Below are 144,179 nucleotides of genomic sequence, written 5' to 3' on the forward strand. Positions count from 1 at the left end.
TTGTATTTATGTTGTTTTATCCTATGCTTTATTAAATTGTATTTATGTTGTTTTGTCCGATGCTTTATTAAATTGTATTTATGTTGTTTTATCCTATGCTTTATTAAATTGTATTTATGTTGTTTTATCCTATGCTTTATTAAATTGTATTTATGTTGTTTTATCCTATGCTTTATTAAATTGTATTTATGTTGTTTTATCCTATGCTTTATTAAATTGTATTTATGTTGTTTTAACCTATGCTTTATTAAATTGTATTTATGTTGTTTTATCCTATGCTTTATTAAATTGAATTTATGTTGTTTTATCCTATGCTTTATTAAATTGTATTTATGTTGTTTTAACGTATGCTTTATTAAATTGTATTTATGTTGTTTTATCCTATGCTTTATTAAATTGTATTTATGTTGTTTTGTCCTATGCTTTATTAAATTGTATTTATGTTGTTTTATCCTATGCTTTATAAATTGTATTTATGTTGTTTTATCCTATGCTTTATTAAATTGTATTTATGTTGTTTTGTCCGATGCTTTATTAAATTGTATTTATGTTGTTTTATCCTATGCTTTATTAAATTGTATTTATGTTGTTTTATCCTATGCTTTATTAAATTGTATTTATGTTGTTTTAACCTATGCTTTATTAAATTGTATTTATGTTGTTTTATCCTATGCTTTATTAAATTGTATTTATGTTGTTTTATCCTATGCTTTATTAAATTGTATTTATGTTGTTTTATCCTATGCTTTATTTAATTTTATTTATGTTGTTTTATCCTATGCTTTATTAAATTGTATTTACGTTGTTTTATCCTATGCTTTATTAAATTGAATTTATGTTGTTTTATCCTATGCTTTATTAAATTGTATTTATGTTGTTTTAACATATGCTTTATTAAATTGTATTTATGTTGTTTTATCCTATGCTTTATTAAATTGTATTTATGTTGTTTTAACCTATGCTTTATTAAATTGTTTTTATGTTGTTTTATCCTATGCTTTATTTAATTGTATTTACGTTGTTTTAACGTATGCTTTATTAAATTGTATTTATGTTGTTTTATCCTATGCTTTATTAAATTTTATTTATGTTGTTTTATCCTATGCTTTATTAAATTGTATTTATGTTGTTTTATCCTATGCTTTATTAAATTGAATTTATGTTGTTTTATCCTATGCTTTATTAAATTGTATTTATGTTGTTTTAACATATGCTTTATTAAATTGTATTTATGTTGTTTTATCCTATGCTTTATTAAATTGTATTTATGTTGTTTTAACCTATGCTTTATTAAATTGTTTTTATGTTGTTTTATCCTATGCTTTATTTAATTGTATTTACGTTGTTTTAACATATGCTTTATTAAATTGTATTTATGTTGTTTTATCCTATGCTTTATTAAATTGTATTTATGTTGTTTTGTCCGATGCTTTACTAAATTGTATTTATGTTGTTTTAACCTATGCTTTATTAAATTTTATTTATGTTGTTTTATCCTATGCTTTATTAAATTGTATTTATGTTGTTTTATCCTATGCTTTATTAAATTGTATTTATGTTGTTTTATCCTATGCTTTATTAAATTGCATTTATGTTGTTTTATCCTATGCTTTATTAAATTGTATTTACGTTGTTTTATCCTATGCTTTATTAAATTTTATTTATGTTGTTTTATCCTATGCTTTATTAAATTGTATTTATGTTGTTTTAACCTATGCTTTATTAAATTGTATTTATGTTGTTTTATCCTATGCTTTATTAAATTTTATTTATGTTGTTTTATCCTATGCTTTATTAAATTGTATTTATGTTGTTTTATCCTATGCTTTATTAAATTGTATTTATGTTGTTTTATCCTATGCTTTATAAATTGTATTTATGTTGTTTTATCCTATGCTTAATTAAATTTTATTTATGTTGTTTTGTCCGATGCTTTATTAAATTGTATTTATGTTGTTTTAACCTATGCTTTATTAAATTTTATTTATGTTGTTTTATCCTATGCTTTATTAAATTGTATTTATGTTGTTTTATCCTATGCTTTATTAAATTGAATTTATGTTGTTTTATCCTATGCTTTATTAAATTGTATTTATGTTGTTTTAACGTATGCTTTATTAAATTGTATTTATGTTGTTTTATCCTATGCTTTATTAAATTGTATTTATGTTGTTTTGTCCTATGCTTTATTAAATTGTATTTATGTTGTTTTATCCTATGCTTTATAAATTGTATTTATGTTGTTTTATCCTATGCTTTATTAAATTGTATTTATGTTGTTTTGTCCGATGCTTTATTAAATTGTATTTATGTTGTTTTATCCTATGCTTTATTAAATTGTATTTATGTTGTTTTAACCTATGCTTTATTAAATTGTTTTTATGTTGTTTTATCCTATGCTTTATTTAATTGTATTTACGTTGTTTTAACGTATGCTTTATTAAATTGTATTTATGTTGTTTTATCCTATGCTTTATTAAATTTTATTTATGTTGTTTTATCCTATGCTTTATTAAATTGTATTTATGTTGTTTTATCCTATGCTTTATTAAATTGAATTTATGTTGTTTTATCCTATGCTTTATTAAATTGTATTTATGTTGTTTTAACATATGCTTTATTAAATTGTATTTATGTTGTTTTATCCTATGCTTTATTAAATTGTATTTATGTTGTTTTAACCTATGCTTTATTAAATTGTTTTTATGTTGTTTTATCCTATGATTTATTTAATTGTATTTACGTTGTTTTAACATATGCTTTATTAAATTGTATTTATGTTGTTTTATCCTATGCTTTATTAAATTGTATTTATGTTGTTTTGTCCGATGCTTTACTAAATTGTATTTATGTTGTTTTAACCTATGCTTTATTAAATTTTATTTATGTTGTTTTATCCTATGCTTTATTAAATTGTATTTATGTTGTTTTATCCTATGCTTTATTAAATTGTATTTATGTTGTTTTATCCTATGCTTTATTAAATTGCATTTATGTTGTTTTATCCTATGCTTTATTAAATTGTATTTACGTTGTTTTATCCTATGCTTTATTAAATTTTATTTATGTTGTTTTATCCTATGCTTTATTAAATTGTATTTATGTTGTTTTAACCTATGCTTTATTAAATTGTATTTATGTTGTTTTATCCTATGCTTTATTAAATTTTATTTATGTTGTTTTATCCTATGCTTTATTAAATTGTATTTATGTTGTTTTATCCTATGCTTTATTAAATTGTATTTATGTTGTTTTATCCTATACTTTATTAAATTGTATTTATGTTGTTTTATCCTATGCTTTATAAATTGTATTTATGTTGTTTTATCCTATGCTTAATTAAATTTTATTTATGTTGTTTTGTCCGATGCTTTATTAAATTGTATTTATGTTGTTTTAACCTATGCTTTATTAAATTTTATTTATGTTGTTTTATCCTATGCTTTATTAAATTGTATTTATGTTGTTTTATCCTATGCTTTATTAAATTGTATTTATGTTGTTTTAACCTATGCTTTATTAAATTGTATTTATGTTGTTTTATCCTATGCTTTATTAAATTGTATTTATGTTGTTTTATCCTATGCTTTATAAGATTGTATTTATGTTGTTTTAACCTATGCTTTATTATATTGTTTTTATGTTGTTTTATCCTATGCTTTATTAAATTGTATTTATGTTGTTTTATCCTATGCTTTATTAAATTGTATTTACGTTGTTTTATCCTATGCTTTATTAAATTTTATTTATGTTGTTTTATCCTATGCTTTATTAAATTTTATTTATGTTGTTTTATCCTATGCTTTATTAAATTGTATTTATGTTGTTTTATCCTATGCTTTATTAAATTGAATTTATGTTGTTTTATCCTATGCTTTATTAAATTGTATTTATGTTGTTTTAACGTATGCTTTATTAAATTGTATTTATGTTGTTTTATCCTATGCGTTATTAAATTGTATTTATGTTGTTTTGTCCTATGCTTTATTAAATTGTATTTATGTTGTTTTATCCTATGCTTTATTAAATTGTATTTATGTTGTTTTAACCTATGCTTTATTAAATTGTTTTTATGTTGTTTTATCCTATGCTTTATTTAATTGTATTTACGTTGTTTTAACGTATGCTTTATTAAATTGTATTTATGTTGTTTTATCCTATGCTTTATTAAATTGTATTTATGTTGTTTTGTCCTATGCTTTATTAAATTGTATTTATGTTGTTTTATCCTATGCTTTATAAATTGTATTTATGTTGTTTTATCCTATGCTTTATTAAATTGTATTTATGTTGTTTTGTCCGATGCTTTATTAAATTGTATTTATGTTGTTTTATCCTATGCTTTATTAAATTGTATTTATGTTGTTTTATCCTATGCTTTATTAAATTGTATTTATGTTGTTTTAACCTATGCTTTATTAAATTGTATTTATGTTGTTTTATCCTATGCTTTATTAAATTGTATTTATGTTGTTTTATCCTATGCTTTATTAAATTGTATTTATGTTGTTTTATCCTATGCTTTATTAAATTTTATTTATGTTGTTTTATCCTATGCTTTATTAAATTGTATTTACGTTGTTTTATCCTATGCTTTATTAAATTGAATTTATGTTGTTTTATCCTATGCTTTATTAAATTGTATTTATGTTGTTTTAACATATGCTTTATTAAATTGTATTTATGTTGTTTTATCCTATGCTTTATTAAATTGTATTTATGTTGTTTTAACCTATGCTTTATTAAATTGTTTTTATGTTGTTTTATCCTATGCTTTATTTAATTGTATTTACGTTGTTTTAACGTATGCTTTATTAAATTGTATTTATGTTGTTTTATCCTATGCTTTATTAAATTGTATTTATGTTGTTTTAACCTATGCTTTATTAAATTGTATTTATGTTGTTTTATCCTATGCTTTATTAAATTTTATTTATGTTGTTTTATCCTATGCTTTATTAAATTGTATTTATGTTGTTTTATCCTATGCTTTATTAAATTGTATTTATGTTGTTTTATCCTATGCTTTATTAAATTGTATTTACGTTGTTTTATCCTATGCTTTATTAAATTGAATTTATGTTGTTTTATCCTATGCTTTATTAAATTGTATTTATGTTGTTTTAACATATGCTTTATTAAATTGTATTTATGTTGTTTTATCCTATGCTTTATTAAATTGTATTTATGTTTTTTTAACCTATGCTTTATTAAATTGTTTTTATGTTGTTTTATCCTATGCTTTATTAAATTGTATTTATGTTGTTTTATCCTATGCTTTATTAAATTGTATTTATGTTGTTTTGTCCTATGCTTTATTAAATTGTATTTATGTTGTTTTATCCTATGCTTTATAAATTGTATTTATGTTGTTTTATCCTATGCTTTATTAAATTGTATTTATGTTGTTTTGTCCGATGCTTTATTAAATTGTATTTATGTTGTTTTATCCTATGCTTTATTAAATTGTATTTATGTTGTTTTATCCTATGCTTTATTAAATTGTATTTATGTTGTTTTATCCTATGCTTTATTAAATTGTATTTATGTTGTTTTATCCTATGCTTTATTAAATTGTATTTATGTTGTTTTAACCTATGCTTTATTAAATTGTATTTATGTTGTTTTATCCTATGCTTTATTAAATTGAATTTATGTTGTTTTATCCTATGCTTTATTAAATTGTATTTATGTTGTTTTAACGTATGCTTTATTAAATTGTATTTATGTTGTTTTATCCTATGCTTTATTAAATTGTATTTATGTTGTTTTGTCCTATGCTTTATTAAATTGTATTTATGTTGTTTTATCCTATGCTTTATAAATTGTATTTATGTTGTTTTATCCTATGCTTTATTAAATTGTATTTATGTTGTTTTGTCCGATGCTTTATTAAATTGTATTTATGTTGTTTTATCCTATGCTTTATTAAATTGTATTTATGTTGTTTTATCCTATGCTTTATTAAATTGTATTTATGTTGTTTTAACCTATGCTTTATTAAATTGTATTTATGTTGTTTTATCCTATGCTTTATTAAATTGTATTTATGTTGTTTTATCCTATGCTTTATTAAATTGTATTTATGTTGTTTTATCCTATGCTTTATTTAATTTTATTTATGTTGTTTTATCCTATGCTTTATTAAATTGTATTTACGTTGTTTTATCCTATGCTTTATTAAATTGAATTTATGTTGTTTTATCCTATGCTTTATTAAATTGTATTTATGTTGTTTTAACATATGCTTTATTAAATTGTATTTATGTTGTTTTATCCTATGCTTTATTAAATTGTATTTATGTTGTTTTAACCTATGCTTTATTAAATTGTTTTTATGTTGTTTTATCCTATGCTTTATTTAATTGTATTTACGTTGTTTTAACGTATGCTTTATTAAATTGTATTTATGTTGTTTTATCCTATGCTTTATTAAATTTTATTTATGTTGTTTTATCCTATGCTTTATTAAATTGTATTTATGTTGTTTTATCCTATGCTTTATTAAATTGAATTTATGTTGTTTTATCCTATGCTTTATTAAATTGTATTTATGTTGTTTTAACATATGCTTTATTAAATTGTATTTATGTTGTTTTATCCTATGCTTTATTAAATTGTATTTATGTTGTTTTAACCTATGCTTTATTAAATTGTTTTTATGTTGTTTTATCCTATGCTTTATTTAATTGTATTTACGTTGTTTTAACATATGCTTTATTAAATTGTATTTATGTTGTTTTATCCTATGCTTTATTAAATTGTATTTATGTTGTTTTGTCCGATGCTTTACTAAATTGTATTTATGTTGTTTTAACCTATGCTTTATTAAATTTTATTTATGTTGTTTTATCCTATGCTTTATTAAATTGTATTTATGTTGTTTTATCCTATGCTTTATTAAATTGTATTTATGTTGTTTTATCCTATGCTTTATTAAATTGCATTTATGTTGTTTTATCCTATGCTTTATTAAATTGTATTTACGTTGTTTTATCCTATGCTTTATTAAATTTTATTTATGTTGTTTTATCCTATGCTTTATTAAATTGTATTTATGTTGTTTTAACCTATGCTTTATTAAATTGTATTTATGTTGTTTTATCCTATGCTTTATTAAATTTTATTTATGTTGTTTTATCCTATGCTTTATTAAATTGTATTTATGTTGTTTTATCCTATGCTTTATTAAATTGTATTTATGTTGTTTTATCCTATGCTTTATAAATTGTATTTATGTTGTTTTATCCTATGCTTAATTAAATTTTATTTATGTTGTTTTGTCCGATGCTTTATTAAATTGTATTTATGTTGTTTTAACCTATGCTTTATTAAATTTTATTTATGTTGTTTTATCCTATGCTTTATTAAATTGTATTTATGTTGTTTTATCCTATGCTTTATTAAATTGAATTTATGTTGTTTTATCCTATGCTTTATTAAATTGTATTTATGTTGTTTTAACGTATGCTTTATTAAATTGTATTTATGTTGTTTTATCCTATGCTTTATTAAATTGTATTTATGTTGTTTTGTCCTATGCTTTATTAAATTGTATTTATGTTGTTTTATCCTATGCTTTATAAATTGTATTTATGTTGTTTTATCCTATGCTTTATTAAATTGTATTTATGTTGTTTTGTCCGATGCTTTATTAAATTGTATTTATGTTGTTTTATCCTATGCTTTATTAAATTGTATTTATGTTGTTTTATCCTATGCTTTATTAAATTGTATTTATGTTGTTTTATCCTATGCTTTATTAAATTGTATTTATGTTGTTTTATCCTATGCTTTATTAAATTGTATTTATGTTGTTTTAACCTATGCTTTATTAAATTGTATTTATGTTGTTTTATCCTATGCTTTATTAAATTGAATTTATGTTGTTTTATCCTATGCTTTATTAAATTGTATTTATGTTGTTTTAACGTATGCTTTATTAAATTGTATTTATGTTGTTTTATCCTATGCTTTATTAAATTGTATTTATGTTGTTTTGTCCTATGCTTTATTAAATTGTATTTATGTTGTTTTATCCTATGCTTTATAAATTGTATTTATGTTGTTTTATCCTATGCTTTATTAAATTGTATTTATGTTGTTTTGTCCGATGCTTTATTAAATTGTATTTATGTTGTTTTATCCTATGCTTTATTAAATTGTATTTATGTTGTTTTATCCTATGCTTTATTAAATTGTATTTATGTTGTTTTAACCTATGCTTTATTAAATTGTATTTATGTTGTTTTATCCTATGCTTTATTAAATTGTATTTATGTTGTTTTATCCTATGCTTTATTAAATTGTATTTATGTTGTTTTATCCTATGCTTTATTTAATTTTATTTATGTTGTTTTATCCTATGCTTTATTAAATTGTATTTACGTTGTTTTATCCTATGCTTTATTAAATTGAATTTATGTTGTTTTATCCTATGCTTTATTAAATTGTATTTATGTTGTTTTAACATATGCTTTATTAAATTGTATTTATGTTGTTTTATCCTATGCTTTATTAAATTGTATTTATGTTGTTTTAACCTATGCTTTATTAAATTGTTTTTATGTTGTTTTATCCTATGCTTTATTTAATTGTATTTACGTTGTTTTAACGTATGCTTTATTAAATTGTATTTATGTTGTTTTATCCTATGCTTTATTAAATTTTATTTATGTTGTTTTATCCTATGCTTTATTAAATTGTATTTATGTTGTTTTATCCTATGCTTTATTAAATTGAATTTATGTTGTTTTATCCTATGCTTTATTAAATTGTATTTATGTTGTTTTAACATATGCTTTATTAAATTGTATTTATGTTGTTTTATCCTATGCTTTATTAAATTGTATTTATGTTGTTTTAACCTATGCTTTATTAAATTGTTTTTATGTTGTTTTATCCTATGATTTATTTAATTGTATTTACGTTGTTTTAACATATGCTTTATTAAATTGTATTTATGTTGTTTTATCCTATGCTTTATTAAATTGTATTTATGTTGTTTTGTCCGATGCTTTACTAAATTGTATTTATGTTGTTTTAACCTATGCTTTATTAAATTTTATTTATGTTGTTTTATCCTATGCTTTATTAAATTGTATTTATGTTGTTTTATCCTATGCTTTATTAAATTGTATTTATGTTGTTTTATCCTATGCTTTATTAAATTGCATTTATGTTGTTTTATCCTATGCTTTATTAAATTGTATTTACGTTGTTTTATCCTATGCTTTATTAAATTTTATTTATGTTGTTTTATCCTATGCTTTATTAAATTGTATTTATGTTGTTTTAACCTATGCTTTATTAAATTGTATTTATGTTGTTTTATCCTATGCTTTATTAAATTTTATTTATGTTGTTTTATCCTATGCTTTATTAAATTGTATTTATGTTGTTTTATCCTATGCTTTATTAAATTGTATTTATGTTGTTTTATCCTATACTTTATTAAATTGTATTTATGTTGTTTTATCCTATGCTTTATAAATTGTATTTATGTTGTTTTATCCTATGCTTAATTAAATTTTATTTATGTTGTTTTGTCCGATGCTTTATTAAATTGTATTTATGTTGTTTTAACCTATGCTTTATTAAATTTTATTTATGTTGTTTTATCCTATGCTTTATTAAATTGTATTTATGTTGTTTTATCCTATGCTTTATTAAATTGTATTTATGTTGTTTTAACCTATGCTTTATTAAATTGTATTTATGTTGTTTTATCCTATGCTTTATTAAATTGTATTTATGTTGTTTTATCCTATGCTTTATAAGATTGTATTTATGTTGTTTTAACCTATGCTTTATTATATTGTTTTTATGTTGTTTTATCCTATGCTTTATTAAATTGTATTTATGTTGTTTTATCCTATGCTTTATTAAATTGTATTTACGTTGTTTTATCCTATGCTTTATTAAATTTTATTTATGTTGTTTTATCCTATGCTTTATTAAATTTTATTTATGTTGTTTTATCCTATGCTTTATTAAATTGTATTTATGTTGTTTTATCCTATGCTTTATTAAATTGAATTTATGTTGTTTTATCCTATGCTTTATTAAATTGTATTTATGTTGTTTTAACGTATGCTTTATTAAATTGTATTTATGTTGTTTTATCCTATGCGTTATTAAATTGTATTTATGTTGTTTTGTCCTATGCTTTATTAAATTGTATTTATGTTGTTTTATCCTATGCTTTATTAAATTGTATTTATGTTGTTTTAACCTATGCTTTATTAAATTGTTTTTATGTTGTTTTATCCTATGCTTTATTTAATTGTATTTACGTTGTTTTAACGTATGCTTTATTAAATTGTATTTATGTTGTTTTATCCTATGCTTTATTAAATTGTATTTATGTTGTTTTGTCCTATGCTTTATTAAATTGTATTTATGTTGTTTTATCCTATGCTTTATAAATTGTATTTATGTTGTTTTATCCTATGCTTTATTAAATTGTATTTATGTTGTTTTGTCCGATGCTTTATTAAATTGTATTTATGTTGTTTTATCCTATGCTTTATTAAATTGTATTTATGTTGTTTTATCCTATGCTTTATTAAATTGTATTTATGTTGTTTTAACCTATGCTTTATTAAATTGTATTTATGTTGTTTTATCCTATGCTTTATTAAATTGTATTTATGTTGTTTTATCCTATGCTTTATTAAATTGTATTTATGTTGTTTTATCCTATGCTTTATTAAATTTTATTTATGTTGTTTTATCCTATGCTTTATTAAATTGTATTTACGTTGTTTTATCCTATGCTTTATTAAATTGAATTTATGTTGTTTTATCCTATGCTTTATTAAATTGTATTTATGTTGTTTTAACATATGCTTTATTAAATTGTATTTATGTTGTTTTATCCTATGCTTTATTAAATTGTATTTATGTTGTTTTAACCTATGCTTTATTAAATTGTTTTTATGTTGTTTTATCCTATGCTTTATTTAATTGTATTTACGTTGTTTTAACGTATGCTTTATTAAATTGTATTTATGTTGTTTTATCCTATGCTTTATTAAATTGTATTTATGTTGTTTTAACCTATGCTTTATTAAATTGTATTTATGTTGTTTTATCCTATGCTTTATTAAATTTTATTTATGTTGTTTTATCCTATGCTTTATTAAATTGTATTTATGTTGTTTTATCCTATGCTTTATTAAATTGTATTTATGTTGTTTTATCCTATGCTTTATTAAATTGTATTTACGTTGTTTTATCCTATGCTTTATTAAATTGAATTTATGTTGTTTTATCCTATGCTTTATTAAATTGTATTTATGTTGTTTTAACATATGCTTTATTAAATTGTATTTATGTTGTTTTATCCTATGCTTTATTAAATTGTATTTATGTTTTTTTAACCTATGCTTTATTAAATTGTTTTTATGTTGTTTTATCCTATGCTTTATTTAATTGTATTTACGTTGTTTTAACGTATGCTTTATTAAATTGTATTTATGTTGTTTTATCCTATGCTTTATTAAATTGTATTTATGTTGTTTTAACCTATGCTTTATTAAATTGTATTTATGTTGTTTTATCCTATGCTTTATTAAATTTTATTTATGTTGTTTTATCCTATGCTTTATTAAATTGTATTTATGTTGTTTTATCCTATGCTTTATTAAATTGTATTTATGTTGTTTTATCCTATGCTTTATTAAATTGTATTTATGTTGTTTTAACCTATGCTTTATTAAATTGTATTTATGTTGTTTTATCCTATGCTTTATAAGATTGTATTTATGTTGTTTTAACCTATGCTTTATTATATTGTTTTTATGATGTTTTATCCTATGCTTTATTAAATTGTATTTATGTTGTTTTATCCTATGCTTTATTAAATTGTATTTACGTTGTTTTATCCTATGCTTTATTAAATTTTATTTATGTTGTTTTATCCTATGCTTTATTAAATTTTATTTATGTTGTTTTATCCTATGCTTTATTAAATTGTATTTATGTTGTTTTATCCTATGCTTTATTAAATTGAATTTATGTTGTTTTAACGTATGCTTTATTAAATTGTATTTATGTTGTTTTATCCTATGCTTTATTAAATTGTATTTATGTTGTTTTGTCCTATGCTTTATTAAATTGTATTTATGTTGTTTTATCCTATGCTTTATTAAATTGTATTTATGTTGTTTTAACCTATGCTTTATTAAATTGTTTTTATGTTGTTTTATCCTATGCTTTATTTAATTGTATTTACGTTGTTTTAACGTATGCTTTATTAAATTGTATTTATGTTGTTTTATCCTATGCTTTATTAAATTGTATTTATGTTGTTTTGTCCTATGCTTTATTAAATTGTATTTATGTTGTTTTATCCTATGCTTTATAAATTGTATTTATGTTGTTTTATCCTATGCTTTATTAAATTGTATTTATGTTGTTTTGTCCGATGCTTTATTAAATTGTATTTATGTTGTTTTATCCTATGCTTTATTAAATTGTATTTATGTTGTTTTATCCTATGCTTTATTAAATTGTATTTATGTTGTTTTAACCTATGCTTTATTAAATTGTATTTATGTTGTTTTATCCTATGCTTTATTAAATTGTATTTATGTTGTTTTATCCTATGCTTTATTAAATTGTATTTATGTTGTTTTAACCTATGCTTTATTAAATTGTTTTTATGTTGTTTTATCCTATGCTTTATTTAATTGTATTTACGTTGTTTTAACGTATGCTTTATTAAATTGTATTTATGTTGTTTTATCCTATGCTTTATTAAATTGTATTTATGTTGTTTTATCCTATGCTTTATTAAATTGAATTTATGTTGTTTTATCCTATGCTTTATTAAATTGTATTTATGTTGTTTTAACATATGCTTTATTAAATTGTATTTATGTTGTTTTATCCTATGCTTTATTAAATTGTATTTATGTTGTTTTAACCTATGCTTTATTAAATTGTTTTTATGTTGTTTTATCCTATGCTTTATTTAATTGTATTTACGTTGTTTTAACGTATGCTTTATTAAATTGTATTTATGTTGTTTTATCCTATGCTTTATTAAATTGTATTTATGTTGTTTTGTCCGATGCTTTACTAAATTGTATTTATGTTGTTTTAACCTATGCTTTATTAAATTTTATTTATGTTGTTTTATCCTATGCTTTATTAAATTGTATTTATGTTGTTTTATCCTATGCTTTATTAAATTGTATTTATGTTGTTTTATCCTATGCTTTATTAAATTGCATTTATGTTGTTTTATCCTATGCTTTATTAAATTGTATTTACGTTGTTTTATCCTATGCTTTATTAAATTTTATTTATGTTGTTTTATCCTATGCTTTATTAAATTGTATTTATGTTGTTTTAACCTATGCTTTATTAAATTGTATTTATGTTGTTTTATCCTATGCTTTATTAAATTTTATTTATGTTGTTTTATCCTATGCTTTATTAAATTGTATTTATGTTGTTTTATCCTATGCTTTATTTAATTGTATTTATGTTGTTTTATCCTATGCTTTATTAAATTGTATTTATGTTGTTTTATCCTATGCTTTATAAATTGTATTTATGTTGTTTTATCCTATGCTTTATTAAATTGTATTTATGTTGTTTTGTCCGATGCTTTATTAAATTGTATTTATGTTGTTTTAACCTATGCTTTATTAAATTTTATTTATGTTGTTTTATCCTATGCTTTATTAAATTGTATTTATGTTGTTTTATCCTATGCTTTATTAAATTGTATTTATGTTGTTTTATCCTATGCTTTATTAAATTGCATTTATGTTGTTTTAACCTATGCTTTATTAAATTGTTTTTATGTTGTTTTATCCTATGCTATATTAAATTGTATTTATGTTGTTTTATCCTATGCTTTATTAAATTTTATTTATGTTGTTTTAGCCTATGCTTTATTAAATTGTATTTACGTTGTTTTATCCTATGCTTTATTAAATTTTATTTATGTTGTTTTATCCTATGCTTTATTAAATTTTATTTATGTTGTTTTATCCTATGCTTTATTAAATTGTATTTATGTTGTTTTATCCTATGCTTTATTAAATTGGATTTATGTTGTTTTATCCTATGCTTTATTAAATTGTATTTACGTTGTTTTATCCTATGCTTTATTAAATTTTATTTATGTTGTTTTATCCTATGCTTTATTAAATTGTATTTATGTTGTTTTAACCTATGCTTTATTAAATTGTATTTATGTTGTTTTATCCTATGCTTTATTAAATTTTATTTATGTTGTTTTATCCTATGCTTTATTAAATTGTATTTATGTTGTTTTATCCTATGCTTTATTAAATTGTATTTATGTTGTTTTATCCTATACTTTATTAAATTGTATTTATGTTGTTTTATCCTATGCTTTATTAAATTGTATTTATGTTGTTTTGTCCTATGCTTTATTAAATTGTATTTATGTTGTTTTATCCTATGCTTTATAAATTGTATTTATGTTGTTTTATCCTATGCTTTATTAAATTGTATTTATGTTGTTTTGTCCGATGCTTTATTAAATTGTATTTATGTTGTTTTATCCTATGCTTTATTAAATTGTATTTATGTTGTTTTATCCTATGCTTTATTAAATTGTATTTATGTTGTTTTAACCTATGCTTTATTAAATTGTATTTATGTTGTTTTATCCTATGCTTTATTAAATTGTATTTATGTTGTTTTATCCTATGCTTTATTAAATTGTATTTATGTTGTTTTATCCTATGCTTTATTAAATTTTATTTATGTTGTTTTATCCTATGCTTTATTAAATTGTATTTACGTTGTTTTATCCTATGCTTTATTAAATTGAATTTATGTTGTTTTATCCTATGCTTTATTAAATTGTATTTATGTTGTTTTATCCTATGCTTTATTAAATTGTATTTATGTTGTTTTAACCTATGCTTTATTAAATTGTTTTTATGTTGTTTTATCCTATGCTTTATTTAATTGTATTTACGTTGTTTTAACGTATGCTTTATTAAATTGTATTTATGTTGTTTTATCCTATGCTTTATTAAATTTTATTTATGTTGTTTTATCCTATGCTTTATTAAATTGTATTTATGTTGTTTTATCCTATGCTTTATTAAATTGAATTTATGTTGTTTTATCCTATGCTTTATTAAATTGTATTTATGTTGTTTTAACATATGCTTTATTAAATTGTATTTATGTTGTTTTATCCTATGCTTTATTAAATTGTATTTATGTTGTTTTAACCTATGCTTTATTAAATTGTTTTTATGTTGTTTTATCCTATGCTTTATTTAATTGTATTTACGTTGTTTTAACATATGCTTTATTAAATTGTATTTATGTTGTTTTATCCTATGCTTTATTAAATTGTATTTATGTTGTTTTGTCCGATGCTTTACTAAATTGTATTTATGTTGTTTTAACCTATGCTTTATTAAATTTTATTTATGTTGTTTTATCCTATGCTTTATTAAATTGTATTTATGTTGTTTTATCCTATGCTTTATTAAATTGTATTTATGTTGTTTTATCCTATGCTTTATTAAATTGCATTTATGTTGTTTTATCCTATGCTTTATTAAATTGTATTTACGTTGTTTTATCCTATGCTTTATTAAATTTTATTTATGTTGTTTTATCCTATGCTTTATTAAATTGTATTTATGTTGTTTTAACCTATGCTTTATTAAATTGTATTTATGTTGTTTTATCCTATGCTTTATTAAATTTTATTTATGTTGTTTTATCCTATGCTTTATTAAATTGTATTTATGTTGTTTTATCCTATGCTTTATTAAATTGTATTTATGTTGTTTTATCCTATACTTTATTAAATTGTATTTATGTTGTTTTATCCTATGCTTTATAAATTGTATTTATGTTGTTTTATCCTATGCTTAATTAAATTTTATTTATGTTGTTTTGTCCGATGCTTTATTAAATTGTATTTATGTTGTTTTAACCTATGCTTTATTAAATTTTATTTATGTTGTTTTATCCTATGCTTTATTAAATTGTATTTATGTTGTTTTATCCTATGCTTTATTAAATTGTATTTATGTTGTTTTAACCTATGCTTTATTAAATTGTATTTATGTTGTTTTATCCTATGCTTTATTAAATTGTATTTATGTTGTTTTATCCTATGCTTTATAAGATTGTATTTATGTTGTTTTAACCTATGCTTTATTATATTGTTTTTATGTTGTTTTATCCTATGCTTTATTAAATTGTATTTATGTTGTTTTATCCTATGCTTTATTAAATTGTATTTACGTTGTTTTATCCTATGCTTTATTAAATTTTATTTATGTTGTTTTATCCTATGCTTTATTAAATTTTATTTATGTTGTTTTATCCTATGCTTTATTAAATTGTATTTATGTTGTTTTATCCTATGCTTTATTAAATTGAATTTATGTTGTTTTATCCTATGCTTTATTAAATTGTATTTATGTTGTTTTAACGTATGCTTTATTAAATTGTATTTATGTTGTTTTATCCTATGCGTTATTAAATTGTATTTATGTTGTTTTGTCCTATGCTTTATTAAATTGTATTTATGTTGTTTTATCCTATGCTTTATAAATTGTATTTATGTTGTTTTATCCTATGCTTTATTAAATTGTATTTATGTTGTTTTGTCCGATGCTTTATTAAATTGTATTTATGTTGTTTTATCCTATGCTTTATTAAATTGTATTTATGTTGTTTTATCCTATGCTTTATTAAATTGTATTTATGTTGTTTTATCCTATGCTTTATTAAATTGTATTTATGTTGTTTTATCCTATGCTTTATTAAATTGTATTTATGTTGTTTTAACCTATGCTTTATTAAATTGTATTTATGTTGTTTTATCCTATGCTTTATTAAATTGAATTTATGTTGTTTTATCCTATGCTTTATTAAATTGTATTTATGTTGTTTTAACGTATGCTTTATTAAATTGTATTTATGTTGTTTTATCCTATGCTTTATTAAATTGTATTTATGTTGTTTTGTCCTATGCTTTATTAAATTGTATTTATGTTGTTTTATCCTATGCTTTATAAATTGTATTTATGTTGTTTTATCCTATGCTTTATTAAATTGTATTTATGTTGTTTTGTCCGATGCTTTATTAAATTGTATTTATGTTGTTTTATCCTATGCTTTATTAAATTGTATTTATGTTGTTTTATCCTATGCTTTATTAAATTGTATTTATGTTGTTTTAACCTATGCTTTATTAAATTGTATTTATGTTGTTTTATCCTATGCTTTATTAAATTGTATTTATGTTGTTTTATCCTATGCTTTATTAAATTGTATTTATGTTGTTTTATCCTATGCTTTATTTAATTTTATTTATGTTGTTTTATCCTATGCTTTATTAAATTGTATTTACGTTGTTTTATCCTATGCTTTATTAAATTGAATTTATGTTGTTTTATCCTATGCTTTATTAAATTGTATTTATGTTGTTTTAACATATGCTTTATTAAATTGTATTTATGTTGTTTTATCCTATGCTTTATTAAATTGTATTTATGTTGTTTTAACCTATGCTTTATTAAATTGTTTTTATGTTGTTTTATCCTATGCTTTATTTAATTGTATTTACGTTGTTTTAACGTATGCTTTATTAAATTGTATTTATGTTGTTTTATCCTATGCTTTATTAAATTTTATTTATGTTGTTTTATCCTATGCTTTATTAAATTGTATTTATGTTGTTTTATCCTATGCTTTATTAAATTGAATTTATGTTGTTTTATCCTATGCTTTATTAAATTGTATTTATGTTGTTTTAACATATGCTTTATTAAATTGTATTTATGTTGTTTTATCCTATGCTTTATTAAATTGTATTTATGTTGTTTTAACCTATGCTTTATTAAATTGTTTTTATGTTGTTTTATCCTATGCTTTATTTAATTGTATTTACGTTGTTTTAACATATGCTTTATTAAATTGTATTTATGTTGTTTTATCCTATGCTTTATTAAATTGTATTTATGTTGTTTTGTCCGATGCTTTACTAAATTGTATTTATGTTGTTTTAACCTATGCTTTATTAAATTTTATTTATGTTGTTTTATCCTATGCTTTATTAAATTGTATTTATGTTGTTTTATCCTATGCTTTATTAAATTGTATTTATGTTGTTTTATCCTATGCTTTATTAAATTGCATTTATGTTGTTTTATCCTATGCTTTATTAAATTGTATTTACGTTGTTTTATCCTATGCTTTATTAAATTTTATTTATGTTGTTTTATCCTATGCTTTATTAAATTGTATTTATGTTGTTTTAACCTATGCTTTATTAAATTGTATTTATGTTGTTTTATCCTATGCTTTATTAAATTTTATTTATGTTGTTTTATCCTATGCTTTATTAAATTGTATTTATGTTGTTTTATCCTATGCTTTATTAAATTGTATTTATGTTGTTTTATCCTATACTTTATTAAATTGTATTTATGTTGTTTTATCCTATGCTTTATAAATTGTATTTATGTTGTTTTATCCTATGCTTAATTAAATTTTATTTATGTTGTTTTGTCCGATGCTTTATTAAATTGTATTTATGTTGTTTTAACCTATGCTTTATTAAATTTTATTTATGTTGTTTTATCCTATGCTTTATTAAATTGTATTTATGTTGTTTTATCCTATGCTTTATTAAATTGTATTTATGTTGTTTTAACCTATGCTTTATTAAATTGTATTTATGTTGTTTTATCCTATGCTTTATTAAATTGTATTTATGTTGTTTTATCCTATGCTTTATAAGATTGTATTTATGTTGTTTTAACCTATGCTTTATTATATTGTTTTTATGTTGTTTTATCCTATGCTTTATTAAATTGTATTTATGTTGTTTTATCCTATGCTTTATTAAATTGTATTTACGTTGTTTTATCCTATGCTTTATTAAATTTTATTTATGTTGTTTTATCCTATGCTTTATTAAATTTTATTTATGTTGTTTTATCCTATGCTTTATTAAATTGTATTTATGTTGTTTTATCCTATGCTTTATTAAATTGAATTTATGTTGTTTTATCCTATGCTTTATTAAATTGTATTTATGTTGTTTTATCCTATGCTTTATTAAATTGTATTTATGTTGTTTTATCCTATGCTTTATTAAATTGTATTTATGTTGTTTTATCCTATGCTTTATTAAATTGTATTTATGTTGTTTTAACCTATGCTTTATTAAATTGTATTTATGTTGTTTTATCCTATGCTTTATTAAATTGAATTTATGTTGTTTTATCCTATGCTTTATTAAATTGTATTTATGTTGTTTTAACGTATGCTTTATTAAATTGTATTTATGTTGTTTTATCCTATGCTTTATTAAATTGTATTTATGTTGTTTTGTCCTATGCTTTATTAAATTGTATTTATGTTGTTTTATTCTATGCTTTATAAATTGTATTTATGTTGTTTTATCCTATGCTTTATTAAATTGTATTTATGTTGTTTTGTCCGATGCTTTATTAAATTGTATTTATGTTGTTTTATCCTATGCTTTATTAAATTGTATTTATGTTGTTTTATCCTATGCTTTATTAAATTGTATTTATGTTGTTTTATCCTATGCTTTATTAAATTGTATTTATGTTGTTTTATCCTATGCTTTATTAAATTGTATTTATGTTGTTTTAACCTATGCTTTATTAAATTGTATTTATGTTGTTTTATCCTATGCTTTATTAAATTGAATTTATGTTGTTTTATCCTATGCTTTATTAAATTGTATTTATGTTGTTTTAACGTATGCTTTATTAAATTGTATTTATGTTGTTTTATCCTATGCTTTATTAAATTGTATTTATGTTGTTTTGTCCTATGCTTTATTAAATTGTATTTATGTTGTTTTATCCTATGCTTTATAAATTGTATTTATGTTGTTTTATCCTATGCTTTATTAAATTGTATTTATGTTGTTTTGTCCGATGCTTTATTAAATTGTATTTATGTTGTTTTATCCTATGCTTTATTAAATTGTATTTATGTTGTTTTATCCTATGCTTTATTAAATTGTATTTATGTTGTTTTAACCTATGCTTTATTAAATTGTATTTATGTTGTTTTATCCTATGCTTTATTAAATTGTATTTATGTTGTTTTATCCTATGCTTTATTAAATTGTATTTATGTTGTTTTATCCTATGCTTTATTTAATTTTATTTATGTTGTTTTATCCTATGCTTTATTAAATTGTATTTACGTTGTTTTATCCTATGCTTTATTAAATTGAATTTATGTTGTTTTATCCTATGCTTTATTAAATTGTATTTATGTTGTTTTAACATATGCTTTATTAAATTGTATTTATGTTGTTTTATCCTATGCTTTATTAAATTGTATTTATGTTGTTTTAACCTATGCTTTATTAAATTGTTTTTATGTTGTTTTATCCTATGCTTTATTTAATTGTATTTACGTTGTTTTAACGTATGCTTTATTAAATTGTATTTATGTTGTTTTATCCTATGCTTTATTAAATTTTATTTATGTTGTTTTATCCTATGCTTTATTAAATTGAATTTATGTTGTTTTATCCTATGCTTTATTAAATTGTATTTATGTTGTTTTAACATATGCTTTATTAAATTGTATTTATGTTGTTTTATCCTATGCTTTATTAAATTGTATTTATGTTGTTTTAACCTATGCTTTATTAAATTGTTTTTATGTTGTTTTATCCTATGCTTTATTTAATTGTATTTACGTTGTTTTAACATATGCTTTATTAAATTGTATTTATGTTGTTTTATCCTATGCTTTATTAAATTGTATTTATATTGTTTTGTCCGATGCTTTACTAAATTGTATTTATGTTGTTTTAACCTATGCTTTATTAAATTTTATTTATGTTGTTTTATCCTATGCTTTATTAAATTGTATTTATGTTGTTTTATCCTATGCTTTATTAAATTGTATTTATGTTGTTTTATCCTATGCTTTATTAAATTGCATTTATGTTGTTTTATCCTATGCTTTATTAAATTGTATTTACGTTGTTTTATCCTATGCTTTATTAAATTTTATTTATGTTGTTTTATCCTATGCTTTATTAAATTGTATTTATGTTGTTTTAACCTATGCTTTATTAAATTGTATTTATGTTGTTTTATCCTATGCTTTATTAAATTTTATTTATGTTGTTTTATCCTATGCTTTATTAAATTGTATTTATGTTGTTTTATCCTATGCTTTATTAAATTGTATTTATGTTGTTTTATCCTATACTTTATTAAATTGTATTTATGTTGTTTTATCCTATGCTTTATAAATTGTATTTATGTTGTTTTATCCTATGCTTAATTAAATTTTATTTATGTTGTTTTGTCCGATGCTTTATTAAATTGTATTTATGTTGTTTTAACCTATGCTTTATTAAATTTTATTTATGTTGTTTTATCCTATGCTTTATTAAATTGTATTTATGTTGTTTTATCCTATGCTTTATTAAATTGTATTCATGTTGTTTTAACCTATGCTTTATTAAATTGTATTTATGTTGTTTTATCCTATGCTTTATTAAATTGTATTTATGTTGTTTTATCCTATGCTTTATAAGATTGTATTTATGTTGTTTTAACCTATGCTTTATTATATTGTTTTTATGTTGTTTTATCCTATGCTTTATTAAATTGTATTTATGTTGTTTTATCCTATGCTTTATTAAATTGTATTTACGTTGTTTTATCCTATGCTTTATTAAATTTTATTTATGTTGTTTTATCCTATGCTTTATTAAATTTTATTTATGTTGTTTTATCCTATGCTTTATTAAATTGTATTTATGTTGTTTTATCCTATGCTTTATTAAATTGAATTTATGTTGTTTTATCCTATGCTTTATTAAATTGTATTTATGTTGTTTTAACGTATGCTTTATTAAATTGTATTTATGTTGTTTTATCCTATGCGTTATTAAATTGTATTTATGTTGTTTTGTCCTATGCTTTATTAAATTGTATTTATGTTGTTTTATCCTATGCTTTATTAAATTGTATTTATGTTGTTTTAACCTATGCTTTATTAAATTGTTTTTATGTTGTTTTATCCTATGCTTTATTTAATTGTATTTACGTTGTTTTAACGTATGCTTTATTAAATTGTATTTATGTTGTTTTATCCTATGCTTTATTAAATTGTATTTATGTTGTTTTGTCCTATGCTTTATTAAATTGTATTTATGTTGTTTTATCCTATGCTTTATAAATTGTATTTATGTTGTTTTATCCTATGCTTTATTAAATTGTATTTATGTTGTTTTGTCCGATGCTTTATTAAATTGTATTTATGTTGTTTTATCCTATGCTTTATTAAATTGTATTTATGTTGTTTTATCCTATGCTTTATTAAATTGTATTTATGTTGTTTTAACCTATGCTTTATTAAATTGTATTTATGTTGTTTTATCCTATGCTTTATTAAATTGTATTTATGTTGTTTTATCCTATGCTTTATTAAATTGTATTTATGTTGTTTTATCCTATGCTTTATTAAATTTTATTTATGTTGTTTTATCCTATGCTTTATTAAATTGTATTTACGTTGTTTTATCCTATGCTTTATTAAATTGAATTTATGTTGTTTTATCCTATGCTTTATTAAATTGTATTTATGTTGTTTTAACATATGCTTTATTAAATTGTATTTATGTTGTTTTATCCTATGCTTTATTAAATTGTATTTATGTTGTTTTAACCTATGCTTTATTAAATTGTTTTTATGTTGTTTTATCCTATGCTTTATTTAATTGTATTTACGTTGTTTTAACCTATGCTTTATTAAATTGTATTTATGTTGTTTTATCCTATGCTTTATTAAATTGTATTTATGTTGTTTTAACCTATGCTTTATTAAATTGTATTTATGTTGTTTTATCCTATGCTTTATTAAATTTTATTTATGTTGTTTTATCCTATGCTTTATTAAATTGTATTTATGTTGTTTTATCCTATGCTTTATTAAATTGTATTTATGTTGTTTTATCCTATGCTTTATTAAATTGTATTTACGTTGTTTTATCCTATGCTTTATTAAATTGAATTTATGTTGTTTTATCCTATGCTTTATTAAATTGTATTTATGTTGTTTTAACATATGCTTTATTAAATTGTATTTATGTTGTTTTATCCTATGCTTTATTAAATTGTATTTATGTTGTTTTAACCTATGCTTTATTAAATTGTTTTTATGTTGTTTTATCCTATGCTTTATTTAATTGTATTTACGTTGTTTTAACGTATGCTTTATTAAATTGTATTTATGTTGTTTTATCCTATGCTTTATTAAATTGTATTTATGTTGTTTTAACCTATGCTTTATTAAATTGTATTTATGTTGTTTTATCCTATGCTTTATTAAATTTTATTTATGTTGTTTTATCCTATGCTTTATTAAATTGTATTTATGTTGTTTTATCCTATGCTTTATTAAATTGTATTTATGTTGTTTTATCCTATGCTTTATTAAATTGTATTTATGTTGTTTTAACCTATGCTTTATTAAATTGTATTTATGTTGTTTTATCCTATGCTTTATAAGATTGTATTTATGTTGTTTTAACCTATGCTTTATTATATTGTTTTTATGTTGTTTTATCCTATGCTTTATTAAATTGTATTTATGTTGTTTTATCCTATGCTTTATTAAATTGTATTTACGTTGTTTTATCCTATGCTTTATTAAATTTTATTTATGTTGTTTTATCCTATGCTTTATTAAATTTTATTTATGTTGTTTTATCCTATGCTTTATTAAATTGTATTTATGTTGTTTTATCCTATGCTTTATTAAATTGAATTTATGTTGTTTTAACGTATGCTTTATTAAATTGTATTTATGTTGTTTTATCCTATGCTTTATTAAATTGTATTTATGTTGTTTTGTCCTATGCTTTATTAAATTGTATTTATGTTGTTTTATCCTATGCTTTATTAAATTGTATTTATGTTGTTTTAACCTATGCTTTATTAAATTGTTTTTATGTTGTTTTATCCTATGCTTTATTTAATTGTATTTACGTTGTTTTAACGTATGCTTTATTAAATTGTATTTATGTTGTTTTATCCTATGCTTTATTAAATTGTATTTATGTTGTTTTGTCCTATGCTTTATTAAATTGTATTTATGTTGTTTTATCCTATGCTTTATAAATTGTATTTATGTTGTTTTATCCTATGCTTTATTAAATTGTATTTATGTTGTTTTGTCCGATGCTTTATTAAATTGTATTTATGTTGTTTTATCCTATGCTTTATTAAATTGTATTTATGTTGTTTTATCCTATGCTTTATTAAATTGTATTTATGTTGTTTTAACCTATGCTTTATTAAATTGTATTTATGTTGTTTTATCCTATGCTTTATTAAATTGTATTTATGTTGTTTTATCCTATGCTTTATTAAATTGTATTTATGTTGTTTTATCCTATGCTTTATTAAATTTTATTTATGTTGTTTTATCCTATGCTTTATTAAATTGTATTTACGTTGTTTTATCCTATGCTTTATTAAATTGAATTTATGTTGTTTTATCCTATGCTTTATTAAATTGTATTTATGTTGTTTTAACCTATGCTTTATTAAATTGTTTTTATGTTGTTTTATCCTATGCTTTATTTAATTGTATTTACGTTGTTTTAACGTATGCTTTATTAAATTGTATTTATGTTGTTTTATCCTATGCTTTATTAAATTGTATTTATGTTGTTTTATCCTATGCTTTATTAAATTGAATTTATGTTGTTTTATCCTATGCTTTATTAAATTGTATTTATGTTGTTTTAACATATGCTTTATTAAATTGTATTTATGTTGTTTTATCCTATGCTTTATTAAATTGTATTTATGTTGTTTTAACCTATGCTTTATTAAATTGTTTTTATGTTGTTTTATCCTATGCTTTATTTAATTGTATTTACGTTGTTTTAACGTATGCTTTATTAAATTGTATTTATGTTGTTTTATCCTATGCTTTATTAAATTGTATTTATGTTGTTTTGTCCGATGCTTTACTAAATTGTATTTATGTTGTTTTAACCTATGCTTTATTAAATTTTATTTATGTTGTTTTATCCTATGCTTTATTAAATTGTATTTATGTTGTTTTATCCTATGCTTTATTAAATTGTATTTATGTTGTTTTATCCTATGCTTTATTAAATTGCATTTATGTTGTTTTATCCTATGCTTTATTAAATTGTATTTACGTTGTTTTATCCTATGCTTTATTAAATTTTATTTATGTTGTTTTATCCTATGCTTTATTAAATTGTATTTATGTTGTTTTAACCTATGCTTTATTAAATTGTATTTATGTTGTTTTATCCTATGCTTTATTAAATTTTATTTATGTTGTTTTATCCTATGCTTTATTAAATTGTATTTATGTTGTTTTATCCTATGCTTTATTTAATTGTATTTATGTTGTTTTATCCTATGCTTTATTAAATTGTATTTATGTTGTTTTATCCTATGCTTTATAAATTGTATTTATGTTGTTTTATCCTATGCTTTATTAAATTGTATTTATGTTGTTTTGTCCGATGCTTTATTAAATTGTATTTATGTTGTTTTAACCTATGCTTTATTAAATTTTATTTATGTTGTTTTATCCTATGCTTTATTAAATTGTATTTATGTTGTTTTATCCTATGCTTTATTAAATTGTATTTATGTTGTTTTATCCTATGCTTTATTAAATTGCATTTATGTTGTTTTAACCTATGCTTTATTAAATTGTTTTTATGTTGTTTTATCCTATGCTATATTAAATTGTATTTATGTTGTTTTATCCTATGCTTTATTAAATTTTATTTATGTTGTTTTAGCCTATGCTTTATTAAATTGTATTTACGTTGTTTTATCCTATGCTTTATTAAATTTTATTTATGTTGTTTTATCCTATGCTTTATTAAATTGTATTTATGTTGTTTTATCCTATGCTTTATTAAATTGGATTTATGTTGTTTTATCCTATGCTTTATTAAATTGTATTTACGTTGTTTTATCCTATGCTTTATTAAATTTTATTTATGTTGTTTTATCCTATGCTTTATTAAATTGTATTTATGTTGTTTTAACCTATGCTTTATTAAATTGTATTTATGTTGTTTTATCCTATGCTTTATTAAATTTTATTTATGTTGTTTTATCCTATGCTTTATTAAATTGTATTTATGTTGTTTTATCCTATGCTTTATTAAATTGTATTTATGTTGTTTTATCCTATACTTTATTAAATTGTATTTATGTTGTTTTATCCTATGCTTTATTAAATTGTATTTATGTTGTTTTGTCCTATGCTTTATTAAATTGTATTTATGTTGTTTTATCCTATGCTTTATAAATTGTATTTATGTTGTTTTATCCTATGCTTTATTAAATTGTATTTATGTTGTTTTGTCCGATGCTTTATTAAATTGTATTTATGTTGTTTTATCCTATGCTTTATTAAATTGTATTTATGTTGTTTTATCCTATGCTTTATTAAATTGTATTTATGTTGTTTTAACCTATGCTTTATTAAATTGTATTTATGTTGTTTTATCCTATGCTTTATTAAATTGTATTTATGTTGTTTTATCCTATGCTTTATTAAATTGTATTTATGTTGTTTTATCCTATGCTTTATTAAATTTTATTTATGTTGTTTTATCCTATGCTTTATTAAATTGTATTTACGTTGTTTTATCCTATGCTTTATTAAATTGAATTTATGTTGTTTTATCCTATGCTTTATTAAATTGTATTTATGTTGTTTTAACATATGCTTTATTAAATTGTTTTTATGTTGTTTTATCCTATGCTTTATTTAATTGTATTTACGTTGTTTTAACGTATGCTTTATTAAATTGTATTTATGTTGTTTTATCCTATGCTTTATTAAATTTTATTTATGTTGTTTTATCCTATGCTTTATTAAATTGTATTTATGTTGTTTTATCCTATGCTTTATTAAATTGAATTTATGTTGTTTTATCCTATGCTTTATTAAATTGTATTTATGTTGTTTTAACATATGCTTTATTAAATTGTATTTATGTTGTTTTATCCTATGCTTTACTAAATTGTATTTATGTTGTTTTAACCTATGCTTTATTAAATTGTTTTTATGTTGTTTTATCCTATGCTTTATTTAATTGTATTTACGTTGTTTTAACATATGCTTTATTAAATTGTATTTATGTTGTTTTATCCTATGCTTTATTAAATTGTATTTATGTTGTTTTGTCCGATGCTTTACTAAATTGTATTTATGTTGTTTTAACCTATGCTTTATTAAATTTTATTTATGTTGTTTTATCCTATGCTTTATTAAATTGTATTTATGTTGTTTTATCCTATGCTTTATTAAATTGTATTTATGTTGTTTTATCCTATGCTTTATTAAATTGCATTTATGTTGTTTTATCCTATGCTTTATTAAATTGTATTTACGTTGTTTTATCCTATGCTTTATTAAATTTTATTTATGTTGTTTTATCCTATGCTTTATTAAATTGTATTTATGTTGTTTTAACCTATGCTTTATTAAATTGTATTTATGTTGTTTTATCCTATGCTTTATTAAATTTTATTTATGTTGTTTTATCCTATGCTTTATTAAATTGTATTTATGTTGTTTTATCCTATGCTTTATTAAATTGTATTTATGTTGTTTTATCCTATACTTTATTAAATTGTATTTATGTTGTTTTAACATATGCTTTATTAAATTGTATTTATGTTGTTTTATCCTATGCTTTATTAAATTGTATTTATGTTGTTTTAACCTATGCTTTATTAAATTGTTTTTATGTTGTTTTATCCTATGCTTTATTTAATTGTATTTACGTTGTTTTAACATATGCTTTATTAAATTGTATTTATGTTGTTTTATCCTATGCTTTATTAAATTGTATTTATGTTGTTTTGTCCGATGCTTTACTAAATTGTATTTATGTTGTTTTAACCTATGCTTTATTAAATTTTATTTATGTTGTTTTATCCTATGCTTTATTAAATTGTATTTATGTTGTTTTATCCTATGCTTTATTAAATTGCATTTATGTTGTTTTATCCTATGCTTTATTAAATTGTATTTACGTTGTTTTATCCTATGCTTTATTAAATTTTATTTATGTTGTTTTATCCTATGCTTTATTAAATTGTATTTATGTTGTTTTAACCTATGCTTTATTAAATTGTATTTATGTTGTTTTATCCTATGCTTTATTAAATTTTATTTATGTTGTTTTATCCTATGCTTTATTAAATTGTATTTATGTTGTTTTATCCTATGCTTTATTTAATTGTATTTATGTTGTTTTATCCTATGCTTTATTAAATTGTATTTATGTTGTTTTATCCTATGCTTTATAAATTGTATTTATGTTGTTTTATCCTATGCTTTATTAAATTGTATTTATGTTGTTTTGTCCGATGCTTTATTAAATTGTATTTATGTTGTTTTAACCTATGCTTTATTAAATTTTATTTATGTTGTTTTATCCTATGCTTTATTAAATTGTATTTATGTTGTTTTATCCTATGCTTTATTAAATTGTATTTATGTTGTTTTATCCTATGCTTTATTAAATTGCATTTATGTTGTTTTAACCTATGCTTTATTAAATTGTTTTTATGTTGTTTTATCCTATGCTATATTAAATTGTATTTATGTTGTTTTATCCTATGCTTTATTAAATTTTATTTATGTTGTTTTAGCCTATGCTTTATTAAATTGTATTTACGTTGTTTTATCCTATGCTTTATTAAATTTTATTTATGTTGTTTTATCCTATGCTTTATTAAATTGTATTTATGTTGTTTTATCCTATGCTTTATTAAATTGGATTTATGTTGTTTTATCCTATGCTTTATTAAATTGTATTTACGTTGTTTTATCCTATGCTTTATTAAATTTTATTTATGTTGTTTTATCCTATGCTTTATTAAATTGTATTTATGTTGTTTTAACCTATGCTTTATTAAATTGTATTTATGTTGTTTTATCCTATGCTTTATTAAATTTTATTTATGTTGTTTTATCCTATGCTTTATTAAATTGTATTTATGTTGTTTTATCCTATGCTTTATTAAATTGTATTTATGTTGTTTTATCCTATACTTTATTAAATTGTATTTATGTTGTTTTATCCTATGCTTTATTAAATTGTATTTATGTTGTTTTGTCCTATGCTTTATTAAATTGTATTTATGTTGTTTTATCCTATGCTTTATAAATTGTATTTATGTTGTTTTATCCTATGCTTTATTAAATTGTATTTATGTTGTTTTGTCCGATGCTTTATTAAATTGTATTTATGTTGTTTTATCCTATGCTTTATTAAATTGTATTTATGTTGTTTTATCCTATGCTTTATTAAATTGTATTTATGTTGTTTTAACCTATGCTTTATTAAATTGTATTTATGTTGTTTTATCCTATGCTTTATTAAATTGTATTTATGTTGTTTTATCCTATGCTTTATTAAATTGTATTTATGTTGTTTTATCCTATGCTTTATTAAATTTTATTTATGTTGTTTTATCCTATGCTTTATTAAATTGTATTTACGTTGTTTTATCCTATGCTTTATTAAATTGAATTTATGTTGTTTTATCCTATGCTTTATTAAATTGTATTTATGTTGTTTTAACATATGCTTTATTAAATTGTTTTTATGTTGTTTTATCCTATGCTTTATTTAATTGTATTTACGTTGTTTTAACGTATGCTTTATTAAATTGTATTTATGTTGTTTTATCCTATGCTTTATTAAATTTTATTTATGTTGTTTTATCCTATGCTTTATTAAATTGTATTTATGTTGTTTTATCCTATGCTTTATTAAATTGAATTTATGTTGTTTTATCCTATGCTTTATTAAATTGTATTTATGTTGTTTTAACATATGCTTTATTAAATTGTATTTATGTTGTTTTATCCTATGCTTTACTAAATTGTATTTATGTTGTTTTAACCTATGCTTTATTAAATTGTTTTTATGTTGTTTTATCCTATGCTTTATTTAATTGTATTTATGTTGTTTTGTCCGATGCTTTACTAAATTGTATTTATGTTGTTTTAACCTATGCTTTATTAAATTTTATTTATGTTGTTTTATCCTATGCTTTATTAAATTGTATTTATGTTGTTTTATCCTATGCTTTATTAAATTGTATTTATGTTGTTTTATCCTATGCTTTATTAAATTGCATTTATGTTGTTTTATCCTATGCTTTATTAAATTGTATTTACGTTGTTTTATCCTATGCTTTATTAAATTTTATTTATGTTGTTTTATCCTATGCTTTATTAAATTGTATTTATGTTGTTTTAACCTATGCTTTATTAAATTGTATTTATGTTGTTTTAACATATGCTTTATTAAATTGTATTTATGTTGTTTTATCCTATGCTTTATTAAATTGTATTTATGTTGTTTTAACCTATGCTTTATTAAATTGTTTTTATGTTGTTTTATCCTATGCTTTATTTAATTGTATTTACGTTGTTTTAACATATGCTTTATTAAATTGTATTTATGTTGTTTTATCCTATGCTTTATTAAATTGTATTTATGTTGTTTTGTCCGATGCTTTACTAAATTGTATTTATGTTGTTTTAACCTATGCTTTATTAAATTTTATTTATGTTGTTTTATCCTATGCTTTATTAAATTGTATTTATGTTGTTTTATCCTATGCTTTATTAAATTGTATTTATGTTGTTTTATCCTATGCTTTATTAAATTGCATTTATGTTGTTTTATCCTATGCTTTATTAAATTGTATTTACGTTGTTTTATCCTATGCTTTATTAAATTTTATTTATGTTGTTTTATCCTATGCTTTATTAAATTGTATTTATGTTGTTTTAACCTATGCTTTATTAAATTGTATTTATGTTGTTTTATCCTATGCTTTATTAAATTTTATTTATGTTGTTTTATCCTATGCTTTATTAAATTGTATTTATGTTGTTTTATCCTATGCTTTATTAAATTGTATTTATGTTGTTTTATCCTATACTTTATTAAATTGTATTTATGTTGTTTTATCCTATGCTTTATAAATTGTATTTATGTTGTTTTATCCTATGCTTAATTAAATTTTATTTATGTTGTTTTGTCCGATGCTTTATTAAATTGTATTTATGTTGTTTTAACCTATGCTTTATTAAATTTTATTTATGTTGTTTTATCCTATGCTTTATTAAATTGTATTTATGTTGTTTTATCCTATGCTTTATTAAATTGTATTTATGTTGTTTTAACCTATGCTTTATTAAATTGTATTTATGTTGTTTTATCCTATGCTTTATTAAATTGTATTTATGTTGTTTTATCCTATGCTTTATAAGATTGTATTTATGTTGTTTTAACCTATGCTTTATTATATTGTTTTTATGTTGTTTTATCCTATGCTTTATTAAATTGTATTTATGTTGTTTTATCCTATGCTTTATTAAATTGTATTTACGTTGTTTTATCCTATGCTTTATTAAATTTTATTTATGTTGTTTTATCCTATGCTTTATTAAATTTTATTTATGTTGTTTTATCCTATGCTTTATTAAATTGTATTTATGTTGTTTTATCCTATGCTTTATTAAATTGAATTTATGTTGTTTTATCCTATGCTTTATTAAATTGTATTTATGTTGTTTTAACGTATGCTTTATTAAATTGTATTTATGTTGTTTTATCCTATGCGTTATTAAATTGTATTTATGTTGTTTTGTCCTATGCTTTATTAAATTGTATTTATGTTGTTTTATCCTATGCTTTATTAAATTGTATTTATGTTGTTTTAACCTATGCTTTATTAAATTGTTTTTATGTTGTTTTATCCTATGCTTTATTTAATTGTATTTACGTTGTTTTAACGTATGCTTTATTAAATTGTATTTATGTTGTTTTATCCTATGCTTTATTAAATTGTATTTATGTTGTTTTGTCCTATGCTTTATTAAATTGTATTTATGTTGTTTTATCCTATGCTTTATAAATTGTATTTATGTTGTTTTATCCTATGCTTTATTAAATTGTATTTATGTTGTTTTGTCCGATGCTTTATTAAATTGTATTTATGTTGTTTTATCCTATGCTTTATTAAATTGTATTTATGTTGTTTTATCCTATGCTTTATTAAATTGTATTTATGTTGTTTTAACCTATGCTTTATTAAATTGTATTTATGTTGTTTTATCCTATGCTTTATTAAATTGTATTTATGTTGTTTTATCCTATGCTTTATTAAATTCTATTTATGTTGTTTTATCCTATGCTTTATTAAATTTTATTTATGTTGTTTTATCCTATGCTTTATTAAATTGTATTTACGTTGTTTTATCCTATGCTTTATTAAATTGAATTTATGTTGTTTTATCCTATGCTTTATTAAATTGTATTTATGTTGTTTTAACATATGCTTTATTAAATTGTATTTATGTTGTTTTATCCTATGCTTTATTAAATTGTATTTATGTTGTTTTATCCTATGCTTTATTAAATTGTATTTATGTTGTTTTATCCTATGCTTTATTAAATTGTATTTATGTTGTTTTATCCTATGCTTTATTAAATTTTATTTATGTTGTTTTATCCTATGCTTTATTAAATTGTATTTATGTTGTTTTATCCTATGCTTTATTAAATTGTATTTATGTTGTTTTAACCTATGCTTTATTAAATTGTTTTTATGTTGTTTTATCCTATGCTTTATTTAATTGTATTTACGTTGTTTTAACGTATGCTTTATTAAATTGTATTTATGTTGTTTTATCCTATGCTTTATTAAATTGTATTTATGTTGTTTTGTCCTATGCTTTATTAAATTGTATTTATGTTGTTTTATCCTATGCTTTATAAATTCTATTTATGTTGTTTTATCCTATGCTTTATTAAATTGTATTTATGTTGTTTTGTCCGATGCTTTATTAAATTGTATTTATGTTGTTTTATCCTATGCTTTATTAAATTGTATTTATGTTGTTTTATCCTATGCTTTATTAAATTGTATTTATGTTGTTTTAACCTATGCTTTATTAAATTGTATTTATGTTGTTTTATCCTATGCTTTATTAAATTGTATTTATGTTGTTTTATCCTATGCTTTATTAAATTGTATTTATGTTGTTTTATCCTATGCTTTATTAAATTTTATTTATGTTGTTTTATCCTATGCTTTATTAAATTGTATTTACGTTGTTTTATCCTATGCTTTATTAAATTGAATTTATGTTGTTTTATCCTATGCTTTATTAAATTGTATTTATGTTGTTTTAACATATGCTTTATTAAATTGTATTTATGTTGTTTTATCCTATGCTTTATTAAATTGTATTTATGTTGTTTTAACCTATGCTTTATTAAATTGTTTTTATGTTGTTTTATCCTATGCTTTATTTAATTGTATTTACGTTGTTTTAACGTATGCTTTATTAAATTGTATTTATGTTGTTTTATCCTATGCTTTATTAAACTTTATTTATGTTGTTTTATCCTATGCTTTATTAAATTGTATTTATGTTGTTTTATCCTATGCTTTATTAAATTGAATTTATGTTGTTTTATCCTATGCTTTATTAAATTGTATTTATGTTGTTTTAACATATGCTTTATTAAATTGTATTTATGTTGTTTTATCCTATGCTTTATTAAATTGTATTTATGTTGTTTTAACCTATGCTTTATTAAATTGTTTTTATGTTGTTTTATCCTATGCTTTATTTAATTGTATTTACGTTGTTTTAACATATGCTTTATTAAATTGTATTTATGTTGTTTTATCCTATGCTTTATTAAATTGTATTTATGTTGTTTTGTCCGATGCTTTACTAAATTGTATTTATGTTGTTTTAACCTATGCTTTATTAAATTTTATTTATGTTGTTTTATCCTATGCTTTATTAAATTGTATTTATGTTGTTTTGTCCTATGCTTTATTAAATTGTATTTATGTTGTTTTATCCTATGCTTTATAAATTGTATTTATGTTGTTTTATCCTATGCTTTATTAAATTGTATTTATGTTGTTTTGTCCGATGCTTTATTAAATTGTATTTATGTTGTTTTATCCTATGCTTTATTAAATTGTATTTATGTTGTTTTATCCTATGCTTTATTAAATTGTATTTATGTTGTTTTATCCTATGCTTTATTAAATTGTATTTATGTTGTTTTATCCTATGCTTTATTAAATTGTATTTATGTTGTTTTAACCTATGCTTTATTAAATTGTATTTATGTTGTTTTATCCTATGCTTTATTAAATTGAATTTATGTTGTTTTATCCTATGCTTTATTAAATTGTATTTATGTTGTTTTAACGTATGCTTTATTAAATTGTATTTATGTTGTTTTATCCTATGCTTTATTAAATTGTATTTATGTTGTTTTGTCCTATGCTTTATTAAATTGTATTTATGTTGTTTTATCCTATGCTTTATAAATTGTATTTATGTTGTTTTATCCTATGCTTTATTAAATTGTATTTATGTTGTTTTGTCCGATGCTTTATTAAATTGTATTTATGTTGTTTTATCCTATGCTTTATTAAATTGTATTTATGTTGTTTTATCCTATGCTTTATTAAATTGTATTTATGTTGTTTTAACCTATGCTTTATTAAATTGTATTTATGTTGTTTTATCCTATGCTTTATTAAATTGTATTTATGTTGTTTTATCCTATGCTTTATTAAATTGTATTTATGTTGTTTTATCCTATGCTTTATTTAATTTTATTTATGTTGTTTTATCCTATGCTTTATTAAATTGTATTTACGTTGTTTTATCCTATGCTTTATTAAATTGAATTTATGTTGTTTTATCCTATGCTTTATTAAATTGTATTTATGTTGTTTTAACATATGCTTTATTAAATTGTATTTATGTTGTTTTATCCTATGCTTTATTAAATTGTATTTATGTTGTTTTAACCTATGCTTTATTAAATTGTTTTTATGTTGTTTTATCCTATGCTTTATTTAATTGTATTTACGTTGTTTTAACGTATGCTTTATTAAATTGTATTTATGTTGTTTTATCCTATGCTTTATTAAATTTTATTTATGTTGTTTTATCCTATGCTTTATTAAATTGTATTTATGTTGTTTTATCCTATGCTTTATTAAATTGAATTTATGTTGTTTTATCCTATGCTTTATTAAATTGTATTTATGTTGTTTTAACATATGCTTTATTAAATTGTATTTATGTTGTTTTATCCTATGCTTTATTAAATTGTATTTATGTTGTTTTAACCTATGCTTTATTAAATTGTTTTTATGTTGTTTTATCCTATGCTTTATTTAATTGTATTTACGTTGTTTTAACATATGCTTTATTAAATTGTATTTATGTTGTTTTATCCTATGCTTTATTAAATTGTATTTATGTTGTTTTGTCCGATGCTTTACTAAATTGTATTTATGTTGTTTTAACCTATGCTTTATTAAATTTTATTTATGTTGTTTTATCCTATGCTTTATTAAATTGTATTTATGTTGTTTTATCCTATGCTTTATTAAATTGTATTTATGTTGTTTTATCCTATGCTTTATTAAATTGCATTTATGTTGTTTTATCCTATGCTTTATTAAATTGTATTTACGTTGTTTTATCCTATGCTTTATTAAATTTTATTTATGTTGTTTTATCCTATGCTTTATTAAATTGTATTTATGTTGTTTTAACCTATGCTTTATTAAATTGTATTTATGTTGTTTTATCCTATGCTTTATTAAATTTTATTTATGTTGTTTTATCCTATGCTTTATTAAATTGTATTTATGTTGTTTTATCCTATACTTTATTAAATTGTATTTATGTTGTTTTATCCTATGCTTTATAAATTGTATTTATGTTGTTTTATCCTATGCTTAATTAAATTTTATTTATGTTGTTTTGTCCGATGCTTTATTAAATTGTATTTATGTTGTTTTAACCTATGCTTTATTAAATTTTATTTATGTTGTTTTATCCTATGCTTTATTAAATTGTATTTATGTTGTTTTATCCTATGCTTTATTAAATTGTATTTATGTTGTTTTAACCTATGCTTTATTAAATTGTATTTATGTTGTTTTATCCTATGCTTTATTAAATTGTATTTATGTTGTTTTATCCTATGCTTTATAAGATTGTATTTATGTTGTTTTAACCTATGCTTTATTTAATTGTATTTACGTTGTTTTAACGTATGCTTTATTAAATTGTATTTATGTTGTTTTATCCTATGCTTTATTAAATTGTATTTATGTTGTTTTATCCTATGCTTTATTAAATTGTATTTATGTTGTTTTGTCCGATGCTTTATTAAATTGTATTTATGTTGTTTTATCCTATGCTTTATTAAATTGTATTTATGTTGTTTTATCCTATGCTTTATTAAATTGTATTTATGTTGTTTTAACCTATGCTTTATTAAATTGTATTTATGTTGTTTTATCCTATGCTTTATTAAATTGTATTTATGTTGTTTTATCCTATGCTTTATAAGATTGTATTTATGTTGTTTTAACCTATGCTTTATTTAATTGTATTTACGTTGTTTTAACGTATGCTTTATTAAATTGTATTTATGTTGTTTTATCCTATGCTTTATTAAATTGTATTTATGTTGTTTTATCCTATGCTTTATTAAATTGTATTTATGTTGTTTTGTCCGATGCTTTATTAAATTGTATTTATGTTGTTTTATCCTATGCTTTATTAAATTGTATTTATGTTGTTTTATCCTATGCTTTATTAAATTGTATTTATGTTGTTTTAACCTATGCTTTATTAAATTGTATTTATGTTGTTTTATCCTATGCTTTATTAAATTGTATTTATGTTGTTTTATCCTATGCTTTATTAAATTGTATTTATGATGTTTTATCCTATGCTTTATTAAATTTTATTTATGTTGTTTTATCCTATGCTTTATTAAATTGTATTTACGTTGTTTTATCCTATGCTTTATTAAATTGAATTTATGTTGTTTTATCCTATGCTTTATTAAATTGTATTTATGTTGTTTTAACCTATGCTTTATTAAATTGTTTTTATGTTGTTTTATCCTATGCTTTATTTAATTGTATTTACGTTGTTTTAACGTATGCTTTATTAAATTGTATTTATGTTGTTTTATCCTATGCTTTATTAAATTGTATTTATGTTGTTTTATCCTATGCTTTATTAAATTGAATTTATGTTGTTTTATCCTATGCTTTATTAAATTGTATTTATGTTGTTTTAACATATGCTTTATTAAATTGTATTTATGTTGTTTTATCCTATGCTTTATTAAATTGTATTTATGTTGTTTTAACCTATGCTTTATTAAATTGTTTTTATGTTGTTTTATCCTATGCTTTATTTAATTGTATTTACGTTGTTTTAACGTATGCTTTATTAAATTGTATTTATGTTGTTTTATCCTATGCTTTATTAAATTGTATTTATGTTGTTTTGTCCGATGCTTTACTAAATTGTATTTATGTTGTTTTAACCTATGCTTTATTAAATTTTATTTATGTTGTTTTATCCTATGCTTTATTAAATTGTATTTATGTTGTTTTATCCTATGCTTTATTAAATTGTATTTATGTTGTTTTATCCTATGCTTTATTAAATTGCATTTATGTTGTTTTATCCTATGCTTTATTAAATTGTATTTACGTTGTTTTATCCTATGCTTTATTAAATTTTATTTATGTTGTTTTATCCTATGCTTTATTAAATTGTATTTATGTTGTTTTAACCTATGCTTTATTAAATTGTATTTATGTTGTTTTATCCTATGCTTTATTAAATTTTATTTATGTTGTTTTATCCTATGCTTTATTAAATTGTATTTATGTTGTTTTATCCTATGCTTTATTAAATTGTATTTATGTTGTTTTATCCTATGCTTTATTAAATTGTATTTATGTTGTTTTATCCTATGCTTTATAAATTGTATTTATGTTGTTTTATCCTATGCTTTATTAAATTGTATTTATGTTGTTTTGTCCGATGCTTTATTAAATTGTATTTATGTTGTTTTAACCTATGCTTTATTAAATTTTATTTATGTTGTTTTATCCTATGCTTTATTAAATTGTATTTATGTTGTTTTATCCTATGCTTTATTAAATTGTATTTATGTTGTTTTATCCTATGCTTTATTAAATTGCATTTATGTTGTTTTAACCTATGCTTTATTAAATTGTTTTTATGTTGTTTTATCCTATGCTATATTAAATTGTATTTATGTTGTTTTATCCTATGCTTTATTAAATTTTATTTATGTTGTTTTAGCCTATGCTTTATTAAATTGTATTTACGTTGTTTTATCCTATGCTTTATTAAATTTTATTTATGTTGTTTTATCCTATGCTTTATTAAATTTTATTTATGTTGTTTTATCCTATGCTTTATTAAATTGTATTTATGTTGTTTTATCCTATGCTTTATTAAATTGGATTTATGTTGTTTTATCCTATGCTTTATTAAATTGTATTTACGTTGTTTTATCCTATGCTTTATTAAATTTTATTTATGTTGTTTTATCCTATGCTTTATTAAATTGTATTTATGTTGTTTTAACCTATGCTTTATTAAATTGTATTTATGTTGTTTTATCCTATGCTTTATTAAATTTTATTTATGTTGTTTTATCCTATGCTTTATTAAATTGTATTTATGTTGTTTTATCCTATGCTTTATTAAATTGTATTTATGTTGTTTTATCCTATACTTTATTAAATTGTATTTATGTTGTTTTATCCTATGCTTTATTAAATTGTATTTATGTTGTTTTGTCCTATGCTTTATTAAATTGTATTTATGTTGTTTTATCCTATGCTTTATAAATTGTATTTATGTTGTTTTATCCTATGCTTTATTAAATTGTATTTATGTTGTTTTGTCCGATGCTTTATTAAATTGTATTTATGTTGTTTTATCCTATGCTTTATTAAATTGTATTTATGTTGTTTTATCCTATGCTTTATTAAATTGTATTTATGTTGTTTTAACCTATGCTTTATTAAATTGAATTTATGTTGTTTTATCCTATGCTTTATTAAATTGTATTTATGTTGTTTTAACATATGCTTTATTAAATTGTATTTATGTTGTTTTATCCTATGCTTTATTAAATTGTATTTATGTTGTTTTAACCTATGCTTTATTAAATTGTTTTTATGTTGTTTTATCCTATGCTTTATTTAATTGTATTTACGTTGTTTTAACGTATGCTTTATTAAATTGTATTTATGTTGTTTTATCCTATGCTTTATTAAATTTTATTTATGTTGTTTTATCCTATGCTTTATTAAATTGTATTTATGTTGTTTTATCCTATGCTTTATTAAATTGAATTTATGTTGTTTTATCCATGCTTTATTAAATTGTATTTATGTTGTTTTAACATATGCTTTATTAAATTGTATTTATGTTGTTTTATCCTATGCTTTATTAAATTGTATTTATGTTGTTTTAACCTATGCTTTATTAAATTGTTTTTATGTTGTTTTATCCTATGCTTTATTTAATTGTATTTACGTTGTTTTAACATATGCTTTATTAAATTGTATTTATGTTGTTTTATCCTATGCTTTATTAAATTGTATTTATGTTGTTTTGTCCGATGCTTTACTAAATTGTATTTATGTTGTTTTAACCTATGCTTTATTAAATTTTATTTATGTTGTTTTATCCTATGCTTTATTAAATTGTATTTATGTTGTTTTATCCTATGCTTTATTAAATTGTATTTATGTTGTTTTATCCTATGCTTTATTAAATTGCATTTATGTTGTTTTATCCTATGCTTTATTAAATTGTATTTACGTTGTTTTATCCTATGCTTTATTAAATTTTATTTATGTTGTTTTATCCTATGCTTTATTAAATTGTATTTATGTTGTGTTAACCTATGCTTTATTAAATTGTATTTATGTTGTTTTATCCTATGCTTTATTAAATTTTATTTATGTTGTTTTATCCTATGCTTTATTAAATTGTATTTATGTTGTTTTATCCTATACTTTATTAAATTGTATTTATGTTGTTTTATCCTATGCTTTATAAATTGTATTTATGTTGTTTTATCCTATGCTTAATTAAATTTTATTTATGTTGTTTTGTCCGATGCTTTATTAAATTGTATTTATGTTGTTTTAACCTATGCTTTATTAAATTTTATTTATGTTGTTTTATCCTATGCTTTATTAAATTGTAATTATGTTGTTTTATCCTATGCTTTATTAAATTGTATTTATGTTGTTTTAACCTATGCTTTATTAAATTGTATTTATGTTGTTTTATCCTATGCTTTATTAAATTGTATTTATGTTGTTTTATCCTATGCTTTATAAGATTGTATTTATGTTGTTTTAACCTATGCTTTATTATATTGTTTTTATGTTGTTTTATCCTATGCTTTATTAAATTGTATTTATGTTGTTTTATCCTATGCTTTATTAAATTGTATTTACGTTGTTTTATCCTATGCTTTATTAAATTTTATTTATGTTGTTTTATCCTATGCTTTATTAAATTTTATTTATGTTGTTTTATCCTATGCTTTATTAAATTGTATTTATGTTGTTTTATCCTATGCTTTATTAAATTGAATTTATGTTGTTTTATCCTATGCTTTATTAAATTGTATTTATGTTGTTTTAACGTATGCTTTATTAAATTGTATTTATGTTGTTTTATCCTATGCGTTATTAAATTGTATTTATGTTGTTTTGTCCTATGCTTTATTAAATTGTATTTATGTTGTTTTATCCTATGCTTTATTAAATTGTATTTATGTTGTTTTAACCTATGCTTTATTAAATTGTTTTTATGTTGTTTTATCCTATGCTTTATTTAATTGTATTTACGTTGTTTTAACGTATGCTTTATTAAATTGTATTTATGTTGTTTTATCCTATGCTTTATTAAATTGTATTTATGTTGTTTTGTCCTATGCTTTATTAAATTGTATTTATGTTGTTTTATCCTATGCTTTATAAATTGTATTTATGTTGTTTTATCCTATGCTTTATTAAATTGTATTTATGTTGTTTTGTCCGATGCTTTATTAAATTGTATTTATGTTGTTTTATCCTATGCTTTATTAAATTGTATTTATGTTGTTTTATCCTATGCTTTATTAAATTGTATTTATGTTGTTTTAACCTATGCTTTATTAAATTGTATTTATGTTGTTTTATCCTATGCTTTATTAAATTGTATTTATGTTGTTTTATCCTATGCTTTATTAAATTGTATTTATGTTGTTTTATCCTATGCTTTATTAAATTTTATTTATGTTGTTTTATCCTATGCTTTATTAAATTGTATTTACGTTGTTTTATCCTATGCTTTATTAAATTGAATTTATGTTGTTTTATCCTATGCTTTATTAAATTGTATTTATGTTGTTTTAACATATGCTTTATTAAATTGTATTTATGTTGTTTTATCCTATGCTTTATTAAATTGTATTTATGTTGTTTTATCCTATGCTTTATTAAATTGTATTTATGTTGTTTTATCCTATGCTTTATTAAATTGTATTTATGTTGTTTTATCCTATGCTTTATTAAATTTTATTTATGTTGTTTTATCCTATGCTTTATTAAATTGTATTTATGTTGTTTTATCCTATGCTTTATTAAATTGTATTTATGTTGTTTTAACCTATGCTTTATTAAATTGTTTTTATGTTGTTTTATCCTATGCTTTATTTAATTGTATTTACGTTGTTTTAACGTATGCTTTATTAAATTGTATTTATGTTGTTTTATCCTATGCTTTATTAAATTGTATTTATGTTGTTTTGTCCTATGCTTTATTAAATTTTATTTATGTTGTTTTATCCTATGCTTTATAAATTGTATTTATGTTGTTTTATCCTATGCTTTATTAAATTGTATTTATGTTGTTTTGTCCGATGCTTTATTAAATTGTATTTATGTTGTTTTATCCTATGCTTTATTAAATTGTATTTATGTTGTTTTATCCTATGCTTTATTAAATTGTATTTATGTTGTTTTAACCTATGCTTTATTAAATTGTATTTATGTTGTTTTATCCTATGCTTTATTAAATTGTATTTATGTTGTTTTATCCTATGCTTTATTAAATTGTATTTATGTTGTTTTATCCTATGCTTTATTAAATTTTATTTATGTTGTTTTATCCTATGCTTTATTAAATTGTATTTACGTTGTTTTATCCTATGCTTTATTAAATTGAATTTATGTTGTTTTATCCTATGCTTTATTAAATTGTATTTATGTTGTTTTAACATATGCTTTATTAAATTGTATTTATGTTGTTTTATCCTATGCTTTATTAAATTGTATTTATGTTGTTTTAACCTATGCTTTATTAAATTGTTTTTATGTTGTTTTATCCTATGCTTTATTTAATTGTATTTACGTTGTTTTAACGTATGCTTTATTAAATTGTATTTATGTTGTTTTATCCTATGCTTTATTAAACTTTATTTATGTTGTTTTATCCTATGCTTTATTAAATTGTATTTATGTTGTTTTATCCTATGCTTTATTAAATTGAATTTATGTTGTTTTATCCTATGCTTTATTAAATTGTATTTATGTTGTTTTAACATATGCTTTATTAAATTGTATTTATGTTGTTTTATCCTATGCTTTATTAAATTGTATTTATGTTGTTTTAACCTATGCTTTATTAAATTGTTTTTATGTTGTTTTATCCTATGCTTTATTTAATTGTATTTACGTTGTTTTAACATATGCTTTATTAAATTGTATTTATGTTGTTTTATCCTATGCTTTATTAAATTGTATTTATGTTGTTTTGTCCGATGCTTTACTAAATTGTATTTATGTTGTTTTAACCTATGCTTTATTAAATTTTATTTATGTTGTTTTATCCTATGCTTTATTAAATTGTATTTATGTTGTTTTATCCTATGCTTTATTAAATTGTATTTATGTTGTTTTATCCTATGCTTTATTAAATTGCATTTATGTTGTTTTATCCTATGCTTTATTAAATTGTATTTACGTTGTTTTATCCTATGCTTTATTAAATTTTATTTATGTTGTTTTATCCTATGCTTTATTAAATTGTATTTATGTTGTTTTAACCTATGCTTTATTAAATTGTATTTATGTTGTTTTATCCTATGCTTTATTAAATTTTATTTATGTTGTTTTATCCTATGCTTTATTAAATTGTATTTATGTTGTTTTATCCTATGCTTTATTAAATTGTATTTATGTTGTTTTATCCTATACTTTATTAAATTGTATTTATGTTGTTTTATCCTATGCTTTATAAATTGTATTTATGTTGTTTTATCCTATGCTTAATTAAATTTTATTTATGTTGTTTTGTCCGATGCTTTATTAAATTGTATTTATGTTGTTTTAACCTATGCTTTATTAAATTTTATTTATGTTGTTTTATCCTATGCTTTATTAAATTGTATTTATGTTGTTTTATCCTATGCTTTATTAAATTGTATTTATGTTGTTTTAACCTATGCTTTATTAAATTGTATTTATGTTGTTTTATCCTATGCTTTATTAAATTGTATTTATGTTGTTTTATCCTATGCTTTATAAGATTGTATTTATGTTGTTTTAACCTATGCTTTATTATATTGTTTTTATGTTGTTTTATCCTATGCTTTATTAAATTGTATTTATGTTGTTTTATCCTATGCTTTATTAAATTGTATTTACGTTGTTTTATCCTATGCTTTATTAAATTTTATTTATGTTGTTTTATCCTATGCTTTATTAAATTTTATTTATGTTGTTTTATCCTATGCTTTATTAAATTGTATTTATGTTGTTTTATCCTATGCTTTATTAAATTGAATTTATGTTGTTTTATCCTATGCTTTATTAAATTGTATTTATGTTGTTTTAACGTATGCTTTATTAAATTGTATTTATGTTGTTTTATCCTATGCGTTATTAAATTGTATTTATGTTGTTTTGTCCTATGCTTTATTAAATTGTATTTATGTTGTTTTATCCTATGCTTTATTAAATTGTATTTATGTTGTTTTAACCTATGCTTTATTAAATTGTTTTTATGTTGTTTTATCCTATGCTTTATTTAATTGTATTTACGTTGTTTTAACGTATGCTTTATTAAATTGTATTTATGTTGTTTTATCCTATGCTTTATTAAATTGTATTTATGTTGTTTTGTCCTATGCTTTATTAAATTGTATTTATGTTGTTTTATCCTATGCTTTATAAATTGTATTTATGTTGTTTTATCCTATGCTTTATTAAATTGTATTTATGTTGTTTTGTCCGATGCTTTATTAAATTGTATTTATGTTGTTTTATCCTATGCTTTATTAAATTGTATTTATGTTGTTTTATCCTATGCTTTATTAAATTGTATTTATGTTGTTTTAACCTATGCTTTATTAAATTGTATTTATGTTGTTTTATCCTATGCTTTATTAAATTGTATTTATGTTGTTTTATCCTATGCTTTATTAAATTGTATTTATGTTGTTTTATCCTATGCTTTATTAAATTTTATTTATGTTGTTTTATCCTATGCTTTATTAAATTGTATTTACGTTGTTTTATCCTATGCTTTATTAAATTGAATTTATGTTGTTTTATCCTATGCTTTATTAAATTGTATTTATGTTGTTTTAACATATGCTTTATTAAATTGTATTTATGTTGTTTTATCCTATGCTTTATTAAATTGTATTTATGTTGTTTTAACCTATGCTTTATTAAATTGTTTTTATGTTGTTTTATCCTATGCTTTATTTAATTGTATTTACGTTGTTTTAACGTATGCTTTATTAAATTGTATTTATGTTGTTTTATCCTATGCTTTATTAAATTTTATTTATGTTGTTTTATCCTATGCTTTATTAAATTGTATTTATGTTGTTTTATCCTATGCTTTATTAAATTGAATTTATGTTGTTTTATCCTATGCTTTATTAAATTGTATTTATGTTGTTTTAACATATGCTTTATTAAATTGTATTTATGTTGTTTTATCCTATGCTTTATTAAATTGTATTTATGTTGTTTTAACCTATGCTTTATTAAATTGTTTTTATGTTGTTTTATCCTATGCTTTATTTAATTGTATTTACGTTGTTTTAACGTATGCTTTATTAAATTGTATTTATGTTGTTTTATCCTATGCTTTATTAAATTGTATTTATGTTGTTTTGTCCGATGCTTTACTAAATTGTATTTATGTTGTTTTAACCTATGCTTTATTAAATTTTATTTATGTTGTTTTATCCTATGCTTTATTAAATTGTATTTATGTTGTTTTATCCTATGCTTTATTAAATTGTATTTATGTTGTTTTATCCTATGCTTTATTAAATTGCATTTATGTTGCTTTAACCTATGCTTTATTAAATTGTATTTATGTTGTTTTATCCTATGCTTTATTAAATTGTATTTATGTTGTTTTATCCTATGCTTTATTAAATTTTATTTATGTTGTTTTATCCTATGCTTTATTAAATTGTATTTACGTTGTTTTATCCTATGCTTTATTAAATTTTATTTATGTTGTTTTATCCTATGCTTTATTAAATTTTATTTATGTTGTTTTATCCTATGCTTTATTAAATTGTATTTATGTTGTTTTATCCTATGCTTTATTAAATTGTATTTATGTTGTTTTATCCTATGCTTTATTAAATTGTATTTATGTTGTTTTAACCTATGCTTTATTAAATTGTATTTATGTTGTTTTATCCTATGCTTTATTAAATTGTATTTATGTTGTTTTAACCTATGCTTTATTAAATTGTATTTATGTTGTTTTAACCTTTGCTTTATTTAATTGTATTTATGTTGTTTTAATGTATGCTTTATTAAATTGTATTTATGTTGTTTTATCCTATGCTTTATTAAATTGTATTTATGTTGTTTTATCCTATGCTTTATTAAATTGTATTTATGTTGTTTTATCCTATGCTTTATTAAATTGTATTTATGTAGTTTTAACCTATGCTTTATTAAATTGTATTTATGTTGTCTTATCCTATGCTTTATTAAATTGTATTTATGTTGTTTTATCCTATGCTTTATTAAATTGTATTTATGTTGTTTTATCCTATGCTTTATAAATTGTATTTATGTTGTTTTATCCTATGCTTTATTAAATTGTATTTATGTTGTTTTAACGTATGCTTTATTAAATTTTATTTATGTTGTTTTATCCTATGCTTTATAAATTGTATTTATGTTGTTTTATCCTATGCTTTATTAAATTGTATTTATGTAGTTTTATCCTATGCTTTATTAAATTGTATTTATGTTGTTTTATCCTATGCTTTATTAAATTGTATTTACGTTGTTTTATCCTATGCTTTATTAAATTGTATTTATGTTGTTTTAACCTATGCTTTATTAAATTGTATTTATGTTGTTTTATCCTATGCTTTATTAAATTGTATTTATGTTGTTTTAACCTATGCTTTATTAAATTGTTTTTATGTTGTTTTATCCTATGCTTTATTTAAATGTATTTACGTTGTTTTAACGTATGCTTTATTAAATTGTATTTATGTTGTTTTATCCTATGCTTTATTAAATTGTATTTATGTTGTTTAGTCCTATGCTTTATTAAATTGTATTTATGTTGTTTTATCCTATGCTTTATAAATTGTATTTATGTTGTTTTATCCTATGCTTTATTAAATTGTATTTATGTTGTTTTATCCTATGCTTTATTAAATTGTATTTATGTTATTTTATCCTATGCTTTATTAAATTGTATTTATGTTGTTTTATCCTATGCTTTATTAAATTGTATTTATGTTGTTTTATCCTATGCTTTATAAGATTGTATTTATGTTGTTTTAACCTATGCTTTATTATATTGTTTTTATGTTGTTTTATCCTATGCTTTATTAAATTGTATTTATGTTGTTTTATCCTATGCTTTATTAAATTGTATTTACGTTGTTTTATCCTATGCTTTATTAAATTTTATTTATGTTGTTTTATCCTATGCTTTATTAAATTTTATTTATGTTGTTTTATCCTATGCTTTATTAAATTGTATTTATGTTGTTTTATCCTATGCTTTATTAAATTGAATTTATGTTGTTTTATCCTATGCTTTATTAAATTGTATTTATGTTGTTTTAACGTATGCTTTATTAAATTGTATTTATGTTGTTTTATCCTATGCGTTATTAAATTGTATTTATGTTGTTTTGTCCTATGCTTTATTAAATTGTATTTATGTTGTTTTATCCTATGCTTTATTAAATTGTATTTATGTTGTTTTAACCTATGCTTTATTAAATTGTTTTTATGTTGTTTTATCCTATGCTTTATTTAATTGTATTTACGTTGTTTTAACGTATGCTTTATTAAATTGTATTTATGTTGTTTTATCCTATGCTTTATTAAATTGTATTTATGTTGTTTTGTCCTATGCTTTATTAAATTGTATTTATGTTGTTTTATCCTATGCTTTATAAATTGTATTTATGTTGTTTTATCCTATGCTTTATTAAATTGTATTTATGTTGTTTTGTCCGATGCTTTATTAAATTGTATTTATGTTGTTTTATCCTATGCTTTATTAAATTGTATTTATGTTGTTTTATCCTATGCTTTATTAAATTGTATTTATGTTGTTTTAACCTATGCTTTATTAAATTGTATTTATGTTGTTTTATCCTATGCTTTATTAAATTGTATTTATGTTGTTTTATCCTATGCTTTATTAAATTGTATTTATGTTGTTTTATCCTATGCTTTATTAAATTTTATTTATGTTGTTTTATCCTATGCTTTATTAAATTGTATTTACGTTGTTTTATCCTATGCTTTATTAAATTGAATTTATGTTGTTTTATCCTATGCTTTATTAAATTGTATTTATGTTGTTTTAACATATGCTTTATTAAATTGTATTTATGTTGTTTTATCCTATGCTTTATTAAATTGTATTTATGTTGTTTTATCCTATGCTTTATTAAATTGTATTTATGTTGTTTTATCCTATGCTTTATTAAATTGTATTTATGTTGTTTTATCCTATGCTTTATTAAATTTTATTTATGTTGTTTTATCCTATGCTTTATTAAATTGTATTTATGTTGTTTTATCCTATGCTTTATTAAATTGTATTTATGTTGTTTTAACCTATGCTTTATTAAATTGTTTTTATGTTGTTTTATCCTATGCTTTATTTAATTGTATTTACGTTGTTTTAACGTATGCTTTATTAAATTGTATTTATGTTGTTTTATCCTATGCTTTATTAAATTGTATTTATGTTGTTTTGTCCTATGCTTTATTAAATTTTATTTATGTTGTTTTATCCTATGCTTTATAAATTGTATTTATGTTGTTTTATCCTATGCTTTATTAAATTGTATTTATGTTGTTTTGTCCGATGCTTTATTAAATTGTATTTATGTTGTTTTATCCTATGCTTTATTAAATTGTATTTATGTTGTTTTATCCTATGCTTTATTAAATTGTATTTATGTTGTTTTAACCTATGCTTTATTAAATTGTATTTATGTTGTTTTATCCTATGCTTTATTAAATTGTATTTATGTTGTTTTATCCTATGCTTTATTAAATTGTATTTATGTTGTTTTATCCTATGCTTTATTAAATTTTATTTATGTTGTTTTATCCTATGCTTTATTAAATTGTATTTACGTTGTTTTATCCTATGCTTTATTAAATTGAATTTATGTTGTTTTATCCTATGCTTTATTAAATTGTATTTATGTTGTTTTAACATATGCTTTATTAAATTGTATTTATGTTGTTTTATCCTATGCTTTATTAAATTGTATTTATGTTGTTTTAACCTATGCTTTATTAAATTGTTTTTATGTTGTTTTATCCTATGCTTTATTTAATTGTATTTACGTTGTTTTAACGTATGCTTTATTAAATTGTATTTATGTTGTTTTATCCTATGCTTTATTAAACTTTATTTATGTTGTTTTATCCTATGCTTTATTAAATTGTATTTATGTTGTTTTATCCTATGCTTTATTAAATTGAATTTATGTTGTTTTATCCTATGCTTTATTAAATTGTATTTATGTTGTTTTAACATATGCTTTATTAAATTGTATTTATGTTGTTTTATCCTATGCTTTATTAAATTGTATTTATGTTGTTTTAACCTATGCTTTATTAAATTGTTTTTATGTTGTTTTATCCTATGCTTTATTTAATTGTATTTACGTTGTTTTAACATATGCTTTATTAAATTGTATTTATGTTGTTTTATCCTATGCTTTATTAAATTGTATTTATGTTGTTTTGTCCGATGCTTTACTAAATTGTATTTATGTTGTTTTAACCTATGCTTTATTAAATTTTATTTATGTTGTTTTATCCTATGCTTTATTAAATTGTATTTATGTTGTTTTATCCTATGCTTTATTAAATTGTATTTATGTTGTTTTATCCTATGCTTTATTAAATTGCATTTATGTTGTTTTATCCTATGCTTTATTAAATTGTATTTACGTTGTTTTATCCTATGCTTTATTAAATTTTATTTATGTTGTTTTATCCTATGCTTTATTAAATTGTATTTATGTTGTTTTAACCTATGCTTTATTAAATTGTATTTATGTTGTTTTATCCTATGCTTTATTAAATTTTATTTATGTTGTTTTATCCTATGCTTTATTAAATTGTATTTATGTTGTTTTATCCTATGCTTTATTAAATTGTATTTATGTTGTTTTATCCTATACTTTATTAAATTGTATTTATGTTGTTTTATCCTATGCTTTATAAATTGTATTTATGTTGTTTTATCCTATGCTTAATTAAATTTTATTTATGTTGTTTTGTCCGATGCTTTATTAAATTGTATTTATGTTGTTTTAACCTATGCTTTATTAAATTTTATTTATGTTGTTTTATCCTATGCTTTATTAAATTGTATTTATGTTGTTTTATCCTATGCTTTATTAAATTGTATTTATGTTGTTTTAACCTATGCTTTATTAAATTGTATTTATGTTGTTTTATCCTATGCTTTATTAAATTGTATTTATGTTGTTTTATCCTATGCTTTATAAGATTGTATTTATGTTGTTTTAACCTATGCTTTATTATATTGTTTTTATGTTGTTTTATCCTATGCTTTATTAAATTGTATTTATGTTGTTTTATCCTATGCTTTATTAAATTGTATTTACGTTGTTTTATCCTATGCTTTATTAAATTTTATTTATGTTGTTTTATCCTATGCTTTATTAAATTTTATTTATGTTGTTTTATCCTATGCTTTATTAAATTGTATTTATGTTGTTTTATCCTATGCTTTATTAAATTGAATTTATGTTGTTTTATCCTATGCTTTATTAAATTGTATTTATGTTGTTTTAACGTATGCTTTATTAAATTGTATTTATGTTGTTTTATCCTATGCGTTATTAAATTGTATTTATGTTGTTTTGTCCTATGCTTTATTAAATTGTATTTATGTTGTTTTATCCTATGCTTTATTAAATTGTATTTATGTTGTTTTAACCTATGCTTTATTAAATTGTTTTTATGTTGTTTTATCCTATGCTTTATTTAATTGTATTTACGTTGTTTTAACGTATGCTTTATTAAATTGTATTTATGTTGTTTTATCCTATGCTTTATTAAATTGTATTTATGTTGTTTTGTCCTATGCTTTATTAAATTGTATTTATGTTGTTTTATCCTATGCTTTATAAATTGTATTTATGTTGTTTTATCCTATGCTTTATTAAATTGTATTTATGTTGTTTTGTCCGATGCTTTATTAAATTGTATTTATGTTGTTTTATCCTATGCTTTATTAAATTGTATTTATGTTGTTTTATCCTATGCTTTATTAAATTGTATTTATGTTGTTTTAACCTATGCTTTATTAAATTGTATTTATGTTGTTTTATCCTATGCTTTATTAAATTGTATTTATGTTGTTTTATCCTATGCTTTATTAAATTGTATTTATGTTGTTTTATCCTATGCTTTATTAAATTTTATTTATGTTGTTTTATCCTATGCTTTATTAAATTGTATTTACGTTGTTTTATCCTATGCTTTATTAAATTGAATTTATGTTGTTTTATCCTATGCTTTATTAAATTGTATTTATGTTGTTTTAACATATGCTTTATTAAATTGTATTTATGTTGTTTTATCCTATGCTTTATTAAATTGTATTTATGTTGTTTTAACCTATGCTTTATTAAATTGTTTTTATGTTGTTTTATCCTATGCTTTATTTAATTGTATTTACGTTGTTTTAACGTATGCTTTATTAAATTGTATTTATGTTGTTTTATCCTATGCTTTATTAAATTTTATTTATGTTGTTTTATCCTATGCTTTATTAAATTGTATTTATGTTGTTTTATCCTATGCTTTATTAAATTGAATTTATGTTGTTTTATCCTATGCTTTATTAAATTGTATTTATGTTGTTTTAACATATGCTTTATTAAATTGTATTTATGTTGTTTTATCCTATGCTTTATTAAATTGTATTTATGTTGTTTTAACCTATGCTTTATTAAATTGTTTTTATGTTGTTTTATCCTATGCTTTATTTAATTGTATTTACGTTGTTTTAACGTATGCTTTATTAAATTGTATTTATGTTGTTTTATCCTATGCTTTATTAAATTGTATTTATGTTGTTTTGTCCGATGCTTTACTAAATTGTATTTATGTTGTTTTAACCTATGCTTTATTAAATTTTATTTATGTTGTTTTATCCTATGCTTTATTAAATTGTATTTATGTTGTTTTATCCTATGCTTTATTAAATTGTATTTATGTTGTTTTATCCTATGCTTTATTAAATTGCATTTATGTTGCTTTAACCTATGCTTTATTAAATTGTATTTATGTTGTTTTATCCTATGCTTTATTAAATTGTATTTATGTTGTTTTATCCTATGCTTTATTAAATTTTATTTATGTTGTTTTATCCTATGCTTTATTAAATTGTATTTACGTTGTTTTATCCTATGCTTTATTAAATTTTATTTATGTTGTTTTATCCTATGCTTTATTAAATTTTATTTATGTTGTTTTATCCTATGCTTTATTAAATTGTATTTATGTTGTTTTATCCTATGCTTTATTAAATTGTATTTATGTTGTTTTATCCTATGCTTTATTAAATTGTATTTATGTTGTTTTAACCTATGCTTTATTAAATTGTATTTATGTTGTTTTATCCTATGCTTTATTAAATTGTATTTATGTTGTTTTAACCTATGCTTTATTAAATTGTATTTATGTTGTTTTAACCTTTGCTTTATTTAATTGTATTTATGTTGTTTTAATGTATGCTTTATTAAATTGTATTTATGTTGTTTTATCCTATGCTTTATTAAATTGTATTTATGTTGTTTTATCCTATGCTTTATTAAATTGTATTTATGTTGTTTTATCCTATGCTTTATTAAATTGTATTTATGTAGTTTTAACCTATGCTTTATTAAATTGTATTTATGTTGTCTTATCCTATGCTTTATTAAATTGTATTTATGTTGTTTTATCCTATGCTTTATTAAATTGTATTTATGTTGTTTTATCCTATGCTTTATAAATTGTATTTATGTTGTTTTATCCTATGCTTTATTAAATTGTATTTATGTTGTTTTAACGTATGCTTTATTAAATTTTATTTATGTTGTTTTATCCTATGCTTTATAAATTGTATTTATGTTGTTTTATCCTATGCTTTATTAAATTGTATTTATGTAGTTTTATCCTATGCTTTATTAAATTGTATTTATGTTGTTTTATCCTATGCTTTATTAAATTGTATTTACGTTGTTTTATCCTATGCTTTATTAAATTGTATTTATGTTGTTTTAACCTATGCTTTATTAAATTGTATTTATGTTGTTTTATCCTATGCTTTATTAAATTGTATTTATGTTGTTTTAACCTATGCTTTATTAAATTGTTTTTATGTTGTTTTATCCTATGCTTTATTTAAATGTATTTACGTTGTTTTAACGTATGCTTTATTAAATTGTATTTATGTTGTTTTATCCTATGCTTTATTAAATTGTATTTATGTTGTTTAGTCCTATGCTTTATTAAATTGTATTTATGTTGTTTTATCCTATGCTTTATAAATTGTATTTATGTTGTTTTATCCTATGCTTTATTAAATTGTATTTATGTTGTTTTATCCTATGCTTTATTAAATTGTATTTATGTTATTTTATCCTATGCTTTATTAAATTGTATTTATGTTGTTTTAACGTATGCTTTATTAAATTGCATTTATGTTGTTTTATCCTATGCTTTATTAAATTTTATTTATGTTGTTTTATCCTATGCTTTATTAAATTGTATTTATGTTGTTTTATCCTATGCTTTATTAAATTGTATTTATGTAGTTTTAGCCTATGCTTTATTAAATTGTATTTATGTTGTTTTATCCTATGCTTTATTAAATTGTATTTATGTTGTTTTATCCTATGCTTTATTAAATTGTATTTATGTTGTTTTATCCTATGCTTTATAAATTGTATTTATGTTGTTTTATCCTATGCTTTATTAAATTGTATTTATGTTGTTTTGTCCGATTCTTTATTAAATTGTATTTATGTTGTTTTAACCTATGCTTTATTAAATTTTATTTATGTTGTTTTATCCTATGCTTTATTAAATTGTATTTATGTTGTTTTATCCTATGCTTTATTAAATTGTATTTATGTTATTTTATCCTATGCTTTATTAAATTGTATTTATGTTGTTTTAACGTATGCTTTATTAAATTGCATTTATGTTGTTTTATCCTATGCTTTATTAAATTTTATTTATGTTGTTTTATCCTATGCTTTATTAAATTGTATTTATGTTGTTTTATCCTATGCTTTATTAAATTGTATTTATGTAGTTTTAGCCTATGCTTTATTAAATTGTATTTATGTTGTTTTATCCTATGCTTTATTAAATTGTATTTATGTTGTTTTATCCTATGCTTTATTAAATTGTATTTATGTTGTTTTATCCTATGCTTTATAAATAGTATTTATGTTGTTTTATCCTATGCTTTATTAAATTGTATTTATGTTGTTTTGTCCGATTCTTTATTAAATTGTATTTATGTTGTTTTAACCTATGCTTTATTAAATTTTATTTATGTTGTTTTATCCTATGGTTTATTAAATTGTATTTATGTTGTTTTATCCTATGCTTTATTAAATTTTATTTATGTTGTTTTATCCTATGCTTTATTAAATTGTATTTATGTTGTTTTAACCTATGCTTTATTAAATTGTTTTTATGTTGTTTTATCCTATGCTTTATTTAATTGTATTTACGTTGTTTTAACGTATGCTTTATTAAATTGTATTTATGTTGTTTTATCCTATGCTTTATTAAATTGTATTTATGTTGTTTTATCCTATGCTTTATTTAATTGTATTTACGTTGTTTTAACGTATGCTTTATTAAATTGTATTTATGTTGTTTTATCCTATGCTTTATTAAATTGTATTTATGTTGTTTTGTCCTATGCTTTATTAAATTGTATTTATGTTGTTTTATCCTATGCTTTATAAATTGTATTTATGTTGTTTTATCCTATGCTTTTTTAAATTGTATTTATGTTGTTTTATCCTATGCTTTATTAAATTGAATTTATGTTGTTTTATCCTATGCTTTATTAAATTGTATTTATGTTGTTTTAACGTATGCTTTATTAAATTGTATTTATGTTGTTTTATCCTATGCTTTATTAAATTGTATTTATGTTGTTTTGTCCTATGCTTTATTAAATTGTATTTATGTTGTTTTATCCTATGCTTTATTAAATTGTATTTATGTTGTTTTAACCTATGCTTTATTAAATTGTTTTTATGTTGTTTTATCCTATGCTTTATTTAATTGTATTTACGTTGTTTTAACGTATGCTTTATTAAATTGTATTTATGTTGTTTTATCCTATGCTTTATTAAATTGTATTTATGTTGTTTTGTCCTATGCTTTATTAAATTGTATTTATGTTGTTTTATCCTATGCTTTATAAATTGTATTTATGTTGTTTTATCCTATGCTTTATTAAATTGTATTTATGTTGTTTTGTCCAATGCTTTATTAAATTGTATTTATGTTGTTTTATCCTATGCTTTATTAAATTGTATTTATGTTGTTTTATCCTATGCTTTATTAAATTGTATTTATGTTGTTTTAACCTATGCTTTATTAAATTGTATTTATGTTGTTTTATCCTATGCTTTATTAAATTGTATTTATGTTGTTTTATCCTATGCTTTATTAAATTGTATTTATGTTGTTTTATCCTATGCTTTATTAAATTTTATTTATGTTGTTTTATCCTATGCTTTATTAAATTGTATTTACGTTGTTTTATCCTATGCTTTATTAAATTGAATTTATGTTGTTTTATCCTATGCTTTATTAAATTGTATTTATGTTGTTTTAACATATGCTTTATTAAATTGTATTTATGTTGTTTTATCCTATGCTTTATTAAATTGTATTTATGTTGTTTTAACCTATGCTTTATTAAATTGTTTTTATGTTGTTTTATCCTATGCTTTATTTAATTGTATTTACGTTGTTTTAACGTATGCTTTATTAAATTGTATTTATGTTGTTTTATCCTATGCTTTATTAAATTTTATTTATGTTGTTTTATCCTATGCTTTATTAAATTGTATTTATGTTGTTTTATCCTATGCTTTATTAAATTGAATTTATGTTGTTTTATCCTATGCTTTATTAAATTGTATTTATGTTGTTTTAACCTATGCTTTATTAAATTGTATTTATGTTGTTTTATCCTATGCTTTATTAAATTGTATTTACGTTGTTTTAACGTATGCTTTATTAAATTGTATTTATGTTGTTTTATCCTATGCTTTATTAAATTGTATTTATGTTGTTTTGTCCGATGCTTTACTAAATTGTATTTATGTTGTTTTAACCTATGCTTTATTAAATTTTATTTATGTTGTTTTATCCTATGCTTTATTAAATTGTATTTATGTTGTTTTATCCTATGCTTTATTAAATTGTATTTATGTTGTTTTATCCTATGCTTTATTAAATTGCATTTATGTTGTTTTATCCTATGCTTTATTAAATTGTATTTACGTTGTTTTATCCTATGCTTTATTAAATTTTATTTATGTTGTTTTATCCTATGCTTTATTAAATTGTATTTATGTTGTTTTATCCTATGCTTTATTAAATTGTATTTATGTTGTTTTAACCTATGCTTTATTAAATTGTTTTTATGTTGTTTTATCCTATGCTTTATTTAAATGTATTTACGTTGTTTTAACGTATGCTTTATTAAATTGTATTTATGTTGTTTTATCCTATGCTTTATTAAATTGTATTTATGTTGTTTAGTCCTATGCTTTATTAAATTGTATTTATGTTGTTTTATCCTATGCTTTATAAATTGTATTTATGTTGTTTTATCCTATGCTTTATTAAATTGTATTTATGTTGTTTTATCCTATGCTTTATTAAATTGTATTTATGTTATTTTATCCTATGCTTTATTAAATTGTATTTATGTTGTTTTAACGTATGCTTTATTAAATTGCATTTATGTTGTTTTATCCTATGCTTTATTAAATTTTATTTATGTTGTTTTATCCTATGCTTTATTAAATTGTATTTATGTTGTTTTATCCTATGCTTTATTAAATTGTATTTATGTAGTTTTAGCCTATGCTTTATTAAATTGTATTTATGTTGTTTTATCCTATGCTTTATTAAATTGTATTTATGTTGTTTTATCCTATGCTTTATTAAATTGTATTTATGTTGTTTTATCCTATGCTTTATAAATTGTATTTATGTTGTTTTATCCTATGCTTTATTAAATTGTATTTATGTTGTTTTGTCCGATTCTTTATTAAATTGTATTTATGTTGTTTTAACCTATGCTTTATTAAATTTTATTTATGTTGTTTTATCCTATGCTTTATTAAATTGTATTTATGTTGTTTTATCCTATGCTTTATTAAATTGTATTTATGTTATTTTATCCTATGCTTTATTAAATTGTATTTATGTTGTTTTAACGTATGCTTTATTAAATTGCATTTATGTTGTTTTATCCTATGCTTTATTAAATTTTATTTATGTTGTTTTATCCTATGCTTTATTAAATTGTATTTATGTTGTTTTATCCTATGCTTTATTAAATTGTATTTATGTAGTTTTAGCCTATGCTTTATTAAATTGTATTTATGTTGTTTTATCCTATGCTTTATTAAATTGTATTTATGTTGTTTTATCCTATGCTTTATTAAATTGTATTTATGTTGTTTTATCCTATGCTTTATAAATAGTATTTATGTTGTTTTATCCTATGCTTTATTAAATTGTATTTATGTTGTTTTGTCCGATTCTTTATTAAATTGTATTTATGTTGTTTTAACCTATGCTTTATTAAATTTTATTTATGTTGTTTTATCCTATGGTTTATTAAATTGTATTTATGTTGTTTTATCCTATGCTTTATTAAATTTTATTTATGTTGTTTTATCCTATGCTTTATTAAATTGTATTTATGTTGTTTTAACCTATGCTTTATTAAATTGTTTTTATGTTGTTTTATCCTATGCTTTATTTAATTGTATTTACGTTGTTTTAACGTATGCTTTATTAAATTGTATTTATGTTGTTTTATCCTATGCTTTATTAAATTGTATTTATGTTGTTTTATCCTATGCTTTATTTAATTGTATTTACGTTGTTTTAACGTATGCTTTATTAAATTGTATTTATGTTGTTTTATCCTATGCTTTATTAAATTGTATTTATGTTGTTTTGTCCTATGCTTTATTAAATTGTATTTATGTTGTTTTATCCTATGCTTTATAAATTGTATTTATGTTGTTTTATCCTATGCTTTTTTAAATTGTATTTATGTTGTTTTATCCTATGCTTTATTAAATTGAATTTATGTTGTTTTATCCTATGCTTTATTAAATTGTATTTATGTTGTTTTAACGTATGCTTTATTAAATTGTATTTATGTTGTTTTATCCTATGCTTTATTAAATTGTATTTATGTTGTTTTGTCCTATGCTTTATTAAATTGTATTTATGTTGTTTTATCCTATGCTTTATTAAATTGTATTTATGTTGTTTTAACCTATGCTTTATTAAATTGTTTTTATGTTGTTTTATCCTATGCTTTATTTAATTGTATTTACGTTGTTTTAACGTATGCTTTATTAAATTGTATTTATGTTGTTTTATCCTATGCTTTATTAAATTGTATTTATGTTGTTTTGTCCTATGCTTTATTAAATTGTATTTATGTTGTTTTATCCTATGCTTTATAAATTGTATTTATGTTGTTTTATCCTATGCTTTATTAAATTGTATTTATGTTGTTTTGTCCGATGCTTTATTAAATTGTATTTATGTTGTTTTATCCTATGCTTTATTAAATTGTATTTATGTTGTTTTATCCTATGCTTTATTAAATTGTATTTATGTTGTTTTAACCTATGCTTTATTAAATTGTATTTATGTTGTTTTATCCTATGCTTTATTAAATTGTATTTATGTTGTTTTATCCTATGCTTTATTAAATTGTATTTATGTTGTTTTATCCTATGCTTTATTAAATTTTATTTATGTTGTTTTATCCTATGCTTTATTAAATTGTATTTACGTTGTTTTATCCTATGCTTTATTAAATTGAATTTATGTTGTTTTATCCTATGCTTTATTAAATTGTATTTATGTTGTTTTAACATATGCTTTATTAAATTGTATTTATGTTGTTTTATCCTATGCTTTATTAAATTGTATTTATGTTGTTTTAACCTATGCTTTATTAAATTGTTTTTATGTTGTTTTATCCTATGCTTTATTTAATTGTATTTACGTTGTTTTAACGTATGCTTTATTAAATTGTATTTATGTTGTTTTATCCTATGCTTTATTAAATTTTATTTATGTTGTTTTATAGTATGCTTTATTAAATTGTATTTATGTTGTTTTATCCTATGCTTTATTAAATTGAATTTATGTTGTTTTATCCTATGCTTTATTAAATTGTATTTATGTTGTTTTAACCTATGCTTTATTAAATTGTATTTATGTTGTTTTATCCTATGCTTTATAAATTGTATTTATGTTGTTTTATCCTATGCTTAATTAAATTTTATTTATGTTGTTTTGTCCGATGCTTTATTAAATTGTATTTATGTTGTTTTAACCTATGCTTTATTAAATTTTATTTATGTTGTTTTATCCTATGCTTTATTAAATTGTATTTATGTTGTTTTATCCTATGCTTTATTAAATTGTATTTATGTTGTTTTAACCTATGCTTTATTAAATTGTATTTATGTTGTTTTATCCTATGCTTTATTAAATTGTATTTATGTAGTTTTAGCCTATGCTTTATTAAATTGTATTTATGTTGTTTTATCCTATGCTTTATTAAATTGTATTTATGTTGTTTTATCCTATGCTTTATAAGATTGTATTTATGTTGTTTTAACCTATGCTTTATTATATTGTTTTTATGTTGTTTTATCCTATGCTTTATTAAATTGTATTTATGTTGTTTTATCCTATGCTTTATTAAATTGTATTTACGTTGTTTTATCCTATGCTTTATTAAATTTTATTTATGTTGTTTTATCCTATGCTTTATTAAATTTTATTTATGTTGTTTTATCCTATGCTTTATTAAATTGTATTTATGTTGTTTTATCCTATGCTTTATTAAATTGAATTTATGTTGTTTTATCCTATGCTTTATTAAATTGTATTTATGTTGTTTTAACGTATGCTTTATTAAATTGTATTTATGTTGTTTTATCCTATGCGTTATTAAATTGTATTTATGTTGTTTTGTCCTATGCTTTATTAAATTGTATTTATGTTGTTTTATCCTATGCTTTATTAAATTGTATTTATGTTGTTTTAACCTATGCTTTATTAAATTGTTTTTATGTTGTTTTATCCTATGCTTTATTTAATTGTATTTACGTTGTTTTAACGTATGCTTTATTAAATTGTATTTATGTTGTTTTATCCTATGCTTTATTAAATTGTATTTATGTTGTTTTGTCCTATGCTTTATTAAATTGTATTTATGTTGTTTTATCCTATGCTTTATAAATTGTATTTATGTTGTTTTATCCTATGCTTTATTAAATTGTATTTATGTTGTTTTGTCCGATGCTTTATTAAATTGTATTTATGTTGTTTTATCCTATGCTTTATTAAATTGTATTTATGTTGTTTTATCCTATGCTTTATTAAATTGTATTTATGTTGTTTTAACCTATGCTTTATTAAATTGTATTTATGTTGTTTTATCCTATGCTTTATTAAATTGTATTTATGTTGTTTTATCCTATGCTTTATTAAATTGTATTTATGTTGTTTTATCCTATGCTTTATTAAATTTTATTTATGTTGTTTTATCCTATGCTTTATTAAATTGTATTTACGTTGTTTTATCCTATGCTTTATTAAATTGAATTTATGTTGTTTTATCCTATGCTTTATTAAATTGTATTTATGTTGTTAAAACATATGCTTTATTAAATTGTATTTATGTTGTTTTATCCTATGCTTTATTAAATTGTATTTATGTTGTTTTAACCTATGCTTTATTAAATTGTTTTTATGTTGTTTTATCCTATGCTTTATTAAATTGTATTTATGTTGTTTTATCCTATGCTTTATTAAATTGAATTTATGTTGTTTTATCCTATGCTTTATTAAATTGTATTTATGTTGTTTTAACCTATGCTTTATTAAATTGTTTTTATGTTGTTTTATCCTATGCTTTATTTAATTGTATTTACGTTGTTTTAACGTATGCTTTATTAAATTGTATTTATGTTGTTTTATCCTATGCTTTATTAAATTGTATTTATGTTGTTTTGTCCGATGCTTTACTAAATTGTATTTATGTTGTTTTAACCTATGCTTTATTAAATTTTATTTATGTTGTTTTATCCTATGCTTTATTAAATTGTATTTATGTTGTTTTATCCTATGCTTTATTAAATTGTATTTATGTTGTTTTATCCTATGCTTTATTAAATTGCATTTATGTTGCTTTAACCTATGCTTTATTAAATTGTATTTATGTTGTTTTATCCTATGCTTTATTAAATTGTATTTATGTTGTTTTATCCTATGCTTTATTAAATTTTATTTATGTTGTTTTATCCTATGCTTTATTAAATTGTATTTACGTTGTTTTATCCTATGCTTTATTAAATTTTATTTATGTTGTTTTATCCTATGCTTTATTAAATTTTATTTATGTTGTTTTATCCTATGCTTTATTAAATTGTATTTATGTTGTTTTATCCTATGCTTTATTAAATTGTATTTATGTTGTTTTATCCTATGCTTTATTAAATTGTATTTATGTTGTTTTAACCTATGCTTTATTAAATTGTATTTATGTTGTTTTATCCTATGCTTTATTAAATTGTATTTATGTTGTTTTAACCTATGCTTTATTAAATTGTATTTATGTTGTTTTAACCTTTGCTTTATTTAATTGTATTTATGTTGTTTTAATGTATGCTTTATTAAATTGTATTTATGTTGTTTTATCCTATGCTTTATTAAATTGTATTTATGTTGTTTTATCCTATGCTTTATTAAATTGTATTTATGTTGTTTTATCCTATGCTTTATTAAATTGTATTTATGTAGTTTTAACCTATGCTTTATTAAATTGTATTTATGTTGTCTTATCCTATGCTTTATTAAATTGTATTTATGTTGTTTTATCCTATGCTTTATTAAATTGTATTTATGTTGTTTTATCCTATGCTTTATAAATTGTATTTATGTTGTTTTATCCTATGCTTTATTAAATTGTATTTATGTTGTTTTAACGTATGCTTTATTAAATTGTATTTATGTTGTTTTATCCTATGCTTTATTAAATTTTATTTATGTTGTTTTATCCTATGCTTTATAAATTGTATTTATGTTGTTTTATCCTATGCTTTATTAAATTGTATTTATGTAGTTTTATCCTATGCTTTATTAAATTGTATTTATGTTGTTTTATCCTATGCTTTATTAAATTGTATTTACGTTGTTTTATCCTATGCTTTATTAAATTGTATTTATGTTGTTTTAACCTATGCTTTATTAAATTGTATTTATGTTGTTTTATCCTATGCTTTATTAAATTGTATTTATGTTGTTTTAACCTATGCTTTATTAAATTGTTTTTATGTTGTTTTATCCTATGCTTTATTTAAATGTATTTACGTTGTTTTAACGTATGCTTTATTAAATTGTATTTATGTTGTTTTATCCTATGCTTTATTAAATTGTATTTATGTTGTTTAGTCCTATGCTTTATTAAATTGTATTTATGTTGTTTTATCCTATGCTTTATAAATTGTATTTATGTTGTTTTATCCTATGCTTTATTAAATTGTATTTATGTTGTTTTGTCCTATGCTTTATTAAATTGTATTTATGTTATTTTATCCTATGCTTTATTAAATTGTATTTATGTTGTTTTAACGTATGCTTTATTAAATTGCATTTATGTTGTTTTATCCTATGCTTTATTAAATTTTATTTATGTTGTTTTATCCTATGCTTTATTAAATTGTATTTATGTTGTTTTATCCTATGCTTTATTAAATTGTATTTATGTAGTTTTAGCCTATGCTTTATTAAATTGTATTTATGTTGTTTTATCCTATGCTTTATTAAATTGTATTTATGTTGTTTTATCCTATGCTTTATTAAATTGTATTTATGTTGTTTTATCCTATGCTTTATAAATTGTATTTATGTTGTTTTATCCTATGCTTTATTAAATTGTATTTATGTTGTTTTGTCCGATTCTTTATTAAATTGTATTTATGTTGTTTTAACCTATGCTTTATTAAATTTTATTTATGTTGTTTTATCCTATGGTTTATTAAATTGTATTTATGTTGTTTTATCCTATGCTTTATTAAATTTTATTTATGTTGTTTTATCCTATGCTTTATTAAATTGTATTTATGTTGTTTTAACCTATGCTTTATTAAATTGTTTTTATGTTGTTTTATCCTATGCTTTATTTAATTGTATTTACGTTGTTTTAACGTATGCTTTATTAAATTGTATTTATGTTGTTTTATCCTATGCTTTATTAAATTGTATTTATGTTGTTTTGTCCTATGCTTTATTAAATTGTATTTATGTTGTTTTATCCTATGCTTTATAAATTGTATTTATGTTGTTTTATCCTATGCTTTATTAAATTGTATTTATGTTGTTTTGTCCGATGCTTTATTAAATTGTATTTATGTTGTTTTATCCTATGCTTTATTAAATTGTATTTATGTTGTTTTATCCTATGCTTTATTAAATTGTATTTATGTTGTTTTAACCTATGCTTTATTAAATTGTATTTATGTTGTTTTATCCTATGCTTTATTAAATTGTATTTATGTTGTTTTATCCTATGCTTTATTAAATTGTATTTATGTTGTTTTATCCTATGCTTTATTAAATTTTATTTATGTTGTTTTATCCTATGCTTTATTAAATTGTATTTACGTTGTTTTATCCTATGCTTTATTAAATTGAATTTATGTTGTTTTATCCTATGCTTTATTAAATTGTATTTATGTTGTTTTAACATATGCTTTATTAAATTGTATTTATGTTGTTTTATCCTATGCTTTATTAAATTGTATTTATGTTGTTTTAACCTATGCTTTATTAAATTGTTTTTATGTTGTTTTATCCTATGCTTTATTTAATTGTATTTACGTTGTTTTAACGTATGCTTTATTAAATTGTATTTATGTTGTTTTATCCTATGCTTTATTAAATTTTATTTATGTTGTTTTATCCTATGCTTTATTAAATTGTATTTATGTTGTTTTATCCTATGCTTTATTAAATTGAATTTATGTTGTTTTATCCTATGCTTTATTAAATTGTATTTATGTTGTTTTAACATATGCTTTATTAAATTGTATTTATGTTGTTTTATCCTATGCTTTATTAAATTGTATTTATGTTGTTTTAACCTATGCTTTATTAAATTGTTTTTATGTTGTTTTATCCTATGCTTTATTTAATTGTATTTACGTTGTTTTAACGTATGCTTTATTAAATTGTATTTATGTTGTTTTATCCTATGCTTTATTAAATTGTATTTATGTTGTTTTGTCCGATGCTTTACTAAATTGTATTTATGTTGTTTTAACCTATGCTTTATTAAATTTTATTTATGTTGTTTTATCCTATGCTTTATTAAATTGTATTTATGTTGTTTTATCCTATGCTTTATTAAATTGTATTTATGTTGTTTTATCCTATGCTTTATTAAATTGCATTTATGTTGCTTTAACCTATGCTTTATTAAATTGTATTTATGTTGTTTTATCCTATGCTTTATTAAATTGTATTTATGTTGTTTTATCCTATGCTTTATTAAATTTTATTTATGTTGTTTTAACCTATGCTTTATTAAATTGTATTTATGTTGTTTTATCCTATGCTTTATTAAATTGTATTTATGTTGTTTTAACCTATGCTTTATTAAATTGTATTTATGTTGTTTTATCCTATGCTTTATTAAATTTTATTTATGTTGTTTTATCCTATGCTTTATTAAATTGTATTTATGTTGTTTTATCCTATGCTTTATTAAATTGTATTTATGTTGTTTTATCCTATGCTTTATTAAATTGTATTTATGTTGTTTTAACCTATGCTTTATTAAATTGTATTTATGTTGTTTTATCCTATGCTTTATTAAATTGTATTTATGTTGTTTTAACCTATGCTTTATTAAATTGTATTTATGTTGTTTTAACCTTTGCTTTATTTGATTGTATTTATGTTGTTTTAATGTATGCTTTATTAAATTGTATTTATGTTGTTTTATCCTATGCTTTATTAAATTGTATTTATGTTGTTTTATCCTATGCTTTATTAAATTGTATTTATGTTGTTTTATCCTATGCTTTATTAAATTGTATTTATGTAGTTTTAACCTATGCTTTATTAAATTGTATTTATGTTGTCTTATCCTATGCTTTATTAAATTGTATTTATGTTGTTTTATCCTATGCTTTATTAAATTGTATTTATGTTGTTTTATCCTATGCTTTATAAATTGTATTTATGTTGTTTTATCCTATGCTTTATTAAATTGTATTTATGTTGTTTTAACGTATGCTTTATTAAATTGTATTTATGTTGTTTTATCCTATGCTTTATTAAATTTTATTTATGTTGTTTTATCCTATGCTTTATAAATTGTATTTATGTTGTTTTATCCTATGCTTTATTAAATTGTATTTATGTAGTTTTATCCTATGCTTTATTAAATTGTATTTATGTTGTTTTATCCTATGCTTTATTAAATTGTATTTATGTTATTTTATCCTATGCTTTATTAAATTGTATTTATGTTGTTTTAACGTATGCTTTATTAAATTGCATTTATGTTGTTTTATCCTATGCTTTATTAAATTTTATTTATGTTGTTTTATCCTATGCTTTATTAAATTGTATTTATGTTGTTTTATCCTATGCTTTATTAAATTGTATTTATGTAGTTTTAGCCTATGCTTTATTAAATTGTATTTATGTTGTTTTATCCTATGCTTTATTAAATTGTATTTATGTTGTTTTATCCTATGCTTTATTAAATTGTATTTATGTTGTTTTATCCTATGCTTTATAAATAGTATTTATGTTGTTTTATCCTATGCTTTATTAAATTGTATTTATGTTGTTTTGTCCGATTCTTTATTAAATTGTATTTATGTTGTTTTAACCTATGCTTTATTAAATTTTATTTATGTTGTTTTATCCTATGGTTTATTAAATTGTATTTATGTTGTTTTATCCTATGCTTTATTAAATTTTATTTATGTTGTTTTATCCTATGCTTTATTAAATTGTATTTATGTTGTTTTAACCTATGCTTTATTAAATTGTTTTTATGTTGTTTTATCCTATGCTTTATTTAATTGTATTTACGTTGTTTTAACGTATGCTTTATTAAATTGTATTTATGTTGTTTTATCCTATGCTTTATTAAATTGTATTTATGTTGTTTTGTCCTATGCTTTATTAAATTGTATTTATGTTGTTTTATCCTATGCTTTATAAATTGTATTTATGTTGTTTTATCCTATGCTTTTTTAAATTGTATTTATGTTGTTTTATCCTATGCTTTATTAAATTGAATTTATGTTGTTTTATCCTATGCTTTATTAAATTGTATTTATGTTGTTTTAACGTATGCTTTATTAAATTGTATTTATGTTGTTTTATCCTATGCTTTATTAAATTGTATTTATGTTGTTTTGTCCTATGCTTTATTAAATTGTATTTATGTTGTTTTATCCTATGCTTTATTAAATTGTATTTATGTTGTTTTAACCTATGCTTTATTAAATTGTTTTAATGTTGTTTTATCCTATGCTTTATTTAATTGTATTTACGTTGTTTTAACGTATGCTTTATTAAATTGTATTTATGTTGTTTTATCCTATGCTTTATTAAATTGTATTTATGTTGTTTTGTCCTATGCTTTATTAAATTGTATTTATGTTGTTTTATCCTATGCTTTATAAATTGTATTTATGTTGTTTTATCCTATGCTTTATTAAATTGTATTTATGTTGTTTTTCCGATGCTTTATTAAATTGTATTTATGTTGTTTTATCCTATGCTTTATTAAATTGTATTTATGTTGTTTTATCCTATGCTTTATTAAATTGTATTTATGTTGTTTTAACCTATGCTTTATTAAATTGTATTTATGTTGTTTTATCCTATGCTTTATTAAATTGTATTTATGTTGTTTTATCCTATGCTTTATTAAATTGTATTTATGTTGTTTTATCCTATGCTTTATTAAATTTTATTTATGTTGTTTTATCCTATGCTTTATTAAATTGTATTTACGTTGTTTTATCCTATGCTTTATTAAATTGAATTTATGTTGTTTTATCCTATGCTTTATTAAATTGTATTTATGTTGTTTTAACATATGCTTTATTAAATTGTATTTATGTTGTTTTATCCTATGCTTTATTAAATTGTATTTATGTTGTTTTAACCTATGCTTTATTAAATTGTTTTTATGTTGTTTTATCCTATGCTTTATTTAATTGTATTTACGTTGTTTTAACGTATGCTTTATTAAATTGTATTTATGTTGTTTTATCCTATGCTTTATTAAATTTTATTTATGTTGTTTTATCCTATGCTTTATTAAATTGTATTTATGTTGTTTTATCCTATGCTTTATTAAATTGAATTTATGTTGTTTTATCCTATGCTTTATTAAATTGTATTTATGTTGTTTTAACATATGCTTTATTAAATTGTATTTATGTTGTTTTATCCTATGCTTTATTAAATTGTATTTATGTTGTTTTAACCTATGCTTTATTAAATTGTTTTTATGTTGTTTTATCCTATGCTTTATTTAATTGTATTTACGTTGTTTTAACGTATGCTTTATTAAATTGTATTTATGTTGTTTTATCCTATGCTTTATTAAATTGTATTTATGTTGTTTTGTCCGATGCTTTACTAAATTGTATTTATGTTGTTTTAACCTATGCTTTATTAAATTTTATTTATGTTGTTTTATCCTATGCTTTATTAAATTGTATTTATGTTGTTTTATCCTATGCTTTATTAAATTGTATTTATGTTGTTTTATCCTATGCTTTATTAAATTGCATTTATGTTGTTTTATCCTATGCTTTATTAAATTGTATTTACGTTGTTTTATCCTATGCTTTATTAAATTTTATTTATGTTGTTTTATCCTATGCTTTATTAAATTGTATTTATGTTGTTTTAACCTATGCTTTATTAAATTGTATTTATGTTGTTTTATCCTATGCTTTATTAAATTTTATTTATGTTGTTTTATCCTATGCTTTATTAAATTGTATTTATGTTGTTTTATCCTATGCTTTATTAAATTGTATTTATGTTGTTTTATCCTATACTTTATTAAATTGTATTTATGTTGTTTTATCCTATGCTTTATAAATTGTATTTATGTTGTTTTATCCTATGCTTAATTAAATTTTATTTATGTTGTTTTGTCCGATGCTTTATTAAATTGTATTTATGTTGTTTTAACCTATGCTTTATTAAATTTTATTTATGTTGTTTTATCCTATGCTTTATTAAATTGTATTTATGTTGTTTTATCCTATGCTTTATTAAATTGTATTTATGTTGTTTTAACCTATGCTTTATTAAATTGTATTTATGTTGTTTTATCCTATGCTTTATTAAATTGTATTTATGTAGTTTTAGCCTATGCTTTATTAAATTGTATTTATGTTGTTTTATCCTATGCTTTATTAAATTGTATTTATGTTGTTTTATCCTATGCTTTATAAGATTGTATTTATGTTGTTTTAACCTATGCTTTATTATATTGTTTTTATGTTGTTTTATCCTATGCTTTATTAAATTGTATTTATGTTGTTTTATCCTATGCTTTATTAAATTGTATTTACGTTGTTTTATCCTATGCTTTATTAAATTTTATTTATGTTGTTTTATCCTATGCTTTATTAAATTTTATTTATGTTGTTTTATCCTATGCTTTATTAAATTGTATTTATGTTGTTTTATCCTATGCTTTATTAAATTGAATTTATGTTGTTTTATCCTATGCTTTATTAAATTGTATTTATGTTGTTTTAACGTATGCTTTATTAAATTGTATTTATGTTGTTTTATCCTATGCGTTATTAAATTGTATTTATGTTGTTTTGTCCTATGCTTTATTAAATTGTATTTATGTTGTTTTATCCTATGCTTTATTAAATTGTATTTATGTTGTTTTAACCTATGCTTTATTAAATTGTTTTTATGTTGTTTTATCCTATGCTTTATTTAATTGTATTTACGTTGTTTTAACGTATGCTTTATTAAATTGTATTTATGTTGTTTTATCCTATGCTTTATTAAATTGTATTTATGTTGTTTTGTCCTATGCTTTATTAAATTGTATTTATGTTGTTTTATCCTATGCTTTATAAATTGTATTTATGTTGTTTTATCCTATGCTTTATTAAATTGTATTTATGTTGTTTTGTCCGATGCTTTATTAAATTGTATTTATGTTGTTTTATCCTATGCTTTATTAAATTGTATTTATGTTGTTTTATCCTATGCTTTATTAAATTGTATTTATGTTGTTTTAACCTATGCTTTATTAAATTGTATTTATGTTGTTTTATCCTATGCTTTATTAAATTGTATTTATGTTGTTTTATCCTATGCTTTATTAAATTGTATTTATGTTGTTTTATCCTATGCTTTATTAAATTTTATTTATGTTGTTTTATCCTATGCTTTATTAAATTGTATTTACGTTGTTTTATCCTATGCTTTATTAAATTGAATTTATGTTGTTTTATCCTATGCTTTATTAAATTGTATTTATGTTGTTAAAACATATGCTTTATTAAATTGTATTTATGTTGTTTTATCCTATGCTTTATTAAATTGTATTTATGTTGTTTTAACCTATGCTTTATTAAATTGTTTTTATGTTGTTTTATCCTATGCTTTATTTAATTGTATTTACGTTGTTTTAACGTATGCTTTATTAAATTGTATTTATGTTGTTTTATCCTATGCTTTATTAAATTTTATTTATGTTGTTTTATCCTATGCTTTATTAAATTGTATTTATGTTGTTTTATCCTATGCTTTATTAAATTGAATTTATGTTGTTTTATCCTATGCTTTATTAAATTGTATTTATGTTGTTTTAACATATGCTTTATTAAATTGTATTTATGTTGTTTTATCCTATGCTTTATTAAATTGTATTTATGTTGTTTTAACCTATGCTTTATTAAATTGTTTTTATGTTGTTTTATCCTATGCTTTATTTAATTGTATTTACGTTGTTTTAACGTATGCTTTATTAAATTGTATTTATGTTGTTTTATCCTATGCTTTATTAAATTGTATTTATGTTGTTTTGTCCGATGCTTTACTAAATTGTATTTATGTTGTTTTAACCTATGCTTTATTAAATTTTATTTATGTTGTTTTATCCTATGCTTTATTAAATTGTATTTATGTTGTTTTATCCTATGCTTTATTAAATTGTATTTATGTTGTTTTATCCTATGCTTTATTAAATTGCATTTATGTTGCTTTAACCTATGCTTTATTAAATTGTATTTATGTTGTTTTATCCTATGCTTTATTAAATTGTATTTATGTTGTTTTATCCTATGCTTTATTAAATTTTATTTATGTTGTTTTATCCTATGCTTTATTAAATTGTATTTACGTTGTTTTATCCTATGCTTTATTAAATTTTATTTATGTTGTTTTATCCTATGCTTTATTAAATTTTATTTATGTTGTTTTATCCTATGCTTTATTAAATTGTATTTATGTTGTTTTATCCTATGCTTTATTAAATTGTATTTATGTTGTTTTATCCTATGCTTTATTAAATTGTATTTATGTTGTTTTAACCTATGCTTTATTAAATTGTATTTATGTTGTTTTATCCTATGCTTTATTAAATTGTATTTATGTTGTTTTAACCTATGCTTTATTAAATTTTATTTATGTTGTTTTATCCTATGCTTTATAAATTGTATTTATGTTGTTTTATCCTATGCTTTATTAAATTGTATTTATGTAGTTTTATCCTATGCTTTATTAAATTGTATTTATGTTGTTTTATCCTATGCTTTATTAAATTGTATTTACGTTGTTTTATCCTATGCTTTATTAAATTGTATTTATGTTGTTTTAACCTATGCTTTATTAAATTGTATTTATGTTGTTTTATCCTATGCTTTATTAAATTGTATTTATGTTGTTTTAACCTATGCTTTATTAAATTGTTTTTATGTTGTTTTATCCTATGCTTTATTTAAATGTATTTACGTTGTTTTAACGTATGCTTTATTAAATTGTATTTATGTTGTTTTATCCTATGCTTTATTAAATTGTATTTATGTTGTTTAGTCCTATGCTTTATTAAATTGTATTTATGTTGTTTTATCCTATGCTTTATAAATTGTATTTATGTTGTTTTATCCTATGCTTTATTAAATTGTATTTATGTTGTTTTATCCTATGCTTTATTAAATTGTATTTATGTTATTTTATCCTATGCTTTATTAAATTGTATTTATGTTGTTTTAACGTATGCTTTATTAAATTGCATTTATGTTGTTTTATCCTATGCTTTATTAAATTTTATTTATGTTGTTTTATCCTATGCTTTATTAAATTGTATTTATGTTGTTTTATCCTATGCTTTATTAAATTGTATTTATGTTGTTTTATCCTATGCTTTATAAATTGTATTTATGTTGTTTTATCCTATGCTTTATTAAATTGTATTTATGTAGTTTTATCCTATGCTTTATTAAATTGTATTTATGTTGTTTTATCCTATGCTTTATTAAATTGTATTTACGTTGTTTTATCCTATGCTTTATTAAATTGTATTTATGTTGTTTTAACCTATGCTTTATTAAATTGTATTTATGTTGTTTTATCCTATGCTTTATTAAATTGTATTTATGTTGTTTTAACCTATGCTTTATTAAATTGTTTTTATGTTGTTTTATCCTATGCTTTATTTAAATGTATTTACGTTGTTTTAACGTATGCTTTATTAAATTGTATTTATGTTGTTTTATCCTATGCTTTATTAAATTGTATTTATGTTGTTTAGTCCTATGCTTTATTAAATTGTATTTATGTTGTTTTATCCTATGCTTTATAAATTGTATTTATGTTGTTTTATCCTATGCTTTATTAAATTGTATTTATGTTGTTTTATCCTATGCTTTATTAAATTGTATTTATGTTATTTTATCCTATGCTTTATTAAATTGTATTTATGTTGTTTTAACGTATGCTTTATTAAATTGCATTTATGTTGTTTTATCCTATGCTTTATTAAATTTTATTTATGTTGTTTTATCCTATGCTTTATTAAATTGTATTTATGTTGTTTTATCCTATGCTTTATTAAATTGTATTTATGTAGTTTTAGCCTATGCTTTATTAAATTGTATTTATGTTGTTTTATCCTATGCTTTATTAAATTGTATTTATGTTGTTTTATCCTATGCTTTATTAAATTGTATTTATGTTGTTTTATCCTATGCTTTATAAATTGTATTTATGTTGTTTTATCCTATGCTTTATTAAATTGTATTTATGTTGTTTTGTCCGATTCTTTATTAAATTGTATTTATGTTGTTTTAACCTATGCTTTATTAAATTTTATTTATGTTGTTTTATCCTATGGTTTATTAAATTGTATTTATGTTGTTTTATCCTATGCTTTATTAAATTTTATTTATGTTGTTTTATCCTATGCTTTATTAAATTGTATTTATGTTGTTTTAACCTATGCTTTATTAAATTGTTTTTATGTTGTTTTATCCTATGCTTTATTTAATTGTATTTACGTTGTTTTAACGTATGCTTTATTAAATTGTATTTATGTTGTTTTATCCTATGCTTTATTAAATTGTATTTATGTTGTTTTGTCCTATGCTTTATTAAATTGTATTTATGTTGTTTTATCCTATGCTTTATTAAATTGTATTTATGTTGTTTTGTCCGATGCTTTATTAAATTGTATTTATGTTGTTTTATCCTATGCTTTATTAAATTGTATTTATGTTGTTTTATCCTATGCTTTATTAAATTGTATTTATGTTGTTTTAACCTATGCTTTCTTAAATTGTATTTATGTTGTTTTATCCTATGCTTTATTAAATTGTATTTATGTTGTTTTATCCTATGCTTTATTAAATTGTATTTATGTTGTTTTATCCTATGCTTTATTAAATTGTATTTATGTTGTTTTATCCTATGCTGTATTAAATTGTATTTACGTTGTTTTATCCTATGCTTTATTAAATTTTATTTATGTTGTTTTATCCTATGCTTTATTAAATTTTATTTATGTTGTTTTATCCTATGCTTTATTAAATTGTATTTATGTTGTTTTATCCTATGCTTTATTAAATTGTATTTATGTTGTTTTATCCTATGCTTTATAAATTGTATTTATGTTGTTTTATCCTATGCTTTATTAAATTGTATTTACGTTGTTTTAACGTATGCTTTATTAAATTGTATTTATGTTGTTTTATCCTATGCTTTATTAAATTGTATTTATGTTGTTTAGTCCTATGCTTTATTAAATTGTATTTATGTTGTTTTATCCTATGCTTTATAAATTGTATTTATGTTGTTTTATCCTATGCTTTATTAAATTGTATTTATGTTGTTTTATCCTATGCTTTATTAAATTGTATTTATGTTATTTTATCCTATGCTTTATTAAATTGTATTTATGTTGTTTTAACGTATGCTTTATTAAATTTCATTTATGTTGTTTTATCCTATGCTTTATTAAATTTTATTTATGTTGTTTTATCCTATGCTTTATTAAATTGTATTTATGTTGTTTTATCCTATGCTTTATTAAATTGTATTTATGTAGTTTTAGCCTATGCTTTATTAAATTGTATTTATGTTGTTTTATCCTATGCTTTATTAAATTGTATTTATGTTGTTTTATCCTATGCTTTATTAAATTGTATTTATGTTGTTTTATCCTATGCTTTATAAATAGTATTTATGTTGTTTTATCCTATGCTTTATTAAATTGTATTTATGTTGTTTTGTCCGATTCTTTATTAAATTGTATTTATGTTGTTTTAACCTATGCTTTATTAAATTTTATTTATGTTGTTTTATCCTATGGTTTATTAAATTGTATTTACGTTGTTTTATCCTATGCTTTATTAAATTTTATTTATGTTGTTTTATCCTATGCTTTATTAAATTTTATTTATGTTGTTTTATCCTATGCTTTATTAAATTGTATTTATGTTGTTTTATCCTATGCTTTATTAAATTGTATTTATGTTGTTTTATCCTATGCTTTATTAAATTGTATTTATGTTGTTTTAACCTATGCTTTATTAAATTGTATTTATGTTGTTTTATCCTATGCTTTATTAAATTGTATTTATGTTGTTTTAACCTATGCTTTATTAAATTGTATTTATGTTGTTTTAACCTTTGCTTTATTTAATTGTATTTATGTTGTTTTAATGTATGCTTTATTAAATTGTATTTATGTTGTTTTATCCTATGCTTTATTAAATTGTATTTATGTTGTTTTATCCTATGCTTTATTAAATTGTATTTATGTTGTTTTATCCTATGCTTTATTAAATTGTATTTATGTAGTTTTAACCTATGCTGTATTAAATTGTATTTATGTTGTCTTATCCTATGCTTTATTAAATTGTATTTATGTTGTTTTATCCTATGCTTTATTAAATTGTATTTATGTTGTTTTATCCTATGCTTTATAAATTGTATTTATGTTGTTTTATCCTATGCTTTATTAAATTGTATTTATGTTGTTTTAACGTATGCTTTATTAAATTGTATTTATGTTGTTTTATCCTATGCTTTATTAAATTTTATTTATGTTGTTTTATCCTATGCTTTATAAATTGTATTTATGTTGTTTTATCCTATGCTTTATTAAATTGTATTTATGTAGTTTTATCCTATGCTTTATTAAATTGTATTTATGTTGTTTTATCCTATGCTTTATTAAATTGTATTTACGTTGTTTTATCCTATGCTTTATTAAATTGTATTTATGTTGTTTTAACCTATGCTTTATTAAATTGTATTTATGTTGTTTTATCCTATGCTTTATTAAATTGTATTTATGTTGTTTTAACCTATGCTTTATTAAATTGTTTTTATGTTGTTTTATCCTATGCTTTATTTAATTGTATTTACGTTGTTTTAACGTATGCTTTATTAAATTGTATTTATGTTGTTTTATCCTATGCTTTATTAAATTGTATTTATGTTGTTTTAACGTATGCTTTATTAAATTGTATTTATGTTGTTTTATCCTATGCTTTATTAAATTTTATTTATGTTGTTTTATCCTATGCTTTATAAATTGTATTTATGTTGTTTTATCCTATGCTTTATTAAATTGTATTTATGTAGTTTTATCCTATGCTTTATTAAATTGTATTTATGTTGTTTTATCCTATGCTTTATTAAATTGTATTTACGTTGTTTTATCCTATGCTTTATTAAATTGTATTTATGTTGTTTTAACCTATGCTTTATTAAATTGTATTTATGTTGTTTTATCCTATGCTTTATTAAATTGTATTTATGTTGTTTTAACCTATGCTTTATTAAATTGTTTTTATGTTGTTTTATCCTATGCTTTATTTAATTGTATTTACGTTGTTTTAACGTATGCTTTATTAAATTGTATTTATGTTGTTTTATCCTATGCTTTATAAATTGTATTTATGTTGTTTTATCCTATGCTTTATTAAATTGTATTTATGTTGTTTTATCCTATGCTTTATAAATTGTATTTATGTTGTTTTATCCTATGCTTTATTAAATTGTATTTATGTTGTTTAGTCCTATCCTTTATTAAATTGTATTTATGTTGTTTTATCCTATGCTTTATAAATTGTATTTATGTTGTTTTATCCTATGCTTTATTAAATTGTATTTATGTTGTTTTATCCTATGCTTTATTAAATTGTATTTATGTTATTTTATCCTATGCTTTATTAAATTGTATTTATGTTGTTTTAACGTATGCTTTATTAAATTGCATTTATGTTGTTTTATCCTATGCTTTATTAAATTTTATTTATGTTGTTTTATCCTATGCTTTATTAAATTGTATTTATGTTGTTTTATCCTATGCTTTATTAAATTGTATTTATGTAGTTTTAGCCTATGCTTTATTAAATTGTATTTATGTTGTTTTATCCTATGCTTTATTAAATTGTATTTATGTTGTTTTATCCTATGCTTTATTAAATTGTATTTATGTTGTTTTGTCCGATTCTTTATTAAATTGTATTTATGTTGTTTTAACCTATGCTTTATTAAATTTTATTTATGTTGTTTTATCCTATGGTTTATTAAATTGTATTTATGTTGTTTTATCCTATGCTTTATTAAATTTTATTTATGTTGTTTTATCCTATGCTTTATTAAATTGTATTTATGTTGTTTTAACCTATGCTTTATTAAATTGTATTTATGTTGTTTTATCCTATGCTTTATTAAATTGTATTTACGTTGTTTTATCCTATGCTTTATTAAATTTTATTTATGTTGTTTTATCCTATGCTTTATTAAATTTTATTTATGTTGTTTTATCCTATGCTTTATTAAATTGTATTTATGTTGTTTTATCCTATGCTTTATTAAATTGTATTTATGTTGTTTTATCCTATGCTTTATAAATTGTATTTATGTTGTTTTATCCTATGCTTTATTAAATTGTATTTACGTTGTTTTATCCTATGCTTTATTAAATTTTATTTATGTTGTTTTATCCTATGCTTTATTAAATTTTATTTATGTTGTTTTATCCTATGCTTTATTAAATTGTATTTATGTTGTTTTATCCTATGCTTTATTAAATTGTATTTATGTTGTTTTATCCTATGCTTTATAAATTGTATTTATGTTGTTTTATCCTATGCTTTATTAAATTGTATTTATGTTGTTTTATCCTATGCTTTATTAAATTGTATTTATGTTGTTTTGTCCGATTCTTTATTAAATTGTATTTATGTTGTTTTAACCTATGCTTTATTAAATTTTATTTATGTTGTTTTATCCTATGGTTTATTAAATTGTATTTATGTTGTTTTATCCTATGCCTTATTAAATTTTATTTATGTTGTTTTATCCTATGCTTTATTAAATTGTATTTATGTTGTTTTAACCTATGCTTTATTAAATTGTATTTATGTTGTTTTATCCTATGCTTTATTAAATTGTATTTACGTTGTTTTATCCTATGCTTTATTAAATTTTATTTATGTTGTTTTATCCTATGCTTTATTAAATTTTATTTATGTTGTTTTATCCTATGCTTTATTAAATTGTATTTATGTTGTTTTATCCTATGCTTTATTAAATTGTATTTATGTTGTTTTATCCTATGCTTTATAAATTGTATTTATGTTGTTTTATCCTATGCTTTATTAAATTGTATTTACGTTGTTTTAACGTATGCTTTATTAAATTGTATTTATGTTGTTTTATCCTATGCTTTATTAAATTGTATTTATGTTGTTTAGTCCTATGCTTTATTAAATTGTATTTATGTTGTTTTATCCTATGCTTTATAAATTGTATTTATGTTGTTTTATCCTATGCTTTATTAAATTGTATTTATGTTGTTTTATCCTATGCTTTATTAAATTGTATTTATGTTATTTTATCCTATGCTTTATTAAATTGTATTTATGTTGTTTTAACGTATGCTTTATTAAATTGCATTTATGTTGTTTTATCCTATGCTTTATTAAATTTTATTTATGTTGTTTTATCCTATGCTTTATTAAATTGTATTTATGTTGTTTTATCCTATGCTTTATTAAATTGTATTTATGTTGTTTTATGCTATGCTTTATTAAATTGTATTTATGTTGTTTTAACCTATGCTTTATTAAATTGTATTTATGTTGTTTTATCCTATGCTTTATTAAATTGTATTTATGTTGTTTTAACCTATGCTTTATTAAATTGTATTTATGTTGTTTTAACCTTTGCTTTATTTAATTGTATTTATGTTGTTTTAATGTATGCTTTATTAAATTGTATTTATGTTGTTTTATCCTATGCTTTATTAAATTGTATTTATGTTGTTTTATCCTATGCTTTATTAAATTGTATTTACGTTGTTTTATCCTATGCTTTATTAAATTGTATTTATGTTGTTTTAACCTATGCTTTATTAAATTGTATTTATGTTGTTTTATCCTATGCTTTATTAAATTGTATTTATGTTGTTTTAACCTATGCTTTATTAAATTGTTTTTATGTTGTTTTATCCTATGCTTTATTTAATTGTATTTACGTTGTTTTAACGTATGCTTTATTAAATTGTATTTATGTTGTTTTATCCTATGCTTTATAAATTGTATTTATGTTGTTTTATCCTATGCTTTATTAAATTGTATTTATGTTGTTTTATCCTATGCTTTATAAATTGTATTTATGTTGTTTTATCCTATGCTTTATTAAATTGTATTTATGTTGTTTAGTCCTATCCTTTATTAAATTGTATTTATGTTGTTTTATCCTATGCTTTATAAATTGTATTTATGTTGTTTTATCCTATGCTTTATTAAATTGTATTTATGTTGTTTTATCCTATGCTTTATTAAATTGTATTTATGTTATTTTATCCTATGCTTTATTAAATTGTATTTATGTTGTTTTAACGTATGCTTTATTAAATTGCATTTATGTTGTTTTATCCTATGCTTTATTAAATTTTATTTATGTTGTTTTATCCTATGCTTTATTAAATTGTATTTATGTTGTTTTATCCTATGCTTTATTAAATTGTATTTATGTAGTTTTAGCCTATGCTTTATTAAATTGTATTTATGTTGTTTTATCCTATGCTTTATTAAATTGTATTTATGTTGTTTTATCCTATGCTTTATTAAATTGTATTTATGTTGTTTTGTCCGATTCTTTATTAAATTGTATTTATGTTGTTTTAACCTATGCTTTATTAAATTTTATTTATGTTGTTTTATCCTATGGTTTATTAAATTGTATTTATGTTGTTTTATCCTATGCTTTATTAAATTTTATTTATGTTGTTTTATCCTATGCTTTATTAAATTGTATTTATGTTGTTTTAACCTATGCTTTATTAAATTGTATTTATGTTGTTTTATCCTATGCTTTATTAAATTGTATTTACGTTGTTTTATCCTATGCTTTATTAAATTTTATTTATGTTGTTTTATCCTATGCTTTATTAAATTTTATTTATGTTGTTTTATCCTATGCTTTATTAAATTGTATTTATGTTGTTTTATCCTATGCTTTATTAAATTGTATTTATGTTGTTTTATCCTATGCTTTATAAATTGTATTTATGTTGTTTTATCCTATGCTTTATTAAATTGTATTTACGTTGTTTTATCCTATGCTTTATTAAATTTTATTTATGTTGTTTTATCCTATGCTTTATTAAATTTTATTTATGTTGTTTTATCCTATGCTTTATTAAATTGTATTTATGTTGTTTTATCCTATGCTTTATTAAATTGTATTTATGTTGTTTTATCCTATGCTTTATAAATTGTATTTATGTTGTTTTATCCTATGCTTTATTAAATTGTATTTATGTTGTTTTATCCTATGCTTTATTAAATTGTATTTATGTTGTTTTGTCCGATTCTTTATTAAATTGTATTTATGTTGTTTTAACCTATGCTTTATTAAATTTTATTTATGTTGTTTTATCCTATGGTTTATTAAATTGTATTTATGTTGTTTTATCCTATGCCTTATTAAATTTTATTTATGTTGTTTTATCCTATGCTTTATTAAATTGTATTTATGTTGTTTTAACCTATGCTTTATTAAATTGTATTTATGTTGTTTTATCCTATGCTTTATTAAATTGTATTTACGTTGTTTTATCCTATGCTTTATTAAATTTTATTTATGTTGTTTTATCCTATGCTTTATTAAATTTTATTTATGTTGTTTTATCCTATGCTTTATTAAATTGTATTTATGTTGTTTTATCCTATGCTTTATTAAATTGTATTTATGTTGTTTTATCCTATGCTTTATAAATTGTATTTATGTTGTTTTATCCTATGCTTTATTAAATTGTATTTACGTTGTTTTAACGTATGCTTTATTAAATTGTATTTATGTTGTTTTATCCTATGCTTTATTAAATTGTATTTATGTTGTTTAGTCCTATGCTTTATTAAATTGTATTTATGTTGTTTTATCCTATGCTTTATAAATTGTATTTATGTTGTTTTATCCTATGCTTTATTAAATTGTATTTATGTTGTTTTATCCTATGCTTTATTAAATTGTATTTATGTTATTTTATCCTATGCTTTATTAAATTGTATTTATGTTGTTTTAACGTATGCTTTATTAAATTGCATTTATGTTGTTTTATCCTATGCTTTATTAAATTTTATTTATGTTGTTTTATCCTATGCTTTATTAAATTGTATTTATGTTGTTTTATCCTATGCTTTATTAAATTGTATTTATGTTGTTTTATGCTATGCTTTATTAAATTGTATTTATGTTGTTTTAACCTATGCTTTATTAAATTGTATTTATGTTGTTTTATCCTATGCTTTATTAAATTGTATTTATGTTGTTTTAACCTATGCTTTATTAAATTGTATTTATGTTGTTTTAACCTTTGCTTTATTTAATTGTATTTATGTTGTTTTAATGTATGCTTTATTAAATTGTATTTATGTTGTTTTATCCTATGCTTTATTAAATTGTATTTATGTTGTTTTATCCTATGCTTTATTAAATTGTATTTACGTTGTTTTATCCTATGCTTTATTAAATTGTATTTATGTTGTTTTAACCTATGCTTTATTAAATTGTATTTATGTTGTTTTATCCTATGCTTTATTAAATTGTATTTATGTTGTTTTAACCTATGCTTTATTAAATTGTTTTTATGTTGTTTTATCCTATGCTTTATTTAATTGTATTTACGTTGTTTTAACGTATGCTTTATTAAATTGTATTTATGTTGTTTTATCCTATGCTTTATTAAATTGTATTTATGTTGTTTAGTCCTATGCTTTATTAAATTGTATTTATGTTGTTTTATCCTATGCTTTATAAATTGTATTTATGTTGTTTTATCCTATGCTTTATTAAATTGTATTTATGTTGTTTTATCCTATGCTTTATTAAATTGTATTTATGTTATTTTATCCTATGCTTTATTAAATTGTATTTATGTTGTTTTAACGTATGCTTTATTAAATTGCATTTATGTTGTTTTATCCTATGCTTTATTAAATTTTATTTATGTTGTTTTATCCTATGCTTTATTAAATTGTATTTATGTTGTTTTATCCTATGCTTTATTAAATTGTATTTATGTTGTTTTGTCCGATTCTTTATTAAATTGTATTTATGTTGTTTTAACCTATGCTTTATTAAATTTTATTTATGTTGTTTTATCCTATGCTTTATTTAATTGTATTTACGTTGTTTTAACGTATGCTTTATTAAATTGTATTTATGTTGTTTTATCCTATGCTTTATTAAATTGTATTTATGTTGTTTTGTCCTATGCTTTATTAAATTGTATTTATGTTGTTTTATCCTATGCTTTATAAATTGTATTTATGTTGTTTTATCCTATGCTTTATTAAATTGTATTTATGTTGTTTTGTCCGATGCTTTATTAAATTGTATTTATGTTGTTTTATCCTATGCTTTATTAAATTGTATTTATGTTGTTTTATCCTATGCTTTATTAAATTGTATTTATGTTGTTTTAACCTATGCTTTCTTAAATTGTATTTATGTTGTTTTATCCTATGCTTTATTAAATTGTATTTATGTTGTTTTATCCTATGCTTTATTAAATTGTATTTATGTTGTTTTATCCTATGCTTTATTAAATTGTATTTATGTTGTTTTATCCTATGCTTTATTAAATTGTATTTATGTTGTTTTATCCTATGCTTTATTAAATTTTATTTATGTTGTTTTATCCTATGCTTTATTAAATTGTATTTATGTTGTTTTATCCTATGCTTTATTAAATTGAATTTATGTTGTTTTATCCTATGCTTTATTAAATTGTATTTATGTTGTTTTAACATATGCTTTATTAAATTGTATTTATGTTGTTTTATCCTATGCTTTATTAAATTGTATTTATGTTGTTTTAACCTATGCTTTATTAAATTGTTTTTATGTTGTTTTATCCTATGCTTTATTTAATTGTATTTACGTTGTTTTAACGTATGCTTTATTAAATTGTATTTATGTTGTTTTATCCTATGCTTTATTAAATTGTATTTATGTTGTTTTGTCCTATGCTTTATTAAATTGTATTTATGTTGTTTTATCCTATGCTTTATAAATTGTATTTATGTTGTTTTATCCTATGCTTTATTAAATTGTATTTATGTTGTTTTAAACTATGCTTTATTAAATTGTTTTTATGTTGTTTTGTCCTATGCTTTATTAAATTGTATTTATGTTGTTTTAACCTATGCTTTATTAAATTGTATTTATGTTGTTTTATCCTATGCTTTATTAAATTGTATTTATGTTGTTTTAACCTATGCTTTATTAAATTGTTTTTATGTTGTTTTATCCTATGCTTTATTTAATTGTATTTACGTTGTTTTAACGTATGCTTTATTAAATTGTATTTATGTTGTTTTATCCTATGCTTTATTAAATTGTATTTATGTTGTTTTAACGTATGCTTTATTAAATTGTATTTATGTTGTTTTATCCTATGCTTTATTAAATTTTATTTATGTTGTTTTATCCTATGCTTTATTAAATTGTATTTATGTTGTTTTATCCTATGCTTTATTAAATTGTATTTATGTAGTTTTAGCCTATGCTTTATTAAATTGTATTTATGTTGTTTTATCCTATGCTTTATTAAATTGTATTTATGTTGTTTTATCCTATGCATTATTAAATTGTATTTATGTTATTTTATCCTATGCTTTATTAAATTGTATTTATGTTGTTTTAACGTAAGCTTTATTAAATTGCATTTATGTTGTTTTATCCTATGCTTTATTAAATTTTATTTATGTTGTTTTATCCTATGCTTTATTAAATTGTATTTATGTTGTTTTATCCTATGCTTTATTAAATTGTATTTATGTAGTTTTAGCCTATGCTTTATTAAATTGTATTTATGTTGTTTTATCCTATGCTTTATTAAATTGTATTTATGTTGTTTTATCCTATGCTTTATTAAATTGTATTTATGTTGTTTTATCCTATGCTTTATTAAATTGTATTTATGTTGTTTTATCCTATGCTTTATTAAATTGTATTTATGTTGTTTTATCCTATGCTTTATTAAATTGTATTTATGTTGTTTAGTCCTATCCTTTATTAAATTGTATTTATGTTGTTTTATCCTATGCTTTATAAATTGTATTTATGTTGTTTTATCCTATGCTTTATTTAAATGTATTTATGTTGTTTTATCCTATGCTTTATTAAATTGTATTTATGTTGTTTTATCCTATGCTTTATAAATTGTATTTATGTTGTTTTATCCTATGCTTTATTAAATTGTATTTATGTTGTTTTGTCCGATTCTTTATTAAATTGTATTTATGTTGTTTTAACCTATGCTTTATTAAATTTTATTTATGTTGTTTTATCCTATGGTTTATTAAATTGTATTTATGTTGTTTTATCCTATGCTTTATTAAATTTTATTTATGTTGTTTTATCCTATGCTTTATTAAATTGTATTTATGTTGTTTTAACCTATGCTTTATTAAATTGTATTTATGTTGTTTTATCCTATGCTTTATTAAATTGTATTTACGTTGTTTTATCCTATGCTTTATTAAATTTTATTTATGTTGTTTTATCCTATGCTTTATTAAATTTTATTTATGTTGTTTTATCCTATGCTTTATTAAATTGTATTTATGTTGTTTTATCCTATGCTTTATTAAATTGTATTTATGTTGTTTTATCCTATGCTTTATAAATTGTATTTATGTTGTTTTATCCTATGCTTTATTAAATTGTATTTACGTTGTTTTAACGTATGCTTTATTAAATTGTATTTATGTTGTTTTATCCTATGCTTTATTAAATTGTATTTATGTTGTTTAGTCCTATGCTTTATTAAATTGTATTTATGTTGTTTTATCCTATGCTTTATAAATTGTATTTATGTTGTTTTATCCTATGCTTTATTAAATTGTATTTATGTTGTTTTATCCTATGCTTTATTAAATTGTATTTATGTTATTTTATCCTATGCTTTATTAAATTGTATTTATGTTGTTTTAACGTATGCTTTATTAAATTGCATTTATGTTGTTTTATCCTATGCTTTATTAAATTTTATTTATGTTGTTTTATCCTATGCTTTATTAAATTGTATTTATGTTGTTTTATCCTATGCTTTATTAAATTGTATTTATGTAGTTTTAGCCTATGCTTTATTAAATTGTATTTATGTTGTTTTATCCTATGCTTTATTAAATTGTATTTATGTTGTTTTATCCTATGCTTTATTAAATTGTATTTATGTTGTTTTATCCTATGCTTTATAAATTGTATTTATGTTGTTTTATCCTATGCTTTATTAAATTGTATTTATGTTGTTTTGTCCGATTCTTTATTAAATTGTATTTATGTTGTTTTAACCTATGCTTTATTAAATTTTATTTATGTTGTTTTATCCTATGCTTTATTTAATTGTATTTACGTTGTTTTAACGTATGCTTTATTAAATTGTATTTATGTTGTTTTATCCTATGCTTTATTAAATTGTATTTATGTTGTTTTGTCCTATGCTTTATTAAATTGTATTTATGTTGTTTTATCCTATGCTTTATAAATTGTATTTATGTTGTTTTATCCTATGCTTTATTAAATTGTATTTATGTTGTTTTGTCCGATGCTTTATTAAATTGTATTTATGTTGTTTTATCCTATGCTTTATTAAATTGTATTTATGTTGTTTTATCCTATGCTTTATTAAATTGTATTTATGTTGTTTTAACCTATGCTTTCTTAAATTGTATTTATGTTGTTTTATCCTATGCTTTATTAAATTGTATTTATGTTGTTTTATCCTATGCTTTATTAAATTGTATTTATGTTGTTTTATCCTATGCTTTATTAAATTGTATTTATGTTGTTTTATCCTATGCTTTATTAAATTGTATTTATGTTGTTTTATCCTATGCTTTATTAAATTTTATTTATGTTGTTTTATCCTATGCTTTATTAAATTGTATTTATGTTGTTTTATCCTATGCTTTATTAAATTGAATTTATGTTGTTTTATCCTATGCTTTATTAAATTGTATTTATGTTGTTTTAACATATGCTTTATTAAATTGTATTTATGTTGTTTTATCCTATGCTTTATTAAATTGTATTTATGTTGTTTTAACCTATGCTTTATTAAATTGTTTTTATGTTGTTTTATCCTATGCTTTATTTAATTGTATTTACGTTGTTTTAACGTATGCTTTATTAAATTGTATTTATGTTGTTTTATCCTATGCTTTATTAAATTGTATTTATGTTGTTTTGTCCTATGCTTTATTAAATTGTATTTATGTTGTTTTATCCTATGCTTTATAAATTGTATTTATGTTGTTTTATCCTATGCTTTATTAAATTGTATTTATGTTGTTTTAAACTATGCTTTATTAAATTGTTTTTATGTTGTTTTGTCCTATGCTTTATTAAATTGTATTTATGTTGTTTTAACCTATGCTTTATTAAATTGTATTTATGTTGTTTTATCCTATGCTTTATTAAATTGTATTTATGTTGTTTTAACCTATGCTTTATTAAATTGTTTTTATGTTGTTTTATCCTATGCTTTATTTAATTGTATTTACGTTGTTTTAACGTATGCTTTGTTAAATTGTATTTATGTTGTTTTATCCTATGCTTTATTAAATTGTATTTATGTTGTTTTAACGTATGCTTTATTAAATTGTATTTATGTTGTTTTATCCTATGCTTTATTAAATTTTATTTATGTTGTTTTATCCTATGCTTTATAAATTGTATTTATGTTGTTTTATCCTATGCTTTATTAAATTGTATTTATGTAGTTTTATCCTATGCTTTATTAAATTGTATTTATGTTGTTTTATCCTATGCTTTATTAAATTGTATTTACGTTGTTTTATCCTATGCTTTATTAAATTGTATTTATGTTGTTTTAACCTATGCTTTATTAAATTGTATTTATGTTGTTTTATCCTATGCTTTATTAAATTGTATTTATGTTGTTTTAACCTATGCTTTATTAAATTGTTTTTATGTTGTTTTATCCTATGCTTTATTTAATTGTATTTACGTTGTTTTAACGTATGCTTTATTAAATTGTATTTATGTTGTTTTATCCTATGCTTTATTAAATTGTATTTATGTTGTTTAGTCCTATGCTTTATTAAATTGTATTTATGTTGTTTTATCCTATGCTTTATAAATTGTATTTATGTTGTTTTATCCTATGCTTTATTAAATTGTATTTATGTTGTTTTATCCTATGCTTTATTAAATTGTATTTATGTTATTTTATCCTATGCTTTATTAAATTGTATTTATGTTGTTTTAACGTAAGCTTTATTAAATTGCATTTATGTTGTTTTATCCTATGCTTTATTAAATTTTATTTATGTTGTTTTATCCTATGCTTTATTAAATTGTATTTATGTTGTTTTATCCTATGCTTTATTAAATTGTATTTATGTAGTTTTAGCCTATGCTTTATTAAATTGTATTTATGTTGTTTTATCCTATGCTTTATTAAATTGTATTTATGTTGTTTTATCCTATGCTTTATTAAATTGTATTTATGTTGTTTTATCCTATGCTTTATAAATTGTATTTATGTTGTTTTATCCTATGCTTTATTAAATTGTATTTATGTTGTTTTGTCCGATTCTTTATTAAATTGTATTTATGTTGTTTTAACCTATGCTTTATTAAATTTTATTTATGTTGTTTTATCCTATGCTTTATTTAATTGTATTTACGTTGTTTTAACGTATGCTTTATTAAATTGTATTTATGTTGTTTTATCCTATGCTTTATTAAATTGTATTTATGTTGTTTTGTCCTATGCTTTATTAAATTGTATTTATGTTGTTTTATCCTATGCTTTATAAATTGTATTTATGTTGTTTTATCCTATGCTTTATTAAATTGTATTTATGTTGTTTTGTCCGATGCTTTATTAAATTGTATTTATGTTGTTTTATCCTATGCTTTATTAAATTGTATTTATGTTGTTTTATCCTATGCTTTATTAAATTGTATTTATGTTGTTTTAACCTATGCTTTAATAAATTGTTTTTATGTTGTTTTATCCTATGCTTTATTTAAATGTATTTACGTTGTTTTAACGTATGCTTTATTAAATTGTATTTATGTTGTTTTATCCTATGCTTTATTAAATTGTATTTATGTTGTTTAGTCCTATCCTTTATTAAATTGTATTTATGTTGTTTTATCCTATGCTTTATAAATTGTATTTATGTTGTTTTATCCTATGCTTTATTAAATTGTATTTATGTTGTTTTATCCTATGCTTTATTAAATTGTATTTATGTTATTTTATCCTATGCTTTATTAAATTGTATTTATGTTGTTTTAACGTATGCTTTATTAAATTGCATTTATGTTGTTTTATCCTATGCTTTATTAAATTTTATTTATGTTGTTTTATCCTATGCTTTATTAAATTGTATTTATGTTGTTTTATCCTATGCTTTATTAAATTGTATTTATGTAGTTTTAGCCTATGCTTTATTAAATTGTATTTATGTTGTTTTATCCTATGCTTTATTAAATTGTATTTATGTTGTTTTATCCTATGCTTTATTAAATTGTATTTATGTTGTTTTATCCTATGCTTTATAAATTGTATTTATGTTGTTTTATCCTATGCTTTATTAAATTGTATTTATGTTGTTTTGTCCGATTCTTTATTAAATTGTATTTATGTTGTTTTAACCTATGCTTTATTAAATTTTATTTATGTTGTTTTATCCTATGGTTTATTAAATTGTATTTATGTTGTTTTATCCTATGCTTTATTAAATTTTATTTATGTTGTTTTATCCTATGCTTTATTAAATTGTATTTATGTTGTTTTATCCTATGCTTTATTAAATTGTATTTATGTTGTTTTAACCTATGCTTTATTAAATTGTATTTATGTTGTTTTATCCTATGCTTTATTAAATTGTATTTATGTAGTTTTAGCCTATGCTTTATTAAATTGTATTTATGTTGTTTTATCCTATGCTTTATTAAATTGTATTTATGTTGTTTTATCCTATGCTTTATAAGATTGTATTTATGTTGTTTTAACCTATGCTTTATTATATTGTTTTTATGTTGTTTTATCCTATGCTTTATTAAATTGTATTTATGTTGTTTTATCCTATGCTTTATTAAATTGTATTTACGTTGTTTTATCCTATGCTTTATTAAATTTTATTTATGTTGTTTTATCCTATGCTTTATTAAATTTTATTTATGTTGTTTTATCCTATGCTTTATTAAATTGTATTTATGTTGTTTTATCCTATGCTTTATTAAATTGAATTTATGTTGTTTTATCCTATGCTTTATTAAATTGTATTTATGTTGTTTTAACGTATGCTTTATTAAATTGTATTTATGTTGTTTTATCCTATGCGTTATTAAATTGTATTTATGTTGTTTTGTCCTATGCTTTATTAAATTGTATTTATGTTGTTTTATCCTATGCTTTATTAAATTGTATTTATGTTGTTTTAACCTATGCTTTATTAAATTGTTTTTATGTTGTTTTATCCTATGCTTTATTTAATTGTATTTACGTTGTTTTAACGTATGCTTTATTAAATTGTATTTATGTTGTTTTATCCTATGCTTTATTAAATTGTATTTATGTTGTTTTGTCCTATGCTTTATTAAATTGTATTTATGTTGTTTTATCCTATGCTTTATAAATTGTATTTATGTTGTTTTATCCTATGCTTTATTAAATTGTATTTATGTTGTTTTGTCCGATGCTTTATTAAATTGTATTTATGTTGTTTTATCCTATGCTTTATTAAATTGTATTTATGTTGTTTTATCCTATGCTTTATTAAATTGTATTTATGTTGTTTTAACCTATGCTTTATTAAATTGTATTTATGTTGTTTTATCCTATGCTTTATTAAATTGTATTTATGTTGTTTTATCCTATGCTTTATTAAATTGTATTTATGTTGTTTTATCCTATGCTTTATTAAATTTTATTTATGTTGTTTTATCCTATGCTTTATTAAATTGTATTTACGTTGTTTTATCCTATGCTTTATTAAATTGAATTTATGTTGTTTTATCCTATGCTTTATTAAATTCTATTTATGTTGTTAAAACATATGCTTTATTAAATTGTATTTATGTTGTTTTATCCTATGCTTTATTAAATTGTATTTATGTTGTTTTAACCTATGCTTTATTAAATTGTTTTTATGTTGTTTTATCCTATGCTTTATTAAATTGTATTTATGTTGTTTTATCCTATGCTTTATTAAATTGAATTTATGTTGTTTTATCCTATGCTTTATTAAATTGTATTTATGTTGTTTTAACCTATGCTTTATTAAATTGTTTTTATGTTGTTTTATCCTATGCTTTATTTAATTGTATTTACGTTGTTTTAACGTATGCTTTATTAAATTGTATTTATGTTGTTTTATCCTATGCTTTATTAAATTGTATTTATGTTGTTTTGTCCGATGCTTTACTAAATTGTATTTATGTTGTTTTAACCTATGCTTTATTAAATTTTATTTATGTTGTTTTATCCTATGCTTTATTAAATTGTATTTATGTTGTTTTATCCTATGCTTTATTAAATTGTATTTACGTTGTTTTATCCTATGCTTTATTAAATTTTATTTATGTTGTTTTATCCTATGCTTTATTAAATTTTATTTATGTTGTTTTATCCTATGCTTTATTAAATTGTATTTATGTTGTTTTATCCTATGCTTTATTAAATTGTATTTATGTTGTTTTATCCTATGCTTTATTAAATTGTATTTATGTTGTTTTAACCTATGCTTTATTAAATTGTATTTATGTTGTTTTATCCTATGCTTTATTAAATTGTATTTATGTTGTTTTAACCTATGCTTTATTAAATTGTATTTATGTTGTTTTAACCTTTGCTTTATTTAATTGTATTTATGTTGTTTTAATGTATGCTTTATTAAATTGTATTTATGTTGTTTTATCCTATGCTTTATTAAATTGTATTTATGTTGTTTTATCCTATGCTTTATTAAATTGTATTTATGTTGTTTTATCCTATGCTTTATTAAATTGTATTTATGTAGTTTTAACCTATGCTTTATTAAATTGTATTTATGTTGTCTTATCCTATGCTTTATTAAATTGTATTTATGTTGTTTTATCCTATGCTTTATTAAATTGTATTTATGTTGTTTTATCCTATGCTTTATAAATTGTATTTATGTTGTTTTATCCTATGCTTTATTAAATTGTATTTATGTTGTTTTAACGTATGCTTTATTAAATTGTATTTATGTTGTTTTATCCTATGCTTTATTAAATTTTATTTATGTTGTTTTATCCTATGCTTTATAAATTGTATTTATGTTGTTTTATCCTATGCTTTATTAAATTGTATTTATGTAGTTTTATCCTATGCTTTATTAAATTGTATTTATGTTGTTTTATCCTATGCTTTATTAAATTGTATTTACGTTGTTTTATCCTATGCTTTATTAAATTGTATTTATGTTGTTTTAACCTATGCTTTATTAAATTGTATTTATGTTGTTTTATCCTATGCTTTATTAAATTGTATTTATGTTGTTTTAACCTATGCTTTATTAAATTGTTTTTATGTTGTTTTATCCTATGCTTTATTTAAATGTATTTACGTTGTTTTAACGTATGCTTTATTAAATTGTATTTATGTTGTTTTATCCTATGCTTTATTAAATTGTATTTATGTTGTTTAGTCCTATGCTTTATTAAATTGTATTTATGTTGTTTTATCCTATGCTTTATAAATTGTATTTATGTTGTTTTATCCTATGCTTTATTAAATTGTATTTATGTTGTTTTATCCTATGCTTTATTAAATTGTATTTATGTTATTTTATCCTATGCTTTATTAAATTGTATTTATGTTGTTTTAACGTATGCTTTATTAAATTGCATTTATGTTGTTTTATCCTATGCTTTATTAAATTTTATTTATGTTGTTTTATCCTATGCTTTATTAAATTGTATTTATGTTGTTTTATCCTATGCTTTATTAAATTGTATTTATGTAGTTTTAGCCTATGCTTTATTAAATTGTATTTATGTTGTTTTATCCTATGCTTTATTAAATTGTATTTATGTTGTTTTATCCTATGCTTTATTAAATTGTATTTATGTTGTTTTATCCTATGCTTTATAAATTGTATTTATGTTGTTTTATCCTATGCTTTATTAAATTGTATTTATGTTGTTTTGTCCGATTCTTTATTAAATTGTATTTATGTTGTTTTAACCTATGCTTTATTAAATTTTATTTATGTTGTTTTATCCTATGGTTTATTAAATTGTATTTATGTTGTTTTATCCTATGCTTTATTAAATTTTATTTATGTTGTTTTATCCTATGCTTTATTAAATTGTATTTATGTTGTTTTAACCTATGCTTTATTAAATTGTTTTTATGTTGTTTTATCCTATGCTTTATTTAATTGTATTTACGTTGTTTTAACGTATGCTTTATTAAATTGTATTTATGTTGTTTTATCCTATGCTTTATTAAATTGTATTTATGTTGTTTTGTCCTATGCTTTATTAAATTGTATTTATGTTGTTTTATCCTATGCTTTATAAATTGTATTTATGTTGTTTTATCCTATGCTTTATTAAATTGTATTTATGTTGTTTTGTCCGATGCTTTATTAAATTGTATTTATGTTGTTTTATCCTATGCTTTATTAAATTGTATTTATGTTGTTTTATCCTATGCTTTATTAAATTGTATTTATGTTGTTTTAACCTATGCTTTCTTAAATTGTATTTATGTTGTTTTATCCTATGCTTTATTAAATTGTATTTATGTTGTTTTATCCTATGCTTTATTAAATTGTATTTATGTTGTTTTATCCTATGCTTTATTAAATTGTATTTATGTTGTTTTATCCTATGCTTTATTAAATTGTATTTACGTTGTTTTATCCTATGCTTTATTAAATTTTATTTATGTTGTTTTATCCTATGCTTTATTAAATTTTATTTATGTTGTTTTATCCTATGCTTTATTAAATTGTATTTATGTTGTTTTATCCTATGCTTTATTAAATTGTATTTATGTTGTTTTATCCTATGCTTTATAAATTGTATTTATGTTGTTTTATCCTATGCTTTATTAAATTGTATTTACGTTGTTTTAACGTATGCTTTATTAAATTGTATTTATGTTGTTTTATCCTATGCTTTATTAAATTGTATTTATGTTGTTTAGTCCTATGCTTTATTAAATTGTATTTATGTTGTTTTATCCTATGCTTTATAAATTGTATTTATGTTGTTTTATCCTATGCTTTATTAAATTGTATTTATGTTGTTTTGTCCGATTCTTTATTAAATTGTATTTATGTTGTTTTAACCTATGCTTTATTAAATTTTATTTATGTTGTTTTATCCTATGGTTTATTAAATTGTATTTATGTTGTTTTATCCTATGCTTTATTAAATTTTATTTATGTTGTTTTATCCTATGCTTTATTAAATTGTATTTATGTTGTTTTAACCTATGCTTTATTAAATTGTTTTTATGTTGTTTTATCCTATGCTTTATTTAATTGTATTTACGTTGTTTTAACGTATGCTTTATTAAATTGTATTTATGTTGTTTTATCCTATGCTTTATTAAATTGTATTTATGTTGTTTTGTCCTATGCTTTATTAAATTGTATTTATGTTGTTTTATCCTATGCTTTATAAATTGTATTTATGTTGTTTTATCCTATGCTTTATTAAATTGTATTTATGTTGTTTTGTCCGATGCTTTATTAAATTGTATTTATGTTGTTTTATCCTATGCTTTATTAAATTGTATTTATGTTGTTTTATCCTATGCTTTATAAATTGTATTTATGTTGTTTTATCCTATGCTTTATTAAATTGTATTTACGTTGTTTTAACGTATGCTTTATTAAATTGTATTTATGTTGTTTTATCCTATGCTTTATTAAATTGTATTTATGTTGTTTAGTCCTATGCTTTATTAAATTGTATTTATGTTGTTTTATCCTATGCTTTATAAATTGTATTTATGTTGTTTTATCCTATGCTTTATTAAATTGTATTTATGTTGTTTTATCCTATGCTTTATTAAATTGTATTTATGTTATTTTATCCTATGCTTTATTAAATTGTATTTATGTTGTTTTAACGTATGCTTTATTAAATTGCATTTATGTTGTTTTATCCTATGCTTTATTAAATTTTATTTATGTTGTTTTATCCTATGCTTTATTAAATTGTATTTATGTTGTTTTATCCTATGCTTTATTAAATTGTATTTATGTAGTTTTAGCCTATGCTTTATTAAATTGTATTTATGTTGTTTTATCCTATGCTTTATTAAATTGTATTTATGTTGTTTTATCCTATGCTTTATTAAATTGTATTTATGTTGTTTTATCCTATGCTTTATAAATAGTATTTATGTTGTTTTATCCTATGCTTTATTAAATTGTATTTATGTTGTTTTGTCCGATTCTTTATTAAATTGTATTTATGTTGTTTTAACCTATGCTTTATTAAATTTTATTTATGTTGTTTTATCCTATGGTTTATTAAATTGTATTTATGTTGTTTTATCCTATGCTTTATTAAATTTTATTTATGTTGTTTTATCCTATGCTTTATTAAATTGTATTTATGTTGTTTTAACCTATGCTTTATTAAATTGTTTTTATGTTGTTTTATCCTATGCTTTATTTAATTGTATTTACGTTGTTTTAACGTATGCTTTATTAAATTGTATTTATGTTGTTTTATCCTATGCTTTATTAAATTGTATTTATGTTGTTTTGTCCTATGCTTTATTAAATTGTATTTATGTTGTTTTATCCTATGCTTTATAAATTGTATTTATGTTGTTTTATCCTATGCTTTATTAAATTGTATTTATGTTGTTTTGTCCGATGCTTTATTAAATTGTATTTATGTTGTTTTATCCTATGCTTTATTAAATTGTATTTATGTTGTTTTATCCTATGCTTTATTAAATTGTATTTATGTTGTTTTAACCTATGCTTTATTAAATTGTATTTATGTTGTTTTATCCTATGCTTTATTAAATTGTATTTATGTTGTTTTATCCTATGCTTTATTAAATTGTATTTATGTTGTTTTATCCTATGCTTTATTAAATTTTATTTATGTTGTTTTATCCTATGCTTTATTAAATTGTATTTACGTTGTTTTATCCTATGCTTTATTAAATTGAATTTATGTTGTTTTATCCTATGCTTTATTAAATTGTATTTATGTTGTTTTAACATATGCTTTATTAAATTGTATTTATGTTGTTTTATCCTATGCTTTATTAAATTGTATTTATGTTGTTTTAACCTATGCTTTATTAAATTGTTTTTATGTTGTTTTATCCTATGCTTTATTTAATTGTATTTACGTTGTTTTAACGTATGCTTTATTAAATTGTATTTATGTTGTTTTATCCTATGCTTTATTAAATTTTATTTATGTTGTTTTATCCTATGCTTTATTAAATTGTATTTATGTTGTTTTATCCTATGCTTTATTAAATTGAATTTATGTTGTTTTATCCTATGCTTTATTAAATTGTATTTATGTTGTTTTAACATATGCTTTATTAAATTGTATTTATGTTGTTTTATCCTATGCTTTATTAAATTGTATTTATGTTGTTTTAACCTATGCTTTATTAAATTGTTTTTATGTTGTTTTATCCTATGCTTTATTTAATTGTATTTACGTTGTTTTAACGTATGCTTTATTAAATTGTATTTATGTTGTTTTATCCTATGCTTTATTAAATTGTATTTATGTTGTTTTGTCCGATGCTTTACTAAATTGTATTTATGTTGTTTTAACCTATGCTTTATTAAATTTTATTTATGTTGTTTTATCCTATGCTTTATTAAATTGTATTTATGTTGTTTTATCCTATGCTTTATTAAATTGTATTTACGTTGTTTTATCCTATGCTTTATTAAATTTTATTTATGTTGTTTTATCCTATGCTTTATTAAATTTTATTTATGTTGTTTTATCCTATGCTTTATTAAATTGTATTTATGTTGTTTTATCCTATGCTTTATTAAATTGAATTTATGTTGTTTTATCCTATGCTTTATTAAATTGTATTTATGTTGTTTTAACGTATGCTTTATTAAATTGTATTTATGTTGTTTTATCCTATGCGTTATTAAATTGTATTTATGTTGTTTTGTCCTATGCTTTATTAAATTGTATTTATGTTGTTTTATCCTATGCTTTATTAAATTGTATTTATGTTGTTTTAACCTATGCTTTATTAAATTGTTTTTATGTTGTTTTATCCTATGCTTTATTTAATTGTATTTACGTTGTTTTAACGTATGCTTTATTAAATTGTATTTATGTTGTTTTATCCTATGCTTTATTAAATTGTATTTATGTTGTTTTGTCCTATGCTTTATTAAATTGTATTTATGTTGTTTTATCCTATGCTTTATAAATTGTATTTATGTTGTTTTATCCTATGCTTTATTAAATTGTATTTATGTTGTTTTGTCCGATGCTTTATTAAATTGTATTTATGTTGTTTTATCCTATGCTTTATTAAATTGTATTTATGTTGTTTTATCCTATGCTTTATTAAATTGTATTTATGTTGTTTTAACCTATGCTTTATTAAATTGTATTTATGTTGTTTTATCCTATGCTTTATTAAATTGTATTTATGTTGTTTTATCCTATGCTTTATTAAATTGTATTTATGTTGTTTTATCCTATGCTTTATTAAATTTTATTTATGTTGTTTTATCCTATGCTTTATTAAATTGTATTTACGTTGTTTTATCCTATGCTTTATTAAATTGAATTTATGTTGTTTTATCCTATGCTTTATTAAATTGTATTTATGTTGTTAAAACATATGCTTTATTAAATTGTATTTATGTTGTTTTATCCTATGCTTTATTAAATTGTATTTATGTTGTTTTAACCTATGCTTTATTAAATTGTTTTTATGTTGTTTTATCCTATGCTTTATTTAATTGTATTTACGTTGTTTTAACGTATGCTTTATTAAATTGTATTTATGTTGTTTTATCCTATGCTTTATTAAATTTTATTTATGTTGTTTTATCCTATGCTTTATTAAATTGTATTTATGTTGTTTTATCCTATGCTTTATTAAATTGAATTTATGTTGTTTTATCCTATGCTTTATTAAATTGTATTTATGTTGTTTTAACATATGCTTTATTAAATTGTATTTATGTTGTTTTATCCTATGCTTTATTAAATTGTATTTATGTTGTTTTAACCTATGCTTTATTAAATTGTTTTTATGTTGTTTTATCCTATGCTTTATTTAATTGTATTTACGTTGTTTTAACGTATGCTTTATTAAATTGTATTTATGTTGTTTTATCCTATGCTTTATTAAATTGTATTTATGTTGTTTTGTCCGATGCTTTACTAAATTGTATTTATGTTGTTTTAACCTATGCTTTATTAAATTTTATTTATGTTGTTTTATCCTATGCTTTATTAAATTGTATTTATGTTGTTTTATCCTATGCTTTATTAAATTGTATTTATGTTGTTTTATCCTATGCTTTATTAAATTGCATTTATGTTGCTTTAACCTATGCTTTATTAAATTGTATTTATGTTGTTTTATCCTATGCTTTATTAAATTGTATTTATGTTGTTTTATCCTATGCTTTATTAAATTGTATTTATGTTGTTTTATCCTATGCTTTATTAAATTGTATTTATGTTGTTTTATCCTATGCTTTATTAAATTTTATTTATGTTGTTTTATCCTATGCTTTATTAAATTGTATTTACGTTGTTTTATCCTATGCTTTATTAAATTGAATTTATGTTGTTTTATCCTATGCTTTATTAAATTGTATTTATGTTGTTTTAACATATGCTTTATTAAATTGTATTTATGTTGTTTTATCCTATGCTTTATTAAATTGTATTTATGTTGTTTTAACCTATGCTTTATTAAATTGTTTTTATGTTGTTTTATCCTATGCTTTATTTAATTGTATTTACGTTGTTTTAACGTATGCTTTATTAAATTGTATTTATGTTGTTTTATCCTATGCTTTATTAAATTTTATTTATGTTGTTTTATCCTATGCTTTATTAAATTGTATTTATGTTGTTTTATCCTATGCTTTATTAAATTGAATTTATGTTGTTTTATCCTATGCTTTATTAAATTGTATTTATGTTGTTTTAACATATGCTTTATTAAATTGTATTTATGTTGTTTTATCCTATGCTTTATTAAATTGTATTTATGTTGTTTTAACCTATGCTTTATTAAATTGTTTTTATGTTGTTTTATCCTATGCTTTATTTAATTGTATTTACGTTGTTTTAACGTATGCTTTATTAAATTGTATTTATGTTGTTTTATCCTATGCTTTATTAAATTGTATTTATGTTGTTTTGTCCGATGCTTTACTAAATTGTATTTATGTTGTTTTAACCTATGCTTTATTAAATTTTATTTATGTTGTTTTATCCTATGCTTTATTAAATTGTATTTATGTTGTTTTATCCTATGCTTTATTAAATTGTATTTACGTTGTTTTATCCTATGCTTTATTAAATTTTATTTATGTTGTTTTATCCTATGCTTTATTAAATTTTATTTATGTTGTTTTATCCTATGCTTTATTAAATTGTATTTATGTTGTTTTATCCTATGCTTTATTAAATTGAATTTATGTTGTTTTATCCTATGCTTTATTAAATTGTATTTATGTTGTTTTAACGTATGCTTTATTAAATTGTATTTATGTTGTTTTATCCTATGCGTTATTAAATTGTATTTATGTTGTTTTGTCCTATGCTTTATTAAATTGTATTTATGTTGTTTTATCCTATGCTTTATTAAATTGTATTTATGTTGTTTTAACCTATGCTTTATTAAATTGTTTTTATGTTGTTTTATCCTATGCTTTATTTAATTGTATTTACGTTGTTTTAACGTATGCTTTATTAAATTGTATTTATGTTGTTTTATCCTATGCTTTATTAAATTGTATTTATGTTGTTTTGTCCTATGCTTTATTAAATTGTATTTATGTTGTTTTATCCTATGCTTTATAAATTGTATTTATGTTGTTTTATCCTATGCTTTATTAAATTGTATTTATGTTGTTTTGTCCGATGCTTTATTAAATTGTATTTATGTTGTTTTATCCTATGCTTTATTAAATTGTATTTATGTTGTTTTATCCTATGCTTTATTAAATTGTATTTATGTTGTTTTAACCTATGCTTTATTAAATTGTATTTATGTTGTTTTATCCTATGCTTTATTAAATTGTATTTATGTTGTTTTATCCTATGCTTTATTAAATTGTATTTATGTTGTTTTATCCTATGCTTTATTAAATTTTATTTATGTTGTTTTATCCTATGCTTTATTAAATTGTATTTACGTTGTTTTATCCTATGCTTTATTAAATTGAATTTATGTTGTTTTATCCTATGCTTTATTAAATTGTATTTATGTTGTTAAAACATATGCTTTATTAAATTGTATTTATGTTGTTTTATCCTATGCTTTATTAAATTGTATTTATGTTGTTTTAACCTATGCTTTATTAAATTGTTTTTATGTTGTTTTATCCTATGCTTTATTTAATTGTATTTACGTTGTTTTAACGTATGCTTTATTAAATTGTATTTATGTTGTTTTATCCTATGCTTTATTAAATTTTATTTATGTTGTTTTATCCTATGCTTTATTAAATTGTATTTATGTTGTTTTATCCTATGCTTTATTAAATTGAATTTATGTTGTTTTATCCTATGCTTTATTAAATTGTATTTATGTTGTTTTAACATATGCTTTATTAAATTGTATTTATGTTGTTTTATCCTATGCTTTATTAAATTGTATTTATGTTGTTTTAACCTATGCTTTATTAAATTGTTTTTATGTTGTTTTATCCTATGCTTTATTTAATTGTATTTACGTTGTTTTAACGTATGCTTTATTAAATTGTATTTATGTTGTTTTATCCTATGCTTTATTAAATTGTATTTATGTTGTTTTGTCCGATGCTTTACTAAATTGTATTTATGTTGTTTTAACCTATGCTTTATTAAATTTTATTTATGTTGTTTTATCCTATGCTTTATTAAATTGTATTTATGTTGTTTTATCCTATGCTTTATTAAATTGTATTTATGTTGTTTTATCCTATGCTTTATTAAATTGCATTTATGTTGCTTTAACCTATGCTTTATTAAATTGTATTTATGTTGTTTTATCCTATGCTTTATTAAATTGTATTTATGTTGTTTTATCCTATGCTTTATTAAATTTTATTTATGTTGTTTTATCCTATGCTTTATTAAATTGTATTTATGTTGTTTTAACCTATGCTTTATTAAATTGTATTTATGTTGTTTTATCCTATGCTTTATTAAATTGTATTTATGTTGTTTTAACCTATGCTTTATTAAATTGTTTTTATGTTGTTTTATCCTATGCTTTATTTAAATGTATTTACGTTGTTTTAACGTATGCTTTATTAAATTGTATTTATGTTGTTTTATCCTATGCTTTATTAAATTGTATTTATGTTGTTTAGTCCTATGCTTTATTAAATTGTATTTATGTTGTTTTATCCTATGCTTTATAAATTGTATTTATGTTGTTTTATCCTATGCTTTATTAAATTGTATTTATGTTGTTTTATCCTATGCTTTATTAAATTGTATTTATGTTATTTTATCCTATGCTTTATTAAATTGTATTTATGTTGTTTTAACGTATGCTTTATTAAATTGCATTTATGTTGTTTTATCCTATGCTTTATTAAATTTTATTTATGTTGTTTTATCCTATGCTTTATTAAATTGTATTTATGTTGTTTTATCCTATGCTTTATTAAATTGTATTTATGTAGTTTTAGCCTATGCTTTATTAAATTGTATTTATGTTGTTTTATCCTATGCTTTATTAAATTGTATTTATGTTGTTTTATCCTATGCTTTATTAAATTGTATTTATGTTGTTTTATCCTATGCTTTATTAAATTGTATTTATGTTGTTTTATCCTATGCTTTATTAAATTGTATTTATGTTGTTTTATCCTATGCTTTATTAAATTGTATTTATGTTGTTTTAACCTATGCTTTATTAAATTGTTTTTATGTTGTTTTATCCTATGCTTTATTTAATTGTATTTACGTTGTTTTAACGTATGCTTTATTAAATTGTATTTATGTTGTTTTATCCTATGCTTTATTAAATTGTATTTATGTTGTTTTGTCCGATGCTTTACTAAATTGTATTTATGTTGTTTTAACCTATGCTTTATTAAATTTTATTTATGTTGTTTTATCCTATGCTTTATTAAATTGTATTTATGTTGTTTTATCCTATGCTTTATTAAATTGTATTTACGTTGTTTTATCCTATGCTTTATTAAATTTTATTTATGTTGTTTTATCCTATGCTTTATTAAATTTTATTTATGTTGTTTTATCCTATGCTTTATTAAATTGTATTTATGTTGTTTTATCCTATGCTTTATTAAATTGAATTTATGTTGTTTTATCCTATGCTTTATTAAATTGTATTTATGTTGTTTTAACGTATGCTTTATTAAATTGTATTTATGTTGTTTTATCCTATGCGTTATTAAATTGTATTTATGTTGTTTTGTCCTATGCTTTATTAAATTGTATTTATGTTGTTTTATCCTATGCTTTATTAAATTGTATTTATGTTGTTTTAACCTATGCTTTATTAAATTGTTTTTATGTTGTTTTATCCTATGCTTTATTTAATTGTATTTACGTTGTTTTAACGTATGCTTTATTAAATTGTATTTATGTTGTTTTATCCTATGCTTTATTAAATTGTATTTATGTTGTTTTGTCCTATGCTTTATTAAATTGTATTTATGTTGTTTTATCCTATGCTTTATAAATTGTATTTATGTTGTTTTATCCTATGCTTTATTAAATTGTATTTATGTTGTTTTGTCCGATGCTTTATTAAATTGTATTTATGTTGTTTTATCCTATGCTTTATTAAATTGTATTTATGTTGTTTTATCCTATGCTTTATTAAATTGTATTTATGTTGTTTTAACCTATGCTTTATTAAATTGTATTTATGTTGTTTTATCCTATGCTTTATTAAATTGTATTTATGTTGTTTTATCCTATGCTTTATTAAATTGTATTTATGTTGTTTTATCCTATGCTTTATTAAATTTTATTTATGTTGTTTTATCCTATGCTTTATTAAATTGTATTTACGTTGTTTTATCCTATGCTTTATTAAATTGAATTTATGTTGTTTTATCCTATGCTTTATTAAATTGTATTTATGTTGTTAAAACATATGCTTTATTAAATTGTATTTATGTTGTTTTATCCTATGCTTTATTAAATTGTATTTATGTTGTTTTAACCTATGCTTTATTAAATTGTTTTTATGTTGTTTTATCCTATGCTTTATTTAATTGTATTTACGTTGTTTTAACGTATGCTTTATTAAATTGTATTTATGTTGTTTTATCCTATGCTTTATTAAATTTTATTTATGTTGTTTTATCCTATGCTTTATTAAATTGTATTTATGTTGTTTTATCCTATGCTTTATTAAATTGAATTTATGTTGTTTTATCCTATGCTTTATTAAATTGTATTTATGTTGTTTTAACATATGCTTTATTAAATTGTATTTATGTTGTTTTATCCTATGCTTTATTAAATTGTATTTATGTTGTTTTAACCTATGCTTTATTAAATTGTTTTTATGTTGTTTTATCCTATGCTTTATTTAATTGTATTTACGTTGTTTTAACGTATGCTTTATTAAATTGTATTTATGTTGTTTTATCCTATGCTTTATTAAATTGTATTTATGTTGTTTTGTCCGATGCTTTACTAAATTGTATTTATGTTGTTTTAACCTATGCTTTATTAAATTTTATTTATGTTGTTTTATCCTATGCTTTATTAAATTGTATTTATGTTGTTTTATCCTATGCTTTATTAAATTGTATTTATGTTGTTTTATCCTATGCTTTATTAAATTGCATTTATGTTGCTTTAACCTATGCTTTATTAAATTGTATTTATGTTGTTTTATCCTATGCTTTATTAAATTGTATTTATGTTGTTTTATCCTATGCTTTATTAAATTTTATTTATGTTGTTTTATCCTATGCTTTATTAAATTGTATTTATGTTGTTTTAACCTATGCTTTATTAAATTGTATTTATGTTGTTTTATCCTATGCTTTATTAAATTGTATTTATGTTGTTTTAACCTATGCTTTATTAAATTGTTTTTATGTTGTTTTATCCTATGCTTTATTTAAATGTATTTACGTTGTTTTAACGTATGCTTTATTAAATTGTATTTATGTTGTTTTATCCTATGCTTTATTAAATTGTATTTATGTTGTTTAGTCCTATGCTTTATTAAATTGTATTTATGTTGTTTTATCCTATGCTTTATAAATTGTATTTATGTTGTTTTATCCTATGCTTTATTAAATTGTATTTATGTTGTTTTATCCTATGCTTTATTAAATTGTATTTATGTTATTTTATCCTATGCTTTATTAAATTGTATTTATGTTGTTTTAACGTATGCTTTATTAAATTGCATTTATGTTGTTTTATCCTATGCTTTATTAAATTTTATTTATGTTGTTTTATCCTATGCTTTATTAAATTGTATTTATGTTGTTTTATCCTATGCTTTATTAAATTGTATTTATGTAGTTTTAGCCTATGCTTTATTAAATTGTATTTATGTTGTTTTATCCTATGCTTTATTAAATTGTATTTATGTTGTTTTATCCTATGCTTTATTAAATTGTATTTATGTTGTTTTATCCTATGCTTTATAAATTGTATTTATGTTGTTTTATCCTATGCTTTATTAAATTGTATTTATGTTGTTTTGTCCGATTCTTTATTAAATTGTATTTATGTTGTTTTAACCTATGCTTTATTAAATTTTATTTATGTTGTTTTATCCTATGGTTTATTAAATTGTATTTATGTTGTTTTATCCTATGCTTTATTAAATTTTATTTATGTTGTTTTATCCTATGCTTTATTAAATTGTATTTATGTTGTTTTAACCTATGCTTTATTAAATTGTTTTTATGTTGTTTTATCCTATGCTTTATTTAATTGTATTTACGTTGTTTTAACGTATGCTTTATTAAATTGTATTTATGTTGTTTTATCCTATGCTTTATTAAATTGTATTTATGTTGTTTTGTCCTATGCTTTATTAAATTGTATTTATGTTGTTTTATCCTATGCTTTATAAATTGTATTTATGTTGTTTTATCCTATGCTTTATTAAATTGTATTTATGTTGTTTTGTCCGATGCTTTATTAAATTGTATTTATGTTGTTTTATCCTATGCTTTATTAAATTGTATTTATGTTGTTTTATCCTATGCTTTATTAAATTGTATTTATGTTGTTTTAACCTATGCTTTCTTAAATTGTATTTATGTTGTTTTATCCTATGCTTTATTAAATTGTATTTATGTTGTTTTATCCTATGCTTTATTAAATTGTATTTATGTTGTTTTATCCTATGCTTTATTAAATTGTATTTATGTTGTTTTATCCTATGCTTTATTAAATTGTATTTACGTTGTTTTATCCTATGCTTTATTAAATTTTATTTATGTTGTTTTATCCTATGCTTTATTAAATTTTATTTATGTTGTTTTATCCTATGCTTTATTAAATTGTATTTATGTTGTTTTATCCTATGCTTTATTAAATTGTATTTATGTTGTTTTATCCTATGCTTTATAAATTGTATTTATGTTGTTTTATCCTATGCTTTATTAAATTGTATTTACGTTGTTTTAACGTATGCTTTATTAAATTGTATTTATGTTGTTTTATCCTATGCTTTATTAAATTGTATTTATGTTGTTTAGTCCTATGCTTTATTAAATTGTATTTATGTTGTTTTATCCTATGCTTTATAAATTGTATTTATGTTGTTTTATCCTATGCTTTATTAAATTGTATTTATGTTGTTTTGTCCGATTCTTTATTAAATTGTATTTATGTTGTTTTAACCTATGCTTTATTAAATTTTATTTATGTTGTTTTATCCTATGGTTTATTAAATTGTATTTATGTTGTTTTATCCTATGCTTTATTAAATTTTATTTATGTTGTTTTATCCTATGCTTTATTAAATTGTATTTATGTTGTTTTAACCTATGCTTTATTAAATTGTTTTTATGTTGTTTTATCCTATGCTTTATTTAATTGTATTTACGTTGTTTTAACGTATGCTTTATTAAATTGTATTTATGTTGTTTTATCCTATGCTTTATTAAATTGTATTTATGTTGTTTTGTCCTATGCTTTATTAAATTGTATTTATGTTGTTTTATCCTATGCTTTATAAATTGTATTTATGTTGTTTTATCCTATGCTTTATTAAATTGTATTTATGTTGTTTTGTCCGATGCTTTATTAAATTGTATTTATGTTGTTTTATCCTATGCTTTATTAAATTGTATTTATGTTGTTTTATCCTATGCTTTATTAAATTGTATTTATGTTGTTTTAACCTATGCTTTCTTAAATTGTATTTATGTTGTTTTATCCTATGCTTTATTAAATTGTATTTATGTTGTTTTATCCTATGCTTTATTAAATTGTATTTATGTTGTTTTATCCTATGCTTTATTAAATTGTATTTATGTTGTTTTATCCTATGCTTTATTAAATTGTATTTACGTTGTTTTATCCTATGCTTTATTAAATTTTATTTATGTTGTTTTATCCTATGCTTTATTAAATTTTATTTATGTTGTTTTATCCTATGCTTTATTAAATTGTATTTATGTTGTTTTATCCTATGCTTTATTAAATTGTATTTATGTTGTTTTATCCTATGCTTTATAAATTGTATTTATGTTGTTTTATCCTATGCTTTATTAAATTGTATTTACGTTGTTTTAACGTATGCTTTATTAAATTGTATTTATGTTGTTTTATCCTATGCTTTATTAAATTGTATTTATGTTGTTTAGTCCTATGCTTTATTAAATTGTATTTATGTTGTTTTATCCTATGCTTTATAAATTGTATTTATGTTGTTTTATCCTATGCTTTATTAAATTGTATTTATGTTGTTTTATCCTATGCTTTATTAAATTGTATTTATGTTATTTTATCCTATGCTTTATTAAATTGTATTTATGTTGTTTTAACGTATGCTTTATTAAATTGCATTTATGTTGTTTTATCCTATGCTTTATTAAATTTTATTTATGTTGTTTTATCCTATGCTTTATTAAATTGTATTTATGTTGTTTTATCCTATGCTTTATTAAATTGTATTTATGTAGTTTTAGCCTATGCTTTATTAAATTGTATTTATGTTGTTTTATCCTATGCTTTATTAAATTGTATTTATGTTGTTTTATCCTATGCTTTATTAAATTGTATTTATGTTGTTTTATCCTATGCTTTATAAATAGTATTTATGTTGTTTTATCCTATGCTTTATTAAATTGTATTTATGTTGTTTTGTCCGATTCTTTATTAAATTGTATTTATGTTGTTTTAACCTATGCTTTATTAAATTTTATTTATGTTGTTTTATCCTATGGTTTATTAAATTGTATTTATGTTGTTTTATCCTATGCTTTATTAAATTTTATTTATGTTGTTTTATCCTATGCTTTATTAAATTGTATTTATGTTGTTTTAACCTATGCTTTATTAAATTGTTTTTATGTTGTTTTATCCTATGCTTTATTTAATTGTATTTACGTTGTTTTAACGTATGCTTTATTAAATTGTATTTATGTTGTTTTATCCTATGCTTTATTAAATTGTATTTATGTTGTTTTGTCCTATGCTTTATTAAATTGTATTTATGTTGTTTTATCCTATGCTTTATAAATTGTATTTATGTTGTTTTATCCTATGCTTTTTTAAATTGTATTTATGTTGTTTTATCCTATGCTTTATTAAATTGAATTTATGTTGTTTTATCCTATGCTTTATTAAATTGTATTTATGTTGTTTTAACGTATGCTTTATTAAATTGTATTTATGTTGTTTTATCCTATGCTTTATTAAATTGTATTTATGTTGTTTTGTCCTATGCTTTATTAAATTGTATTTATGTTGTTTTATCCTATGCTTTATTAAATTGTATTTATGTTGTTTTATCCTATGCTTTATTAAATTTTATTTATGTTGTTTTAACCTATGCTTTATTAAATTGTATTTATGTTGTTTTATCCTATGCTTTATTAAATTGTATTTATGTAGTTTTAGCCTATGCTTTATTAAATTGTATTTATGTTGTTTTATCCTATGCTTTATTAAATTGTATTTATGTTGTTTTATCCTATGCTTTATAAGATTGTATTTATGTTGTTTTAACCTATGCTTTATTATATTGTTTTTATGTTGTTTTATCCTATGCTTTATTAAATTGTATTTATGTTGTTTTATCCTATGCTTTATTAAATTGTATTTACGTTGTTTTATCCTATGCTTTATTAAATTTTATTTATGTTGTTTTATCCTATGCTTTATTAAATTTTATTTATGTTGTTTTATCCTATGCTTTATTAAATTGTATTTATGTTGTTTTATCCTATGCTTTATTAAATTGAATTTATGTTGTTTTATCCTATGCTTTATTAAATTGTATTTATGTTGTTTTAACGTATGCTTTATTAAATTGTATTTATGTTGTTTTATCCTATGCGTTATTAAATTGTATTTATGTTGTTTTGTCCTATGCTTTATTAAATTGTATTTATGTTGTTTTATCCTATGCTTTATTAAATTGTATTTATGTTGTTTTAACCTATGCTTTATTAAATTGTTTTTATGTTGTTTTATCCTATGCTTTATTTAATTGTATTTACGTTGTTTTAACGTATGCTTTATTAAATTGTATTTATGTTGTTTTATCCTATGCTTTATTAAATTGTATTTATGTTGTTTTGTCCTATGCTTTATTAAATTGTATTTATGTTGTTTTATCCTATGCTTTATAAATTGTATTTATGTTGTTTTATCCTATGCTTTATTAAATTGTATTTATGTTGTTTTGTCCGATGCTTTATTAAATTGTATTTATGTTGTTTTATCCTATGCTTTATTAAATTGTATTTATGTTGTTTTATCCTATGCTTTATTAAATTGTATTTATGTTGTTTTAACCTATGCTTTATTAAATTGTATTTATGTTGTTTTATCCTATGCTTTATTAAATTGTATTTATGTTGTTTTATCCTATGCTTTATTAAATTGTATTTATGTTGTTTTATCCTATGCTTTATTAAATTTTATTTATGTTGTTTTATCCTATGCTTTATTAAATTGTATTTACGTTGTTTTATCCTATGCTTTATTAAATTGAATTTATGTTGTTTTATCCTATGCTTTATTAAATTGTATTTATGTTGTTAAAACATATGCTTTATTAAATTGTATTTATGTTGTTTTATCCTATGCTTTATTAAATTGTATTTATGTTGTTTTAACCTATGCTTTATTAAATTGTTTTTATGTTGTTTTATCCTATGCTTTATTTAATTGTATTTACGTTGTTTTAACGTATGCTTTATTAAATTGTATTTATGTTGTTTTATCCTATGCTTTATTAAATTTTATTTATGTTGTTTTATCCTATGCTTTATTAAATTGTATTTATGTTGTTTTATCCTATGCTTTATTAAATTGAATTTATGTTGTTTTATCCTATGCTTTATTAAATTGTATTTATGTTGTTTTAACATATGCTTTATTAAATTGTATTTATGTTGTTTTATCCTATGCTTTATTAAATTGTATTTATGTTGTTTTAACCTATGCTTTATTAAATTGTTTTTATGTTGTTTTATCCTATGCTTTATTTAATTGTATTTACGTTGTTTTAACGTATGCTTTATTAAATTGTATTTATGTTGTTTTATCCTATGCTTTATTAAATTGTATTTATGTTGTTTTGTCCGATGCTTTACTAAATTGTATTTATGTTGTTTTAACCTATGCTTTATTAAATTTTATTTATGTTGTTTTATCCTATGCTTTATTAAATTGTATTTATGTTGTTTTATCCTATGCTTTATTAAATTGTATTTATGTTGTTTTATCCTATGCTTTATTAAATTGCATTTATGTTGCTTTAACCTATGCTTTATTAAATTGTATTTATGTTGTTTTATCCTATGCTTTATTAAATTGTATTTATGTTGTTTTATCCTATGCTTTATTAAATTTTATTTATGTTGTTTTATCCTATGCTTTATTAAATTGTATTTACGTTGTTTTATCCTATGCTTTATTAAATTTTATTTATGTTGTTTTATCCTATGCTTTATTAAATTTTATTTATGTTGTTTTATCCTATGCTTTATTAAATTGTATTTATGTTGTTTTATCCTATGCTTTATAAATTGTATTTATGTTGTTTTATCCTATGCTTTATTAAATTGTATTTACGTTGTTTTAACGTATGCTTTATTAAATTGTATTTATGTTGTTTTATCCTATGCTTTATTAAATTGTATTTATGTTGTTTAGTCCTATGCTTTATTAAATTGTATTTATGTTGTTTTATCCTATGCTTTATAAATTGTATTTATGTTGTTTTATCCTATGCTTTATTAAATTGTATTTACGTTGTTTTAACGTATGCTTTATTAAATTGTATTTATGTTGTTTTATCCTATGCTTTATTAAATTGTATTTATGTTGTTTAGTCCTATGCTTTATTAAATTGTATTTATGTTGTTTTATCCTATGCTTTATAAATTGTATTTATGTTGTTTTATCCTATGCTTTATTAAATTGTATTTATGTTGTTTTGTCCGATTCTTTATTAAATTGTATTTATGTTGTTTTAACCTATGCTTTATTAAATTTTATTTATGTTGTTTTATCCTATGGTTTATTAAATTGTATTTATGTTGTTTTATCCTATGCTTTATTAAATTTTATTTATGTTGTTTTATCCTATGCTTTATTAAATTGTATTTATGTTGTTTTAACCTATGCTTTATTAAATTGTTTTTATGTTGTTTTATCCTATGCTTTATTTAATTGTATTTACGTTGTTTTAACGTATGCTTTATTAAATTGTATTTATGTTGTTTTATCCTATGCTTTATTAAATTGTATTTATGTTGTTTTGTCCTATGCTTTATTAAATTGTATTTATGTTGTTTTATCCTATGCTTTATAAATTGTATTTATGTTGTTTTATCCTATGCTTTATTAAATTGTATTTATGTTGTTTTGTCCGATGCTTTATTAAATTGTATTTATGTTGTTTTATCCTATGCTTTATTAAATTGTATTTATGTTGTTTTATCCTATGCTTTATTAAATTGTATTTATGTTGTTTTAACCTATGCTTTCTTAAATTGTATTTATGTTGTTTTATCCTATGCTTTATTAAATTGTATTTATGTTGTTTTATCCTATGCTTTATTAAATTGTATTTACGTTGTTTTAACGTATGCTTTATTAAATTGTATTTATGTTGTTTTATCCTATGCTTTATTAAATTGTATTTATGTTGTTTAGTCCTATGCTTTATTAAATTGTATTTATGTTGTTTTATCCTATGCTTTATAAATTGTATTTATGTTGTTTTATCCTATGCTTTATTAAATTGTATTTATGTTGTTTTGTCCGATGCTTTATTAAATTGTATTTATGTTGTTTTATCCTATGCTTTATTAAATTGTATTTATGTTGTTTTATCCTATGCTTTATTAAATTGTATTTATGTTGTTTTAACCTATGCTTTCTTAAATTGTATTTATGTTGTTTTATCCTATGCTTTATTAAATTGTATTTATGTTGTTTTATCCTATGCTTTATTAAATTGTATTTATGTTGTTTTATCCTATGCTTTATTAAATTGTATTTATGTTGTTTTATCCTATGCTTTATTAAATTGTATTTACGTTGTTTTATCCTATGCTTTATTAAATTTTATTTATGTTGTTTTATCCTATGCTTTATTAAATTTTATTTATGTTGTTTTATCCTATGCTTTATTAAATTGTATTTATGTTGTTTTATCCTATGCTTTATTAAATTGTATTTATGTTGTTTTATCCTATGCTTTATAAATTGTATTTATGTTGTTTTATCCTATGCTTTATTAAATTGTATTTACAATGTTTTAACGTATGCTTTATTAAATTGTATTTATGTTGTTTTATCCTATGCTTTATTAAATTGTATTTATGTTGTTTAGTCCTATGCTTTATTAAATTGTATTTATGTTGTTTTATCCTATGCTTTATAAATTGTATTTATGTTGTTTTATCCTATGCTTTATTAAATTGTATTTATGTTGTTTTGTCCGATTCTTTATTAAATTGTATTTATGTTGTTTTAACCTATGCTTTATTAAATTTTATTTATGTTGTTTTATCCTATGGTTTATTAAATTGTATTTATGTTGTTTTATCCTATGCTTTATTAAATTTTATTTATGTTGTTTTATCCTATGCTTTATTAAATTGTATTTATGTTGTTTTAACCTATGCTTTATTAAATTGTTTTTATGTTGTTTTATCCTATGCTTTATTTAATTGTATTTACGTTGTTTTAACGTATGCTTTATTAAATTGTATTTATGTTGTTTTATCCTATGCTTTATTAAATTGTATTTATGTTGTTTTGTCCTATGCTTTATTAAATTGTATTTATGTTGTTTTATCCTATGCTTTATAAATTGTATTTATGTTGTTTTATCCTATGCTTTATTAAATTGTATTTATGTTGTTTTGTCCGATGCTTTATTAAATTGTATTTATGTTGTTTTATCCTATGCTTTATTAAATTGTATTTATGTTGTTTTATCCTATGCTTTATTAAATTGTATTTATGTTGTTTTAACCTATGCTTTCTTAAATTGTATTTATGTTGTTTTATCCTATGCTTTATTAAATTGTATTTATGTTGTTTTATCCTATGCTTTATTAAATTGTATTTATGTTGTTTTATCCTATGCTTTATTAAATTGTATTTATGTTGTTTTATCCTATGCTTTATTAAATTGTATTTACGTTGTTTTATCCTATGCTTTATTAAATTTTATTTATGTTGTTTTATCCTATGCTTTATTAAATTTTATTTATGTTGTTTTATCCTATGCTTTATTAAATTGTATTTATGTTGTTTTATCCTATGCTTTATTAAATTGTATTTATGTTGTTTTATCCTATGCTTTATAAATTGTATTTATGTTGTTTTATCCTATGCTTTATTAAATTGTATTTACGTTGTTTTAACGTATGCTTTATTAAATTGTATTTATGTTGTTTTATCCTATGCTTTATTAAATTGTATTTATGTTGTTTAGTCCTATGCTTTATTAAATTGTATTTATGTTGTTTTATCCTATGCTTTATAAATTGTATTTATGTTGTTTTATCCTATGCTTTATTAAATTGTATTTATGTTGTTTTATCCTATGCTTTATTAAATTGTATTTATGTTATTTTATCCTATGCTTTATTAAATTGTATTTATGTTGTTTTAACGTATGCTTTATTAAATTGCATTTATGTTGTTTTATCCTATGCTTTATTAAATTTTATTTATGTTGTTTTATCCTATGCTTTATTAAATTGTATTTATGTTGTTTTATCCTATGCTTTATTAAATTGTATTTATGTAGTTTTAGCCTATGCTTTATTAAATTGTATTTATGTTGTTTTATCCTATGCTTTATTAAATTGTATTTATGTTGTTTTATCCTATGCTTTATTAAATTGTATTTATGTTGTTTTATCCTATGCTTTATAAATAGTATTTATGTTGTTTTATCCTATGCTTTATTAAATTGTATTTATGTTGTTTTGTCCGATTCTTTATTAAATTGTATTTATGTTGTTTTAACCTATGCTTTATTAAATTTTATTTATGTTGTTTTATCCTATGGTTTATTAAATTGTATTTATGTTGTTTTATCCTATGCTTTATTAAATTTTATTTATGTTGTTTTATCCTATGCTTTATTAAATTGTATTTATGTTGTTTTAACCTATGCTTTATTAAATTGTTTTTATGTTGTTTTATCCTATGCTTTATTTAATTGTATTTACGTTGTTTTAACGTATGCTTTATTAAATTGTATTTATGTTGTTTTATCCTATGCTTTATTAAATTGTATTTATGTTGTTTTGTCCTATGCTTTATTAAATTGTATTTATGTTGTTTTATCCTATGCTTTATAAATTGTATTTATGTTGTTTTATCCTATGCTTTTTTAAATTGTATTTATGTTGTTTTATCCTATGCTTTATTAAATTGAATTTATGTTGTTTTATCCTATGCTTTATTAAATTGTATTTATGTTGTTTTAACGTATGCTTTATTAAATTGTATTTATGTTGTTTTATCCTATGCTTTATTAAATTGTATTTATGTTGTTTTGTCCTATGCTTTATTAAATTGTATTTATGTTGTTTTATCCTATGCTTTATTAAATTGTATTTATGTTGTTTTATCCTATGCTTTATTAAATTTTATTTATGTTGTTTTAACCTATGCTTTATTAAATTGTATTTATGTTGTTTTATCCTATGCTTTATTAAATTGTATTTATGTAGTTTTAGCCTATGCTTTATTAAATTGTATTTATGTTGTTTTATCCTATGCTTTATTAAATTGTATTTATGTTGTTTTATCCTATGCTTTATAAGATTGTATTTATGTTGTTTTAACCTATGCTTTATTATATTGTTTTTATGTTGTTTTATCCTATGCTTTATTAAATTGTATTTATGTTGTTTTATCCTATGCTTTATTAAATTGTATTTACGTTGTTTTATCCTATGCTTTATTAAATTTTATTTATGTTGTTTTATCCTATGCTTTATTAAATTTTATTTATGTTGTTTTATCCTATGCTTTATTAAATTGTATTTATGTTGTTTTATCCTATGCTTTATTAAATTGAATTTATGTTGTTTTATCCTATGCTTTATTAAATTGTATTTATGTTGTTTTAACGTATGCTTTATTAAATTGTATTTATGTTGTTTTATCCTATGCGTTATTAAATTGTATTTATGTTGTTTTGTCCTATGCTTTATTAAATTGTATTTATGTTGTTTTATCCTATGCTTTATTAAATTGTATTTATGTTGTTTTAACCTATGCTTTATTAAATTGTTTTTATGTTGTTTTATCCTATGCTTTATTTAATTGTATTTACGTTGTTTTAACGTATGCTTTATTAAATTGTATTTATGTTGTTTTATCCTATGCTTTATTAAATTGTATTTATGTTGTTTTGTCCTATGCTTTATTAAATTGTATTTATGTTGTTTTATCCTATGCTTTATAAATTGTATTTATGTTGTTTTATCCTATGCTTTATTAAATTGTATTTATGTTGTTTTGTCCGATGCTTTATTAAATTGTATTTATGTTGTTTTATCCTATGCTTTATTAAATTGTATTTATGTTGTTTTATCCTATGCTTTATTAAATTGTATTTATGTTGTTTTAACCTATGCTTTATTAAATTGTATTTATGTTGTTTTATCCTATGCTTTATTAAATTGTATTTATGTTGTTTTATCCTATGCTTTATTAAATTGTATTTATGTTGTTTTATCCTATGCTTTATTAAATTTTATTTATGTTGTTTTATCCTATGCTTTATTAAATTGTATTTACGTTGTTTTATCCTATGCTTTATTAAATTGAATTTATGTTGTTTTATCCTATGCTTTATTAAATTGTATTTATGTTGTTAAAACATATGCTTTATTAAATTGTATTTATGTTGTTTTATCCTATGCTTTATTAAATTGTATTTATGTTGTTTTAACCTATGCTTTATTAAATTGTTTTTATGTTGTTTTATCCTATGCTTTATTTAATTGTATTTACGTTGTTTTAACGTATGCTTTATTAAATTGTATTTATGTTGTTTTATCCTATGCTTTATTAAATTTTATTTATGTTGTTTTATCCTATGCTTTATTAAATTGTATTTATGTTGTTTTATCCTATGCTTTATTAAATTGAATTTATGTTGTTTTATCCTATGCTTTATTAAATTGTATTTATGTTGTTTTAACATATGCTTTATTAAATTGTATTTATGTTGTTTTATCCTATGCTTTATTAAATTGTATTTATGTTGTTTTAACCTATGCTTTATTAAATTGTTTTTATGTTGTTTTATCCTATGCTTTATTTAATTGTATTTACGTTGTTTTAACGTATGCTTTATTAAATTGTATTTATGTTGTTTTATCCTATGCTTTATTAAATTGTATTTATGTTGTTTTGTCCGATGCTTTACTAAATTGTATTTATGTTGTTTTAACCTATGCTTTATTAAATTTTATTTATGTTGTTTTATCCTATGCTTTATTAAATTGTATTTATGTTGTTTTATCCTATGCTTTATTAAATTGTATTTATGTTGTTTTATCCTATGCTTTATTAAATTGCATTTATGTTGCTTTAACCTATGCTTTATTAAATTGTATTTATGTTGTTTTATCCTATGCTTTATTAAATTGTATTTATGTTGTTTTATCCTATGCTTTATTAAATTTTATTTATGTTGTTTTATCCTATGCTTTATTAAATTGTATTTACGTTGTTTTATCCTATGCTTTATTAAATTTTATTTATGTTGTTTTATCCTATGCTTTATTAAATTTTATTTATGTTGTTTTATCCTATGCTTTATTAAATTGTATTTATGTTGTTTTATCCTATGCTTTATAAATTGTATTTATGTTGTTTTATCCTATGCTTTATTAAATTGTATTTACGTTGTTTTAACGTATGCTTTATTAAATTGTATTTATGTTGTTTTATCCTATGCTTTATTAAATTGTATTTATGTTGTTTAGTCCTATGCTTTATTAAATTGTATTTATGTTGTTTTATCCTATGCTTTATAAATTGTATTTATGTTGTTTTATCCTATGCTTTATTAAATTGTATTTACGTTGTTTTAACGTATGCTTTATTAAATTGTATTTATGTTGTTTTATCCTATGCTTTATTAAATTGTATTTATGTTGTTTAGTCCTATGCTTTATTAAATTGTATTTATGTTGTTTTATCCTATGCTTTATAAATTGTATTTATGTTGTTTTATCCTATGCTTTATTAAATTGTATTTATGTTGTTTTGTCCGATTCTTTATTAAATTGTATTTATGTTGTTTTAACCTATGCTTTATTAAATTTTATTTATGTTGTTTTATCCTATGGTTTATTAAATTGTATTTATGTTGTTTTATCCTATGCTTTATTAAATTTTATTTATGTTGTTTTATCCTATGCTTTATTAAATTGTATTTATGTTGTTTTAACCTATGCTTTATTAAATTGTTTTTATGTTGTTTTATCCTATGCTTTATTTAATTGTATTTACGTTGTTTTAACGTATGCTTTATTAAATTGTATTTATGTTGTTTTATCCTATGCTTTATTAAATTGTATTTATGTTGTTTTGTCCTATGCTTTATTAAATTGTATTTATGTTGTTTTATCCTATGCTTTATAAATTGTATTTATGTTGTTTTATCCTATGCTTTATTAAATTGTATTTATGTTGTTTTGTCCGATGCTTTATTAAATTGTATTTATGTTGTTTTATCCTATGCTTTATTAAATTGTATTTATGTTGTTTTATCCTATGCTTTATTAAATTGTATTTATGTTGTTTTAACCTATGCTTTCTTAAATTGTATTTATGTTGTTTTATCCTATGCTTTATTAAATTGTATTTATGTTGTTTTATCCTATGCTTTATTAAATTGTATTTATGTTGTTTTATCCTATGCTTTATTAAATTGTATTTATGTTGTTTTATCCTATGCTTTATTAAATTGTATTTACGTTGTTTTATCCTATGCTTTATTAAATTTTATTTATGTTGTTTTATCCTATGCTTTATTAAATTTTATTTATGTTGTTTTATCCTATGCTTTATTAAATTGTATTTATGTTGTTTTATCCTATGCTTTATTAAATTGTATTTATGTTGTTTTATCCTATGCTTTATAAATTGTATTTATGTTGTTTTATCCTATGCTTTATTAAATTGTATTTACGTTGTTTTAACGTATGCTTTATTAAATTGTATTTATGTTGTTTTATCCTATGCTTTATTAAATTGTATTTATGTTGTTTAGTCCTATGCTTTATTAAATTGTATTTATGTTGTTTTATCCTATGCTTTATAAATTGTATTTATGTTGTTTTATCCTATGCTTTATTAAATTGTATTTATGTTGTTTTATCCTATGCTTTATTAAATTGTATTTATGTTATTTTATCCTATGCTTTATTAAATTGTATTTATGTTGTTTTAACGTATGCTTTATTAAATTGCATTTATGTTGTTTTATCCTATGCTTTATTAAATTTTATTTATGTTGTTTTATCCTATGCTTTATTAAATTGTATTTATGTTGTTTTATCCTATGCTTTATTAAATTGTATTTATGTAGTTTTAGCCTATGCTTTATTAAATTGTATTTATGTTGTTTTATCCTATGCTTTATTAAATTGTATTTATGTTGTTTTATCCTATGCTTTATTAAATTGTATTTATGTTGTTTTATCCTATGCTTTATAAATAGTATTTATGTTGTTTTATCCTATGCTTTATTAAATTGTATTTATGTTGTTTTGTCCGATTCTTTATTAAATTGTATTTATGTTGTTTTAACCTATGCTTTATTAAATTTTATTTATGTTGTTTTATCCTATGGTTTATTAAATTGTATTTATGTTGTTTTATCCTATGCTTTATTAAATTTTATTTATGTTGTTTTATCCTATGCTTTATTAAATTGTATTTATGTTGTTTTAACCTATGCTTTATTAAATTGTTTTTATGTTGTTTTATCCTATGCTTTATTTAATTGTATTTACGTTGTTTTAACGTATGCTTTATTAAATTGTATTTATGTTGTTTTATCCTATGCTTTATTAAATTGTATTTATGTTGTTTTGTCCTATGCTTTATTAAATTGTATTTATGTTGTTTTATCCTATGCTTTATAAATTGTATTTATGTTGTTTTATCCTATGCTTTTTTAAATTGTATTTATGTTGTTTTATCCTATGCTTTATTAAATTGAATTTATGTTGTTTTATCCTATGCTTTATTAAATTGTATTTATGTTGTTTTAACGTATGCTTTATTAAATTGTATTTATGTTGTTTTATCCTATGCTTTATTAAATTGTATTTATGTTGTTTTGTCCTATGCTTTATTAAATTGTATTTATGTTGTTTTATCCTATGCTTTATTAAATTGTATTTATGTTGTTTTATCCTATGCTTTATTAAATTTTATTTATGTTGTTTTAACCTATGCTTTATTAAATTGTATTTATGTTGTTTTATCCTATGCTTTATTAAATTGTATTTATGTAGTTTTAGCCTATGCTTTATTAAATTGTATTTATGTTGTTTTATCCTATGCTTTATTAAATTGTATTTATGTTGTTTTATCCTATGCTTTATAAGATTGTATTTATGTTGTTTTAACCTATGCTTTATTATATTGTTTTTATGTTGTTTTATCCTATGCTTTATTAAATTGTATTTATGTTGTTTTATCCTATGCTTTATTAAATTGTATTTACGTTGTTTTATCCTATGCTTTATTAAATTTTATTTATGTTGTTTTATCCTATGCTTTATTAAATTTTATTTATGTTGTTTTATCCTATGCTTTATTAAATTGTATTTATGTTGTTTTATCCTATGCTTTATTAAATTGAATTTATGTTGTTTTATCCTATGCTTTATTAAATTGTATTTATGTTGTTTTAACGTATGCTTTATTAAATTGTATTTATGTTGTTTTATCCTATGCGTTATTAAATTGTATTTATGTTGTTTTGTCCTATGCTTTATTAAATTGTATTTATGTTGTTTTATCCTATGCTTTATTAAATTGTATTTATGTTGTTTTAACCTATGCTTTATTAAATTGTTTTTATGTTGTTTTATCCTATGCTTTATTTAATTGTATTTACGTTGTTTTAACGTATGCTTTATTAAATTGTATTTATGTTGTTTTATCCTATGCTTTATTAAATTGTATTTATGTTGTTTTGTCCTATGCTTTATTAAATTGTATTTATGTTGTTTTATCCTATGCTTTATAAATTGTATTTATGTTGTTTTATCCTATGCTTTATTAAATTGTATTTATGTTGTTTTGTCCGATGCTTTATTAAATTGTATTTATGTTGTTTTATCCTATGCTTTATTAAATTGTATTTATGTTGTTTTATCCTATGCTTTATTAAATTGTATTTATGTTGTTTTAACCTATGCTTTATTAAATTGTATTTATGTTGTTTTATCCTATGCTTTATTAAATTGTATTTATGTTGTTTTATCCTATGCTTTATTAAATTGTATTTATGTTGTTTTATCCTATGCTTTATTAAATTTTATTTATGTTGTTTTATCCTATGCTTTATTAAATTGTATTTACGTTGTTTTATCCTATGCTTTATTAAATTGAATTTATGTTGTTTTATCCTATGCTTTATTAAATTGTATTTATGTTGTTAAAACATATGCTTTATTAAATTGTATTTATGTTGTTTTATCCTATGCTTTATTAAATTGTATTTATGTTGTTTTAACCTATGCTTTATTAAATTGTTTTTATGTTGTTTTATCCTATGCTTTATTTAATTGTATTTACGTTGTTTTAACGTATGCTTTATTAAATTGTATTTATGTTGTTTTATCCTATGCTTTATTAAATTTTATTTATGTTGTTTTATCCTATGCTTTATTAAATTGTATTTATGTTGTTTTATCCTATGCTTTATTAAATTGAATTTATGTTGTTTTATCCTATGCTTTATTAAATTGTATTTATGTTGTTTTAACATATGCTTTATTAAATTGTATTTATGTTGTTTTATCCTATGCTTTATTAAATTGTATTTATGTTGTTTTAACCTATGCTTTATTAAATTGTTTTTATGTTGTTTTATCCTATGCTTTATTTAATTGTATTTACGTTGTTTTAACGTATGCTTTATTAAATTGTATTTATGTTGTTTTATCCTATGCTTTATTAAATTGTATTTATGTTGTTTTGTCCGATGCTTTACTAAATTGTATTTATGTTGTTTTAACCTATGCTTTATTAAATTTTATTTATGTTGTTTTATCCTATGCTTTATTAAATTGTATTTATGTTGTTTTATCCTATGCTTTATTAAATTGTATTTATGTTGTTTTATCCTATGCTTTATTAAATTGCATTTATGTTGCTTTAACCTATGCTTTATTAAATTGTATTTATGTTGTTTTATCCTATGCTTTATTAAATTGTATTTATGTTGTTTTATCCTATGCTTTATTAAATTTTATTTATGTTGTTTTATCCTATGCTTTATTAAATTGTATTTACGTTGTTTTATTCTATGCTTTATTAAATTTTATTTATGTTGTTTTATCCTATGCTTTATTAAATTTTATTTATGTTGTTTTATCCTATGCTTTATTAAATTGTATTTATGTTGTTTTATCCTATGCTTTATTAAATTGTATTTATGTTGTTTTATCCTATGCTTTATTAAATTGTATTTATGTTGTTTTAACCTATGCTTTATTAAATTGTATTTATGTTGTTTTATCCTATGCTTTATTAAATTGTATTTATGTTGTTTTGTCCGATTCTTTATTAAATTGTATTTATGTTGTTTTAACCTATGCTTTATTAAATTTTATTTATGTTGTTTTATCCTATGGTTTATTAAATTGTATTTATGTTGTTTTATCCTATGCTTTATTAAATTTTATTTATGTTGTTTTATCCTATGCTTTATTAAATTGTATTTATGTTGTTTTAACCTATGCTTTATTAAATTGTTTTTATGTTGTTTTATCCTATGCTTTATTTAATTGTATTTACGTTGTTTTAACGTATGCTTTATTAAATTGTATTTATGTTGTTTTATCCTATGCTTTATTAAATTGTATTTATGTTGTTTTGTCCTATGCTTTATTAAATTGTATTTATGTTGTTTTATCCTATGCTTTATAAATTGTATTTATGTTGTTTTATCCTATGCTTTTTTAAATTGTATTTATGTTGTTTTATCCTATGCTTTATTAAATTGAATTTATGTTGTTTTATCCTATGCTTTATTAAATTGTATTTATGTTGTTTTAACGTATGCTTTATTAAATTGTATTTATGTTGTTTTATCCTATGCTTTATTAAATTGTATTTATGTTGTTTTGTCCTATGCTTTATTAAATTGTATTTATGTTGTTTTATCCTATGCTTTATTAAATTGTATTTATGTTGTTTTATCCTATGCTTTATTAAATTTTATTTATGTTGTTTTAACCTATGCTTTATTAAATTGTATTTATGTTGTTTTATCCTATGCTTTATTAAATTGTATTTATGTAGTTTTAGCCTATGCTTTATTAAATTGTATTTATGTTGTTTTATCCTATGCTTTATTAAATTGTATTTATGTTGTTTTATCCTATGCTTTATAAGATTGTATTTATGTTGTTTTAACCTATGCTTTATTATATTGTTTTTATGTTGTTTTATCCTATGCTTTATTAAATTGTATTTATGTTGTTTTATCCTATGCTTTATTAAATTGTATTTACGTTGTTTTATCCTATGCTTTATTAAATTTTATTTATGTTGTTTTATCCTATGCTTTATTAAATTTTATTTATGTTGTTTTATCCTATGCTTTATTAAATTGTATTTATGTTGTTTTATCCTATGCTTTATTAAATTGAATTTATGTTGTTTTATCCTATGCTTTATTAAATTGTATTTATGTTGTTTTAACGTATGCTTTATTAAATTGTATTTATGTTGTTTTATCCTATGCGTTATTAAATTGTATTTATGTTGTTTTGTCCTATGCTTTATTAAATTGTATTTATGTTGTTTTATCCTATGCTTTATTAAATTGTATTTATGTTGTTTTAACCTATGCTTTATTAAATTGTTTTTATGTTGTTTTATCCTATGCTTTATTTAATTGTATTTACGTTGTTTTAACGTATGCTTTATTAAATTGTATTTATGTTGTTTTATCCTATGCTTTATTAAATTGTATTTATGTTGTTTTGTCCTATGCTTTATTAAATTGTATTTATGTTGTTTTATCCTATGCTTTATAAATTGTATTTATGTTGTTTTATCCTATGCTTTATTAAATTGTATTTATGTTGTTTTGTCCGATGCTTTATTAAATTGTATTTATGTTGTTTTATCCTATGCTTTATTAAATTGTATTTATGTTGTTTTATCCTATGCTTTATTAAATTGTATTTATGTTGTTTTAACCTATGCTTTATTAAATTGTATTTATGTTGTTTTATCCTATGCTTTATTAAATTGTATTTATGTTGTTTTATCCTATGCTTTATTAAATTGTATTTATGTTGTTTTATCCTATGCTTTATTAAATTTTATTTATGTTGTTTTATCCTATGCTTTATTAAATTGTATTTACGTTGTTTTATCCTATGCTTTATTAAATTGAATTTATGTTGTTTTATCCTATGCTTTATTAAATTGTATTTATGTTGTTAAAACATATGCTTTATTAAATTGTATTTATGTTGTTTTATCCTATGCTTTATTAAATTGTATTTATGTTGTTTTAACCTATGCTTTATTAAATTGTTTTTATGTTGTTTTATCCTATGCTTTATTTAATTGTATTTACGTTGTTTTAACGTATGCTTTATTAAATTGTATTTATGTTGTTTTATCCTATGCTTTATTAAATTTTATTTATGTTGTTTTATCCTATGCTTTATTAAATTGTATTTATGTTGTTTTATCCTATGCTTTATTAAATTGAATTTATGTTGTTTTATCCTATGCTTTATTAAATTGTATTTATGTTGTTTTAACATATGCTTTATTAAATTGTATTTATGTTGTTTTATCCTATGCTTTATTAAATTGTATTTATGTTGTTTTAACCTATGCTTTATTAAATTGTTTTTATGTTGTTTTATCCTATGCTTTATTTAATTGTATTTACGTTGTTTTAACGTATGCTTTATTAAATTGTATTTATGTTGTTTTATCCTATGCTTTATTAAATTGTATTTATGTTGTTTTGTCCGATGCTTTACTAAATTGTATTTATGTTGTTTTAACCTATGCTTTATTAAATTTTATTTATGTTGTTTTATCCTATGCTTTATTAAATTGTATTTATGTTGTTTTATCCTATGCTTTATTAAATTGTATTTATGTTGTTTTATCCTATGCTTTATTAAATTGCATTTATGTTGCTTTAACCTATGCTTTATTAAATTGTATTTATGTTGTTTTATCCTATGCTTTATTAAATTGTATTTATGTTGTTTTATCCTATGCTTTATTAAATTTTATTTATGTTGTTTTATCCTATGCTTTATTAAATTGTATTTACGTTGTTTTATCCTATGCTTTATTAAATTTTATTTATGTTGTTTTATCCTATGCTTTATTAAATTTTATTTATGTTGTTTTATCCTATGCTTTATTAAATTGTATTTATGTTGTTTTATCCTATGCTTTATTAAATTGTATTTATGTTGTTTTATCCTATGCTTTATTAAATTGTATTTATGTTGTTTTAACCTATGCTTTATTAAATTGTATTTATGTTGTTTTATCCTATGCTTTATTAAATTGTATTTATGTTGTTTTAACCTATGCTTTATTAAATTGTATTTATGTTGTTTTAACCTTTGCTTTATTTAATTGTATTTATGTTGTTTTAATGTATGCTTTATTAAATTGTATTTATGTTGTTTTATCCTATGCTTTATTAAATTGTATTTATGTTGTTTTATCCTATGCTTTATTAAATTGTATTTATGTTGTTTTATCCTATGCTTTATTAAATTGTATTTATGTAGTTTTAACCTATGCTTTATTAAATTGTATTTATGTTGTCTTATCCTATGCTTTATTAAATTGTATTTATGTTGTTTTATCCTATGCTTTATTAAATTGTATTTATGTTGTTTTATCCTATGCTTTATAAATTGTATTTATGTTGTTTTATCCTATGCTTTATTAAATTGTATTTATGTTGTTTTAACGTATGCTTTATTAAATTGTATTTATGTTGTTTTATCCTATGCTTTATTAAATTTTATTTATGTTGTTTTATCCTATGCTTTATAAATTGTATTTATGTTGTTTTATCCTATGCTTTATTAAATTGTATTTATGTAGTTTTATCCTATGCTTTATTAAATTGTATTTATGTTGTTTTATCCTATGCTTTATTAAATTGTATTTACGTTGTTTTATCCTATGCTTTATTAAATTGTATTTATGTTGTTTTAACCTATGTTTTATTAAATTGTATTTATGTTGTTTTATCCTATGCTTTATTAAATTGTATTTATGTTGTTTTAACCTATGCTTTATTAAATTGTTTTTATGTTGTTTTATCCTATGCTTTATTTAAATGTATTTACGTTGTTTTAACGTATGCTTTATTAAATTGTATTTATGTTGTTTTATCCTATGCTTTATTAAATTGTATTTATGTTGTTTAGTCCTATGCTTTATTAAATTGTATTTATGTTGTTTTATCCTATGCTTTATAAATTGTATTTATGTTGTTTTATCCTATGCTTTATTAAATTGTATTTATGTTGTTTTATCCTATGCTTTATTAAATTGTATTTATGTTATTTTATCCTATGCTTTATTAAATTGTATTTATGTTGTTTTAACGTATGCTTTATTAAATTGCATTTATGTTGTTTTATCCTATGCTTTATTAAATTTTATTTATGTTGTTTTATCCTATGCTTTATTAAATTGTATTTATGTTGTTTTATCCTATGCTTTATTAAATTGTATTTATGTAGTTTTAGCCTATGCTTTATTAAATTGTATTTATGTTGTTTTATCCTATGCTTTATTAAATTGTATTTATGTTGTTTTATCCTATGCTTTATTAAATTGTATTTATGTTGTTTTATCCTATGCTTTATAAATTGTATTTATGTTGTTTTTTCCTATGCTTTATTAAATTGTATTTATGTTGTTTTGTCCGATTCTTTATTAAATTGTATTTATGGTGTTTTAACCTATGCTTTATTAAATTTTATTTATGTTGTTTTATCCTATGGTTTATTAAATTGTATTTATGTTGTTTTATCCTATGCTTTATTAAATTTTATTTATGTTGTTTTATCCTATGCTTTATTAAATTGTATTTATGTTGTTTTAACCTATGCTTTATTAAATTGTTTTTATGTTGTTTTATCCTATGCTTTATTTAATTGTATTTACGTTGTTTTAACGTATGCTTTATTAAATTGTATTTATGTTGTTTTATCCTATGCTTTATTAAATTGTATTTATGTTGTTTTGTCCTATGCTTTATTAAATTGTATTTATGTTGTTTTATCCTATGCTTTATAAATTGTATTTATGTTGTTTTATCCTATGCTTTATTAAATTGTATTTATGTTGTTTTGTCCGATGCTTTATTAAATTGTATTTATGTTGTTTTATCCTATGCTTTATTAAATTGTATTTATGTTGTTTTATCCTATGCTTTATTAAATTGTATTTATGTTGTTTTAACCTATGCTTTCTTAAATTGTATTTATGTTGTTTTATCCTATGCTTTATTAAATTGTATTTATGTTGTTTTATCCTATGCTTTATTAAATTGTATTTATGTTGTTTTATCCTATGCTTTATTAAATTGTATTTATGTTGTTTTATCCTATGCTTTATTAAATTGTATTTACGTTGTTTTATCCTATGCTTTATTAAATTTTATTTATGTTGTTTTATCCTATGCTTTATTAAATTTTATTTATGTTGTTTTATCCTATGCTTTATTAAATTGTATTTATGTTGTTTTATCCTATGCTTTATAAATTGTATTTATGTTGTTTTATCCTATGCTTTATTAAATTGTATTTACGTTGTTTTAACGTATGCTTTATTAAATTGTATTTATGTTGTTTTATCCTATGCTTTATTAAATTGTATTTATGTTGTTTAGTCCTATGCTTTATTAAATTGTATTTATGTTGTTTTATCCTATGCTTTATAAATTGTATTTATGTTGTTTTATCCTATGCTTTATTAAATTGTATTTATGTTGTTTTATCCTATGCTTTATTAAATTGTATTTATGTTATTTTATCCTATGCTTTATTAAATTGTATTTATGTTGTTTTAACGTATGCTTTATTAAATTGCATTTATGTTGTTTTATCCTATGCTTTATTAAATTTTATTTATGTTGTTTTATCCTATGCTTTATTAAATTGTATTTATGTTGTTTTATCCTATGCTTTATTAAATTGTATTTATGTAGTTTTAGCCTATGCTTTATTAAATTGTATTTATGTTGTTTTATCCTATGCTTTATTAAATTGTATTTATGTTGTTTTATCCTATGCTTTATTAAATTGTATTTATGTTGTTTTATCCTATGCTTTATAAATAGTATTTATGTTGTTTTATCCTATGCTTTATTAAATTGTATTTATGTTGTTTTGTCCGATTCTTTATTAAATTGTATTTATGTTGTTTTAACCTATGCTTTATTAAATTTTATTTATGTTGTTTTATCCTATGGTTTATTAAATTGTATTTACGTTGTTTTATCCTATGCTTTATTAAATTTTATTTATGTTGTTTTATCCTATGCTTTATTAAATTTTATTTATGTTGTTTTATCCTATGCTTTATTAAATTGTATTTATGTTGTTTTATCCTATGCTTTATTAAATTGTATTTATGTTGTTTTATCCTATGCTTTATTAAATTGTATTTATGTTGTTTTAACCTATGCTTTATTAAATTGTATTTATGTTGTTTTATCCTATGCTTTATTAAATTGTATTTATGTTGTTTTAACCTATGCTTTATTAAATTGTATTTATGTTGTTTTAACCTTTGCTTTATTTAATTGTATTTATGTTGTTTTAATGTATGCTTTATTAAATTGTATTTATGTTGTTTTATCCTATGCTTTATTAAATTGTATTTATGTTGTTTTATCCTATGCTTTATTAAATTGTATTTATGTTGTTTTATCCTATGCTTTATTAAATTGTATTTATGTAGTTTTAACCTATGCTGTATTAAATTGTATTTATGTTGTCTTATCCTATGCTTTATTAAATTGTATTTATGTTGTTTTATCCTATGCTTTATTAAATTGTATTTATGTTGTTTTATCCTATGCTTTATAAATTGTATTTATGTTGTTTTATCCTATGCTTTATTAAATTGTATTTATGTTGTTTTAACGTATGCTTTATTAAATTGTATTTATGTTGTTTTATCCTATGCTTTATTAAATTTTATTTATGTTGTTTTATCCTATGCTTTATAAATTGTATTTATGTTGTTTTATCCTATGCTTTATTAAATTGTATTTATGTAGTTTTATCCTATGCTTTATTAAATTGTATTTATGTTGTTTTATCCTATGCTTTATTAAATTGTATTTACGTTGTTTTATCCTATGCTTTATTAAATTGTATTTATGTTGTTTTAACCTATGCTTTATTAAATTGTATTTATGTTGTTTTATCCTATGCTTTATTAAATTGTATTTATGTTGTTTTAACCTATGCTTTATTAAATTGTTTTTATGTTGTTTTATCCTATGCTTTATTTAATTGTATTTACGTTGTTTTAACGTATGCTTTATTAAATTGTATTTATGTTGTTTTATCCTATGCTTTATTAAATTGTATTTATGTTGTTTTAACGTATGCTTTATTAAATTGTATTTATGTTGTTTTATCCTATGCTTTATTAAATTTTATTTATGTTGTTTTATCCTATGCTTTATAAATTGTATTTATGTTGTTTTATCCTATGCTTTATTAAATTGTATTTATGTAGTTTTATCCTATGCTTTATTAAATTGTATTTATGTTGTTTTATCCTATGCTTTATTAAATTGTATTTACGTTGTTTTATCCTATGCTTTATTAAATTGTATTTATGTTGTTTTAACCTATGCTTTATTAAATTGTATTTATGTTGTTTTATCCTATGCTTTATTAAATTGTATTTATGTTGTTTTAACCTATGCTTTATTAAATTGTTTTTATGTTGTTTTATCCTATGCTTTATTTAATTGTATTTACGTTGTTTTAACGTATGCTTTATTAAATTGTATTTATGTTGTTTTATCCTATGCTTTATTAAATTGTATTTATGTTGTTTTATCCTATGCTTTATTAAATTGTATTTATGTTGTTTTGTCCGATTCTTTATTAAATTGTATTTATGTTGTTTTAACCTATGCTTTATTAAATTTTATTTATGTTGTTTTATCCTATGGTTTATTAAATTGTATTTATGTTGTTTTATCCTATGCTTTATTAAATTTTATTTATGTTGTTTTATCCTATGCTTTATTAAATTTTATTTATGTTGTTTTAACCTATGCTTTATTAAATTGTATTTATGTTGTTTTATCCTATGCTTTATTAAATTGTATTTACGTTGTTTTATCCTATGCTTTATTAAATTTTATTTATGTTGTTTTATCCTATGCTTTATTAAATTTTATTTATGTTGTTTTATCCTATGCTTTATTAAATTGTATTTATGTTGTTTTATCCTATGCTTTATTAAATTGTATTTATGTTGTTTTATCCTATGCTTTATAAATTGTATTTATGTTGTTTTATCCTATGCTTTATTAAATTGTATTTACGTTGTTTTATCCTATGCTTTATTAAATTTTATTTATGTTGTTTTATCCTATGCTTTATTAAATTTTATTTATGTTGTTTTATCCTATGCTTTATTAAATTGTATTTATGTTGTTTTATCCTATGCTTTATTAAATTGTATTTATGTTGTTTTATCCTATGCTTTATAAATTGTATTTATGTTGTTTTATCCTATGCTTTATTAAATTGTATTTATGTTGTTTTATCCTATGCTTTATTAAATTGTATTTATGCTGTTTTGTCCGATTCTTTATTAAATTGTATTTATGTTGTTTTAACCTATGCTTTATTAAATTTTATTTATGTTGTTTTATCCTATGGTTTATTAAATTGTATTTATGTTGTTTTATCCTATGCTTTATTAAATTTTATTTATGTTGTTTTATCCTATGCTTTATTAAATTGTATTTATGTTGTTTTAACCTATGCTTTATTAAATTGTATTTATGTTGTTTTATCCTATGCTTTATTAAATTGTATTTACGTTGTTTTATCCTATGCTTTATTAAATTTTATTTATGTTGTTTTATCCTATGCTTTATTAAATTTTATTTATGTTGTTTTATCCTATGCTTTATTAAATTGTATTTATGTTGTTTTATCCTATGCTTTATTAAATTGTATTTATGTTGTTTTATCCTATGCTTTATAAATTGTATTTATGTTGTTTTATCCTATGCTTTATTAAATTGTATTTACGTTGTTTTAACGTATGCTTTATTAAATTGTATTTATGTTGTTTTATCCTATGCTTTATTAAATTGTATTTATGTTGTTTAGTCCTATGCTTTATTAAATTGTATTTATGTTGTTTTAACCTATGCTTTATTAAATTGTATTTATGTTGTTTTAACCTTTGCTTTATTTAATTGTATTTATGTTGTTTTAATGTATGCTTTATTAAATTGTATTTATGTTGTTTTATCCTATGCTTTATTAAATTGTATTTATGTTGTTTTATCCTATGCTTTATTAAATTGTATTTACGTTGTTTTATCCTATGCTTTATTAAATTGTATTTATGTTGTTTTAACCTATGCTTTATTAAATTGTATTTATGTTGTTTTATCCTATGCTTTATTAAATTGTATTTATGTTGTTTTAACCTATGCTTTATTAAATTGTTTTTATGTTGTTTTATCCTATGCTTTATTAAATTGTATTTATGTTGTTTTATCCTATGCTTTATTAAATTGAATTTATGTTGTTTTATCCTATGCTTTATTAAATTGTATTTATGTTGTTTTAACGTATGCTTTATTAAATTGTATTTATGTTGTTTTATCCTATGCGTTATTAAATTGTATTTATGTTGTTTTGTCCTATGCTTTATTAAATTGTATTTATGTTGTTTTATCCTATGCTTTATTAAATTGTATTTATGTTGTTTTAACCTATGCTTTATTAAATTGTTTTTATGTTGTTTTATCCTATGCTTTATTTAATTGTATTTACGTTGTTTTAACGTATGCTTTATTAAATTGTATTTATGTTGTTTTATCCTATGCTTTATTAAATTGTATTTATGTTGTTTTGTCCTATGCTTTATTAAATTGTATTTATGTTGTTTTATCCTATGCTTTATAAATTGTATTTATGTTGTTTTATCCTATGCTTTATTAAATTGTATTTATGTTGTTTTGTCCGATGCTTTATTAAATTGTATTTATGTTGTTTTATCCTATGCTTTATTAAATTGTATTTATGTTGTTTTATCCTTTGCTTTATTAAATTGTATTTATGTTGTTTTAACCTATGCTTTATTAAATTGTATTTATGTTGTTTTATCCTATGCTTTATTAAATTGTATTTATGTTGTTTTATCCTATGCTTTATTAAATTGTATTTATGTTGTTTTATCCTATGCTTTATTAAATTGTATTTATGTTATTTTATCCTATGCTTTATTAAATTGTATTTATGTTGTTTTAACGTATGCTTTATTAAATTGCATTTATGTTGTTTTATCCTATGCTTTATTAAATTTTATTTATGTTGTTTTATCCTATGCTTTATTAAATTGTATTTATGTTGTTTTATCCTATGCTTTATTAAATTGTATTTATGTAGTTTTAGCCTATGCTTTATTAAATTGTATTTATGTTGTTTTATCCTATGCTTTATTAAATTGTATTTATGTTGTTTTATCCTATGCTTTATTAAATTGTATTTATGTTGTTTTATCCTATGCTTTATAAATTGTATTTATGTTGTTTTTTCCTATGCTTTATTAAATTGTATTTATGTTGTTTTGTCCGATTCTTTATTAAATTGTATTTATGGTGTTTTAACCTATGCTTTATTAAATTTTATTTATGTTGTTTTATCCTATGGTTTATTAAATTGTATTTATGTTGTTTTATCCTATGCTTTATTAAATTTTATTTATGTTGTTTTATCCTATGCTTTATTAAATTGTATTTATGTTGTTTTAACCTATGCTTTATTAAATTGTTTTTATGTTGTTTTATCCTATGCTTTATTTAATTGTATTTACGTTGTTTTAACGTATGCTTTATTAAATTGTATTTATGTTGTTTTATCCTATGCTTTATTAAATTGTATTTATGTTGTTTTGTCCTATGCTTTATTAAATTGTATTTATGTTGTTTTATCCTATGCTTTATAAATTGTATTTATGTTGTTTTATCCTATGCTTTATTAAATTGTATTTATGTTGTTTTGTCCGATGCTTTATTAAATTGTATTTATGTTGTTTTATCCTATGCTTTATTAAATTGTATTTATGTTGTTTTATCCTATGCTTTATTAAATTGTATTTATGTTGTTTTAACCTATGCTTTCTTAAATTGTATTTATGTTGTTTTATCCTATGCTTTATTAAATTGTATTTATGTTGTTTTATCCTATGCTTTATTAAATTGTATTTATGTTGTTTTATCCTATGCTTTATTAAATTGTATTTATGTTGTTTTATCCTATGCTTTATTAAATTGTATTTACGTTGTTTTATCCTATGCTTTATTAAATTTTATTTATGTTGTTTTATCCTATGCTTTATTAAATTTTATTTATGTTGTTTTATCCTATGCTTTATTAAATTGTATTTATGTTGTTTTATCCTATGCTTTATAAATTGTATTTATGTTGTTTTATCCTATGCTTTATTAAATTGTATTTACGTTGTTTTAACGTATGCTTTATTAAATTGTATTTATGTTGTTTTATCCTATGCTTTATTAAATTGTATTTATGTTGTTTAGTCCTATGCTTTATTAAATTGTATTTATGTTGTTTTATCCTATGCTTTATAAATTGTATTTATGTTGTTTTATCCTATGCTTTATTAAATTGTATTTATGTTGTTTTATCCTATGCTTTATTAAATTGTATTTATGTTATTTTATCCTATGCTTTATTAAATTGTATTTATGTTGTTTTAACGTATGCTTTATTAAATTGCATTTATGTTGTTTTATCCTATGCTTTATTAAATTTTATTTATGTTGTTTTATCCTATGCTTTATTAAATTGTATTTATGTTGTTTTATCCTATGCTTTATTAAATTGTATTTATGTAGTTTTAGCCTATGCTTTATTAAATTGTATTTATGTTGTTTTATCCTATGCTTTATTAAATTGTATTTATGTTGTTTTATCCTATGCTTTATTAAATTGTATTTATGTTGTTTTATCCTATGCTTTATAAATAGTATTTATGTTGTTTTATCCTATGCTTTATTAAATTGTATTTATGTTGTTTTGTCCGATTCTTTATTAAATTGTATTTATGTTGTTTTAACCTATGCTTTATTAAATTTTATTTATGTTGTTTTATCCTATGGTTTATTAAATTGTATTTACGTTGTTTTATCCTATGCTTTATTAAATTTTATTTATGTTGTTTTATCCTATGCTTTATTAAATTTTATTTATGTTGTTTTATCCTATGCTTTATTAAATTGTATTTATGTTGTTTTATCCTATGCTTTATTAAATTGTATTTATGTTGTTTTATCCTATGCTTTATTAAATTGTATTTATGTTGTTTTAACCTATGCTTTATTAAATTGTATTTATGTTGTTTTATCCTATGCTTTATTAAATTGTATTTATGTTGTTTTAACCTATGCTTTATTAAATTGTATTTATGTTGTTTTAACCTTTGCTTTATTTAATTGTATTTATGTTGTTTTAATGTATGCTTTATTAAATTGTATTTATGTTGTTTTATCCTATGCTTTATTAAATTGTATTTATGTTGTTTTATCCTATGCTTTATTAAATTGTATTTATGTTGTTTTATCCTATGCTTTATTAAATTGTATTTATGTAGTTTTAACCTATGCTGTATTAAATTGTATTTATGTTGTCTTATCCTATGCTTTATTAAATTGTATTTATGTTGTTTTATCCTATGCTTTATTAAATTGTATTTATGTTGTTTTATCCTATGCTTTATAAATTGTATTTATGTTGTTTTATCCTATGCTTTATTAAATTGTATTTATGTTGTTTTAACGTATGCTTTATTAAATTGTATTTATGTTGTTTTATCCTATGCTTTATTAAATTTTATTTATGTTGTTTTATCCTATGCTTTATAAATTGTATTTATGTTGTTTTATCCTATGCTTTATTAAATTGTATTTATGTAGTTTTATCCTATGCTTTATTAAATTGTATTTATGTTGTTTTATCCTATGCTTTATTAAATTGTATTTACGTTGTTTTATCCTATGCTTTATTAAATTGTATTTATGTTGTTTTAACCTATGCTTTATTAAATTGTATTTATGTTGTTTTATCCTATGCTTTATTAAATTGTATTTATGTTGTTTTAACCTATGCTTTATTAAATTGTTTTTATGTTGTTTTATCCTATGCTTTATTTAATTGTATTTACGTTGTTTTAACGTATGCTTTATTAAATTGTATTTATGTTGTTTTATCCTATGCTTTATTAAATTGTATTTATGTTGTTTTAACGTATGCTTTATTAAATTGTATTTATGTTGTTTTATCCTATGCTTTATTAAATTTTATTTATGTTGTTTTATCCTATGCTTTATAAATTGTATTTATGTTGTTTTATCCTATGCTTTATTAAATTGTATTTATGTAGTTTTATCCTATGCTTTATTAAATTGTATTTATGTTGTTTTATCCTATGCTTTATTAAATTGTATTTACGTTGTTTTATCCTATGCTTTATTAAATTGTATTTATGTTGTTTTAACCTATGCTTTATTAAATTGTATTTATGTTGTTTTATCCTATGCTTTATTAAATTGTATTTATGTTGTTTTAACCTATGCTTTATTAAATTGTTTTTATGTTGTTTTATCCTATGCTTTATTTAATTGTATTTACGTTGTTTTAACGTATGCTTTATTAAATTGTATTTATGTTGTTTTATCCTATGCTTTATTAAATTGTATTTATGTTGTTTTATCCTATGCTTTATTAAATTGTATTTATGTTGTTTTGTCCGATTCTTTATTAAATTGTATTTATGTTGTTTTAACCTATGCTTTATTAAATTTTATTTATGTTGTTTTATCCTATGGTTTATTAAATTGTATTTATGTTGTTTTATCCTATGCTTTATTAAATTTTATTTATGTTGTTTTATCCTATGCTTTATTAAATTTTATTTATGTTGTTTTAACCTATGCTTTATTAAATTGTATTTATGTTGTTTTATCCTATGCTTTATTAAATTGTATTTACGTTGTTTTATCCTATGCTTTATTAAATTTTATTTATGTTGTTTTATCCTATGCTTTATTAAATTTTATTTATGTTGTTTTATCCTATGCTTTATTAAATTGTATTTATGTTGTTTTATCCTATGCTTTATTAAATTGTATTTATGTTGTTTTATCCTATGCTTTATAAATTGTATTTATGTTGTTTTATCCTATGCTTTATTAAATTGTATTTACGTTGTTTTATCCTATGCTTTATTAAATTTTATTTATGTTGTTTTATCCTATGCTTTATTAAATTTTATTTATGTTGTTTTATCCTATGCTTTATTAAATTGTATTTATGTTGTTTTATCCTATGCTTTATTAAATTGTATTTATGTTGTTTTATCCTATGCTTTATAAATTGTATTTATGTTGTTTTATCCTATGCTTTATTAAATTGTATTTATGTTGTTTTATCCTATGCTTTATTAAATTGTATTTATGCTGTTTTGTCCGATTCTTTATTAAATTGTATTTATGTTGTTTTAACCTATGCTTTATTAAATTTTATTTATGTTGTTTTATCCTATGGTTTATTAAATTGTATTTATGTTGTTTTATCCTATGCTTTATTAAATTTTATTTATGTTGTTTTATCCTATGCTTTATTAAATTGTATTTATGTTGTTTTAACCTATGCTTTATTAAATTGTATTTATGTTGTTTTATCCTATGCTTTATTAAATTGTATTTACGTTGTTTTATCCTATGCTTTATTAAATTTTATTTATGTTGTTTTATCCTATGCTTTATTAAATTTTATTTATGTTGTTTTATCCTATGCTTTATTAAATTGTATTTATGTTGTTTTATCCTATGCTTTATTAAATTGTATTTATGTTGTTTTATCCTATGCTTTATAAATTGTATTTATGTTGTTTTATCCTATGCTTTATTAAATTGTATTTACGTTGTTTTAACGTATGCTTTATTAAATTGTATTTATGTTGTTTTATCCTATGCTTTATTAAATTGTATTTATGTTGTTTAGTCCTATGCTTTATTAAATTGTATTTATGTTGTTTTATCCTATGCTTTATAAATTGTATTTATGTTGTTTTATCCTATGCTTTATTAAATTGTATTTATGTTGTTTTATCCTATGCTTTATTAAATTGTATTTATGTTATTTTATCCTATGCTTTATTAAATTGTATTTATGTTGTTTTAACGTATGCTTTATTAAATTGCATTTATGTTGTTTTATCCTATGCTTTATTAAATTTTATTTATGTTGTTTTATCCTATGCTTTATTAAATTGTATTTATGTTGTTTTATCCTATGCTTTATTAAATTGTATTTATGTTGTTTTATGCTATGCTTTATTAAATTGTATTTATGTTGTTTTAACCTATGCTTTATTAAATTGTATTTATGTTGTTTTATCCTATGCTTTATTAAATTGTATTTATGTTGTTTTAACCTATGCTTTATTAAATTGTATTTATGTTGTTTTAACCTTTGCTTTATTTAATTGTATTTATGTTGTTTTAATGTATGCTTTATTAAATTGTATTTATGTTGTTTTATCCTATGCTTTATTAAATTGTATTTATGTTGTTTTATCCTATGCTTTATTAAATTGTATTTACGTTGTTTTATCCTATGCTTTATTAAATTGTATTTATGTTGTTTTAACCTATGCTTTATTAAATTGTATTTATGTTGTTTTATCCTATGCTTTATTAAATTGTATTTATGTTGTTTTAACCTATGCTTTATTAAATTGTTTTTATGTTGTTTTATCCTATGCTTTATTAAATTGTATTTATGTTGTTTTATCCTATGCTTTATTAAATTGAATTTATGTTGTTTTATCCTATGCTTTATTAAATTGTATTTATGTTGTTTTAACGTATGCTTTATTAAATTGTATTTATGTTGTTTTATCCTATGCGTTATTAAATTGTATTTATGTTGTTTTGTCCTATGCTTTATTAAATTGTATTTATGTTGTTTTATCCTATGCTTTATTAAATTGTATTTATGTTGTTTTAACCTATGCTTTATTAAATTGTTTTTATGTTGTTTTATCCTATGCTTTATTTAATTGTATTTACGTTGTTTTAACGTATGCTTTATTAAATTGTATTTATGTTGTTTTATCCTATGCTTTATTAAATTGTATTTATGTTGTTTTGTCCTATGCTTTATTAAATTGTATTTATGTTGTTTTATCCTATGCTTTATAAATTGTATTTATGTTGTTTTATCCTATGCTTTATTAAATTGTATTTATGTTGTTTTGTCCGATGCTTTATTAAATTGTATTTATGTTGTTTTATCCTATGCTTTATTAAATTGTATTTATGTTGTTTTATCCTTTGCTTTATTAAATTGTATTTATGTTGTTTTAACCTATGCTTTATTAAATTGTATTTATGTTGTTTTATCCTATGCTTTATTAAATTGTATTTATGTTGTTTTATCCTATGCTTTATTAAATTGTATTTATGTTGTTTTATCCTATGCTTTATTAAATTTTATTTATGTTGTTTTATCCTATGCTTTATTAAATTGTATTTACGTTGTTTTATCCTATGCTTTATTAAATTGAATTTATGTTGTTTTATCCTATGCTTTATTAAATTGTATTTATGTTGTTAAAACATATGCTTTATTAAATTGTATTTATGTTGTTTTATCCTATGCTTTATTAAATTGTATTTATGTTGTTTTAACCTATGCTTTATTAAATTGTTTTTATGTTGTTTTATCCTATGCTTTATTTAATTGTATTTACGTTGTTTTAACGTATGCTTTATTAAATTGTATTTATGTTGTTTTATCCTATGCTTTATTAAATTTTATTTATGTTGTTTTATCCTATGCTTTATTAAATTGTATTTATGTTGTTTTATCCTATGCTTTATTAAATTGAATTTATGTTGTTTTATCCTATGCTTTATTAAATTGTATTTATGTTGTTTTAACATATGCTTTATTAAATTGTATTTATGTTGTTTTATCCTATGCTTTATTAAATTGTATTTATGTTGTTTTAACCTATGCTTTATTAAATTGTTTTTATGTTGTTTTATCCTATGCTTTATTTAATTGTATTTACGTTGTTTTAACGTATGCTTTATTAAATTGTATTTATGTTGTTTTATCCTATGCTTTATTAAATTGTATTTATGTTGTTTTGTCCGATGCTTTACTAAATTGTATTTATGTTGTTTTAACCTATGCTTTATTAAATTTTATTTATGTTGTTTTATCCTATGCTTTATTAAATTGTATTTATGTTGTTTTATCCTATGCTTTATTAAATTGTATTTATGTTGTTTTATCCTATGCTTTATTAAATTGCATTTATGTTGCTTTAACCTATGCTTTATTAAATTGTATTTATGTTGTTTTATCCTATGCTTTATTAAATTGTATTTATGTTGTTTTATCCTATGCTTTATTAAATTTTATTTATGTTGTTTTATCCTATGCTTTATTAAATTGTATTTACGTTGTTTTATCCTATGCTTTATTAAATTTTATTTATGTTGTTTTATCCTATGCTTTATTAAATTTTATTTATGTTGTTTTATCCTATGCTTTATTAAATTGTATTTATGTTGTTTTATCCTATGCTTTATTAAATTGTATTTATGTTGTTTTATCCTATGCTTTATTAAATTGTATTTATGTTGTTTTAACCTATGCTTTATTAAATTGTATTTATGTTGTTTTATCCTATGCTTTATTAAATTGTATTTATGTTGTTTTAACCTATGCTTTATTAAATTGTATTTATGTTGTTTTAACCTTTGCTTTATTTAATTGTATTTATGTTGTTTTAATGTATGCTTTATTAAATTGTATTTATGTTGTTTTATCCTATGCTTTATTAAATTGTATTTATGTTGTTTTATCCTATGCTTTATTAAATTGTATTTATGTTGTTTTATCCTATGCTTTATTAAATTGTATTTATGTAGTTTTAACCTATGCTTTATTAAATTGTATTTATGTTGTCTTATCCTATGCTTTATTAAATTGTATTTATGTTGTTTTATCCTATGCTTTATTAAATTGTATTTATGTTGTTTTATCCTATGCTTTATAAATTGTATTTATGTTGTTTTATCCTATGCTTTATTAAATTGTATTTATGTTGTTTTAACGTATGCTTTATTAAATTGTATTTATGTTGTTTTATCCTATGCTTTATTAAATTTTATTTATGTTGTTTTATCCTATGCTTTATAAATTGTATTTATGTTGTTTTATCCTATGCTTTATTAAATTGTATTTATGTAGTTTTATCCTATGCTTTATTAAATTGTATTTATGTTGTTTTATCCTATGCTTTATTAAATTGTATTTACGTTGTTTTATCCTATGCTTTATTAAATTGTATTTATGTTGTTTTAACCTATGTTTTATTAAATTGTATTTATGTTGTTTTATCCTATGCTTTATTAAATTGTATTTATGTTGTTTTAACCTATGCTTTATTAAATTGTTTTTATGTTGTTTTATCCTATGCTTTATTTAAATGTATTTACGTTGTTTTAACGTATGCTTTATTAAATTGTATTTATGTTGTTTTATCCTATGCTTTATTAAATTGTATTTATGTTGTTTAGTCCTATGCTTTATTAAATTGTATTTATGTTGTTTTATCCTATGCTTTATAAATTGTATTTATGTTGTTTTATCCTATGCTTTATTAAATTGTATTTATGTTGTTTTATCCTATGCTTTATTAAATTGTATTTATGTTATTTTATCCTATGCTTTATTAAATTGTATTTATGTTGTTTTAACGTATGCTTTATTAAATTGCATTTATGTTGTTTTATCCTATGCTTTATTAAATTTTATTTATGTTGTTTTATCCTATGCTTTATTAAATTGTATTTATGTTGTTTTATCCTATGCTTTATTAAATTGTATTTATGTAGTTTTAGCCTATGCTTTATTAAATTGTATTTATGTTGTTTTATCCTATGCTTTATTAAATTGTATTTATGTTGTTTTATCCTATGCTTTATTAAATTGTATTTATGTTGTTTTATCCTATGCTTTATAAATTGTATTTATGTTGTTTTATCCTATGCTTTATTAAATTGTATTTATGTTGTTTTGTCCGATTCTTTATTAAATTGTATTTATGTTGTTTTAACCTATGCTTTATTAAATTTTATTTATGTTGTTTTATCCTATGGTTTATTAAATTGTATTTATGTTGTTTTATCCTATGCTTTATTAAATTTTATTTATGTTGTTTTATCCTATGCTTTATTAAATTGTATTTATGTTGTTTTAACCTATGCTTTATTAAATTGTTTTTATGTTGTTTTATCCTATGCTTTATTTAATTGTATTTACGTTGTTTTAACGTATGCTTTATTAAATTGTATTTATGTTGTTTTATCCTATGCTTTATTAAATTGTATTTATGTTGTTTTGTCCTATGCTTTATTAAATTGTATTTATGTTGTTTTATCCTATGCTTTATAAATTGTATTTATGTTGTTTTATCCTATGCTTTATTAAATTGTATTTATGTTGTTTTGTCCGATGCTTTATTAAATTGTATTTATGTTGTTTTATCCTATGCTTTATTAAATTGTATTTATGTTGTTTTATCCTATGCTTTATTAAATTGTATTTATGTTGTTTTAACCTATGCTTTCTTAAATTGTATTTATGTTGTTTTATCCTATGCTTTATTAAATTGTATTTATGTTGTTTTATCCTATGCTTTATTAAATTGTATTTATGTTGTTTTATCCTATGCTTTATTAAATTGTATTTATGTTGTTTTATCCTATGCTTTATTAAATTGTATTTACGTTGTTTTATCCTATGCTTTATTAAATTTTATTTATGTTGTTTTATCCTATGCTTTATTAAATTTTATTTATGTTGTTTTATCCTATGCTTTATTAAATTGTATTTATGTTGTTTTATCCTATGCTTTATTAAATTGTATTTATGTTGTTTTATCCTATGCTTTATAAATTGTATTTATGTTGTTTTATCCTATGCTTTATTAAATTGTATTTACGTTGTTTTAACATATGCTTTATTAAATTGTATTTATGTTGTTTTATCCTATGCTTTATTAAATTGTATTTATGTTGTTTAGTCCTATGCTTTATTAAATTGTATTTATGTTGTTTTATCCTATGCTTTATAAATTGTATTTATGTTGTTTTATCCTATGCTTTATTAAATTGTATTTATGTTGTTTTATCCTATGCTTTATTAAATTGTATTTATGTTATTTTATCCTATGCTTTATTAAATTGTATTTATGTTGTTTTAACGTATGCTTTATTAAATTGCATTTATGTTGTTTTATCCTATGCTTTATTAAATTTTATTTATGTTGTTTTATCCTATGCTTTATTAAATTGTATTTATGTTGTTTTATCCTATGCTTTATTAAATTGTATTTATGTAGTTTTAGCCTATGCTTTATTAAATTGTATTTATGTTGTTTTATCCTATGCTTTATTAAATTGTATTTATGTTGTTTTATCCTATGCTTTATTAAATTGTATTTATGTTGTTTTATCCTATGCTTTATAAATAGTATTTATGTTGTTTTATCCTATGCTTTATTAAATTGTATTTATGTTGTTTTGTCCGATTCTTTATTAAATTGTATTTATGTTGTTTTAACCTATGCTTTATTACATTTTATTTATGTTGTTTTATCCTATGGTTTATTAAATTGTATTTACGTTGTTTTATCCTATGCTTTATTAAATTTTATTTATGTTGTTTTATCCTATGCTTTATTAAATTTTATTTATGTTGTTTTATCCTATGCTTTATTAAATTGTATTTATGTTGTTTTATCCTATGCTTTATTAAATTGTATTTATGTTGTTTTATCCTATGCTTTATTAAATTGTATTTATGTTGTTTTAACCTATGCTTTATTAAATTGTATTTATGTTGTTTTATCCTATGCTTTATTAAATTGTATTTATGTTGTTTTAACCTATGCTTTATTAAATTGTATTTATGTTGTTTTAACCTTTGCTTTATTTAATTGTATTTATGTTGTTTTAATGTATGCTTTATTAAATTGTATTTATGTTGTTTTATCCTATGCTTTATTAAATTGTATTTATGTTGTTTTATCCTATGCTTTATTAAATTGTATTTATGTTGTTTTATCCTATGCTTTATTAAATTGTATTTATGTAGTTTTAACCTATGCTGTATTAAATTGTATTTATGTTGTCTTATCCTATGCTTTATTAAATTGTATTTATGTTGTTTTATCCTATGCTTTATTAAATTGTATTTATGTTGTTTTATCCTATGCTTTATAAATTGTATTTATGTTGTTTTATCCTATGCTTTATTAAATTGTATTTATGTTGTTTTAACGTATGCTTTATTAAATTGTATTTATGTTGTTTTATCCTATGCTTTATTAAATTTTATTTATGTTGTTTTATCCTATGCTTTATAAATTGTATTTATGTTGTTTTATCCTATGCTTTATTAAATTGTATTTATGTAGTTTTATCCTATGCTTTATTAAATTGTATTTATGTTGTTTTATCCTATGCTTTATTAAATTGTATTTACGTTGTTTTATCCTATGCTTTATTAAATTGTATTTATGTTGTTTTAACCTATGCTTTATTAAATTGTATTTATGTTGTTTTATCCTATGCTTTATTAAATTGTATTTATGTTGTTTTAACCTATGCTTTATTAAATTGTTTTTATGTTGTTTTATCCTATGCTTTATTTAATTGTATTTACGTTGTTTTAACGTATGCTTTATTAAATTGTATTTATGTTGTTTTATCCTATGCTTTATTAAATTGTATTTATGTTGTTTTAACGTATGCTTTATTAAATTGTATTTATGTTGTTTTATCCTATGCTTTATTAAATTTTATTTATGTTGTTTTATCCTATGCTTTATAAATTGTATTTATGTTGTTTTATCCTATGCTTTATTAAATTGTATTTATGTAGTTTTATCCTATGCTTTATTAAATTGTATTTATGTTGTTTTATCCTATGCTTTATTAAATTGTATTTACGTTGTTTTATCCTATGCTTTATTAAATTGTATTTATGTTGTTTTAACCTATGCTTTATTAAATTGTATTTATGTTGTTTTATCCTATGCTTTATTAAATTGTATTTATGTTGTTTTAACCTATGCTTTATTAAATTGTTTTTATGTTGTTTTATCCTATGCTTTATTTAATTGTATTTACGTTGTTTTAACGTATGCTTTATTAAATTGTATTTATGTTGTTTTATCCTATGCTTTATTAAATTGTATTTATGTTGTTTAGTCCTATGCTTTATTAAATTGTATTTATGTTGTTTTATCCTATGCTTTATAAATTGTATTTATGTTGTTTTATCCTATGCTTTATTAAATTGTATTTATGTTGTTTAGTCCTATCCTTTATTAAATTGTATTTATGTTGTTTTATCCTATGCTTTATAAATTGTATTTATGTTGTTTTATCCTATGCTTTATTAAATTGTATTTATGTTGTTTTATCCTATGCTTTATTAAATTGTATTTATGTTGTTTTATCCTATGCTTTATTAAATTGTATTTATGTTGTTTTAACGTATGCTTTATTAAATTGCATTTATGTTGTTTTATCCTATGCTTTATTAAATTTTATTTATGTTGTTTTATCCTATGCTTTATTAAATTGTATTTATGTTGTTTTATCCTATGCTTTATTAAATTGTATTTATGTAGTTTTAGCCTATGCTTTATTAAATTGTATTTATGTTGTTTTATCCTATGCTTTATTAAATTGTATTTATGTTGTTTTATCCTATGCTTTATTAAATTGTATTTATGTTGTTTTGTCCGATTCTTTATTAAATTGTATTTATGTTGTTTTAACCTATGCTTTATTAAATTTTATTTATGTTGTTTTATCCTATGGTTTATTAAATTGTATTTATGTTGTTTTATCCTATGCTTTATTAAATTTTATTTATGTTGTTTTATCCTATGCTTTATTAAATTTTATTTATGTTGTTTTAACCTATGCTTTATTAAATTGTATTTATGTTGTTTTATCCTATGCTTTATTAAATTGTATTTACGTTGTTTTATCCTATGCTTTATTAAATTTTATTTATGTTGTTTTATCCTATGCTTTATTAAATTTTATTTATGTTGTTTTATCCTATGCTTTATTAAATTGTATTTATGTTGTTTTATCCTATGCTTTATTAAATTGTATTTATGTTGTTTTATCCTATGCTTTATAAATTGTATTTATGTTGTTTTATCCTATGCTTTATTAAATTGTATTTACGTTGTTTTATCCTATGCTTTATTAAATTTTATTTATGTTGTTTTATCCTATGCTTTATTAAATTTTATTTATGTTGTTTTATCCTATGCTTTATTAAATTGTATTTATGTTGTTTTATCCTATGCTTTATTAAATTGTATTTATGTTGTTTTATCCTATGCTTTATAAATTGTATTTATGTTGTTTTATCCTATGCTTTATTAAATTGTATTTATGTTGTTTTATCCTATGCTTTATTAAATTGTATTTATGTTGTTTTGTCCGATTCTTTATTAAATTGTATTTATGTTGTTTTAACCTATGCTTTATTAAATTTTATTTATGTTGTTTTATCCTATGGTTTATTAAATTGTATTTATGTTGTTTTATCCTCTGCTTTATTAAATTTTATTTATGTTGTTTTATCCTATGCTTTATTAAATTGTATTTACGTTGTTTTAACGTATGCTTTATTAAATTGTATTTATGTTGTTTTATCCTATGCTTTATTAAATTGTATTTACGTTGTTTTAACGTATGCTTTATTAAATTGTATTTATGTTGTTTTATCCTATGCTTTATTAAATTGTATTTATGTTGTTTAGTCCTATGCTTTATTAAATTGTATTTATGTTGTTTTATCCTATGCTTTATAAATTGTATTTATGTTGTTTTATCCTATGCTTTATTAAATTGTATTTATGTTGTTTTATCCTATGCTTTATTAAATTGTATTTATGTTATTTTATCCTATGCTTTATTAAATTGTATTTATGTTGTTTTAACGTATGCTTTATTAAATTGCATTTATGTTGTTTTATCCTATGCTTTATTAAATTTTATTTATGTTGTTTTATCCTATGCTTTATTAAATTGTATTTATGTTGTTTTATCCTATGCTTTATTAAATTGTATTTATGTTGTTTTATGCTATGCTTTATTAAATTGTATTTATGTTGTTTTAACCTATGCTTTATTAAATTGTATTTATGTTGTTTTATCCTATGCTTTATTAAATTGTATTTATGTTGTTTTAACCTATGCTTTATTAAATTGTATTTATGTTGTTTTAACCTTTGCTTTATTTAATTGTATTTATGTTGTTTTAATGTATGCTTTATTAAATTGTATTTATGTTGTTTTATCCTATGCTTTATTAAATTGTATTTATGTTGTTTTATCCTATGCTTTATTAAATTGTATTTACGTTGTTTTATCCTATGCTTTATTAAATTGTATTTATGTTGTTTTAACCTATGCTTTATTAAATTGTATTTATGTTGTTTTATCCTATGCTTTATTAAATTGTATTTATGTTGTTTTAACCTATGCTTTATTAAATTGTTTTTATGTTGTTTTATCCTATGCTTTATTTAATTGTATTTACGTTGTTTTAACGTATGCTTTATTAAATTGTATTTATGTTGTTTTATCCTATGCTTTATTAAATTGTATTTATGTTGTTTAGTCCTATGCTTTAT

The sequence above is a fragment of the Phyllobates terribilis genome, unplaced genomic scaffold (genome assembly GCF_046119375.1).
Source record: "Phyllobates terribilis strain yellow unplaced genomic scaffold, ASM4611937v1 Scaffold_20__1_contigs__length_20440879, whole genome shotgun sequence".
NCBI classification, from domain to species: Eukaryota; Metazoa; Chordata; class Amphibia; order Anura; family Dendrobatidae; genus Phyllobates; species Phyllobates terribilis.